Here is a 119,606-nt window from a genome sequence, read left to right as displayed (position 1 = left end):
TCGCCAGGTATCCCTGGTGTCCCTGGGACCAACCCCTAAAAAATGATGGCGTTGGGAGGAGTTGGAATATGGAGTCGAGGTGGCGGATTCACTGTCCGTCGACTCGGCCTCTGAGGTGGTGTACCCCCTGTTCTCACCTTTGCCCCCTGAGCTGCGGGTATTCCACTTATAGGCTCTGTTGGACTGAAAGTCCTGGAGGTCCCTACTGAGTTTATGTTTCTTCCGGTTGATAACATCCCTCTCCGTATCCTCTACCTCAGATTTGATTTTATTAAATAATTTTTGAAACCTTTCTAACGTCTCAAATGGTTTGAGTTTATCACCTAGTTTTGAGATGTCCTGGTTCAGTTGTTGCAACACCAGTTCATCGTGTTTGATAAGAATGTGTATGAGATGGAGGGAGCACGATGTTAATACTTTCTCCCATTCTATCTTGAGGGCTTGATTGGCCAACTCAAAAGATGGAAATATTTTCGGCCTCAGACCCCTTGGTGTAACCTGTTGTTTAATATAGGTTTCAAAGGCTGTTTTCTTCCATTGCGTCTTAGTCTGTTTTAGGAGTAGGGATTTGAGAGAATAAAGGTCACTTTGCCAATCTTCTTGTGCAATATTAAGATTGGTCAGGTCAGATGTTATTATGCTGTCCAAATTTCTCTGTAGGGTAGTTTGTCTATCTTTTAATTCTTGAAGAAGATTAAAGGGTGTGGTGAGAGGAGGGGTGAGGTCCGAACCTGAATTGGTAAGGAGTAATGCAGGGTTGCTCATGATCAAAGATAGCTGAGTTGTACACTTGGTATAACAATCAGAATAATAAATATAGTAAAGAGACTTATTAGTGTACCGTGCTGGTTGCCCCTAGAACGTGAGAAAACTCACTACAAATAGTCACAGCACCAGAGATGGGGCTGCCGCACAGGTAAATATACAAAATAATTTGCTGGGACCCCCTTTATCAGTAATAATGCAACAGTACTGCAAAAATTATCATTGGGGTGTGCTACCGCCCATGCAGTAATTAATTACACACACATAAGACAGAAAAGACTGCTTGGGTGGCGGTGCACTCTGAAGAAGATGAAAAATAAATGTTTTTAAAACATAACTTTTATTAAAGCCGTGATTAAAATATATAAGCAGCGAATATATTCGACATGTAGTTTAAAATCAAACCATATAGGTGAGGATTTAATGACAAAAAGGAAACTAGTGTATCCTAATCAGCTCACGGGGGGGAGGAAGGGTGAAACAGATATTTCAAGTGTTATAACTTATCGGTGTTCTGACATATAACGTGCTAACAAAACCCACTGTTACTGTAATCCTTTAATGAGGTATGGATACAGTGGGTACTGTTGAAGTGTTAGCTAAGAATTACAACCGCTGAAAGGTTGTGCCAATTGTAAGTACCAGTCCAGGAATGATGTCCTGGTTTGCCTAACAATTATAGTACTGTCACTCCTGTAACATTATAAGTATATTGTCCAGGGATAGCACAGTGTGTATTATGGGTTAACAAGTCCCCCTGGTGTATCACTTTCCTAATGACGCTTGGTGGATCACCTAAGTCATAAGGGCGCCGGAGCATAGATCAGAAGCGCCGTGGAGCCACTTTAATATATAAACAAGACGTCCTAACGGTACCACGTCACTAGCATACACACTATGCTTGTTTCAAGGGGTTGTGATCAATCCCCCGGAGCAAAAGCTCCTGTGACTGTTAGTGCGCCCCCAACATCAGTGGAACCACATAGAGATGATAGAGTCCAATGTTAAGTTAGTGCTATCTATCTCTATGTTGGTAATGAGGTCCCTAGTGTGCTCTATTGGAGGTACTCCCCTATATGGGAGCCCTGCGTGAATGGCACAACATAACAGCATAAACAACAATACTGGTACAGTTTCCCCTTATAACAAGCCCCCCCGCGGTATAGCAGAACGCCGACGCGCGTTTCGCTGTCACCGCTTTATCAAGACTGAACCCGAGTGCTGGCTCAGCTATCATATAAATAGGACTTTGAATACGTATTAGCATACGAGCAAGAATGGCTTCCTGGTTGTACGGACCAACCAGCTAGCGCCTGTGGGTGGGTTGGTGTTGGGGTGGAGTCCCATCCATTGAACATGCCTGAAATCAGTGCTGGGCGTGCCAGCAGATCACAGGCTCAGTCCCATCTGCAGCCGCCGCCTATGGCGGGGCGTGCACGGAGGCTGGGCTAGTCGCGTCACCTGGTCCGGAGACCCCACATTACGACGCCACTGACGTCTCACGGGGCGGGGTTGAAGGTGGAACCCACTGTAGAAACCGGTCCCAGAGTGGGCGGGCTCGCCTGTCAGGCCGTAGTCGCTGTCAGGACTAATCTCACTGTACATACTGGATCGTCACTGTCGACTGTAAGAGTAGTGTGATAAGTACAGGTAAATACATCCTGTGCTTAAGGAGTTGACCACGGGGATTAGATAGAGAGCATCTACTACCAAGTATGCCCTCTATCTCATATTGCCTGTGTTATAGGCATATTCAGTTTCGTATGCATAAGTGTCCCCGATTGGTGCCAACCCCACTTTGTTCCATGCGATAGGAATGAAATGACTGCACGAGTATCATGCTGTAACTTGTGGCGATCAGACCTACGGGGGATGGGAGAAATAGGATTCTCTGTGGAGTCAGTCTAATGGGTACCACTGGAGGGGATAAGATCCGTTCCAGCCCTGGAGGGTGGTAACATGGTCACAGGGACATATTGGTGTGTTATATGAGCACCTAATCAATGGGGGGTAAATAACCGTGACCTCTCACACTGAACTGAGAGGGCATTCATGGGGTCCAACAAGGCATGGCCATGTGTGCCTGCAGTCAACTGGGAATTAAATGTACGAAATGTTGATTGCCCGTGGCAATGAAATATATACGTGTGGAGTAAGCGGGGGATCATAGCCCACAAACCCAATGGAAATTAGGAAATGTGAATCTGTGGGGGTGTGCGAGTGATGGGAGGAGGGGGAGGGGGGAGGGAAGGGGAGAGGGAGGGGGGAAAGGGGTTGTGTGATAGTGATGACAGGGGGTAGGAGGCCTAGGCCAGGTGGTGCAATGTGTGAGAAGAGGCATCTAGGGTGTGCCAGATAGCTAGAGGGTGAGAGGGTGAGGTGGTGGTGAGAAAAATTGGTGTATAATGGGTGGTGTGGGCAATGAAACCCAGCACCCAAACGTGGACGTCATCATGGTGTAGGGTGCCCTGTAAGAATGTGCACAAGTCAAATTTATGTGGTAAACAGGCCTGTTGGACATGTATTAAACTGATAAATCGGTGCCTCATGTAGAGATCTATGGGCCTCATAGGTATACACCGTAATTGCATTCTTCATTGAGTCCGGTAGGTGCCATGGTGCCCATAAGGAAAATCAGTCTCGTCTACGGCCTGACAGGCGAGCCCGCCCACTCTGGGACCGGTTTCTACAGTGGGTTCCACCTTCAACCCCGCCCCGTGAGACGTCAGTGGCGTCGTAATGTGGGGTCTCCGGACCAGGTGACGCGACTAGCCCAGCCTCCGTGCACGCCCCGCCATAGGCGGCGGCTGCAGATGGGACTGAGCCTGTGATCTGCTGGCACGCCCAGCACTGATTTCAGGCATGTTCAATGGATGGGACTCCACCCCAACACCAACCCACCCACACGTGGCGCTAGCTGGTTGGTCCGTACAACCAGGAAGCCATTCTTGCTCGTATGCTAATACGTATTCAAAGTCCTATTTATATGATAGCTGAGCCAGCACTCGGGTTCAGTCTTGATAAAGCGGTGACAGCGAAACGCGCGTCGGCGTTCTGCTATACCGCGGGGGGGGCTTGTTATAAGGGGAAACTGTACCAGTATTGTTGTTTATGCTGTTAGGTTGTGCCATTCACGCAGGGCTCCCATATAGGGGAGTACCTCCAATAGAGCACACTAGGGACCTCATTACCAACATAGAGATAGATAGCACTAACTTAACATTGGACTCTATCATCTCTATGTGGTTCCACTGATGTTGGGGGCGCACTAACAGTCACAGGAGCTTTTGCTCCGGGGGATTGATCACAACCCCTTGAAACAAGCATAGTGTGTATGCTAGTGACGTGGTACCGTTAGGACGTCTTGTTTATATATTAAAGTGGCTCCACGGCGCTTCTGATCTATGCTCCAGCGCCCTTATGACTTAGGTGATCCACCAAGCGTCATTAAGGAAAGTGATACACCAGGGGGACTTGTTAACCCCATAATACACACTGTGCTATCCCTGGACAATATACTTATAATGTTACAGGAGTGACAGAACTATAATTGTTAGGCAAACCAGGACATCATTCCTGGACTGGTACTTACAATTGGCACAACCTTTCAGCAGTTGTAATTCTTAGCTAACACTTCACCTGTACCCACTGTATCCATACCTCATTAAAGGATTACAGTAACAGTGGGTTTTGTTAGCACGTTATATGTCAGAACACCGATAAGTTATAAACACTTGAAATATCTGTTTCACCCTTCCTCCCCCCCGTGAGCTGATTAGGATACACTAGTTTCCTTTTTGTCATTACATCCTCACCTATATGGTTTGATTTTAAACTACATGTCGAATATATTCGCTGCTTATATATTTTAATCACGGCTTTAATAAAAGTTATGTTTTAAAAACATTTATTTTTCATCTTCTTCAGAGTGCACCGCCACCCAAGCAGTCTTTTCTGTCTTATGTGTGTGTAATTAATTACTGCATGGGCGGTAGCACACCCCAATGATAATTTTTGCAGTACTGTTGCATTATTACTGATAAAGGGGGTCCCAGCAAATTATTTTGTATATTTACCTGTGCGGCAGCCCCATCTCTGGTGCTGTGACTATTTGTAGTGGAGTTTTCTCACGTTCTAGGGGCAACCAGCATGGTACACTAATAAGTCTCTTTACTATATTTATTATTCTGATTGTTATACCAAGTGTACAACTCAGCTATCTTTGATCATGAGCAACCCTGCATTACTCCTTACCAATTCAGGTTCGGACCTCACCCCTCCTCTCACCACACCCTTTAATCTTCTTCAAGAATTAAAAGATAGACAAACTACCCTACAGAGAAATTTGGACAGCATAATAACATCTGACCTGACCAATCTTAATATTGCACAAGAAGATTGGCAAAGTGACCTTTATTCTCTCAAATCCCTACTCCTAAAACAGACTAAGACGCAATGGAATAAAACAGCCTTTGAAACCTATATTAAACAACAGGTTACACCACGGGGTCTGAGGCCGAAAATATTTCCATCTTTTGAGTTGGCCAATCAAGCCCTCAAGATAGAATGGGAGAAAGTATTAACATCGTGCTCCCTCCATCTCATACACATTCTTATCAAACACGATGAACTGGTGTTGCAACAACTGAACCAGGACATCTCAAAACTAGGTGATAAACTCAAACCATTTGAGACGTTAGAAAGGTTTCAAAAATTATTTAATAAAATCAAATCTGAGGTAGAGGATACGGAGAGGGATGTTATCAACCGGAAGAAACATAAACTCAGTAGGGACCTCCAGGACTTTCAGTCCAACAGAGCCTATAAGTGGAATACCCGCAGCTCAGGGGGCAAAGGTGAGAACAGGGGGTACACCACCTCAGAGGCCGAGTCGACGGACAGTGAATCCGCCACCTCGACTCCATATTCCAACTCCTCCCAACGCCATCATTTTTTAGGGGTTGGTCCCAGGGAAACCAGGGATACCTGGCGAGACCCAGGAGAATCAGGAGGTCAAAGAAAAGGAAAACGAGGGCCAAGGGAATGGCGAGAAGAACGCAGGGACACCCGCAGATACAAGAAATAAATGGCACGGACCAACTCAGAATTATAAATCTCACAACTCACGTCCTTACTGACTCCCAGACCACATTACTCAATAAGGGTCTGTCTTTTTCACCTACGGCAGATTTCAACAGATTCGAATATGAGAAAGATACCCAGTTATTTGCTCGAAAACTGCTGCTTAAGAAATTTTTTGCAAAAAAAACGGCGTCTCGCATGGGACCTCATGAAGATAGTGAGACCCCTGAGTCTGAGATTTGGGATGATCAAGAGAGATCCATCCTGAGAATGTTAACGGAATTGGAGGATGAGACTGAACACCAGCCCACTCGCATAGATAAGTTAAAAAAGAAATCCACGTTCTGTCCCGACCTAGGTATTTGTCCGCAGGTTAGGGTATTTATGGAAATGGTCAACCGCGACCTGGACCAACTAGAACGTGCCAAATTATGGCAACCTAAGATCAACAACCTGAGTGGTGCAGAAAGGGAGGCCCTCCAAGAGCTCAGGGATTGGACTGATACCATCATTAAACCCTCCGATAAAGGGGGGAATGTGGTCCTGTGGCCTTTGGATAAGTATATGACCGAACTGCACAAGCAATTGAGGGATAAGACCTGTTATCAGAGGCTAATCTTTAACCCCACAGAGAACTTTTTAAGCCTGTACAACCAATTGATCTCTCAAGCCCTTGGTGAGGGCATCATTACCAAAACCCGATTTGACTTTCTGACCGTCAAAAATATCAAGATACCCACCCTGTACCTACTTCCCAAGGTGCACAAATGTGGAACCAATCCACCTGGGAGGCCGATCGTCTCGGGCATTGGAGGGCTGACAGAAAGAGCGAGCCAGTATGTCGATACCTACCTGAGAGGATATGTTGAGGGACTACCATCGTATGTGAGAGATACGATGGATGTCCTCAACAAGATCCAGGGGATTACCATCGGAGAGGATACCTGGCTCGTCACCTGTGATGTCGAGAGTTTATATACCAGCATAGCTCATCAAGCAGGCATACAGGCGACAGAGTACTTCCTCCGCATGGACGACCATGCTCCCGAGAACAATTTCATTATTAAACTCTTGGAATTTATTCTCACTAAAAACTACTTTGTGGTGGATGGGCACTACTACCTCCAGGTACGGGGCACGGCAATGGGGAGTCCATGTGCCCCAACGTATGCCAATCTGTACCTGGGGTGGTGGGAGCGAGAGGTCGTCTTCACCGAGGGCATGGAATATTACACTGACCATGTCACCATGTGGCTTCGCTACATTGACGACCTCCTAATCATCTGGGAGGGTGAAGAAAATCTTTTTAAGCAATTCATATCAGTACTCAATAATAACACCAACAACCTCAGACTCACTTACCATATGAGCAGAACAGAGGTAGAGTATCTAGACCTTCGTATCTTTGTTGAGCCGGATGGCAGTGTAGCCACAGACCTGTTCAGAAAGAAGACAGCCACCAATGCCCTCTTACACCAAGAGAGTGCCCATTTTCCACCAGTCAAGAAGGGTTTACCTAAGGGGGAATTTCTGCGAATGAGAAGGAATTGTTAGAGTCCACCCACACCTTTCAACAGAGGGCGGACGAGCTCTGTGTGAGATTAAGGGACAGGGGATACAGCAACAGAGCCATCAAGAGGGCCAGACAGCAGGCAGAGGCGGTAGACAGAGAGACCCTACTGGTACCCAAGAAGACACGCGTAGACGGTCAGGAGAAAGTCCGGTTTATAGGGACCTATTGCAACCAATGGCAGGAGATTAAAAACATCTTGAACAAACATCTGGGGATCTTAAAAACCGATAAGGACCTTAATTTGGTTCTGGGAGACAGTATAGACATGAGTTGGAGAAGGAGCAAGAACCTTAGGGACATACTAGTCCACACTAATCTTACTAATGTGAGGAAACCCATTGTACGTAAGAAAGGATCGTACAAATGCGGCACTTGCCGCCAGTGCGTACACATGACCAAAACTACCAGTTATTGTGATAAGTTTGGGAAAACACGATACATCTCAGACTACATCAATTGTGACACGGAAGCGGTGGTCTATAATCTTGAGTGCCCCTGCGGGAAAGAATACGTGGGGAAGACTTTACGACCTCTCAAGAAGAGGATATCGGAACACGTATATAGTATTCTCAATGCACAAAGGGACAAGGAACGTATGAAGACCCTATCCCCAGTGGCCAGACACTTTTTGAGGTTCCATCAAGGGAGCCCCCGGGGACTCAAAGCCTATGGGATGCTCAGAGTGGAACTGGGTGCGAGGAAAGGGGATCTTGACAAAGAACTTCTTAAGCAAGAAACGAGACTGATTTTCCTTATGGGCACCATGGCACCTACCGGACTCAATGAAGAATGCAATTACGGTGTATACCTATGAGGCCCATAGATCTCTACATGAGGCACCGATTTATCAGTTTAATACATGTCCAACAGGCCTGTTTACCACATAAATTTGACTTGTGCACATTCTTACAGGGCACCCTACACCATGATGACGTCCACGTTTGGGTGCTGGGTTTCATTGCCCACACCACCCATTATACACCAATTTTTCTCACCACCACCTCACCCTCTCACCCTCTAGCTATCTGGCACACCCTAGATGCCTCTTCTCACACATTGCACCACCTGGCCTAGGCCTCCTACCCCCTGTCATCACTATCACACAACCCCTTTCCCCCCTCCCTCTCCCCTTCCCTTCCCCCCCTCCCCCTCCTCCCATCACTCGCACACCCCCACAGATTCACATTTCCTAATTTCCATTGGGTTTGTGGGCTATGATCCCCCGCTTACTCCACACGTATATATTTCATTGCCACGGGCAATCAACATTTCGTACATTTAATTCCCAGTTGACTGCAGGCACACATGGCCATGCCTTGTTGGACCCCATGAATGCCCTCTCAGTTCAGTGTGAGAGGTCACGGTTATTTACCCCCCATTGATTAGGTGCTCATATAACACACCAATATGTCCCTGTGACCATGTTACCACCCTCCAGGGCTGGAACGGATCTTATCCCCTCCAGTGGTACCCATTAGACTGACTCCACAGAGAATCCTATTTCTCCATCCCCCGTAGGTCTGATCGCCACAAGTTACAGCATGATACTCGTGCAGTCATTTCATTCCTATCGCATGGAACAAAGTGGGGTTGGCACCAATCGGGGACACTTATGCATACGAAACTGAATATGCCTATAACACAGGCAATATGAGATAGAGGGCATACTTGGTAGTAGATGCTCTCTATCTAATCCCCGTGGTCAACTCCTTAAGCACAGGATGTATTTACCTGTACTTATCACACTACTCTTACAGTCGACAGTGACGATCCAGTATGTACAGTGAGATTAGTCCTGACAGCGACTACGGCCTGACAGGCGAGCCCGCCCACTCTGGGACCGGTTTCTACAGTGGGTTCCACCTTCAACCCCGCCCCGTGAGACGTCAGTGGCGTCGTAATGTGGGGTCTCCGGACCAGGTGACGCGACTAGCCCAGCCTCCGTGCACGCCCCGCCATAGGCGGCGGCTGCAGATGGGACTGAGCCTGTGATCTGCTGGCACGCCCAGCACTGATTTCAGGCATGTTCAATGGATGGGACTCCACCCCAACACCAACCCACCCACACGTGGCGCTAGCTGGTTGGTCCGTACAACCAGGAAGCCATTCTTGCTCGTATGCTAATACGTATTCAAAGTCCTATTTATATGATAGCTGAGCCAGCACTCGGGTTCAGTCTTGATAAAGCGGTGACAGCGAAACGCGCGTCGGCGTTCTGCTATACCGCGGGGGGGCTTGTTATAAGGGGAAACTGTACCAGTATTGTTGTTTATGCTGTTAGGTTGTGCCATTCACGCAGGGCTCCCATATAGGGGAGTACCTCCAATAGAGCATTACCAACATAGAGATAGATAGCACTAACTTAACATTGGACTCTATCATCTCTATGTGGTTCCACTGATGTTGGGGGCGCACTAACAGTCACAGGAGCTTTTGCTCCGGGGGATTGATCACAACCCCTTGAAACAAGCATAGTGTGTATGCTAGTGACGTGGTACCGTTAGGACGTCTTGTTTATATATTAAAGTGGCTCCACGGCGCTTCTGATCTATGCTCCGGCGCCCTTATGACTTAGGTGATCCACCAAGCGTCATTAGGAAAGTGATACACCAGGGGGACTTGTTAACCCCATAATACACACTGTGCTATCCCTGGACAATATACTTATAATGTTACAGGAGTGACAGTACTATAATTGTTAGGCAAACCAGGACATCATTCCTGGACTGGTACTTACAATTGGCACAACCTTTCAGCAGTTGTAATTCTTAGCTAACACTTCACCTGTACCCACTGTATCCATACCTCATTAAAGGATTACAGTAACAGTGGGTTTTGTTAGCACGTTATATGTCAGAACACCGATAAGTTATAACACTTGAAATATCTGTTTCACCCTTCCTCCCCCCCGTGAGCTGATTAGGATACACTAGTTTCCTTTTTGTCATTACATCCTCACCTATATGGTTTGATTTTAAACTACATGTCGAATATATTCGCTGCTTATATATTTTAATCACGGCTTTAATAAAAGTTATGTTTTAAAAACATTTATTTTTCATCTTCTTCAGAGTGCACCGCCACCCAAGCAGTCTTTTCTGTCTTATGTGTCAGTGTGCGCAATGGTGGACATTTTTATTTTAAAAAAATGGCACTGCAGCACCATTTAAAAAATTCAGGACAGTCATGGCGAGCCAATCACAGCTCACCTTGCAATCCACCCTCCACCTAGTATCAGCCAGCATACAGAGGCATATATCAGTCTGATGGCAGAGGAGAAGCAATGCCGATGGGTGGCAGAGATGCAAAAGAACTTAACATTTTCATAGTTACCTATCCTCCTGCATTCCGCAGGAGACTCCCTGAAATAGCAGCAATCTCCCTCTCTCCCTCATTAGTCTAGCAATCTCCCTCATGTCACCTAGCCCACAATCTACTGTTACATTTTTGGGAAAAAAAGAATGAGAGATAGATACATTTACATTGAATCATCAGCACCATTTCCCAGCACTTTACCAAGTATAGTAGCTCTTACTAACTGCTTTGGGGATCATCTACATTTGCATATAAGTCATTTTACTATAGATTCCTCTCATATGTAGCAGTACACACCCACGCTTCTAGGTGCCACGTTCACAATCTCTTTTCACAATCTCTCCATACTGTTTATGGAACTAGACACGCCCTTTGGGTGGAGCATGACACGCCCCCTCAATGAGGCACTGTGCAAAATTCTATTACCAACTATAATCTCACTGAATCTAGTTTTCCAAAATAGGCAAGTATGACTTAAATGCATTCCCACTCTGGGTCAGGATGTCTGAAGTTCTGGAAGGGACGACAGAGATGCAAAAGTGCTTTCAGGGCCCCACCCCCATTTGCAGATATCAGATAAAAATGCCGCCACAAACCTTGGGGCCATACAAAATAGCTTACAGGCTGCCACCACTCAGGTGAAAGTATAAGAGGTGGCCATCACCACCGCAAACCCTGGAGAGCAGAGGCGTAACTCTGGGAGACAATGGAGTCATCTGCCACCGGGCTCGTGCTCTTAAGGGGGCACCTCTCCTGCCTTGCAAGTTTGAATCAGTTAATTGAAACCTGTCGATATCACTTCTGTGGCTGACTCCTCCTCCTAACATAATTTTTGTCACACCCTGTATTAGAACCCATGACCTGTCTTACTGGTGACATGCACCTTACTGATTGAGCTATTTGGGGGGCACGAATATTCATCTTGCCTCCGGGCAACTGGGACGAACTTACGCCACTGCTGGAGAGGAAGCGGTTATACAAAGGAGCTTACAGGCTGCTAAAGAGAATGCAGCTGCCTCTGTGAATCTGCTCACAAGCTGCCACAAAAACAAAATAAATTCATTATTCATGTGCATTTATGAGTCATCAGCATTGGTGCTAGCCCAGCCATGTCACAGTGATTACACGGCAGTTTTACTGTATGCAGGTATTACAGCGATAACATCTTGTGTAACTAAAGGTTCTACACATTGATATCACGATGCAATGACAAAACCTGAGCACACACACTATACGCTTCCTCCACCAGTATTCATATGCAGCCCTAATACATAGCAGTTGGCCACAATGAATGTTGTCTTGTAGAGGGGGTAGTTTGGCCACATCTGGAAGTGCTTGGGGTCCAGAGCTATTTTCCGCAACGCTCCAGTATTTGTGGATACAGTTCTGGAATAATGATCCCGGTTGATAGAGCTACATTGTCTAGATAGGCAGTCAATAGGTCTACTCCAAAAAGCCAGCAGGGTGAAAACGTCAACATAAAAAAGGTAGGCCCATGAAAAAGGTTGACATGAGTTTTTCATGATTTTTTCAAAAACTGGCTTGTTCTTATGTCACCATCTATGCCGGAATAGAGAAAGACTAAAATAGTGTGCACTAATACGGTGTCCATGCCGTCAAATATCGATATCGACACAAAAAAACATGAAAAAGTAATAAACAATCTAAAAAAAAAAAAATGTTGTGCATATGCGCATGTTCAGGCGCATTTCTGCGCGTGTGCATACGCAGGGGGAGGCGGAGCATAGTCACGCCTACAGGAACGCCCAGCATTTCAATGGAATTGCTGTGAAAATGCTGGGCGTTCCCATGGTATTTGGTCCGTGACGTAGGAGATGTCCGGTGATGTCAGCTGCCCGCCCAGTTCCTGTCGAGTGTACGCGCATATCTCTAACTGAGAGACACTTTAGAAATGCGTGCAATCACCACATCATTCGATGGTTGGCAACCATCGGATGATGGGGGTGTTTCCACATAGCCTGCAAATAGATGTTTATGGCCGTGTGAATGAACGCAGCGTGCGAGGGGGGTGAGCGGACCGGCATTCGGCGGGCGGCATCTGGGGGACTCGTAAGGCTGTGAATTCGCAGCCCTGCAAGTCAACCGGAATAAGGGCCATAGTGCAGTTGCCAAGCGCAGTCCTCAATGCACCACAATGGTCCAGGTTTTTAGTATTATCTTGTATGGCCACAGGTGATGTAATTAGGACCTCATTCCATTTCATTTAATCATCTGTGCTGAGCTATGGATACAAATAAAACATGGCCGCTGCAGTGCCCTGAGGACGGGATACGGTCATATGGTTGACCTAAAGATGGTCGACAGTCATTAGCTCGACACCGCTACGTCGACATACTGAAAGGTCGAAATGGGTCTAGGTCGACATGGGACAAGTTCTACAGGTCATTAGGTTGACACAAGCATTAGGTCGACATGGTCTAGGTCGACAGTCAAATGGTCGACATGGGTTTTTTCACTCTTTTTTTTAGCCAGCATGTGCCAACGGGCGGTATTTCATGCCCTACCATCCACTAGGGCATGGTTGGAGAATAAAATAGTGTGCCAAGGCACCGTGCCCAAAGCATGGTGAGCGCAGCGAGCCTTTGCGAGGGGACACGGTGCACTTTATCCTGTGTCCATGTCGACTGTGTCAGGTAAAAAAACTGTGAAAAAACCCATGTCGACCTTTTGACTGTCGAACCAGACCATGTCGACCTAATGCTTGTGTTGACCTAATGACCTGTCGACCTTGTCACATGTTGACCTAGACCCCTGTCAACCTTACACTATGTCGACCTAGTCGTGTCGACTTAATGACTGTCAACCATCTTTAGGTCAACCATATGATCCATACCCTGGAGGACTTCATTTGGGAACCTCGGACATAGTAGAAAGCTCCAGTATTAGTTTAGGGTGGAACAGCGCCATTCATCTGGCAAGTAAAATATATACTGTAAGCAGAAATTAGGGTCCAGTGTGGGCAAAAGACAGGTTCTTCTCTGAAGCTTGTCACCCTCTCTGGGCCTGAGATGTATGGAGTGAGGGGCGGTGAATGCTGGGGTGCTGGAAGCTGCCTCTCCAGCTCTTGGAACATTAACAGAGCTGTGGCAGAAGGAGGGATCTGTCAGTAGGGGAGTCAATGTACCATTGGGCTCCAATGTGCAAAGTATGGACACCTTAGCAAACTGAAAGCAATTCAGCGCTCCTTCTGAGCGATGCCTATAACAGTAGCAGCAGGCGCACCAATACAACCTTTAGTTATAGAATTCTAGGCATTAGGTAATAAAAACAGCTATAAGAGATGTTGCAAATATGCACTAAAAATGTCAGCGTTGCTCAGATTTGTTATATAAATTCAAATAAAACAACTTGTGTAAAAAAAAGATTATATTTCCTACATGAGGTAAACATTGCAGGTCAATATGATGAATAATAATGTTTGCTTGCCAATTTTCACATCTATTTTGACAAATTGACTCCAAGGGATAAGAGTTGGAAGCTATAGCAGTAACTGCTTCGACTTTTTTCTGCATCTGCTTCTTATTATTTATTTATTTATTTGCAGTTTCTTATATAGCGCAGCAGATTCCGTTGCGCTTTACAATAGTAAACAGTGATAAAACAAACTGGGTAACAACAGACAGACATGGAGGTAGGAGGGCCCTGCTGCAAGCTTACAATCTATAGGCTTCTGTGTCTTTATGGTTTTCCTGCCGCCAATGGACATCCTATTGATATGCCCACCTGCTCTGGTTCAAATATGCCAATGTGATACAAAGACGGGCAACTGTGTTTTTCGCTGACATCGACATGCCCACTTCTGGTAGCCCCCACCCATGTTACCTCTCAGAAACACCCATTGAAATGGCATGGATCGAAACACGATTTTGACCTGTTCTTCTGTGCAGTAACCATGGCGATGCATACTGATAGGGAAACCATCAGCCAATTGCATCCGCTGGTTTCCCTGCATCCACCCATTAAGTGACTCCACTACATGCAAGCACCTACAGGTGAATCCTTTACTGGAGCCTTTGTATCCATCATAAGATAACGCTTCATAGAACATGGCTAATAGGTTCTCCATTTGTCATAGAATAGCTGAATCTCAGGACTGGGACCACTGGTAGAACTGCTACAACCCATATTAATGATACTGAAAAAGGAAGAAGGGCAGAGTAATAGTAAGCTAAGGGAGGGTTGGGATCATTTGGTCTATTGCATTATGGTAGAAAGTCATTAGGTCGAATCCATTAGGTCGACATGCTAAAAGGTCGACATGATTCTAGGTCGACATGGGAAAAGGTCGACATGATTCTAGGTCGAAAGGTCATTAGTTCGACAGGTCATTAGTTCGACAAGGTCATTAGTTCGACATTGTCTATGTCGACATTCACAAGGTCGACATGGGGTTTTTCACTGTTTTTTTACCTGAATGTCAACACAGTCGACATGGACACAGTTTAAAGTGCACTGCATCCCCTCGCTGCGCTCGCTATGCGTCGGGCACGGTGCCTCGCTACGCTCGGCACACTATTTTATTCTCCCACCACGCCCTAGTGGATGGTAGGGCATGAAATACCGCCTGTCGGCACATGTTGGCTCAAAAAACAGTGAAAAACTCCATGTCGACCTTGTGAATGTCGACATAGACAATGTCGAACTAATGACCTTGTCGAACTAATGACCTGTCGAACTAATGACCTTTCGAACTAGAATCATGTCGACCTTTTCCCATGTCGACCTAGAGTCATGTCGACCTTTTAGCATGTCGACCTAATGGATTCGACCTAATGACTGTCGACCATAATGCAGTAGACCAAATGACCGCATCACCTAAGGGAAGGGTGTGCTACAGTACCTGTGACAGCTACACAAATGAAGCCTAGTACATTAAGGAATGGATGGTACTCGACTGTTATGCCAGGAAAACTATGGAATAATACAATGTACAGTGAGAATGAATTGAGTTTGTAGACAGAAAGATGGTACTAGGCAGACTTGTAACATGAGTTGTATATGGGAACTGGGACAACATCCCAAGAGAATAAACGCAACTGTTCTCTTGGAATGTTGTCCTAATTCTGTTATGGCTTTTGAATTCCTATCTTGACAAAGGTCTTTCACAGATCAAACGTCGATGGACTTGTAATGGTGGAGACTTAACCATCAAAGTTACGATTTACTACTAGCTCTGGTGAGTGCCCTTCCTCCTACAATATATTGCTCTGGATTTACACCCAGCTAGGTGGCACTCTTCCGACTATCTATTGTGGGGTCCACGAACCATCCAGTAGGGCCTGCAGCAATTAACGCTGCATAAAAATTGCTATATTTGGAGTGCTGGTCTTGTTATATATTTTCTGCACCTTGATAAAGAAGCCAAGCGCCTTGAAGTGTTGGGGAAACACATCCAGTCTCCTGGTCCATTTATTTGTGTTGTTGAGTGCCGCCGTCACCCAGTCTACATATCCTGGGAGCATCCCAGTCCTATTTGCGGGGGGCACCGCATTATTGCATTGTGGACAGTGCAAGCCAGACGAAGTGTCGCTCTACCAAATTCCTATATATATATATATATATATATATATATATATATATATATATATATATATATATATATATATATATATAAATATACACAGAGACTCCCCAGAGGAAAAAACAGCACTCACCAGACTTGTTTAACTGTAGTCATCAAGGTTAATGTCCCAGTCTGTTTAATCACACATCGAGCCTGCCGACGTTTCGGTCCCTAAAGACCATTCTCAAGGCAGCAACAAATCCAAACAGTACATCCAGCAAGGTACTTTATAGGGTGGGTAGAAGGTACAGGGAAGCGCTGCCTTGGGCCCTGCTTATAAAGGGGAGTTTGACTTCCCACCGCCAGTTTGAATTCCACCAGGGTAAACCCGGAAGTGCGCGGCCGCAATGTGTATGCGGTGCTGACCACTGTTTAAAACAGCGATCAGTGGCGGTCAGCGCTGCATATGAGCCCACACATGTAGCCAGTCGGGGGCGGCCTCACCAGTGTATTGCTGGTGATCGGGGCACATAATGTGTGCATTCTCATCAGGTGTGATCACATGCTACACTTAGAAAAAGCCATTCATTGGCTGTTATAGGTCATGTGCACAATGTTATGTTGTTAAGCTGTCAGATGGAAACTGACACTGTGCCTGGGAAAGGGGGTATCGGTCCGATTACATATGTGTTATAATGCAAATACCCCCCCCCCCACTTATAGTGTATTGATCTAGCTATTAATTAGGCCCAGTATCACGGCTCCGCTTCATGGAGACGCTGCTTAGTTCGGGGGGGTCCGGCGGCGACAGCGGGGACTGGCAGCAGTCTCCATTGCCAGAGGGCACACGAGCAGCTCATGCTTTTCAGCAGTTTATTTCTGAAATGTCATTTCATGGCTGTTCATGTTCTTTGAGGGCAGATTTCTCTAGAATCAAATGGCCCAGTTGCATGGGACAAAAATCATTTGAAGCCCACTTAAAAGTTCTTCAATATGATACTGGTCTCATGTAAATGGGTCGGTTGGTTCCAAAGATATAGCCGGTTAAACGATATAGCCGGTTAAGGGTGGGGGTGTGGTTTTCTCTCCCCTTAACACCAGAAAATGCAGGGACTAGGCTGGTGTAAAAGGGGCCAGCCCAGGAATGTTTCTGCATGATCCTGGGACCATATTCCCGGGTAAGTCCCTGCATTTTCGGGACCTGCAGTGCCCTGAATATATCTGGGCAGCCCCCCGCTTTCTGCCTGGCTGTCAATGGCTGTCACTTCTGCCCGGCGGCGACTGTCCCCCAGTTACCGCAAGCATGTATTCCCCCTTGGCAATGAGCATGTAATCCCACATGGCAACGAGCATGGAACCCCTGGCAATGAGCTAGGAACCCATGGCAATGAGCACATAGGTAAGCAGCACTTATGTAGCATCATTTTAAATAGGCAATATGGTGTTTGGCATAATACATAATGGAAATCATGGTGTGTGGCTTAACATGTAATGGGCATTATGGTGTCAATTTTTGGCGCGCAATGTCCCTGTTTGTGAAGCATATCGTGAATTGTTGTCTACCAAGTTTTAGCTTTCAGTAATTTTTTTTATGACTGGAATGCCGCCTCACCCTGCAAGTATTTTAGGACATCGGCGTCCTGCGGGTGCACCTTTGGAGGCCACCAGGCAATATATCTCCCTGCATCCTGTGAGTGTCGGAATTTGTAATATATTTATTTATATATATATATATACAGAGTTTTGGATGTCGGCGGCACTCACGGACCAAGAAATAAATAGTCAGCAGACCAGGGTATTCCCAACGTTTCAAACCTCTGTGGGTTTTTTATCAAGGTGCATTGAACAAATTACAAACAGTGAAACACATACCTTTATACTGATCAACTCCGTTCATACGCCCCCCGGCGTCCGTTCCGGCGCCCAAACATGACGTCACTATGACCGGACCTTCCAAGAGACCATGAAGGGATTTTTGCCAGTACTGCCCATACTGTAAAACAATAAACAAAACAACCTAAGTGCATAGAAAAATACATAAATGCAATCAATAAAACGATAGCAGCGTATCGAATGTACAGTGTAAGAGGTACATATATCTGTACCATGTAAACAAGTTAATTAAAGTGCGTGACGTGCAATAGAAAAATTGGATAAAAAGATTAAAAACGCTCAGACTGGACCCATGATAAAATATTGATTATACATTATCAATGAAACTAACGGGATCCGAATTCAATGCAGTGGACTCCGTGATCTATTATTGTTAACTCTAAGCCCATTGAGAGTGGTATGACAACCACGTAAGCGCATACTGTATCTGAGATTTTAGGCAAATAACTAGTGACCCAACCAGGGGTGTCACATGCTATTACAAAAAGTGTGATAATCCAAGGTGTTCATTGAGGCCCCTGGGGGCCAATGTGTCCAGTCTGAAGATCCAGCGGCTCTCAGCCTGGCACAACATTAACCCCCGGTTGCCTACTCTTTTTAATGCAGGGACTTGTTCAATAATTCTATATTTCAAGGAAGACAGAGCATGTCGGGCCGTGTCGAAGTGTCGGGCAACGGGCTGATCGCTCGTGCCCGACTGGATGGCATGTTTTATTGCGGACCTATGGGCGGCTGCCCTTTCCTTAAATGCCCGAACAGTCTTCCCCACATAATGACGGCCACAGGGGCAACTGATAAGATAGACCACATAGCTTGAGGTACAAGTGACCCTCTGTCTAATTCTGAAGGGTTTTCCCGAAAAAGGGTGGTGGAAGGTGTCACCTGCGGTCATGAAGCTACATGTGGTGCACCCTGTACATTTAAAACACCCGGGTTTAGGGGTTCCTAAAAATGAAGTTGGTAACCTAGTCGACACAGTGTCGACTATGTCATTTTTTACAAGGTAATCCTTAAGATTTTCCCCCCGGGTGTAAGCACACATGAGCTTGGCGTTTTTTAGGGACTGTAAGGCCGGTACAGTCCGGATTATTGGCCAATGTGACTTGGCCATTCTGTTAATTTCCTGACTTTTTGGGTGAAACGCATTAACCCAAATCAGGGTGTCTTGTTGTTTCTTTTTGACCGGCCGCAGGACCTGTTCCCTAGACAATGATAATACTCTCTGTTTGGTTTTCAACAGGTCTGCCAGGCAGTATCCCCATGCTAGAAATTTTTCCACCATGCTGTCAAGCGATTGTTCCACCTCAGCTGGATTGCTCACAATGCGACGTGCCCGCAGCATTTGTGAGTACGGCAATCCAGCCTTTAAAGGGGCTGGATGGTGGCTAGAAGCCAACAGCAAGTTGTTACGATCTGTTGGCTTACAAAAAAGGGAAGTGATCAAATTTCCACTGGAACTGGTGATCAGGACGTCCAGGAATTGTATTTTATCCCTGTCGACCTGATATGTCAACTTCACTGGGGATGCGGACCTGTTGTGATTATGGATCAGTTCCTCAAGCATCTCCTGTGGTCCCGACCACAGGATCAGCAGGTCATCTATGTACCGTGTGTACAGCACCAGATGCCTGCTGATCCGGGGGTCGTCAAAAAATAATTGCTGTTCCACCATGAACATATAACTATTGGCGAGCGATGGGGCCACTGAGGACCCCATCGCACACCCACACCTCTGTAAGAAAAAGCAGTTATTGGACATGAAATAATTACGTCTGAGAGTAAGTCCCAGTAATTTCAGGAACAACTCAATGTTGGGACCATCATATAACGGATTGTCCGTAATTAACGATCTGACCGCCGCGAGCCCCCCCTCATGCGGAATGCATGTGTAGAGGCTCGCGACGTCGATGGTACACAAAAGACACCCCTCTGGCAGGGTCCCCACGTCCCGTAATTTAAGCAATAGGGAGTTTGTGTCCTTTAAATAGGTGGGTCTTCCTTGGACACACGGCTGGAGAAAACTATACAGGTAGATGAAAATGGGTTGAAACAAGGACCCCCCATTTCCATCTACCTGGACAGTTTTCTCCAGCCGTGTGTCCACCTGGACACACCTGTGTCCACCTCCTGCCAGGCTGAGAGCCGCTGGATCTTCAGACTGGACACATTGGCCCCCAGGGGCCTCAATGAACACCTTGGATTATCACACTTTTTGTAATAGCATGTGACACCCCTGGTTGGGTCACTAGTTATTTGCCTAAAATCTCAGATATGCGCTTACGTGGTTGTCATACCACTCTCAATGGGCTTAGAGTTAACAATAATAGATCACGGAGTCCACTGCATTGAATTCGGATCCCGTTAGTTTCATTGATAATGTATAATCAATATTTTATCATGGGTCCAGTCTGAGCGTTTTTAATCTTTTTATCCAATTTTTCTATTGCACGTCACGCACTTTAATTAACTTGTTTACATGGTACAGATATATGTACCTCTTACACTGTACATTCGATACGCTGCTATTGATTGCATTTATGTATTTTTCTATGCACTTAGGTTGTTTTGTTTGTTGTTTTACAGTATGGGCAGTACTGGCAAAAATCCCTTCATGGTCTCTTGGAAGGTCCGGTCATAGTGACGTCATGTTTGGGCGCCGGAACGGACGCCGGGGGGCGTATGAACGGAGTTGATCAGTATAAAGGTATATGTTTCACTGTTTGTAATTTGTTCAATGCACCTTGATAAAAAACCCACAGAGGTTTGAAACGTTGGGAATACCCTGGTCTGCTGACTATTTATTTCTTGGTCCGTGAGTGCCGCCGACATCCAAAACTCTGCAAATACGCACCTGAGAGACAGGTGTACCACGGCGGGCACCCCCTTTCCATATGCACACAGTTGGAGTGCCGCACCTATGCAATTATATATATATATATATATATATATATATATATATATATATATACAAAAGAATGACCGCAAGTGCGCCCTTTAATGTGAGCAGCTACTCTATGACCCCCCCTGTTAGTGGGAGGTAAAAATATATATGCACCAGCACTTTCCTTAATAAATTTGGAGCCTTATGTGTGCCACCTATTTTCCTGCGACCGTATAGAATGAGCTCACCCCCAAGGGGGTAACCCTGATTTGTGTGTGCGTGTGTATGTATATATGTGTGTGTGTATGTATATATATATATATATTATATGCCATTGCACTCTTTGGCTGGAGGGAGTGTGCATAATTTGTCATCCGATGCTTTCAGTGCTGGCATGGTTGGTTGGCACTGAAGTCTGCAGCCGCCACTGGAAGGTAAGTATATTTTATTTGCCCACTTTTCTGTGCTAGGCCCTTTCATATGCCAACCTCTTTGCCATTTTCCACACTATACTAAACCCTTTGCATTTTTCTTATGCCAGCCCCCTGCCTTTTCCAGCACACACATTATATATATATAATTAGTTGAAAGTATTTATACAAATAGAGACACACCCATGAGCATACCACCCAACCAGAACACTGGTCACGCCCCCCACATTATTAGGTGCTGGCCACAACCCCTATTATTGCGTATAGTAGGCCCTTGATCATTTTCAGCTCCATCTATCTATCTCTATAATTGGATTAAGTGAGTTATTGTATTACTCTTCTAATCCCCTACTCTATTGTTCTATGTATTGTATTGCAGCTGAGAACAATAGGATAGCAATGGCTAGCCATGCTGAGCCATGGCCTAAGGAGGATAGATGAGATGGGCTCCTACTGTATGTGATCGGACCGCTACCCCCTTTCCCAGGCCCCCTCCGCCCATTTGCCTGGTTCCTGCTTTGCAGCACTGCATAATGTAATGTCCCAATACAGTGCCAGTTTCCATCTGACAGCTTAACAACATAACATTGTGCACATGACCTACAACAGCCAATGAACGGCTTTGGCTAAGTGTAGCATGTGATCACACCTGATGAGTATGCACACATTATGTGCCCCGATCACCAGAGATACACTGTTCCCCCAGTGAGGTCGCCCCCGACTGGCTACATGTGTGGGCTCATATGCAGTGCTGACCGCCACTGATCGCTGTTTTAAACAGCGGTCAGCGCCGTATACACATCGCGGCCGCGCAGAAGTGACGTCATGCGTTCCACCTGGTGGAATGCAAACCGGCGGTGGGAGGTAAAACTCCCCTTTATAAGCAGGGCCCCAGGCAGCGCTTCCCTGTCCCTGTTACCTACCCTATACCTTGCTGGATGTACTGTTTGAATTTGTTGCTGCCTTGAGAATGGTCTTTAGGGACCGAAACGTCGGCAGCCTCCATGTGTGGTTAAACAGACTGGGAGATTAACCCTGATGACTACACTTGAACAAGTCTGGTGAGTGCTGTTTTGCCGCGAATTTGCACTTTCTGAAGGTGCGAATTTTAGTCGCGCCGGAACTCGCATTCAGATGTTTTCCCATTATAAAGTATACAAATCGCAAATTTAATGAGATATGAAAATGGGAAAATGTTACTAAAAGTCGCCACACATGCAGATTAGGTTCTGACAGGCGAAAAATGTGTAAACAAAAGAATGGGGGCTGAAGCGCTGCCTCTATGTATGATGTTTGTAATAATGATGAGAGAATGATTTAGATGTAACGTTACATCTAAATCATTCTCTCCTCATTATTACAAACATCACACATAGAGGCATCGCTTCAGCCCCCATTCTTTTGTTTTCACTTATGACCCACAGGGGAAACGGGTAACCCCTGAGGCTAAGCAGCGCCTAACTTCAGCAAACTAAGGTGAGCGCAGTATATACCCCAAATCACTGAAAAATGTGTAAAAGTTAATTTTTTAATAAAAATGGCGTGGGGTCCCCCCCTTCTGAGCATAACCAGCCCCAGGCTCATTGAGCCGTACCTGGTTCCAAAAATATGGGGGGACAAAAAGCGTAGGGGGGGTATTTCTGAAATTAGCTCCGGACTCTTGGACCGGTCCTGGTTCCAAAAATACGGGGGACAAAATATCTGGCGGTCCCCCGTATTTTGAAACCAGACCCGTGCTCCAACAGCCCGCGGTGTCATGCCACAGCCGGGGCACACTTTTAACATAAGGTCCCCCGGCCGTACCATGAGCCTGGGGCTGGTTATGCCTCACGTCTTTTTTTTAAAATATATATACAACATCGCACATTTACTCAAATTCGCACCTATTCGTGACTATTAAATGTCACCCTAGGTCTTTTTTGGACCTGTATGATGAATCGACCACTTTCCCTTAAATAAAGTCAAATACCTACAATAACTTATTTCAAGTTGTCCTAATCATCTGGGTTTTTCAGAAGGAACTTTTTAGAGAAAAAACACAGGAAAGCAATGAGCACTAACTAACTAGTATATGGGACACAAGGAGTTACTGTAATTACAAATTACATTGTATATTTTGTTTTACAGTATTTCACATGTATTATTTCTATTTAATTGTTAACATGTGCTGTATACTCCCTCACCACCATCACACATGCCAGATCGCTGCCCTGTTTATTCTTTCGCCATAAACCACAAGAATTTTATGCAGAAATTGTGCAGTTCGTTTATTTATTCAGAGGAGCCAAAAATAGTTGTTTGCTGTAATTTGTGTAACGCAAGTCAGGTTGCGATTCAAATACAAATGGGACAAATAAATATGCGCAGACTGGTGATATTGTCACTAATGTAACATAAATATAGTGTGACCTTCATCCACACCAGAACTGGGCTTCTAACATTATCCATAATCTTTTCCTAGGAAAAGTCAGACTTTAACAATATGTACAGTAAGTGTAGCAAAGCATGTATATTTCATTTGTGTGGTGTAAGATTATGGGCCAGATGTACTAAGCTTGAAAAATGATAAATCAGAGAGTGATAAACAACCAGCCAATCAGCTGCTAACTGCCATGTAACAGCCTGCATTTAAAAAATGACAGGTAGGAGCTGATTGGTTGGTTGTTTATCACTCTCCATTGTATCACTTTTTAAGGCTTAGTCCATCTCACCGTGAGGGACTAAGTAAAAACCGGACCCAGACAAGACCCCAGAACGCCGGACCGGACATCAAACTCTGCATTCCGGAGCTTGTAGCGTCTGGGGGATGTCCCATCCAGGGGGGTGCCTTGTTCGGGGGGATGCCGGTTATGGCTTTCACAGGGACATGTGGAAGGGGAGATTACAGCCTCCCATGTTTTTATTACGACCCCCGACCATGCAGGGAGGCTGTATTCCCCCCCTTCTCCTCTCCCTGGTGACAGGTGTCACAGCAGCCCCCTCGGATGGGACACACCCTAGCAATGCACCCACCGGACCAGTCAATACAATCTCCAGAATGACAGATATTAATGAATGGAGCCTGTCCGGTTCGGCGTTCCAGGGTTCTGTCCGGTCCGGTTTTTACCCATACCCTAAGATTATACTACTTTTGTATAAAGATCTCAGAGGAACAATCACAAGTATTGCAATGTAAATAAACAGCTTCTGGTCACACAATCAGATAAACAGCTATTTCTTAAAACTGTTTGACTACCCTGCAGTATACAGTGGATATAGGTTGGATTTTAGGTCTGATCTTTTTGTAGCAACAACGCTGCATATCCTCCAGGTCTTTTCCAGCAAGGAAGGAGTTACACACTCAGCACAAGGTGAGGGCTGCACTCTCATTGCAGGCTCACACACACCAACACAATTTCCTCATATGTGGCGGCTTCTCAAGTTTCATACAAGCTATAAGGAGACTGGGTGGGGAATATACACGTCTGCTTTACTACATTTGCCGACTGAAGTGTCTCCAATCAGCAGGATATGGGATGTGATCAGAAGGGGAGATGATGCTGCTGCTGTGGGGCACTGAAGTTTATCCCAGCTTGGAGCTGAAGTGCCAGGAGGAGAGGAGGGCAGGAGGGACCCTAGAAATGCCACGCAGGCAGGAGTGAGACAGGCAGCAGCAGGATTGTTCCCCATGTGCAGGAGAGGCTGTAAGACAAGTCCCAGGAACTGCACTGAGGATGCACAGGGTAAGGAAGTACTTTCGCGGCAGTGGCCGGGCGCTGGCATTTATATTCATCGCCTCTGTCATCTGGCTGATCTTTGACATGGCAGCCCTGAGGTTCTCCTTCAGTGACATAAATAGCAAGCACCAGAGAGAGGTGCTGGTCCGAAGGGAGAGAGTGGGCTTTGTATCATGGAAGTCCCCAGGAAGGGGGGATTTGGACAGTAACTGGGGAGAGGCACGGTACCATCCAGGAAGTCATGACACTACTAAACTGAGAGGCATTTTTCACCCCCCAGCAGATGACTTTGCCCCTCCAGGGAATGCACCTGACAGCGATTTTAAAATAAAGATGAGGCAGAGAAAAAGGACTATTAAACCATTTATTTTTAATAAGACACTTTCCCCATTGGGCATACCAGGAGCCAGATCGCTCACTCCCAACTTCAAGGCTCAGGACAAAAAGGATAAATCTGGCATTTTAAATGTGACAAACCTGCTTGTAGCAAAATCGTCTTGGTCTAAAGTGTCCCTGAATACAGCGGCTGTAGCAGATGACCGGCTGGTTCAAGGAATAAAGGCAAATACATTTATTATTGGGGCTGGGAAGGGGCATAAGTTGGCTGAAATTGTAGGTGCAGTTGACTTTAAGAGTAAGGATAAAGGGGTGAAACTTGGGGGTGCAGGAGCAGAGCCCAAACATATACTGGAGTCCAAGAATGCAGAGGACATTAAGAGTAAGGATGCAGGCTTGAAGTTTGAAGGTGCAGGAGCAGAGCCCAAAGATGTACGGAAGTCCAAGAACACAGAAGACGTTAATAGTAAGGATGCAGGGGTGAAGCTTGAAGGTGCAGGAGCAGAGCCTAAAGATGTACGGAAGTCCAAGAACACAGAAGACGTTAATAGTAAGGATGCAGGGGTGAAGCTTGAAGGTGCAGGAGCAGAGCTCAAAGATGTACGGGAGTCCAAGAACGCAGAAGACGTTAAGAGTAAGGATGCAGGGGTGAAGCTTGAAGGTGCAGGAGCAGAGCCCAAAGATGTACGGAAGTCCAAGAACGCAGAAGACGTTAAGAGTAAGGATGCATGGGTGAAGCTTGAAGGTGCAGGAGCAGAGCCCAAAGATGTACGGGAGTCCAAGAACGCAGAAGACATTAAGAATAAGGATGCAGGGGTGAAGTTTGAAGGTGCAGGAGCAGAGCCCAAGGATGCAATAGCCTCTAAAGATGTGCTGGAGTCTAAAAAAGCAGGGGACTTTAAAGTTGCAGTGGAGTCCAAGAAAGTACCGGACTCAAAGAATGCAGTGAAGTCCAAAGATGCAGTAGTCTATAATGAAGCATTGGATCTGAATCCTGCAGGAGCCCCTAAAGATGCACCAGAACCCAAGGATACAGGCCCCTTTAAAGAAGCAGATAAGATTAAGGGCCAACTCAGTGCCACTTTAAAACCCAAAGGGCCAGGAGAAATTGGGAAACATTTAGAAACACAACATCTTAACGCACTACCTCTCAAAAATGTTGTTTTAGTCAGTAAGATAAATTTGACGAATGACAAATTGAACACATTGACTGACAAGGTAAATAAACTTGTAACAGCTAAAGGTAACGTATCTGTCAGTGAGACCAAGGTACATGATTTGTTGAATGTGACAGTTAAAAAACGGAATGCTTCTATCTACCCTACTTTGCCCATTACCGACATTGTTGCCAAAGTTAAAATTTCCAACCCGCTCCTCAGTTTAAAGCAAGGGTTTTTAGGAATCTCTGAGATTAAGGGAAACAAAAGCGTCAGCACAGTAAAACAGAACCTTACAAGCAAACTGGTGATGGCAGACGCTGGTCATCCAATCAAAACCGATAAAGAGAACAAGCGGGGTAAAGGGGATTCCTCATCTGGCCCCGGGAAGCACAAGGTTCTAACTGTTGATGCAACGATGAGTCCCAGAGACCTGAAAGCTCCCGGGCAGCTTGGAAGATCTGTGCTGGTCCCTAAAGACAAGGAGCAAGAATCAAAGAGAAGATGGAATGAAGGAAACTTCAATGTTTATCTTAGTGACCTAATCCCTCTGGACCGAGCTATCGAGGACACCAGACCTAGAGGGTAAGATCTGTTTCTGTTGCTTATAGACTATAATGCTCATATTCTTAGCTATAAGAAATTAATGGGATTTATAATTCAATCAGTGCTGACAATGAAGAAAATCTTGGAAATCATGACAAAATAATTGGCAACTAGAGTCAGATGTATTCAGCTTCAAAAAGTGATAAAACGGAGAGTGATAAACAGCCAGCCAATCAGCTCCTACCTGTCATGTTAGCTGCTGTGTTTGAAAAATGACAGGTAGGAACTGATTGGCTGGTTGTTGATCACTCTCCACTTTATCACTTTTTGAAGCTTGATACATCTGGCCCTTATAGAGATTACTCTTTGGACATTGGACAATGTCCTTGTTTATTAATTAGTAATGAAATTCATGTTATCACTTCTGTATTAACAAAGCAGCGGTGTTTCCCAAAGCAACCAGAGAATAGCTATAATTTCTGTATTGCATTCTAGAAAACAAAATGTGATTGGTTGCCATGGGCAACGCTAACACTTATCTTTTTTAGAATCGTTGGATAATTTATTCCAAAGACTTTGCTGCAGTTAAGTTGAGGGTTGCAGTGATTGATCACACTGTATACATCTACCAGTGGGTTCAAGTTAAATGTTTTAGGGGTCTATGTACTAAGCATTTGGAGAGAGATAAAGTGGATATGGTACCACCCAATCAGCTCTTAACTTTCATGTTACAGGCTGTGGGCCCATTTTTCAATCAGTTCTACAACTTGTTGTGAATGATAAATAGTGCTCCAGTTAATCAGCTCTCAATTGTCATTTTTCAAACACATGACAGTAAGGCGCTGATTGGCTGGAGCACCATTTATCAAACACAACAAGTTTTATCATTCACAAGTTTGTATCATTGATAAATAAGCCCCTGTGTTTAAGAAATGACAGGAGCTGGTTGGTTGGTATTTTATATCCATCTACTATATCTCTCCAAGGCAAAGGGCCACATTTATCAATCAATATTTGCGGCTAAATTCAGGGATTAGCCACAAATATTAAGTATCACCCAAATGTATCAGGAGGGACAGCAGCAGGAATCTCAGATTCCTGCTGTGATCCCCCCTGCAGTGCCGCCGGCCGCATCCCCCACGGGTTGCTAAGGGGGATGTAAAGCTGCCCGATGTATCAACATCGGGCAGCAGCGCTTCACATACCTGGGCTACTGCCATTCTGAGATGGTAGTAGCCCATTGTAGCCTATGGGCTACGGATCGTACTGGCAGTGTGTCAGCTGGGTTGGCGGGGGGTCATTGCTAACCGCACATTTGCAGATCCCCCAGCTTCCGGCTCAGCACATCGCATGGGATGGCCCCCTTTCGAAACCCTGTCCCTGCGCCTGGGGGGTGATAGTATCGCATTTTACTATGCGGCAGTAATATTCCACCCAGATCGCATTGTAAATGCGATCCTTCATATATGGGCCCCTTAGTACATAGACCCCCTGGATTCTATGACTTCTGTCCCTTTTTACTTGGTTGCACGCCTTTAATGAGTGATTAGTACGTAGTGATTACTAGTATGTATGCTGACATATTTATGCAAACAGTTATCAAAAGAGATCATATACTGTACACCAGACTCCAATGTCACTCCTCCATTGTCCCTGGAGATGCAGTTGCCACCACCCCAATCCCCCCCCCACGTGTCCCCTAGCCAGTGATCTTTCCGGGGACAAGCATCACCCAGTGTGTATCCAGATTGAGGCTACTTTTTCCAGGCAACTAAGCATTCAGGTATTGTTACTATGTTTGTTACATCCTGGTGATAAGTACTTTATTTACTTTGACCGATGGTAATTATACCAACACCCATTGACCGACAGTCCAAATACGGACACAGTTCATAGACATGGTAAAAATTCCTACATTAAACATGCTGACGTATTGACAAGTGTTTCTACAATTCTGTGTGTATGTCAACGTAGGTCAACATAGACACCATCAAAGTGTACAGCAGTGGTGTCCAACTCATGGCCCTCCAGTTGTTGTGGAACTACACATCCCAACATGCCCTGCCGCAGTTTTAGCAGTCCATTATATAATATCTGTGGCAGGGCATGCTGGGACATGTAGTTCCACAACAGCTGGAGGGCCTTGAGTTTGACACCACTGGTGTACAGCATCCCCTCGCATGACTCGCTGCGCTCACCATGCTTCGGCACGGGGTCTTGCTGTGCACCTTACACTATTATATTCCCCCTCTAGGTCCACTGGGATGGTAAAGTATGGAAAAATTTATTTTGGGGCAAACATTGTTTGAAAACTCATGTCGGTATTTTGACTGGCGGCTAATGGGTGTCGGTATAATGACCGTCGGAAAAAATGTCCGTTGGTAACTTGACTGCATTCCTCACTAGTTTGTGTAATAATGGTGCCAGCTTACTGACTCTGGAAGTGCATAGGTAGGTGGTAGGTAGGTAGGTAGTGTATCTTCTCTTTATTACGGGACAATAAGATTTAAATATATGTCTGCTTTTTGCAAATATATGTCTGACATACATGCCGCTAATTCCGAGCTGTACATGAGATAAATTAGGAATTGTAGGTATAATAAAGCACAAACGCCTTAGTGGCCTACTTCTATTGTTTCTGTGTCATGTCTATTTATATATCCTACTTATATGCAGGGATGAGGTTTGACAGCGTGGCAGTATCAGGCGGGATTATCTGTACTCTCTGTAGAAAGCCCCATTATTTAATATTACTATTTTTATATTTTCAGGTATTTTTTTTATACTATTATTGTGTATGAAAGAACATATAACATGAATTATACATTAGCTCCATTAACTTTACCTACAGTATAAAAATAATAATCCTCATAACCTCCTTTAACAATGCTAACAGATTCCTCCACAACCCTGCTTCATTTCAAACTGCAGTGTATCGATTATCGGGTGCCCCGCGAATTCGCAGCCCTGCAATCAGGTGTGAATTGGGCCCTAAAACTGTTTTAGCGGAAGGTCATGGCAATAGGTCCCAATGCTCCTCTGCGACGGTCAGCATGAGTAGATTTGACCTTAAGAAAACTGCGCAGTTCTCAGACTGGTCACTCCCGTAAAATAGGGGCAACATGCCCCCGTTTCCAGAAACATTGACTGCCTAAGCCCCTGTTCCACCCCTTGAATGCCAAGGGGAAACTGAGTAACTGACAAAATGATTAGTTCTGATTTAGCCTCTAATTTCAGTGGTTGCAGCAAACATATTTTATAATTCTACAGCTTCATTTACCCCAATTGTGGCTTTATCTATTTATTTATTTATTTATTACAGTTTCTTATTTAGCGCACACATATTCCACAGCACTGTACAGAGAATATCTGAATGTTCACATCAGCAGGGACAGATTTGTCACTAGGCCCGTGAGGCACGGGCCTAAGGCCGTCAGCTGCTGGACCTGGCCGCACACCACACTTTGCAGCGCATCAGACTGACGCGGGGTTTGGCAGGGGCGGACTGCAGCACACCTTGTTGACTATTTATGTTGGCGCTGCTGTGTGCACTGCAGGGCTGCTCCCATTCCTGGTGATCGCCCTGCCCCTCCCTCCTTCAATCGGTGCCGCTGTGTGCGCTTCAAAGATGCTCCATGCGCATCGGGGCTGCTCTCACTCCAGGTGACCTCCTTCAATCAGCACTGCTGTGTGTTCTTCGGGGCTGTATGTATGTATATTATCAGATAGATTTTTTGCTATAATATATATATATGGGTGGCCAGACCCCCTAAATCCGCCCCTGCACATCAGTCCCTGCCCCAGTGGAGCTTGCAATCTATAGTCCCTACCACATGTACACGCACACACATTCATTCTAGGGTTAATTTTGTTGGGAGCCAATTGACCGTACCAGTATATTTTTAGATTGTGGGAGGAAACCTGCACAAGCACAGGGAGATTATACAAACTCTACACAGTAAGTGCCATGGTGGGAATCAAACCCATGACCTCAGTACTATGAGGCAGCAATGATAACCATTACACCATCTGTGCTGCTTTGTTGTCACATGTTTGTTTTCCCTCTTTGAATATGGCTGTCTGCACTTATCCATCAGGAGTTTTAGCAGTAGAAGTAGAGAAAACACACAGGTAGCGAGTATACCACAAACATGAAATAATATTGGTATTGGCAGCTTTAATTATGTTGTTATTCTCCAGCTCCGGGCTACTATGCCTACCAGCTTAAGACAATACTAGGAGTTGTCATTCCGCAACAGCTGTAGGCCTACAAGTTGCTTGCTTCTGCTAAGCTATTGAAAGACCTTATATAAATATTAGAGGTTTTCATAATGAATGTTTGAATGTAATTGGTTGGCATTTTGCATAAACTGTTATGTAACTCAGCATTCTTGCAACATGTGAAAACAATTACTAGGGAGGCTGTTCAGCAGGTGGCACTACAACGGTTGCATGCCTGTATAGTCTGACAATTCACACACAGGGCAGCCTGAGTTTGTGGGCCTAGCAGGGCATCTGAAAATTACCCAAAGCTCTTGAGTGGTGCATTAATCATAAAATCAGGGTTGCCTACCCTCCCGGAATGCCCAGGAGGGTCCCCCTCCCGGCCCCCTGGAGAGGGGGCAAACCTCCCGGAAAGCTGTCCGGCTCCCACTACTCCCCCCTCGGTGTGGGGGGGTTTGTGGGTCAAATGATGCCCCCCCTGCTACTCTGAACTGTCTGCCCTCTACCAAAGAAGGCAGGCATAAAGTAGGCAACCCGGCATAAAATTATATTTATTTACCATGGTTTCTACTCCTGCCAAAGGGTTGAGAGAGATGGGTAGAAGAAGTTGGTGGGTTGTCATTGGGCAGCAAATCATCATTACAATCCCAATATGGTGGTTCAGTGATGCTCAGCTTGAATGATTCTTGTCCAGAGCTATGAGTTGACTAAAGATGGCCATACAGCCGCAATCCATGATTTGAATATTTTGTCATTTCTTCCACGATTGCACAATTTTGTTCATACAAGGCAGATATTTACCAATGATTTGCAGATTTTTTTTGATCTTCCATTTGGATCTTCAAATCTGGAAATCTGGAAATCTAGCAGTGACTGTCAGCGGTACTGTGAACTGTACGATTGTCAAAATGTTCACACCAAAGACCGGTTTTCACCATACTTTAGCAATTGCAAGTCCAATCCATTGCAGATTGTCCAGCATGTTGGGCAATCTACAATGGCAATTATGATCTTTTTATCATTGCAATTGTCATTAGTGAAGCCCATACATCAGCAATGATTTAGGGCAATCATCACAAAAATGTCAAATTGGCCTGATCCTGCGCTGATGTATTGATGTATATATACTGCTTTAAGATAGCTGTACAGTACATCTAAAGATTCATTGTCCGATCTGGCTGGTTGGAACAAGAACCTGGTAATATCTGAATGACCATTTTGTCAGTTTTCCAGCATTTTGAAGCAAATGGTCAGCTGTCATTTGCTCCCATAAATTGCCAGATGTTTGTTCCAACCAGTCAGATCTGACAATAAATCCTTAGTAGATAGCCGGGCCAGTCTGAGTGGTTTTGAGGATGTGTGACCAAGTTAGCCAACATTTGCAGCTTTTCTGAGCCCATTCTGACATTCTTTAATAGGGGGAGTAGACGAATCGTAACGCACTGCTACATCCAACAGTAACCTCTTTATGTATACAGCATGAAACCCTATCTCCAGCAAACACAGACATTTTTTACTCTATAATAAACAGAGCCAACAATGCTGCTATTTATCAAAGTACAGTGAGGACTACGATTTTATTTTACTGCCATGATAAGAAAAAATAAATCTGCTCTGGACCGCTGACATCAGCTGAAGAGATACTGCGTAAAACCTCCTCTACATCTATATAATTTATGACCCTCAGCATATAGCGTATCTGTAACTTTAATGGCCTCTTCTTTCCTAAGCATTGAACATACAGGAGCCAGCTAAAAATGTAATAACGAGCAGGGCCCTCTCTCCTCATGTGCTTTTCTAAGAATATATCTCAGCCACTGTTATAATTGCATCAGTGTCCGCTGCTGCAACTGTCTTTTTTACCATGTACTTGTGCTCATTTGCATTTGTATTGTAAATCGCTATTTTCTTGTTTTGTTCTTTTGCTCATATATGTACAGTCAGGCGCTGCGGAACCCTTGTGGCGCCATATATATATATATAAATTATAATAATAAAAACATGGTATGCGGTCACTGGGTAGACAGTGTCTAGGTTGACAGTTATTATTCAACCACTAATGGTCAACAGTAACTAGCTCAAAGCCTTGAAATGGTCAACATACCCAAGGTCAACGCAAGCTCATGGTTGTCATAGACATGGTCTATATGAATATGATCGACATGAGTTTTTCACTTTTGGGCATAGAGCGGGAACATAATAGTGCCCGATGCACGGCCAGTGCAGTGTGCCAATGCCATGCACACTTGAATGGTGCCCATGTTAAAATGTGTTGACATAGACAACAAAAACGTGAACTCATATCAACCTTATTCATGTCAACCATGCATTTTGAACATAATCTTGTGTGGACCTTTCATTAATGTCGACCTTGGGTATGTCGACCATTTGAAGGTGACGAACTAGTCACTGTTGACCACTAGTGTCAACCTAGACATTGTCTACTATTTTTACCGTTACCATTAACACATGTATGAGCTCCAAACAGTGTCCCGGATTTCAGATTGTGCTAAAAGATAAGGCTGTGCATTTCTGTACTGCAAATGCCCAATCCTATGGCAGCCCTGTAGGTAAGCAGAATGTCATCCTGAGATGAGCTTACCACCGTGCCACCTCTGAATGGGTTTACTTCGCTGTTTACCTGTAAATAAGGCAATGCCTTCCTCCAACCAAAAAGAGAAAGGGGTTACCACAAGGTAGGAGAAAGGGGTTACCGCAAGGCAGGAAAAAGGGGTCACCGCAAGGCATGAAAAAGGGGTCACCGCAAGGCATGAAAAAGAGGTCACCGCAAGGCAGGAGAAAGGGGTTACCGCAAGGCAGGAAAAAGGGGTTACCGCAAGGCAGGAGAAAGGGGTTACCGCAAGGCAGGAGAAAGGGGTTACCACAAGGTAGAAGAAAGGGGTTACCGCAAAGCAGGAGAAAGGGGTTACCGCAAGGCAGGGGAAAGGGGTTACCACAAGGCAGGAAACAGGGGTTAACACAAGGCAGGAGAAGGGGGTTTCCACATGGTAGAAGAAAGGGGTTACCACAATGCAGGAAAAAGTGGTTACCACAAGGCAAGAGAAAAGGGTTAAAACAAGGCAGGAGAAAGGGGTTACCTCAAGGCAGGAGAAGGGGTTAAAACAAGGCAAGAGAAAGGGGTTACCACAAGGCAGGAGAAAAGGGTTACCTCAAGGCAGGAGAAAAGGGTTACCACAAGGCAGGAAACTGGGGGTTACCACAAGGCAGGAGAAGGGGGTTGCCACTGCTTGTTCAATAAATCCCTAACCCTAATGCACTTTCCAAGCTGCTTACTCTTATTTGAATTTTAAAGAAAGCTACAGTATGTCGTTGTACTTGTTTTACTAGTTGCACGTATCACTCACTTGTTGTTTTTGTATTATGTTATCTGATTACTTTTAGGGATGTTTTTCCTACAGGGCTTGGAGTATTGAAAGAATTGTTAAGAGAGGGAAATTGACAGTATTGTTTTAACATATACTCTATGGGAAAATCAGCCCAAACTATATATTTGCAGACTTGGGGTCATATATGTCACACTTTGTTTATTTAGTGATCTATATAGCGCATACATATTCTGCAGTGCTGTGCAGATGGTGATTTACATCAGTCCCTGCTCCAGTGGAGTTTACAATCTATAGGGCCGATTCAGACCCGTCCGATCGGGCCCGAATTTTGGGGTTTGCACATGTACAAACACTGGGAGCAAATGGGTTTTGGCGAGTTTCACACTCGCTAAGCCATTCGCTTGAAGAGGGGAGGGAAGGGGTCGGGCAGGGGGCACTAGCAGGGGGAAAGAAATCATTTGATGGTGAGCGACTATTGCATGATTTAAGGAACACATCCCCTAGCATGCTAGCGAGGGGATGCAGGCGGCACGGGGGGTGGGCGTTCGGTGGGGTGGCGGACAGTGCGGACCTGTGTGCTAGGCTGCAAATATTTGTAGCCTAGTAAACAGGCCTGAATCAGGCCCAATATTCCCTACCAGATGCACACAAGGGTTCATTTTTGTAAGAAACCAATTCACTTTCCAGTGTGTTTTTGATTATCCATTGTAAGCTCAGGGCATGCTGACCTACTATTCAGTCTTTGTGGTGTTGTTATTTTTGTGCTATGCAATAAGTACAGGTACGGTGTCCCGTATCCGTACATCCCGTATCCGAATTATTCCAAAAAAACGTGTTTTTTTGGAACAATTCAAATTTTTTTTGTTCCCCCTGACCCTTTTTTTATACTTACCAAGTCCCCCGGCATCCACAGCAGTCCCAGGAGTGCATTGCGCGAGTGCGCGCGCGCGCCGGTGACGTCACCGGCGCGCCTGGGAACTCGCGCAATGCACTCCTGGGACCACTGAAGATGCCAGAGACGGTGCTGAAGGCCTGCTGTGGACGCCGAGGGACAACGTGGGAGCCGAGGGGCCATCGGTGCACCACCAGTGGACAGGTAAGTATGCCTAAAAAAAATTATTCCAAAAAACTGAAAAATCCCTTATCTGGAATGCTCGTGGTCCCGAGCATTTTGGATAAGGGATACTCAACCTGCATTGCTGTTTGTAGGATGAAGTACAGTGTTGCTGCAACCTGCAGCACTTCATTGCTTCTTTGTGTAAAAGTCAAAGAAAGTGTTAAAAATTAAAAATAAACTGCATGGGGTCCCATGATATGATACCGGTGCTGGTTATAAAAATACAGATAATAATGACCGAGGTCATCCTGTATTTAGAGAACCAGCACCGGTCAGTACTTGTGAGTTATCCGGGCTGCCGATTTTTTCATCGCGCCCGAAATCGTGGGCATCGCGTCGGTCGTGGCCGTTATAAGGAGCCGCGACGCGATGCCCACGATTTCCCATAGACAGTAATGTTAAAAGACACGATGGACCCGATTTCCGACACGATTTCCCATAGACAGTAATGTTAAAAGACGCGATGGACCCGATTTCCCATAGACAGCAATGTTAAAATAAAATTACAATGTGAAATTGGGCAATATGTTTTTAAAAAAAATGTTTCATGGCCCCCCACCACCGTTAACGCCACCCCGCTATTGACGCCAACCCGAAGCGTGGCGAGCGCAGCGAGCCCGCGAGGGGCGGCAATACGCGTCCTCCGACCTTTTCATGCCCTACTATCCACTAGGGCGTGGAGTGAGAATAGAATAGTGTGGCGAGCGCAGCGAGCCACCGAGCCCGAAGCGTGGCGAGCGCAGCGAGCCCCGCGAGGGGACGCGGACACCTTCACAGGTATCCGCGTGCCCTTGCGGGCTTCACAGGTGTCCGCGTCCCCTCGCGGGGCTCGCTGCGCTCGCCACGCTTCGGGCTGGGTGGCTCGCTGCGCTCGCCACACTATTCTATTCTCACTCCACGCCCTAGTGGATAGTAGGGCATGGAAAGGTCGGAGGACGCGTACCGCCGCCCCTCGCGGGCTCGCTGCGCTCGCCACGCTTCGGGTTGGCGTCAATAGCGGGGTGGCGTTAACGGTGGTGGGGGGCCATGAAACATTTTTTTTAAAAACATATTGCCCAATTTCACATTGTAATTTTATTTTAACATTGCTGTCTATGGGAAATCGGGTCCATCGCGTCTTTTAACATTACTGTCTATGGGAAATCGGGTCCATAGTGTCTTTTAACATTACTGTCTATGGGAAATCATGGGCATCGCGTCGCGGCCCCTTATAACGGCCACGACCGACGCGATGCCCCCGATATCGTGTCTTTTAACATTACTGTCTATGGGAAATCGGGGGCATCGCGTCGCGGCCCCTTATAACGGCCACGACCGACGCGATGCCCCCGATTTGGAGCTAAATCGTGGGCATCGCGTCGGTCGGGTGTCCTTAAGTTAACCAAACTTAAGGACAAAATCGGCAGCCCGGATAACTCACATGTACCCACCGGTCTCTTGGACCAGTCCGGGTTCCAAAAATAGGAGTAAGGGAACGTTGGGGTCCTCCGTATATTTTTTAAACCAGCTGCGGACTCCACTAGTCAGTAAGATAATGTTATAGCCGGGGGACCTATACGTATATTTATTGGATCCTGTGGCCATAGCATTAGACCTCATAATAACTAGTCAGCCTTTCTGGGAAAAGAAAAAGAACCAATGTTTTCCTATGAAATAACTTGCTTTAATTATGTATTATTCCAGAGCTTCCCAAACACCACCATTACAGGCCAAGTTTTAAGGATATCCATGGTTTAATTAATACCTTTGATTTAACTATGTGGACTCCTGGTGCAAAAAACTGCTACATGTTTTAGCCCTAAACCCTTAAGTATTGACACTTCTATTTGTGAAAGTATTCTAAAGGCCCCCATGCACTATGCAATTTGGCCCGATTTCAGACAGGCTGTACATAAGATTTGCTAAATCTTATGTGCAGCCCCAAGTCAGGCCCAATGTAGTAAAGTAAAGACCCCCATGTATGGGGGCCTTTACTTTGCAGCATTTTATCCACATCAGCCTAAGGGCGGGATGCTGTAACATCCGCGCCTCCTGTTCGCCGCACATCGCCGGTTACCGCAGACCTAATTATCGCATATGCTGTAACTCTTGCGTTAAGAGCTCTCCTTTGCGATCTTGCCGGCGATGTGCTGCAGCCGGTCCCGGCGGCTCCCCCCTCCCTCCATTATCCAGGGCTGCTGCTGCCAGGCAGCCTCTCCTCCTCCTCCCTGCACCCGGAAGAGGATACAGTGCAGGGAGGAGGTCACAGGTCCAGGCAGCACAGCACTATGCTGCCTGGACATAGCAGGTGAAGGGGGGTGTCAGCGCGAGGCGGCGGGGATCCGTTCGGGGCGGCGTGGGTCGCATTAAGAAGCCCATAGGCTTCTATGGGGTATCGGTAGCTTTTGCTGGGGATACCCCTCGCAGCGAAAACCCGCAGTGTGGGTTTTGCTGCATATCAAAATGCGGTAAAAACCCCGATAACTGGGTTTTTACCGCATTCTTGCATTCTTTGCACAGTAATGTATGCATAGATAGATACATAGACATCCCTGTCTCGTTGAACGGTGTGCCAAGACAGAAAGCTCTGGCATGCTGGTGGGATGAACAACCGCGGCTCCGTCTGTATCTCAAATAATGCTGAGTCTAAAGGGGCATACACACGGGGCGATTTCAGAACCATTTCTAAGCGTTCTGACTGGAGCACGGATAGCTCTATGTGTATGGCTCCTGATGACGATGATGTGCGTCACTATCGCTGTAGATTTTTACTGCATGTAGTGAAAATTTCTATTGAGAATACTGCCCGTGACAGATCGCTCGGCACACATGACTGGTGCAGCGCTGTGAGCTGAGCGATCTGTGCTTATAACTGGATAGCTCAGCACACTGCTGCCGTCATCCCATGTGTACAGGGCTTTACAAATAAAGTGTGAATGTTTCATTGTGCAACATTTCAACATACCATATTAACCTTTCATTGTTTTTGCTCATTAAAATGTCTATATTTCATTTGTTTCTCTCAGCCTGATTATTTGAACTATTAGTGCAGCACTTTGCATGGTCTGTTAAATATCTTTGAAAGGAATTGTGCCAGTCCAAGTCCAATTTTAGGCTCTAGAACAGTGGTGTTAAACTCATGGCATTCCAGCTGTTGTGGAACTACACATCCCGGCATGCCCTGCTACAGATTTCATATAAAGGGTTGCTAAAACTGTGGCAGGGCATACTGGGACGTGTAGTTCCACAACAGCTGGAGTGCCATGAGTTTGACACCACTGTTCTAGAAGGTAACATTTATTACATTACAATTACACAGAGTTTACACCTGTCTCAGAAATGTACCTTAAATATGTATATAGCATGACCCATGTAAAACCAAGGAAGCCTTATATCCTGTGCCTACTTGTGTATAGTGAACAGGGGTATGGGCAGGTTTGCCTACCCTCCTGGATTGGCCAGGAGGGCCCCAGAAATCGATTCCCCCTCATGGCCCCCCGGAATGGTGGCAAACCTCACAGATTCCACCGGGCCTGCCCACTCACGCTCATCCAGTGTTTAAATACCGCGATTTGTGGCTTCAGGAGGGGTGGGGCAAAATGACATTATTTTAGCCCCGCCCCCTCCCCGGAGACCCGCGAATCTCGGGATTTTCAGGGCTGAGGCTTGATAATGCCCCGCCCCCGCAGTTCTGCTGACAATCTCCTCTCTGAGCTTCTCCCGGAGAGGAGACTGTAAAAGTAGGCAACCCTTGGTATGGGTCATAGGGTCGACTCAATGACGGTTGAGATACATTAGGTCGACCAATGAAGGTTGACAGGGCTTAGGTCGACACCTATAATAGGTCCACATGGCTAAGGTTGACAGGGTTGTAAGGTCAACACAATCATTACGTTGGTAAGGTTGACAGTCAAAAGGTCGAAACGAGTTTTTCACGTTTTTTTTTAGCTGAAATGTGCCAACAGGCGGTATTTCATGTCCTACCATCCACTAGGGCATGGAGGGAGAATATAGTGCCAGGCGCAGCTTGGTCAGCAGTAAAAATGTCGATATGAGTATTTCGTATTTTTTCCATGAATGTCGACATAGTTGGCATGGACACTGTCTAAGTGTACCGCATCCGATGGCATGGCTTGCTGTACTCAGCACACTATTATGTCCATGCCCTAGTAGATGGTAGGGCATGTAAAAAAAATGGAAAAACTCATGTCGACCTTTCCCGATATCAACCAATTGCTTGTGTCAATATTCTGACCTAATTGACCTTGTCGACTTATTGTCGACCTTCAGTGGTTGACGTAATGTTTGTTGACCTTCATAGGGTCGACCTAGTGACCCGTGTCCCGTGAACAGTACAGTAGCTGTTGGAAGGCAGTCCAGTTAAGAATTATGCCTCCTTTATATTCAAGCCGATCACTGTATGTTATACTGCTTTCACAACAAGATCCCAGGTACGGTCTGGGTCACTAAACATTACAGACTAGGTCCAGGTTATTGCCAGAGCTTCTTCTCAACAAGCGCCAGCAGCCCAGTAGGCTGGCTTTCTACATGGAGACAGTTCATTGGCTGGATGAACGACATTACTCATTCACCTAGCCCCATAAATGAGGTCCTTCCCATATTTTTCAGGGTACCTTTCACACTGAGCACTAACCTGGGTTACATATAATTTGACAGCATATAAGAACCATTTGGCCCATCTAGTCTGCCCCTTTAACTCAACAAAAGCCCAGTGTGAAATGGGTATTATATATAGTGATAGGTGGATGAGAAACACTTAAAGAATAATGCAAAGTTGCCTACTTCCTGGCAGCCAGTTCAATGAGGCACGCAGGCGGGACCACTGACAGGGCGGGATGAGGGCAGGGCGGCTGGCAGGTGGTTAGTGTGGGGGGACATGTCCAACAAGATTGCGTCCTCATGGCCACGGCCCTCGCCATGCAATGCCGGTATTTTAGGCATTGCATAGCGGGGGATGGTGCTACAAAGACGCAAATTGCGGCATTTGCTCACACGGAACCCTTGAGGTGGGGTGTTTCACAGGAGGCTGCCCGGATTCCGGGAGGCTTACCTACCTTTCCAGGGGGCCGGGAGGTTGACCAGATTTTCAGCAACACTGGAATAATGTCCTTGTTAGTCAGCCTCCACTGATTGAGTAAGAATTCAAAACAGCAGACTCAATGGAGTTGGAGCTACTGTATTTATATCTAGTCAGAGAATTCATGAATCGAGATATAATCCAACGATCGTACATGCGCAGGTTGATTGGAAGCCAGAGTTTGGGGGTGGAAACCTGACGTTTTCTGGGTGTTTTTGAAAAAACACAGGCATGCCCAGGTGCTCTTCAGGTGGGTCTGTGATGTCAGCGTTGACCTCCAGCCTCTCTCCGTAGCAAATTAGTGGAAGCCTCAGACCTACTCACAATTGCCCAGATGGCAAATACCGTTCAATGTTTTGGGATTTGCGTATGTATTTGCGAGTGGATTGCGATTAGCGGTCCATACGCAATTCTCTTATAATTTTTCAAGTTGCGTTTTCTCTTTCTGTCTGGGCTGCAGCTTTCTTCTCACAGTCCACTTTGAATTCTCATATTAGTGACGCATGAATTGCTGCATTAGGCCCACATCTTGGAGTCATATATTCTCCAGAATAATAGAATAATTATGGTAAATAATAAGTAAATTTGTCCTATTGGATGAGATCCTAGCTGTGCTTGTCTGTGCAGAGTTTATGCGAGAACTGGCTTTCCGCCACACTAATGTGGAAAAAAGTTTTAAATACTGCGTACTAAGGAAGTTCTTGCTAAGAAAAAGTTGCATTTCTCTTTTAACATTTTCTTATTGTGCATTTGTCTCATTCATAGAACCTAATTATCAACACAATTACCTAGAAGGGTGGAAAGTATTTTGCATTATTTATTAAATGTTTTAATTAAACTCAGACTCAATATCAAGGGTTTGGCCAGAAGACAATCAGATAATTATTATGTATTTTGGTAATGGCAGAGATGAGCACATTGAGGAAGATTGCCAAAGTCATTTCGAGTTTGAAACTAAAGGGTTAGCCAACACACTATCTCCTAAATCTCAAACTACAAAATGGTCACCGTGGGCCGCCTACAAATTGGCGAGTGCTTTGAAAACCCACTGATCAAATCAGTCACTTCCTCGTCAGTCCCAAATATGCATCTGTATCTGAATCATTCCATATTTCCTAGATCCTTACATTGTGTTCAACTGATTTAGTATTGAATTTTATACAATAATATCTTCCCTACTTGACTGTTATTCTTAGCTTTGCATTTGTCTCTCCTTTGATTATTTTTGTGACCGTGCAATAATAATTTATGTGTATCATTTAATGAGACTTGTTGTGAGATTATTTGTATACATACTCAGTGGCGTAGCTAGAAATTTTTCTCCCCCCTGCCAAAAAAAAATCCAGGCGAGTCAATGGACTACGGGCGCCACTGGCTGAGCTAACAGGCGAGCCAGGCAGCGGTGAGCGCTGAGCTGGTTCCGCTCCATGCATATCTAATAAGCGGGGAACCAGCGCAGTGTATATTTAATGAGCTATTTAATGAGCTGGTCCCCGCCACAGTCATTCAATATGCACTGCACTGTGTCCACAATCATTAGATATGTACAGGGCGGGACCAGCTCAGCGCTCACTGCTGCCTGCCTCGCCTGTCAGCTCAGCCAGCGGCGCCCACCACAGACCCCACTGGCGCCGCTCCCCCAAGCCCCCGCTTGGTCTGCGACATATGTAGCTACGCCACTGTACATACTCCCCTACTCCCGTTCCCCCCCCCTACCCCCATTTCTTCTTCTGTACCCCCTCCCTTTTACATTTTGGAAACTCTAATAAAAATGTAATCTTTAAAAAACACACTTTGACACACCGTCAAAGTGTATAGCGATCCCATGCTTCGGGCATGGCACCTTGCTACGCTTGGCACACTATTTTGTTCTACCTCCACGCCCTAGTGGATGGTAGGGCATGAAATACCGCCTGTCGGCACATGTCGGACCAAAAAACAAAACTTGAAAAACTCATGTCGACCGTTTGACTTTCAACCTTCCCATTGTCGACGTAATGCTTGTGTCAACCTTCCAACCCTGCCAACTTTAGCAATGTGGACCTATTTAATGTGTCGACCTAAGTAATGCCAACCTTCAGTGGTCGACCCAATGCATGTGGACCTAATTAGAGTCAACCTAATAACCGTATACAAATCCTGGTGTCTGTTACATTTGTATATTTTTGCACAAACACTTCATATTAAACAGGGTTTCCTACCCCACCGGAATGGCCGTGAGGCTCCCGAAAATTGGGTCCCCCTCCCGGCCCCCCATCTCCCCGGCGGCAGCGTTAAAACTACCGCCATTCACAGATTTTCATGAAAGGGGCGGGGCTAAATACGCAATTCACGCCATTTGGCACCATTCCCTCCGGGCAGACCCTCAAATTGTGGGATTTGCATTACTGGGCTGGGGCTTGATTACGTCTACATCAGGCCCCGCCCCCAGAAGTGCTGCTGACAGTCTCCTGACAGTCTCCTCTCCGGGGTTCTCCCAGATAGGAGTCTTTAAAAGTAGGCAACACTGATACTAAATCATAGCTGCACTAGCATTTATGTCCATCTAAGAATCAGGCCCTGTACCAGCAAAAAAACTTGCTGAATGTAACTAAAAGAACACTGTGTAATAATGTATTTCACTTGTACATTCTGTTACAATCTTGTTTGTGAATAAGATTGTGTGTGTGATAGTCTATGGCCATCCCTAAAGACACGAAAGCTGAAGAGATCACATGGAAACAGTTGTTTCAGACACAACGAAGTGAAACGTGACCTACCTTTTAGCAAAAAAAAAAAAGACACATACTGTACTGTAGTTAAACACGCCACAGGAATTAGACATCTGTGCTGTAGCACAAAGCCTGCATTATGTTCTTAAGCATTAATGGATCATTTACGTTGCTTAAATGGCCAAGTCTTTGTTGGTTTTATAAATTGCTACTAGAGTTAGGATGACAAGAATAAAACGGAAATGGATATCCTGCAGCGCTGTGTTTCGCTTAGTAGAGTTCATGCGCCATTAAGCACATTTTATTGAGGGTGTACCCTCGTTTTATTTTATTGTGGCAAATTATAAGCTAAAATAACTCAAATTCTTTTCTCACTAACTAAACGGAACAATTGTAACTTTGCTGCAACAAGTTTGTTTTGTTCTTAATATCAGATCCACATTGTTCAGTGATTTACACAAAATCCAATATGCTCACCAAAAATGACACTGGCATTTGCATGTCACTCCAAGGATTTCATACACTTATTCGGGTTGGGATCATTTGGTCTATTGCATTATGGTAGAAAGTCATTAGGTCGAATCCATTAGGTCGACATGCTAAAAGGTCGACATGATTCTAGGTCGACATGGGAAAAGGTCGACATGATTCTAGGTCGAAAGGTCATTAGTTCGACAGGTCATTAGTTCGACAAGGTCATTAGTTCGACATTGTCTATGTGGACATTCACAAGGTCGACATGGGGTTTTTCACAGTTTTTTTACCTGAATGTCAACACAGTCGACATGGACACAGTTTAAAGTGCACTGCATCCCCTCGCATCGCTCGCTGCGCTCGCGATGCGTCGGGCACGGTGCCTCGCTACGCTCGGCACACTATTTTATTCTCCCACCACGCCCTAGTGGATGGTAGGGCATGAAATACCGCCTGTCGGCACATGTTGGCTCAAAAAACAGTGAAAAACTCCATGTCGACCTTGTGAATGTCGACATAGACAATGTCGAACTAATGACCTTGTCGAACTAATGACCTGTCGAACTAATGACCTTTCAAACTAGAATCATGTCGACCTTTTCCCATGTCGACCTAGAGTCATGTCGACCTTTTAGCATGTCGACCTAATGGATTCGACCTAATGACTGTCGACCATAATGCAGTAGACCAAATGACCACATCCCACTTATTCATACATCAGCTGTTGAAATTGGGCTATTGGCCTATTTACTCCCCTTAATCACTGTACAGACTAGACAATATTTTAAAAGATACAGTACAAGGGCCCTTCTGAGTGACATCTTTAAAAAAAATGTATGCTCAATTTCATTAACGATGCACACTCCCACGCGTCTTTAACGACACTTTGTGCATCCAGCTCAAGCTATATCGTCATTGACCACATACACAGCTGGTGAAGTCACTCAACGATATTGTTCAGTGTGTACGCACTATCTCTTTTGACCAGCAGCACCGCTAATATAGTTAACTATAACTGCATTGCCGCTAGTCGGCTAGTATGTACACGGGTTAAATCTACCTCAGGCTCTGACTACATACAGTCTCAATCTTTTCAAAGTCTATATCATACTTGCCTACTTATGAAAACTAGTTTCAGGGAGATTATAGTTGGTAGTAGAATTTTGCAAAGTGTCCCATTGAAGGGGCATGTCTGGCTCCACCCAAAGGGCGTGTCTAGTTCCATATATGGAGAGATTGTGAAAAGAGATTGTGAACGTGGCACCTAGAAGCGTGGGTGTGTACTGCTACATCTGAAAGGAATCTTCTAAAATTATGTATATCCAAATGTAGATGAGCCCCAAAGCAGTTCGTATGAGATAATATACTTGCTAAAGTGCTGGGAAATGGCGCTGATGATTCAATGTAAATGTATCTATCTATTATTCCTCTTTTCCCCAAAAATTTTACAGTGTAATGTAGGCTAGGTGAAATGAGGGAGATTGCTAGACTACTGAGGGAGAGAGGGAGATTGCTGCTATTTCAGGGAGTCTCCTGCAGAATGCAGGAGGGTAGGTAACTATGGTCTATATTCATGTTGGCTAGTGTAAATATTATTGCATGTGTGCAGATAAAGCTCTAACTCCTTGCAAACCTGTTACTGTACCTTGTAATAGTGTACTACACGTTGTAATATAATTTCATCTGTACTTCCTAGTATTTTTTTCTTCATGTTCCTTTTAATATCACAGGTAAATACTTCCAGCGTGACACACATTACACGCCTTTGTCATGTAAAACCACAGCCTTGTCTTTCACATGGTATGAGGTCATTGTGACTTCAGTGTAACCTGACACATCCTATCACACCTATTGTTTGAGGCAACTCCTTGCAGCTTAACCAATATTCATGCAATGTCTGTCCCCGCCTATTTCCATTCCAGCCTGCAATTCTGTAGTACAGTAGGCACAGAATCATTTACAATTGCAGATCCAAGATCCTGTGTCTGTGTATGTTACAATGTGGATTCTCTGCATGTCCATAAAATACTATGTTTTATGGACTTAAGTTAACTTTAGTTATTTGGAATGCAATGTTATGTCACCTAATTCCAGTCCTTATAGGTTAGAACAACATTGATACTGGTAAGGGCCCTGCACGTGGGGGGGATTTCAGGACACTGCCCATACATTGCTCCGTGGGTAAGGGTCATAGCGATAGTGATGTGCGGCCCAGCAAGTTACTATTGCCCTGGGAATAATATCCAGCATGCTGGATAAATCTACTTAATCGCTGGTCAGGGCCAGTGTTCTCACCAGGGAACACTGGCCCTGACACATCGCTCAGCACACAGCGCTGGCACATTGATGTGTGCTGAGCGATCTTGCTGAGCGTTCTGAGCTCTCTTTTTTCGTGCCCCCTCCCCTGTACTGAATTGGAGGCGTGGCCAACTTGTGGGTGCATGTTACATTTGAAAAGAAAAAAATATGTAAAAATCTATTTATAGATAGTATTTTTACTGACCCCTCTATAACTACCACTACTTTACTGACCCCTATATACCTGCCACCAGGGCCGGATTATAATGGGGGCACAAGGGGTCAGTACACCTAGGCCCCCCTCTAGCTAGGGGCCCCCTGTGCTTGGCATGTATTTCCAACGGAGCCACATCCTTACGCCTCTGGCTGGGTACACAATATATAATATGCAGCACCGCCAATATCGGAGGTTCTGCTGAATTAATGCTGACTATATCATTAAGAGCCAGATGTATCAAGCTTCAAAAGTGATAAAATAGAGAGTGATAAACAACTAGCCAATCAGCTTCTATCTGTTATTTTTCAAACCCAGCTTGTAACATGACAGGTAGGAGATGATTGGCTGGCTGTTTATCACTCTCCATTTGATCACTTTTTAAATCTTGATACATCTGGCCTTAAGTGACATCACCCAGCCCCTCAGCAAACATGCAGTCGTTGATGATATTGTCAGATTTGATTGCATGTTCAGACGACAGTGGTGGATCATTAATGACCCGTTGGAGCGCGCAATGATAATGATGTGGTGGATACACTCTAAACTATATGCTTAATAATATCATTAAAAATAGCATTATCCTGTATATCGTTGGTTAAAATTGCATAGTGTGTACCCAGATTGACAGAAAAATCTGTCATTTCTGTTTTGTTCAATACTCTATGTACATAAAGGGGCTATTTACAAAAATAATGGTGCTAAATAAATAAGTAGCTTCTGATTGGTTGCTATGGGAAACATCCCATCTTAGTAAATAACCCCATGGTTGGATGGTATATTTTGTGGGAATTTGATTTGTGTCATGAAAGGAATAAAAGGGGGCTTATTTTGTATCAGTTTCACCTGAATAAATATTATAATCTATGCCTTGTTATTAAGCTGTTAATTATTATTTTTTGCTATTATTAGTTTTTACGTCATAAAAAAACAATCATTTTCATTTCAGGTGTTCCGACCAACTTGTCCACGATGATCTTCCTAATACCAGCATTATCATGTGTTTCGTGGACGAGGTGTGGTCCACCCTCATCCGCTCGGTTTTCAGTGTCCTCAACCGATCTCCAGCTCATCTTATTAAAGAGATTATTCTTGTGGATGATTTCAGCACAAGAGGTGATGTCATGTGATGTCATAGATCTGTAGCTATGTATAAAACAGTGTAAAGAGTGGAGAAGTGGACCAGAGGAGACATTGCCAATAGCAGCCAAGCATCAATTATCAAGTATATTCTAAAACATGATAGGTATAAATTGATACTATTCCACATCTCCACTCTTTACACTGCTTGATCTCCTATTTTAAAAAAAGATGTACAACCATTGAATTATAATCTCATCTAGAAACTTAAAATTGGTACGACACGTTGGCGGATCCGCCATTGCATGGACTGAGCAGCCAATCCAGGTACAGTAAGTAGAACTACGAACTGATTGGCTTCTCAATGGGTCAGTCAAGAGACCCAGCTGGGCGCGGGCATTTGCATTTGCCCACACAGCTGTGACGTCAGCTTCCTGCAGCAAGTGTACTGTACCTGTGTCCAGAAGACCACCTGTAAACAGAACCAGGTGCACCAATAGGTCTGAAGATATATTGGCTATCAGCTGTGCTGCACAACCAACTCTATATATGTCTGTGACTGGTGTCATTCACAGATATACGGGGTACACACCCGCTGAGGGGATAGCTATATATCGGCCATTGCTGAATAACATACATTTCTGAAATAACATAGGAATAAAGTAAGCAAGGGGAAGGGTATAGGTATTAACTGTTGGCCAGACAATAACAACATGGAAGTAAGGTGATTGGAAGCATGTTAACCGTGTCAACATTATTACTTCAAACATGATGGTAAATAATACTGAAAGGAGTAACCTGCTTTCTGTCACATTACGGCGTTGGCATCCTGATCCTTTCTGGATCTGTTCTGGGAATCATCAAAAGGTTTCACACACTCCTTCTAAGCCTGACCCATACTCCCATTGGCTAGTTTCACAGGAATCGGGGGGCAGGCTTAGGAGTACGTGAAACCTTATGCTGATTCACTCAGCGTTTCGGATCCCCAGGGGAACCAGCCAGCAAATATATCACAAACATGATAACATGTATGTTTATATGTGCTAAGTGGTTTCCCCCTGCACTATATAGTCAGCGCTGCAGCCGCTGCTGGTTATAATTGTTACAGGCTGGGTTTAAAAAAAAATGACAGGTAGGAGCTGATTGGCTGTTTTTTTATCACTCTCCACGTTATCACTTTTGAAGCTTAGTGCATCTGGACTTATTCTTTATTCAAAACTGAAACTGAGGAAGTCCGCAAGTTACACTTATTCTATCCTGTCTCTTGTTTTCTCCAGCCTACCTCAAGGACGACTTGGATAAGTTCATAATGAAATTTCCCAAGGTCCGAGTTTTACATTTAAAGGAAAGACATGGGTTAATTCGAGCAAGGATTGCCGGTGCAAATATAGCAACAGGTAAGGCAGAACTTTTTATCTATAATATTTTGCATAAAACCATTATGTACCTCTGTGTACTAAGGGTCTAATTCAGACCTGTCTGCAAGGCTGCGTATGTTTGCAGTCTAGCGAACAGGTAAACACCTCCCGGCCAAATGCCCGCCTCCCCCGCCGTATGAATCCCCTAACTAGCAAATGAGGGGTTGTGTATTATAACACCTCCCCTTGCATGCAGCCGCATGGACGAAAAATCATTCGTTGGTCGCTCAAATGATTTTTCCTCCATTTGTAATGAAAAGGCAGCCTGGACTGACTATTGGAAGAAACAAAAGGCAACGCCCCCTAGGGGGTATTGTTGGTAGCGCTTGACAGAGTATGTTCCACTAAGCTGCTGCTAAATAGGGATGGTCAGTCCCTAGGTTGGTATAGATAAACAAGAAAAACAAATGGCAGCGCTAATAATAGAATGAAATAGATTATTGGACTGGTTTCACAATATATATATAATACAATTTATTAGTATACAGTGATCACTTGAATAAAAACTGGATTAAATATAAAAATATGCAGTACAGATGCACTGTATATATGACAATGGACAAAAACAATAGAGAAATGCTAGTGCACTAGAATTAAGTCCCAAGATTCCTGGTATAATGAGGTAAAGTACTTAGGGGTCCATCCATTCCTAGTATGCCTTTTTAGAGATCCCCAAAAAATAGGAAATGGTTTAATTTACCGTCCACTCATGGGGCACAGTTCTGCGCAGTGTGTATCTCCTCAACGATGGTAGGCTGATCCAATTTTGGATATCCAGATGTCCTTGGAGGACGTTGGGCGCTTAGAGCTTTCGGAAATGTGCTCCTGTGCTCGAAGGTGGTGGCAAAATACAAACTCAGGGCTGGTTCGGATGGGTCCCAATTCGGATGGAGGTACCTCCATATAATACGAATTTGTTTTTCTTGTTGGACTGACTATTGACCTATTGACCTGTCGACTTTAACCCATGTCGACCAAGACTCATGTCGAACCTGACCCCCTAGAACAGGGGTGTCAAACTCAAATTCATCGGGGGCCGCATCAGCAGTTTGGTCACCCTCAAAGGGCCGCTGTATAATAATAATGCAATGACACCACAGGCTGCTCCCGCTGTATAATAATAATGCAATGACACCACAGGCTGCAATGACACCACAGGCTGCTCCCGCTGTATAATAATAATGCAATGACACCACATGCTGCTCCCGCTGTATAATAATAATGCAATGACAGCACAGGCTGCTCCCGCTGTATAATATAACAATAGTAATGCCATGACACAAATTATTATACAGGGGGAGTAGCCTGTGGTGTCATTGCATTATTATTATACAGAGGGAGCAGCCTGTGGTGTCATGGCATTACTTTTATATTATACAGGGGGAGCAGCCTGTGGTGTCATGGCATTATTATTATACATGGGGAGAAGCCTGTGGTGTCATGGCATAATGCCATGACACCACAGGCTGCTCCCCCTGTACAATAATAATGACACCACAGGCTGCTCCCCCTGTATAATATAAAAGTAATGCCATGACACCACAACCAGATATATTGTTTTTTTATGTAACTTACTGTATTTTATCCCTCAGGCTCCTTTACTGCTGCTGCTGCTGCGGCTCCAGTAATTTCAATTCCACTCTCTGCGCCGCGGCCTGTCCTGCTGCGGCCCCCCGACTCGGCCTGCCTTCCTTCCTCTCTGCAGGGAGGGAGGCGTCATCGTCATGACGTCCCCACCCAGCGTCTGCCACTGCCTCGATAAGAGGGAACAGGCTGCCGGGCCCTCCTCCACGTAGCCGTGGAGGCCGGCGGCCATGTTCCTGTGGCCGCAGACATCTTAAAAGACCACAGGAACATGGCCGCCGGCAGTGCAAAAAAAACCTCTCAAAAAAGATCTAAAAAAAGAGAATAAAAGGTGAAGGCTGGCGGCGGCTGCGCGGGCCACATGACGAGGTCTGTCGGGCCGGATTTGGCCCGCGGGCCTTGTGTTTGACACCCGTGCCCTAGAACCATGTCGACCTAACGGTGTCGACCTAATGCTTGTCGACTAACTTGCTGTAGACCAAACGATCCCGACTCAAATTTATATAGGAACGGGTGTCATAGTTTGTACTTTGCATAAGAATGAGTGTATTATTAGGAATTGTAATATGGAACACTCACACACACACACACACTGATGTTTCTCCATTTTTTTGGCCTATCCAATTTGGACCCCTGAAATTTTTTTAATTTTGCTTGAAAACGCACAGGTCCAGTGAAAAGTGTTTTCGCTAGAAACAGCCCCATTTTCATCGGACAGTAGAAACAAAACAGTGTCGCTGAATCAACTAATCCATGGGCAGGTGAATCAAAAACCATTATAATCTGCAGGTTGTGCCGTTGTATCTGGGTAATTGAATAGCCAATCCAGCGAGACAATTAACTGCGATCAATGATCAGGGTAATTGAATAGCCAATCCAGCGAGACAATTAACTCCGATCAATGATCAGGGTAATTGAATAGCCAATCCCGTGAGACAATTAACTGCGATCACATACCCTCCAACATGACCCATTCCATTAGGTACAAAATGCTCTGTTCCTGGACTTCCCTGCCAGTGGCAGTTACAGATGTGAGCCTGCAGCACAGTCCAATATTCAAAAAGGGGAGCCACGCCAGCTGCCATCCCAAACATCACTGAGAGTTGATGTGACCACCCCTCTTTGAATATTGGACTGTGCTGCAGGCTCACATCTGTAACTGTCACTGGCAGGGAAGTCCAGGAACAGAGCATTTTGTACCTAATGGGATGGGTCATGTTGGAGGGTATGCGATCAATGATCAGGGTAATTGAATAGCCAATCCCGTGAGACAATTAACTCCGATCAATGATCAGGGTAATTGAATAGCCAATCCCGTGAGACAATTAACTCCGATCAATAATCAGGGTAATTGAATACCAGCTAATATCAGTATTATTAAATTTGACATGTGTATTTTGTTTAATCCTTCCTGATATGTGTGTACCTGGGTATACGGTTGATAGATTTACACTATATACAAGCAAAGAAAATATGAACCAGATAGGTGCGCAATTGAAACACAGTGCAGCTATAAGCCAATTCAACAGAGTAGAAACACCTTGGACTACTCAAAATACAATGTAGAACAGAAAGATGTGAATAGGCAGAAATAGCGCTCAGTGTTAACTATGAGGCAGGGTGTTTGAAGCCACTGCAGGTAATACAAAACCAAATGGAAGCTTTTCAGCCAGCATCACATGAATGACCCAAATCCAATCGAACCACTGTTTGTGGTAACTGCTCCCCTATTATGCATACAGGGGAGACAGAATAATAGGCAACATAGTGCAGGTCAATACAATATAAAAAGTTTTAATCTGTAAAATGCACTTACAATAAAGTGACTTTGATAAAAGCGTGAACAAAATGGACCAGGCAAAACAGCATACAACAGGTGGTGTGGCGTCCTCCTTCGGTCTGGGTCCCTCGTCCCGGAAACAATGGATGGTAATTACGCTTAAACGCGTTTTCGGATGATGTCCTTCTGACGAAGGACATCATCCGAAAACGCGTTTAAGCGTAATTACCATCCAGCTTGACGCTTTGGACGGACTTTAACAGCTGCAGTTTTGCTGAACCCTGGACTGAGCCCCCCTTGTTTCCGGGACGAGGGACCCAGACCGAAGGAGGACGCCACACCACCTGTTGTATGCTGTTTTGCCTGGTCCATTTTGTTCACGCTTTTATCAAAGTCACTTTATTGTAAGTGCATTTTACAGATTAAAACTTTTTATATTGTATTGACCTGCACTATGTTGCCTATTATTCTGTCTCCCCTGTATGCATAATAGGGGAGCAGTTACCACAAACAGTGGTTCGATTGGATTTGGGTCATTCATGAGATTTACACTATAGATAGACAGTTATTCTGTCAATACCGTATGCTCGACATGCATTAGGTCAATAGAGACAAAAGGTCAACATGCAATGGTCGAATTTGGAATACTGCACTGGATTGTGGGATTCCATCCACAATAACAGGACTTAATTATTCAATTTGATGTGTCTGACAATAAATGGTTCATAATTACTATGCAAAGTAGTTTAACTATATCAGTGCCTTGTATTGTAACTGTCATTGGCGCACCCCTGAGTCATATCATTTATATACATTTTTATACCTTATTCGTGACTGCATAGGACATAGCGATACAAGTGTGTATGACTATGTCATAGGGCAGAAAAGGAATTATGGTTCTGGATATACTGGAAACTAGATTTGTGAGTATTAAATTAATGGGATTAGTGAAATGGTCATTAAACTATTTGCCTTTCCATTATCCCCTAGAAAGATTTTATCTGCTGACTAACAACCAGTGGCAGCTCCTACCTCAGTGCAGGAGGAGGGCTGCCGCTAGCTGCAAAGCTTCCCCCCCCCCCCCCCTGCTATCGCCGCTGCTGGTCCCCACCCCCACTGCTGCTGTCCCTGCCATGGTCGCAACACTGATGCATGCACAGTAGTGTCCTCAGTACTGTGCACGTGCATAACCCAGATTCTATGGACTGCAGCCGTAGCAACCTATAGAGGCGTCACAGAGGGAGGGAACTCCTCCCAGCGGGACTGCTTGGGTGACTGGCAGGTTGGACTTCCAATAGGAAGTCACTTCTAGTCAAAGTGGAGCTAGTGCTTCACTTATACAGGGCACAATGACAGATTGTATCTGGGGGGGAGGGGTGCAGTCCAGCCTATAGGTTAAAACCACCACTGCTAATAATGCTTTCTTTTGACTCTTAAAGGGGAAGTTTTGACATTCTTGGACTCGCATGTAGAATGCAATGTTGGATGGCTTGAACCTCTCCTGGAACAAGTACGAATAAACAGAATGAAGGTGGCGTGCCCAGTAATTGAAGTCATTAATGATAAGGACATGAGGTAATGTTTGTTTCCTGTGTATCGTATATTCTATCTAAGCTAAATAATTGACATAAGCCTGGTAACAAGTCTCTATAACAATTATCACAGCCTCTGCAGGGTACATTCACTAAGGGTTCTAAAATTGCCCATAGCAACCAATCAAATTCTGTCTATCTCTAAGCCATCCTAGAAAATGATAGACGGAATCTCATTGGTTGCTATGGGCAACATCCCCTTTTTCATTTTTAGAACCTTTAGTAATTTACATGATCTTCAGATAGAATACAAATACTATATATAATAATCTGGGGGGGCGTGGCTACGGCGGCGAGAGAGTAGGACGTGTTGAAGCGGAGCTCCCCGGCTAGATATCCGAAACCCCATCCTGACCCTACTGTGGCACTCGCTTTTGTCACCAGACGCTGCCCGGTGCTTCACCCGTGCCCCGCACCAGCCGCCCGCCCGATTGATCCTGATCCGGCGTGGCAGCCAGCCCGCCGGACCGAGGTGGAGACTGCGGCCTACCTCTCCCGCCGCGCAGAAGAGCAGCCGCCCAGACGCCGGGAGCCGGACACTGCCACAAGCTGCTGAGGTCACCAGACGCTGCCCGGTGCTTCACCCGCGTCCCGCACCAGCCGCCCGCCCGACTGATCCTGATCCGGCGTGGCAGCCAGCCCGCCGGACCAAGGTGAAGACTGCGGCCTACCTCTCCCGCCGCGCAGAGAGCAGCCGCCCAGACGCCGGGAGCCGGACACTGCCACAAGCTGCGGAGGTCGCGCCGTGGAGGTGACCCCCCGCGAGCGAGACACCCGCTCCCACCATCCGCTGGTTAGCAGAGCCTGCTGAGAGGGGGACATCCGACTCCAATATCTGGACACTCTTCCCCTGGTGAGTCCTGCGCTGCGGGCGCCATCTTGGGCTCCACGCAGCACACATATCACATACAAGCCTGCAGCAGCCCATCAGAAGTGCTCCCACACACCCTGCCAGCTACACCGGCTCAGGGCATTTTATAAGAGGACTGCCAGTGCCTATAAATCACCTGTGGCAGGGGTGGCCCACAGCAACCCACACCCCCATACTCCCCACTAACAGACCCAGCACTATAATCCTCACCAGCGGCGTCCGTTAACACTGAGGAGGGGGCATATATCAGCCCATCACCATACAGCATGGTGAAGCAGAATCAAAGTGCCTCGGCAGCAAAGCTGGCCAAATTCGCGAGGGGGCAGGAGGCACAGGGCCCGTCGGCACCTCCCGGCGACTCCGGGCAGGGCTCTGGGGACCCAGCTGGCCCTGGGGCCCCCCCTGATGACGCCTCACCTACACCCCCGTCCCTCCAACAAATCCTAGAAGCCATTGCTGGCACTGAGAAACGTCTGTCTGACAAAATGGAGAAAGTGCAGTGTGACCTATCCCTTCTCAGACAAGATGTGCAGCGCATTAGGGAACGTGTGGGGGAGGTGGAGACCCGGGTTTCAACGGTAGAAGACGCAATAGATCCTATGAAAACCACTGTTTCTACCCTGACGCAGCAGGTCACAAGTATTCAAAATAAGTTAATGGATATGGAGGGCCGTTTGAGGAGAAACAATGTCCGCTTCGTCGGCCTGCCGGAAAGGGAGGAGGGCACGGCGCCAGAGGCTTTCTTGGAGGCCTGGCTGATAGAGACATTTGGCAGAGAATCCTTCACCCCTCAATTCGCTGTTGAGAGAGCCCACAGAATCCCTACCCGTCCACTTCCTCCGGGGGCCCCACCCAGAACTTTTATAGCCAAACTCCTACATTATAAAGACCGTGACACGATCCTGCGACTGAACCGCACCAAAGGCCCTATGATTAGAAATGGTGTCACCATCTCCACGTTTCCTGATTTCGCCATCGAGGTGCAGAAGGAGAGGGCCTCTTTCTTCCCTGTAAAACGTAGGCTGCGAGACCTGGGCCTTCCCTATTCCATGCTCTTTCCGGCCCGGTTGCGGGTGGTGGCGGAGGGAGAGACTAAATTCTTCAGCAGCCCTCGTGAGGTGGCGGCCTGGCTAGATAGATTTGCGCCTGGTGCTCGCCAGCTTGCTCAGGCCTGATTCCTCACAAACAGCCAGGGGAAAAGGACTAAACCTACACCCAAAATGGACATTTTATTCCACTCATCCATACGATCTTCAGGAATGCCTGAGACGCCAGAGTGGCTCCGATGATGTCCGGTCAACGTGAATATTATTAGTACATACTACAATTGATCTGTTTTACTATGTCTTAGCGGGAGGGGGGGGGGGGGGGCGGGGGGTTGCGGGGGGGGAATGTTACTAATCGCTGTGTATTTCACTCTGTCTGGATTAGCACAGGTGTCGCTCTAGAAGTAAAGGTTAATAGATAGCCGGGGGGCCCCGATGCTTGCATTGGTAGCTATTAACTGACTGCCTCCCATAGTTCGTAGATATTGCTGACCTTTCTTGGTCTACATAGTTAGTAGGTTAGGGATACAAGTATGCCTAGGTTGGGGGAGGTATACAGGGAGGGGGTGTATTTTGTTGGGATTGTTTTTTCTATGTCTTCTAGTTCTTTTTCTTTCTTTTCTTCTATTAGTCATGCAAGGTATACTGATTTGATATGCATACAAATGGAGAGTAAATCGTGTTTTGCAGCAATGGTTGCGGCTTACTCAGGCTCACAAGGTGGCAGCACTGACATGACAGCCCTTTACGGCCATGACGGATCTTAACATCTTAACCTGGAATGTCCGGGGGATAAACGACAGAGTTAAACGTTCCCTAGTCCTAAAAATGGTTAAGCAGTACGGCTCGGACATCACCTGTCTTGTTGAGACCCACCTGGAGGGAAATAGACTATTGTCCCTTCGCAGGCCCTGGGTGGGTTGGGCATACCACAGCTCCCATACCACCCACTCCAGAGGGGTTTCGATACTGATTAATAAATCAGTACAATTTGTGCTGCTAGATGTTAAAACAGACCCAATGGGTAGATACGTTTTCCTCCAGTGCAAACTATACTCCCAGCCCTTCTTTATCCTGGCGGTCTATGTCCCCCCTCCTTTTAACTATGATGTATTAAAACAAGCAGCTGCTTACGTGGCCCAATCCCCTGACACACCAGTAGTGTGCCTCGGGGATTTTAATAAGTTAATGAACCAACGGCTAGACAGGTGGTTTCCCCCTGGATCCGTCCCTGCTGTCGACCGCCCCACGGGCTTTGCAAGGTATGTGGAGTCAATCGGTTTGCGCGATGCCTGGCGGTTAAAACACCCCGGGGTCACCCAATACTCCTGCTTCTCTAAAACCCACAATTCCTTCTCGCGCATTGATCTGGCCCTAGTCACCCCCTCAGTATTGCCCAGACTTAAAAATATCTGTTACAAAGCGAGGGGTGTCTCGGACCACTCGCCTCTGATGCTGACGGTGGGGATGGAATGCCGGAGGGGACAGACTTTCTGGAAACTGCACCCCTCCTGGTTACTACAAATTGGAGAATCCGCAGACCTCCAGAATATGTGGGACGGGTACTTTGATATTAATACGGGTACAGCCCCTGCCCCGGTAGTGTGGGAAGCATTCAAGGCATATATGAGGGGCACCCTCATATCTAAAATTGCTTCTATCAAACGAACACACAAAGCCAAAGGTATTGAATTGGAAGATGAATGTAGACACACTGAGGTCACACACTTGGAGGAGGGCTCGGAGGAGTCCAGGGCAAGGTGGGAGTTGGCACAAAATACCTGGGTCTCCCATCTAGAGGAACGTAACGCACGCAGCCTGTTATTTAAATCTCACAAACTTTACATGAATGCGGATAAGACAGGCAGCCTCCTGGCTCACTTGGTACACTTAGATCGCCCTGCCAATACTGTGGCCCAAATCTTTGGCACCGACGGTATACTGAGGACATCCCCCCGGGAAATAGCTGACGTGTTTCTCACGTTTTATCAGGAGCTATACAGCTCACGCCTAAGATGTTCGCAGGGGGAACTTACCGACTATATAGATAGTATAGACCTGCCTAAGCTGTCTGAGGAGGCGAAGTCCTCCCTTGAGGCTCCGCTTACAACTGTTGAAATAGAGGCTGCGATCAGATCCTTTCCTGGTGGGAAGGCTCCGGGCGTAGACGGGGTTCCAGTGGAATTATACAGGACACACTTGGACTTATTCGCCCCTAGGCTGTTGAAGCTATTTAATGATCTCCTTGAACTGAATGCCATACCGGACTCTATGTCTGAGGCAGTCATAGTCGTCATACCCAAGCCCGGTAAGGACCCTGAATATCCCGACTCATACAGACCTATCTCCCTGATTACTACTGACATCAAGGTGTTGGCAAAGGTCCTGGCCATTCGACTAAATAGTGTGATACTGACCATTATTCATCCGGACCAAACCGGCTTCATGCCGGGTATGTCCACCAGTATAAATTTGAGACGGCTGTATACACATATCCAGGCCACTCACGAGGAGGAAGTGTATTCAGCTATTGTCTCGTTCGATGCCAATAAGGCCTTTGACTCAGTCGAGTGGCCCTATCTATGGCAGGTAATGAGACGCATGGGCTTTGGCCCACAATACTTAAAATGGGTCCAGTTACTGTATCTTCACCCGATGGCCAGGATCTCTGTTAATAGTTATGTCTCGCCCCCATTTGCGCTGGGAAGGGGTACTAGACAGGGGTGCCCCCTTTCTCCTGGTCTTTTTGCTTTGGCTATCGAACCACTCGCCTGCATCCTTAGGACACACCGAGACATAATCGGGCTACAGCTGGGTCAGAGGACGGACACGGTGGCACTTTATGCCGATGACCTACTTCTTTTTTTAAAAGACTATAGACTTTCAGTACCAATTGCCCTGCAGCTGATGGAAGAATTTGGCGGTTATTCAGGCCTCACAGTGAACTGGTCTAAATCCTCCATGATGCCTCTAAGAGGCCTTCCACCACTGGCACAGGGCACCCCTCTTCCACTCAGCTGGGTCCCCCAATTTAAATATTTGGGGATCAATATCACCAACAACAGCAATGATTTTATTCCTAGGAACCTACACCCACTGCTGTCCGTTGTTAAGGACAAACTGTCGGTGTGGACCAAGCTGCCCCTAAATGTCATTGGCAGGGTCAACTTGGTTAAAATGATATTGCAACCTAAGATAACATATGTCCTGAACCAATCCCCGGTTTACATACCTGCCTCCTTTTTCAGACACCTAAATAGCCTACTATCCTCACTGATATGGGCCAATAAGCGCCCCAGAATCAGCATCGGCACTCTCACTAGACCACGGACTGATGGAGGTTTGGCTCTACCACAATTCAGATTGTATTATTATGCTGGCCAGTTCTCGCACCTCAGGCACTGGACACAGGATACTGATCAGAGTTCACTCCCTACCACTTTTCTGCACCAAATTTGTCCTGACATCACACCTACGCAGCTATTGTTGGGTGGGATGATACCTAGGGGGGCCCCTCCGTTGGTGGTCCAGGCCATCAGGGTGTGGCGGGAGGCCCAATCCTTGATGGGATACACGGCTATAGATCCGGGAGCTCCCCTCTGGCATTCCACCGCGTTGTCTGAACTCGCCTGCTTGTCTGGCAGGAGTCTGTGGTCATCTGGGGGGGTGGTAACGATTGGACAACTATATGAAGCATCTCTGCTAAAAACCTTTCAACAGTTAAGGGAGGAGTATGGGTTATCTCAGATATACTTCTTTAGATACTTGCAGTTGCGCCACGCCCTCAACACCCAGTTTAATAGCTGCCCTCCTGTGCTGTTATCCTCCCCGGCAAAAATATTCCTGGCCAATCTCGGGCAGGTTAAAACCATCTCCTTGACCTATTCATTCCTGCTATCCTTTCTACATAAAGACTCGCTGCCCACCCTGAGGGCCAAGTGGGAGGCTGATGTGGGTGCCTTTGAAGAGGAGGAGTGGGAGGAGGCCTTGGCATCACCTCGGTATGCCACGGTCTCAGCAAGATTCCAACAAGTCCAACTATTTATCATACACAGAACATACCTAACACCGTGCACTATGGCTAAATTTGGTGGACGGGCCTCACCGGCCTGCCCAAAGTGTGGTTTCACACAGGGGAACCTGTGGCATCTCCTCTGGGAGTGCTCCCTGGTTAGCTCTTTCTGGGAGATGGTTAAATCAGCTATTATATCAACTGGCATACCTGAGCGGGCTCTGACGCCCAAAATGTGCATCTTGGGAAGCAAAGAAAATACGCCACTGAATAATGCAGAGGGACAATATGTGACCAACCTGTGCTCTTTAGCTAAAGTTGTCATAGCCAGACATTGGATGGCTACTCTGGGACCTACGATGGCGGAGTGGAAGGCCCTGGTTAACACCACGGCACAACACGAAAAATATGTATATATGTCCCGGGGTACTCTGCCCAAATTCGACAAGATATGGGGTAGGTGGCTGGAGTCTCCGCATTCAGCACACTCCTGATGATACATTGCTGGGCCGTGGTGGTTGACAGTGGGGGGGGGTGAACTATATCGCTCATATACCTGGGTGAGCCGATCAACCCAAACCAGGCATAGTTATATTACTCTAATCAGGAATGAATCTCATAGTATGCGCATTAATTAATGACTACTAATCTCTTTCTCTCTTTCATCTCTTTTTTACTCTTTACTGTTTCTCTTAAATTCAAATAAATAAACAAAATTATATGCTTAGATACTCAGTCAGAATAGGATGGCAATACCACTTCTCATTATTAACTGAAATGTTTTTATTATAATTTTTAACACAATGTAATAAGATGATAGTGTATGTGAAATGTCTGTACATTCTGTATGTCTAATGCCGAAGCCAATGCTGAATTTTGATTGACTGTTCCACATGCACAGTATTTGATTGCCGTTCTGTTCTGTAATTTTGACCTGTGAAATAAAAAAACTCTATTTAAAAAATATATAATAATCTGACCAAAGAAAATGTTAAGACACCGCAGTAATTTTGCCCCATTTGCCAACAATTGAATTCTCCCTTAAAATGTACAAGTCACTTCCACAGTGGACGCAGCCATTTTGTTGGCTGAACCGTATCATTATGAAAATGCAGCCCTAGGAACTAATGATGTCATAAGTATTGGCCAGTGCTGTATATACAGTAAATACTAATCTTTGTAGCACCCTGCACCTGTCACATACCATTCACTACCTTTTTCCTGCCTGCGGTGCAGATCCCTGGTCTTGTACTTTAAGCACACTCTTGTCTGTATTTTCTGTGCTGATATACAGACCAGAGTGTGCTATAAGTACCAGAGCAGAGAGCGACATCACAGGTTGGAAACTGGAACTGCATTGGTTGTTACAGGTGCAGTTTGCTAGACTGAACACACATATACTGTAGATCCAATGTAATATTACAGGGTTTATGGTTGTTTGATTCTTACACTGTTACATTTGATGAATTTAATCCCAGCTACCAGACTGTGGACAACTTCCAGAGAGGTATATTTTCATGGCCGATGAACTTTGGTTGGAAACCGATCCCTAAAGAAGATCTACTGAAAAACCACATAACAGAAATGGACCCAATAAGGTAAACGGGTGTCACATTCATAGTCTCGCCGCAAAACACAATGTAAGGCTTTTTGTCTAAAATGCCATACACACGGGGTGATTTTAATACCATTTCTAAGCGATCTGATCACTTAGAAATTAAGCACGGATCACTCCACGTGTATGGCCCTGAGTGGCGGCGATACGTGTCACATGTGCCACTATCACCCGCAGAGATAGACAGTGATAGATAGCCGTAAACAATAGGCATGTATGCATCACTTGTGTGCCACGATGTGTGCTGAGGGCAGGGCAGGCAACAGGGGGGGTCAAGGAGGACACCTGTACCGGGCCCTTAGCTTGTGAGGGGCCCCAAGGTTCTGAGGGGCTCAGGGTCTGTAAGCATGTCTGCAGCAGTGCAGTGCCTAGCAATGGATAATAAAGGCACCTGCCTGGATTCCTGTAGGGTACTTGCCTGGAACCCCCCTCCGGTATTAGAGAATATAAATGCAAATTATTTTTTAACAATGAAAAAAAAACACGCTCAATATGCAGTGTACTAAAAATGTTCTGCTCAAGGGGGCGGGGTATTGGGCCCCCCCTGATATATCAGTGTACCGGGCCCCAAGATTTCTGTTGCCAGTCCTGGCTGAGGGATCTGTGCTTATGGCAGCTCACTCAGCACAGCTCCCCGTCACCCTGTGTGTACGGATGTTAAGATTATGTTGAAGCAAGATAAGCAATCTGTCATTGGTGCAGAGCCTTTTTAATAAGGCGGAAAAATGCTAACCCATCAGACTGGGGATTGGGGGGGGATAAAACTCATTAGTCATGGAGCTAAAATGGGAGAAATCATGGAAGAGCTTTCATTTTTTTTAGGGTTAGACATATAAAAGCTTCTAAAGAGGATAAATGATTGTGGTGTTACCTATAGCAACCAAGCAGATTCTGGCTATCATTTTATTGGATAGCTGGAATCTGAATGACTGCTATGGCAAACACCTTCACTTGTACTGGTAAATTTACTTAAGGTTCTAAAAGTGAAAAGTAGGAATGTTGCCAATAGCAACCAATCCCATGCTAGCTTTCTTTTCTCTATTGCATCCCAGAAAATAAACAAAATCTGATCAGTTTCTATGAACAACATCCCCACCTTTAAACTTTTAGAAGCTTTATTAAAATTACCCCTCAGCTTTTAGAAAATTCCTAAAGACTCCCATACACTAATTAGATTTGGACCGATTTCACCCGTTCCCGTTGGAACAGGCCGAGGAATTGGGTCAAATCGGGTTAGTGTGATGTCCCCTGACCGGCATGCCGTCCAACCTCCCTCCCGGCGGTGGGCTGGGTGGGGAACAAGGGTCGCATGCAATCCATCACAAGTTAAAGGACCACATGTGATGGATCGAATCGACCCTGCAACCCAGGAAGTTCCTGGGCGGCTCGCGGGTGATCTGCTGGGCATACACTGCTGTGAGAAATCGCAGCAGTGTATGCCCCACTTAAGGCCTCTGGTGTCCAAGGAAGACTCCAACCCTTTGTTATGACAAGGAGCGTCTTTGTGTTGCAAGAGAATTACTTGTACAATGGGGTCCTAATACACAGACCTTCCGTTATTTATGTGTTTGAGGGACATTGACTGATACCTTTCCAGTGGGACCACTAATGACTAAAAGTAAATACAACTATAGCACTTTGTTCAGATGGTGTTGTAACAGTGATTATAGGCAGGGCTTAAAGTGGTCATGCAGAGGTGAAGGAACTCATTCCCACATTAGGCAGAGACAGGGCTAGTGGTAGGGTTTTTGGCATCACCCTGCAAACTTCAATGCTTTTCTTTTAAAATTACTGTGCAGGGCCAATGTGGAGGTTAAAATGTTTCACCTCACAATTAGAGGTGGTGGAACTCAGTTCCACCATTCCCCCTCACTTTAACCCCTGATTATAGGTGGTCTGCGCATGCATTGTGGCAGCTTTGTGCACACGCCTTTTGCAATTCCGCTTGTGGTGAAGAATAAGATTCTAAGACGATGCCAATTGGGGACAGTAACGTGCAATCTCTAAAAAATTGCATGTGTGACATGATCCTTTTTGGGGCATGTCTTTGCGTGTGACTGCAATGTTGTAGACATAAAACAGTGCCCGCATAACAGCTTCTGTGGCCGTTCTGCGCCGGCGGCACTTGCAAAGGATTCATGCGGTCATTAGGTTGACATTGTCTTGGTCGATAGTCAATACGACGACCACTTTTAGTTGACAGGCAGAACAGGCCGACACATGGAAAACTTCGACATTTTCAAAATGTTGACACAAACAAAAGGTCGTAATAATGGAAAAAGGTCGACATGCGTTTTTCATGATTTATTTTAAACTGACTTGTTTATACTTTACCATCCTAGTGGGCATAGAGGGAGAATATAACAGTTTACCTGGGCTCGGGTCAGATAGAGGGGTCTGTGTCCCACTCCCCCTCCTTCACCCTGTCCTCTCTCTCACGGAGCAGGTTTCCCACCCACTGGCCGGCTCTGCTAAGGTTTTTTTTAACAGGGGTTTGACCACACCCCTCCGTAAGCCACGCCCCTTTACCGGAGCCCGTTGGCACCCCTGTATGCCGTGTCTAAAGAGTATATTTAGAAATGCTAATATAAAAAATGTAAGTCAATAGGATTTGCTTGTTTTACAATCAAAGCAATAGAAGAAGTAGCGATATTGCATACCACCATACCGCCAGCCCATACCGACCACTGGGATTTGCAAACAGAGTGTAAAAGTCGCACAATGTTACTGTACATTGGCCAAGTTTCGGAAACATTCTAGTGTCATTGCGCACCTTTATTTGGGAAGGCTAAAACCATCACCCATCACATCCCAGCCCTGGTCCTTATATTCCTTTTTCTGTAATGCTGGGTACACACCAGAAAAATTTGGCCTCAATTCCTCTAATTTCAATACAATCCCGACGATTGTATGTTTTAGATCCTATTCTGGTCATTTGGACGTTTTGCAGATCTACCTGCTGCAGTCAGGATTTGAAAACGATCCGTTCAACTGGGTACAGATCGTGATCAGATCGTATGCAGATCGTGTGCTCCAACAGATCGCACGACCATCATATGATCGTCTCACGAGCTGCTCACGATCGTTCTGGTGTGTACCCTACATTACTTTGGCTTTAGCATACCATCTATATTCTTTCAGTAAAATAAGGAAGGGGTGTGGGTAGGGTTGCCACCTCACTCATCATGGATTCCTGGAGACTTTTCCCTCCACCTCATTAATGCTCCTGGAGAAGTGAGCGTGGTCCAATAAAAGGGGTGTGGCCTCAAATTGAAAAAATAACCTTGGGCTGGCTTGTGGGCTGGCTTGCGGGCTGGCTGGGCTGGCTTGCTGGCTGGGCTGGCTTGCGGGTTGGCTGGCTGGGCTGGCTAGCTTGCGGGCTGGCTGGCTTGCGGATGCAGCCGGATGATGACAATGCCGGTTACTCCGGGCGACACCATCGGTGAGCGGAGGGAGGAGGGAGGCGGGCCTGCAGACAGGCTCGCGAGATGATCATCATCTCACGTGCAACTGTCTCTACGCGGCGAGAGAGTATGGAGAATACCGGAATCCGGGAAACTGAAAAAGCCTCCTTGAGGGTTAACACCAGATCCGGGAGAATCCCGGAAATCTGTGAGAGGTGGCCCTAGGTGTGGGGTGAAGGAGCAGAGTGTGAGCTGCAGAACCAGTAATGTTGGGTGTAGGATCTCACAAATACTCGAAATAAACCTTTTACAGCAAAAAAAAGTGCTTTTTCTGTGAAAGAAGTTACATGCAGGTGCATTGTGTGCCTAATTACAATATTTACAATAGAACACTTCTGTGTGCAGCTGGGCTCATAATAGCTAACCTGTAATCCACTTCTAAGCTAGGAAAGAACATTTCACTGAGATACAAAGGTCAATTGTAACATATTAGGTTGCAGCTAACTCATGGAAGGGACCCTATCACTTTTTATTTGCTACTGATCAGTTAAATACCTCACAACTGTCCCGGTTACCCCAGGAATGTCCCGTTTTTTGGGGGGACGTTCCTGCAGCCCGCCTGGGGCTGGCAGTGTCCCCCCCCCCCCTTCCCCCGTCGCCCGTGAATAAACACTGTGCGCATGTGCACAGCATCTATTCATGCCACACAGCGGCAAAAATGGTGCGTGGCCTCGCAAGAGCGTAGTGAGTATAGGCCACACCCCCTTTAGCTAGACCACGTCCCCAAATTTTCTGCCCTCCTCCAGCTGGCTCAAAATTGGGAGGTATGGTTTAATGTTACTTGCAACAAGTTCTGTTTGTACTCAGAACCCAATTCATTTGTTCAAACATCCTTACATTTTTAAATATTGTTTTAGTCTGTTTCTGGTCAATCCACACCCAAAGAAAAACGCACAAGATTAAGTGAATTACTACCACTGAACAGAATAAGCAACGAGTGTTTGTAGAGATACTGTATTATGATGTAATTACACTAATTAGTGTCCTTTTCATACAGTACTAGGTAAACAATCCTGCTATTTCAAGATTACAGGCTGATTTTATCTTTCCAAACTGCCACCCTAAATCAGCCTCACAAGGATTTTCAGTGTGTCACCGTTTCATTGGCTGGCAAGCCCACCAATCATGAACATAGGAAATATTTATATTTACTACATGAACACAAAAATTTACTGGAAAAATGTCACTTTTTTATATTTTTATTTCTATGTTCCTATATCATACAAATGTGGTTCCATATGTCAGGTATCGAGACCACTGACTGACATGTGTAATGTTCACTATTTCTTTTTAATTTCCCACCAAGCCTTCATGACCATTATATGGTGCCTCATATCAGTCATATCAGTGCACCAAACCCAATACTTGTTTCCGTGCCATTATTATTATTATTTATTATTAACATTTATCGGTACTTGTTTAGTTTCATGGCGGCCGATATATCGGATGCGATATCGGACGATATATCAGCCGATCCAATGCGATACCTGCTCATAACCCCACTATCCACTACGCATGGAGTTGATTTTCTATAGTGTGGCAGTAGTGGAGCTTACAATCTATATTCCCTACCTCATGTACACACACACACACACACACACAGACATTCCAGGGTTCATTTTGTTGGGAGCCAATTAACCACCAGTATATTTTTGGATTGTGGGAGGAAACTGGAGTACCCGGAGGAAACCCATGCAAACACAGGGAGAATATACAAACTCTGCATAGTTAGAGCCATGGTGGGAATCAAACCCATGACCTCAGTGCTGTGATGCAGTAATGCTACCCATCACACCATCCATGATGCCCTGCTGTTATCACCATACATCTCAACAAGCTGTGAATTGATATCACACGCTGAAGTGCCCTTTAGACACAGAAATTGGATCACACTACTTACCTCGATGTTTGACCATGGTTCCACCAGCCCTGCCATCTTACATCTGATGTTGATGCTGACAGTATGACTGATATGAGGTGCAATCTAATGGACATGAGGGAAAGCTGTAGCCTACCTGCTCTAGCTTGGTGGGAAATGAAAATTAGTAAACATTACACTCTTGAGAGGTCTTGTTACCTTACTTTTTGACCCACCCTTGTATATTAAATGGCCATGTGGCAGTGATTTATACAGAGCAGATTGGTTGAGGCACAGCACAAAATCCTCTTTAGTAATATTGCGTGTCTTATAAAACTGTAAAACTCATCTTTATATGAACCAAACTTCGAATATTCAACCATTTTTTTTCCATTAAGGGTTCTTTGCAGTGGTAGCGGAGGACTTACGCCACTGCAGCACAATTAAATTCAAACATGGGAGAAACACAAACTGCCAGTGAATCAGTTAGTGGGGGTGGGTGTGGCTCCCCTATTTGAATTTTAAAAGGCTGCAGCCAATCCTCTGGAGCCGCCACTGGTTATTTACATTGTGTAGTGCACATTATATAACACTCAACAAGTGCTTTCATTTGTCTACATTTTGTTCAATGTTTCAGGTGTCCAGTCATGGCTGGGGGGCTGTTTTCCATTGATAAGAAATATTTCTATGAACTTGGAACATATGACCCTGGTCTGGATGTTTGGGGAGGAGAAAATATGGAAATATCATTTAAGGTATTCCTTGATTTTGTATTTATTTAATTTTTATTTAGACATTTGTTTCAAGTATATACTGTATTAACCCCTTCCCGACAATTGACGTACATTTACGTCATGGTCGGGAAGTACTTCCCGACACATGGCGTAAATGTACGTCATGGCATTTAACTGTCACCGCGTCTATAGACGCGGTGACAGTTTCAACATGTCTGCTGTCCCTGACAGCAGACATGTCCGTGCATGCCCAGGGGGGGCATGCGATGCCGCCCCCCCTTCGGCGATCGCTGTGATTGGCTGTTCAGTGTGAACAGCCAATTACAGCGTTTTCTGTGTCACCGGCGAATAACGTTCGCCGGTGACACGCGATCGGAGGTGATTGGTGCTGTAAAGTACAGCACCAATCACCGCGGGGTGTAAGGGTGACACTGGTGTCACCCCACCTCACCCCGCCCGCCCCCAAAGGCCGTGATTGGTCCGTCGGACCGACGGACCAATCACAGCCATGGAGGGGGGTTTAAACTAACGGTGACTGCACTGCAGACGCCATTCCGGTCTGGAATTGCGTGCAGTGCGGTCACCGTGCCTAGCTGCCGCGATATACTGACCAGAACCTTGCAAAATACTTACCTGATCCTTGCAAATATCTTGCCTGCTTCATCACTGCTTGTAGTGTGCTGGATGCTTCCTGGATCCTGTTACTTGTGACTTCCTGTGTTGTGAACTTGTGCTGCTGCAGTGTAATAGCGTTAGTTAGATAGAGAGAGATAGAGAGAGATAGTGTCAGAGAGTGCTATATTTTGTGCTGCTGCAGTGTGATATAGTTATAGAGAGAGAGATAGAGAGAGATAGAGAGAGATAGAGAGAGATAGAGAGATAGAGAGAGATAGAGAGAGAGAGATAGAGGCCTAGTGACAGAGAGTGCTATATTTTGTGCTGCTGCAGTGTGATAGTTATAGATAGAGAGATAGAGAGAGATAGAGAGAGAGAGATAGAGATAGTGACAGATTGTGCTATATATTTTTTATATAACTGACTGCTGCCCCCCCTTTTGTGCTGATCAGTATAAATTAACTGATCAGCAACTTTTTGGGGGCGCAGGTTTTTTTTTATATATATATATACCTGTCACTGCTGCTGCTGCAGTGTCATAGAGTGTTAGATAGTGAGAGATAGAGAGATAGAGAGAGATAGTGACAGAGAGTGATAGAGAGTGCTAAATTTTGTGTCTGCTGCCCCCGCCTTTTGTGCTGATCACTATATCTGAGGTGATCAGCAACTTTTTGGGGGTGCAGAGGTTTTTTTTTTTTTTATATATACCTGCCAGTTGCACTGTCAGTTGCACCAAAGGTTGTGCACCTGCTGCCCCTCACTGGTAATCAGTGTCGCATCACTGATCACCTTTTTTTTTGTGTGTGTGCTGTGGGGTCTTTTTTTAATTTTTTTTTTACACACACTGTGATTTTGTGGGTGTCCTGTGGCCGCTGTGCGCTGATCAGTGACGTACATCACTGATCATCTTTTTCGGCACAGGGTTGATCTATTTTTTTTGATCAAATTCCTGTTGCCTTTGAGCGCTGTTCAGTGACGGACGTTACTGACCAACATCTGTGCTCAATTTTTGGCGCAGGACCTTTTTTTTTTTTTTTTTAACCCCTTCAATTTTTTTTTTTTAACCCCTTCAATTTTTTTTTTAACCCCTTCAATTTTTTTTTTTTTTAACCCCTTCAATTTTTTTTTTTGTATAAAGTATTTTTTTTTTCTGCACTACATACACACTACACACTACATACCCCCCGGGTTGAAATAAAGTTTGTACCCCCCCCTACACTATACACGTGTTGAAACATTTCACTACCGGTAACACAAAAATAAAAATGGCATCCCAAATGTCATCCCAAATGTCATCCCAGTCATCCAGAAGAATTTATTCAGCGGAGGAGGCATATGCCATGCTTGCTTCTGACTCTGACACAGCCAGTGATGCAAGCGGGGAATTTGAAGGATTCGCCTTAAGCTCCTCTTCCTCCTCTGGTGATGAGGGACCCCCTCAAAGACGCCCCCGTAGAGCAGCTGAGACCCCCCCCCCAATAATTGATCTCGTATGGACCCCACCACCAGACAATTTTGAGCCCCAGGTTCCTGAGTTTTTGGCCATGCCAGGAATCCAATTTGATTCCACAGGTCTCAGAGAAATTGACTTTTTCAAATTATTTTTCTCTGATGATTTTATAAATTTAATGGTGGACCAAACTAATTTATATGCCCAGCAGTTTATTGCTCAAAACCCCACGTCATCATTTGCTAGGTGGACCCCTGTAGATGCAGTAGAGATGATGACGTTTTGGGGTCTGGTGTTTCATATGGGCATAGTAAAAAAGCCAGAAATTAGGCAATATTGGAGTACAGATGTTCTGTACAGCACCCCATTTTACCGTATGGCCATGCCCCGGGCTCGATTTGAGACGATCCTTAAATTTTTGCATTACAACGATAATGCACAGTGCCCACCCAGAGATGATCCCACCTTTGACCGGCTATTCAAAGTCAGGCCGGTCATTGATCATTTCAGTGCCAAATTTGAAGACATGTACATCCCAGATAAATTCATTTGCATAGACGAGTCCCTTATACATTTTAAAGGAAGGGTTAAATTCCGCCAGTACCTTCCCAGTAAGAGGGCAAGGTATGGCATAAAAATGTATAAGCTGTGTGAAAGCACCTCAGGGTACACTCACAGGTTTAGGGTATATGAAGGGAAGGATTCAAGAATTGAACCGCCAGAATGCCCCCCCTCCCTCGTAGGTGTTAGTGGAAAAATTGTCTGGGATTTAGTGCACCCCTTCCTGGATAAAGGTTATCACCTATATGTGGATAACTTTTACACCAGCATCCCCCTGTTTAAGGCCCTTGGTTCAAGAGGTACAGCAGCTTGCGGTACTGTGCGCAAGAACCAAAGAGGCCTCCCAAAAACGCACATTGCCCAAGTAATGAGAAGGGGTGAAAGCAGGGGAATATGCACCGAAAATATGTTGTTGGTCAAATATAAGGACAAGAGGGATGTCCTTATACTGACAACAATTCACGGAGACAGTACCACCTCCGTCCCTGTACGAGGTACCAGTACCCACACCTCAAAACCTAATTGTATCCTGGATTACAATAGGTACATGGGCGGAGTGGATCTTTCAGATCAGGTACTGAAGCCGTACAGTGCCCTGCGGAAAACAAAAATCTGGTACAAGAAGCTGGCCGTGTATATCATCCAGATGGCACTGTATAACGCTTACGTGCTATTCCGTTCTACCGGCCAGAGGGGGACATTTATGCACTTTCAAGAGGAAGTCATAAAGGGCCTAATATTTGGGAACCAGCAGGCAGAGGGCCCCAGTACTTCTAGTACTGGCCCCCGTATTGTACCAGGGCAGCATTTTCCTGATGAAATCCCCTCCACTGGAAAAAAGGGCAGGACACAAAAAAGGTGCAAAGTTTGCTATAAAAAGGGAATAAGAAAGCAAACTATTTTCCAGTGTGACACTTGCCCCGACAAACCCGGCCTATGTATAAAGGAGTGTTTTAAAATATACCACACATCTATGGATTATTAGGTTCATAATTTCACCGTGCTTCGGGGGTCTTGCTAATGCCACATAGCACCCACCATTCATTCCACCAGAATCTGAGCCGCAAAATCCAAAAATCACTCCTTCCCTTCTGAGTCCTGCCATGCACCCAACTGGTATTTTTTGGTCACATGTGAGGCATTGCCGTACTCGGGAGAAATTGGGGCACAGATTTTGGGGTGCTTTTTCTCCTTCATACCTTCTGAAAATAAAAATTTTTGAGCCAGAACTGCATTTTTGTGTAAAAAAATGTAATTTTTCATTTTCACTGCCCACTTGTATCAAAATTGGTGAAACCCCTGGGGGTTTGAAATGTACACTATACCCCTAGATGAATTCCCTGAGGGGTGTAGTTTGCAAAATGGGGTCACTTGTGGGGGGGTTCCACTGTATTGGTGCTTTGGGGGTCTTGCTAATGCGACATAGCACCCACCATCATTCCACCAGAATTTGTGCTGCAAAATCCAAATATCACTCCTTCCCTTCTGAGTCCTGCCACTTTTTGGTCACACATGAGGCATTGCCGTACTCGGGAGAAATTGGGGCACAGATTTTGGGGTGCTTTGTCTCCTTCATTCCTTCTGAAAATGAAAAATTTTGAGCCAGAACTGCATTTTTGTGTAAAAAAATGTAATTTTTCATTTTCACTGCCCACTTGTATCAAAATTGGTGAAACCCCTGGGGGTTTGAAATGTACACTATACCCCTAGATGAATTCCCTGAGGGGTGTATTTTGCAAAATGGGGTCACTTGTGGGGTGGTTCCACTGTATTGGTGCTTTGGGGGTCTTGCTAATGCGATATAGCACCCACCAACATTCCACCAGAATTTGTGCTGCAAAATCCAAATATCACTCCTTCCCTTCTGAGTCCTGCCACTTTTTGGTCACACATGAGGCATTGCCGTACTCGGGAGAAATTGGGGCACAGATTTTGGGGTGCTTTTTCTCCTTCATACCTTCTGAAAATGAAAAATTTTGAGCCAGAACTGCATTTTTGTGTAAAAAAATGTAATTTTTCATTTTCACTGCCCAGTTGTATCAAAATTGGTGAAACCCCTGGGGGTTTGAAATGTACACTATACCCCTAGATGAATTCCCTGAGGGGTGTAGTTTGCAAAATGGGGTCACTTTTGGGGGGGTTCCACTGTATTGGTGCTTGGGGGGTCTTGCTAATGCGACATAGCACCCACCAAAATTCCACCAGAATCTGAGCTGCAAAATCCAAATATCACTCCTTCCCTTCTGAGTCCTGCCATGCACCCAAATGGTATTTTATGGTCACATGTGAGGCATTGCCGTACTCGGGAGAAATTGGGGCACAGATTTTGGGGTGCTTTTTCTCCTTCATACCTTCTGAAAATGAAAAATTTTGAGCCAGAACTGCATTTTTGTGTAAAAAAATGTAATTTTTCATTTTCACTGCCCAATTGTATCAAAATTGGTGAAACCCCTGGGGGTTTGAAATGTACACTATACCCCTAGATGAATTCCCTGAGGGGTGTACTTTGCAAAATGGGGTGACTTGTGGGGGGGTTCCACTGTATTGGTGCAACATAGCACCCACCATTCATTCCACCAAAATCTGTGCTGCAAAATCCAAAAATCACTCCTTCCCTTCTGAGTCCTGCCATGCACCCAACTGGTATTTTTTGGTCACATGTGAGGCATTGCCGTACTCGGGAGAAATTGGGGCACAGATTTTGGGGTGCTTTTTCTCCTTCATACCTTCTGAAAATAAAAATTTTTGAGCCAGAACTGCATTTTTGTGTAAAAAAATGTAATTTTTCATTTTCACTGCCCACTTGTATCAAAATTGGTGAAACCCCTGGGGGTTTGAAATGTACACTATACCCCTAGATGAATTCCCTGAGGGGTGTAGTTTGCAAAATGGGGTCACTTGTGGGGGGGTTCCACTGTATTGGTGCTTTGGGGGTCTTGCTAATGCGACATAGCACCCACCATCATTCCACCAGAATTTGTGCTGCAAAATCCAAATATCACTCCTTCCCTTCTGAGTCCTGCCACTTTTTGGTCACACATGAGGCATTGCCGTACTCGGGAGAAATTGGGGCACAGATTTTGGGGTGCTTTGTCTCCTTCATTCCTTCTGAAAATGAAAAATTTTGAGCCAGAACTGCATTTTTGTGTAAAAAAATGTAATTTTTCATTTTCACTGCCCACTTGTATCAAAATTGGTGAAACCCCTGGGGGTTTGAAATGTACACTATACCCCTAGATGAATTCCCTGAGGGGTGTATTTTGCAAAATGGGGTCACTTGTGGGGTGGTTCCACTGTATTGGTGCTTTGGGGGTCTTGCTAATGCGATATAGCACCCACCAACATTCCACCAGAATTTGTGCTGCAAAATCCAAATATCACTCCTTCCCTTCTGAGTCCTGCCACTTTTTGGTCACACATGAGGCATTGCCGTACTCGGGAGAAATTGGGGCACAGATTTTGGGGTGCTTTTTCTCCTTCATACCTTCTGAAAATGAAAAATTTTGAGCCAGAACTGCATTTTTGTGTAAAAAAATGTAATTTTTCATTTTCACTGCCCAATTGTATCAAAATTGGTGAAACCCCTGGGGGTTTGAAATGTACACTATACCCCTAGATGAATTCCCTGAGGGGTGTACTTTGCAAAATGGGGTGACTTGTGGGGGGGTTCCACTGTATTGGTGCAACATAGCACCCACCATTCATTCCACCAAAATCTGTGCTGCAAAATCCAAAAATCACTCCTTCCCTTCTGAGTCCTGCCATGCACCCAACTGGTATTTTTTGGTCACATGTGAGGCATTGCCGTACTCGGGAGAAATTGGGGCACAGATTTTGGGGTGCTTTTTCTCCTTCATACCTTCTGAAACTGAAAAATTTTAAACCAGAACTGCATTTTTGTGTAAAAAAATGTAATTTTTCATTTTCACTGCCCAGTTGTATCAAAATTGGTGAAACCCCTGGGGGTTTGAAATGTACACTATACCCCTAGATGAATTCCCTGAGGGGTGTAGTTTGCAAAATGGGGTCACTTGTGGGGGGGTTCCACTGTATTGGTGCTTGGGGGGTCTTGCTAATGCGACATAGCACCCACCAAAATTCCACCAGAATCTGAGCTGCAAAATCCAAAAATCACTCCTTCCCTTCTGAGTCCTGCCATGCACCCAAATGGTATTTTTTGGTCACATGTGAGGCATTGCCGTACTCGGGAGAAATTGGGGCACAGATTTTGGGGTGCTTTTTCTCCTTCATACCTTCTGAAAATGAAAAATTTTGAGCCAGAACTGCATTTTTGTGTAAAAAATTTAATTTTTCATTTTCACTGCCCAGTTGTATCAAAATTGGTGAAACCCCTGGGGGTTTGAAATGTACACTATACCCCTAGATGAATTCCCTGAGGGGTGTAGTTTGCAAAATGGGGTCACTTGTGGGGGGGTTCCACTGTATTGGTGCTTGGGGGGTCTTGCTAATGCGACATAGCACCCACCAAAATTCCACCAGAATCTGAGCTGCAAAATCCAAAAATCACTCCTTCCCTTCTGAGTCCTGCCATGCACCCAACTGGTATTTTTTGGTCACATGTGAGGCATTGCCGTACTCGGGAGAAATTGGGGCACAGATTTTAGGGTGCTTTTTCTCCTTCATACCTTCTGAAAATGTAAAATTTTGAGCCAGAACTGCATTTTTGTGTAAAAAATGTAATTTTTCATTTTCACTGCCCAGTTGTATCAAAATTGGTGAAACCCCTGGGGGTTTGAAATGTACACTATACCCCTAGATGAATTCCCTGAGGGGTGTAGTTTGCAAAATGGGGTCACTTGTGGGGGGGTTCCACTGTATTGGTGCTTGGGGGGTCTTGCTAATGCGACATAGCACCCACCAAAATTCCACCAGAATCTGAGCTGCAAAATCCAAAAATCACTCCTTCCCTTCTGAGTCCTGCCATGCACCCAACTGGTATTTTTTGGTCACATGTGAGGCATTGCCGTACTCGGGAGAAATTGGGGCACATATTTTGGGGTGCTTTTTCTCCTTCATACCTTCTGAAAATGAAAAATTTTGAGCCAGAACTGCATTTTTGTGTAAAAAAATTTAATTTTTCATTTTCACTGCCCACTTGTATCAAAATTGGTGAAACCCCTGGGGGTTTGAAATGTACACTATACCCCTAGATGAATTCCCTGAGGGGTGTACTTTGCAAAATGGGGTGACTTGTGGGGGGGGTTCCACTGTATTGGTGCAACATAGCACCCACCATTCATTCCACCAAAATCTGTGCTGCAAAATACAAAAATCACTCCTTCCCTTCTGAGTCCTGCCATGCACCCAACTGGTATTTTTTGGTCACATGTGAGGCATTGCCGTACTCGGGAGAAATTGGGGCACAGATTTTGGGGTGCTTTTTCTCCTTCATACCTTCTGAAAATGAAAAATTTTGAGCCAGAACTGCATTTTTGTGTAAAAAAATGTAATTTTTCATTTTCACTGCCCACTTGTATCAAAATTGGTGAAACCCCTGGGGGTTTGAAATGTACACTATACCCCTAGATGAATTCCCTGAGGGGTGTAGTTTGCAAAATGGGGTCACTTGTGGGGGGCTTCCACTGTATTGGTGCTTGGGGGGTCTTGCTAATGCGACATAGCACCCACCAAAATTCCACCAGAATCTGAGCTGCAAAATCCAAAAATCACTCCTTCCCTTCTGAGTCCTGCCATGCACCCAAATGGTATTTTTTGGTCACATGTGAGGCATTGCCGTACTCGGGAGAAATTGGGGCACAGATTTTGGGGTGCTTTGTCTCCTTCATACCTTCTGAAAATGACAAATTTGGAGCCAGAACTGCATTTTTGTGTAAAAAAAATAATTTTTCATTTTCACTGCCCAGTTGTACCACAATTGGTGAAACCCCTGGGGGTTTGAAATGTACACTATACCCCTAGATGAATTCCCTGAGGGGTGTAGTTTGCAAAATGGGGTCACTTGTGGGGGGGTTCCTAACTTTTAGCATCTTATGGTGCCTAGAAACCTACATGGTGCCTAAAAAATAATCTCATAAAAAGGAGGCTCCAAAATCAAGTAGGTGCTCCTTCTATTATGAAGCCTGTGGTTTGGTCAACGTGCACACTAGGGCCACATATAGGATATTTATGAAAACAAAAGAATTGGGGGAATCAATTTTTAGTCACATTTCTCTAGTAAAATGTACTGTGTTCCTTAGAAAAATGTATTAAAATTGCAAATCTGCAAAAAAAATGAAATTTTGAAATTTCACCTACACTTTGTTTTAATTCCTGTGAAACACCTAAAGGGTTAACAAACTTCCAAAATGCTGTTTTGAATACTGTGAGGGGTGCAGTTTTTGAAATGGTATCATTTATGGGGGTGTCTCACATACAAGTCCCTCAAAGTCACATCAGAACTGAACTGGTCCCTAAAAAAATCAGTGTTTGAAATTTTCTTGAAAATTCGAGAATTTGCTATTCATATTGTAAGCCTCCTAGTGTCCAAAAAAATTAAAAGGAAGTTGAAATAATGATGGAAACATAAAGTAGACATATGGTCTATGTTAGTTATTAACTATTTTGAGTGGTATGATTATTTGTCTCACAAGTAGAAAATTTAACATTTTGCAAATTGCAAAATTTTCCATTTTTTCACGACATTTTGGTATTTTTCACAAAAAAACACAGACTGTATCGACCCAAATTTACCACTAATTTGAAGTACAATGTGTCACGAAAAAACAATCTCAAAATCACTGGGATAAGTAAAAGCAAAAAAAAGTTATCCCCACTTAAGTGAGACATGTCAGATTTGAAAAAAAGGGCTCTGTCAGGAACGCAAAAACTGGCTCTGTCAGGAAGGGGTTAAGTAAATGTATTCAGCAACAGAAAAGCTGTTTTTTAATTATAAAGCTGGCTGTGGAAACGCATCTGCATGGATACAATTATTATTATTAGTCATTTATAAAAGTGTCACAAAGTTCTACAGTGCTAAACAAAGCAATGATACAAATGAGGGTAAACAAAGTAACAGTATTACATATATACATAATTATATGTGTAGGCGTAGTAACATGTACACTTGTCAGCTTGGTTAGAGTCTGACGCTGAGAACACACCTGAGGACGCTGCGACTCAGCGACGCCATGTAACCATTTATCACACCGCTGCACACACTGCATGTACAGCTGTGTGAGTGCACGATGTGTGGTTAGGTACTACATGTAACAACACAGCGTCGCCCATGGAATCGGCCCATTGGACGGGGTGGTGCACATTTGATGGGACAATGCAACAAGCCAATTCATCAAACAATGAATTGGAAGTTGGATTTGAGGTACACATTATACAATTGTTGTTGCAATCCATTGCAAAATTGCAACTCGTCATCTGATATATCATATAGTGTGTTTCAGTGCCATGGGTGCAAGCCACTCCCAGGTTTCATCCTCAGTGGGGGGTGACAGCAAATTACACAGATACAGGCGCCGGGTGATGGAGTGTGACAATACAGTACAGGCACTAGCCAATGCGGGCAGCCAGGTTCCCGCCAAGTGATGTAATTCCCTGTGAGACCACGCCCCTTTAAGGTAGCCCACACCTCATTTTGGCCACATGTGCCGCCAATGAGGAAGAAGGGCATATAGAGCGCTCCCTGGGTGTCACCAGATTGAAGATGAGAGAGGCTGGTGAGTGGAAACCTAAGAGAAGAAAATGATCAAGATAATAGATAAGGGAGTGGACAAGTGTTTGGATAGCGTCCAGCTAGATGAAGGGTTGAATTCCCTCAATGTCTCCAAGGTGGAACTGACAAAAGTTGGTAAGAGTCTGGGGGGGAGATGTACTAAGCCGTGGAAAGAGATAAATACCAACCAACCAGATCCTCTCATATTTAAAACCCTGCCTGTAACATGGAGCTGATTGGTTGGTCATTTATCTCTCTTTATTTTACAACTCTCCAAGGCTTAGTACATATGGATGTGAAAGAAAAACTGAAAGAGAAGTGTTAATTCCTATTTTCTATATTAATGCTGCATCTGCAGGAGATACAGTATATAGGGCAGTGGGACAAGTAACCTCACAGAGCTCAGGAAGTAGCATTCTAACCTGGGCCTCGGGGGGGAGGGGGGGTTGGATCATTAGGTCAACAAGCATAAGTTCGACAGTCAATACTGTAGGTCAAAAGGTAGAAGGTCAACACAAGCAAAATGTCGACAAGAAAAAAAGCCGACATGAGTTTTTCTAGGTTTTGCATGTCTATGTCAACAGAGGTCGACATGAACATCATATCAGTGTGCCACGTCGTTTTTTTTTTTTTTAAAGTCATGAAAAACTCGTTGAACTTTTGCTTGTGTCGACCTTTTGACCATGCCAAACATTAATTATGTGTCAACCTTTTGCCTGTCGACCAATAGTGGTCGAACTAACGGCTGTCGATGTTGCAGGTCTGAGCAGCAGGACACGGACTGTTGATATATTAAATAAGAGTAAACCTTTGTCTTTCATGTTCTGTTCCTTAGATTTGGATGTGTGGGGGAGAAATTGAGATCATCCCTTGCTCCAGAGTGGGACACATCTTCCGGAATGACAACCCATACTCCTTCCCCAAGGATCGTATAAAAACTGTAGAGAGAAACCTGGCTCGTGTGGCAGAAGTCTGGCTGGATGAATACAAGGAGCTTTTCTACGGCCACGGGTACCACCTCCTAAAGGAAATTCCAAACATTGGTGACCTGACCGAGCAGAAGGAACTTAGGAAGAGGCTCCAGTGCAAAAGCTTTAAGTGGTACATAGACAACGTCTATCCTGATCTGGCTGCCCCACCGGTCAGAGCTACTGGAATTGTAAGTATTGGTCCAAATTCAAATTAAAGGACTAAATGATTTTAATTGAGCGTTAGAATTATTATAATGATTAATTTCTTCTCATATCATTTTTTCATGATGCCCATTATGAAGTTCATAAAGGAAACTTTGCCATCTGAATGGTTGCCATGGGCGACATCACCTTTTTTAACTTTTAGAACTTTTAGTAAATTTATCCCATCATCTTTTACACTTTCATAAATAACAGAGATAACACATTGCTGGCAGTTTCTTCCTGCATTCATTAGTATTGACCACTAGAGGGCACTAGAGTACAACTTATTAAATAAGAAATCTGTGTCTGCTAAATGAACTCATAGATATTTTGTATATAATACAAGTAAAATATGTTACTTTTAATTGTTGTTTTAATTTCAGATAATAAACCCTGAATCAAGCAAATGCCTTTCTTTGCAAAACTCTACTGTTGTCCTTGAGTCATGTGATGCCAGTAAACAGGTATGACATATGCATAGGAACGTATAATGACTGATAGGGGCAGTATATGGTGTGTGTGTGTGTGTGTGTGTGTGTGTGTGTGTGCCCAGTGACTACAGAGGTGAGGAGCAGCATATATATATATATATATATATATATATATATATATATATATATATATTTATCTTTTTTTTTTAATTATTATTAACAGTTAACAGCGCACACATATTCCGCAGCGCTTTACAAAGCACATTTGAACATTCACATCAGTCCCTGCCCCAGTGGAGCTTACAATCTATATTCCCTACCACATGTACATGCACACACAGACATTCTAGGGTTAATTTTGTTAGGAGACAACCAGTATATTTTTGGATTTTGGGAGGAAAACATACTTTAATTAATCATTAAAGGTCAAAACAAGGGCACCAACTTACAACTGCAATACATATATATATATATATATATATTATATATATATATATATATATATATATTATATATATATATATATAGGGTCGACAACATTAGGTCAACATGGTTCTAGGTCGACAGATCATTAGGTCGACACAAGCATTAGGTCGACATGGTTTAGGTCGCCAGTCAAAAGGTCGACATAGGGTTTTCACTGTTCTTCGAGCCGACATGTGCCGACAGGCAGTATTTCATGCCCTACCATCTACTAGGGTGGGGTGTGAGAATAAAATAGTGTGCCGAATGCAGCGAGGCACCATGCCCAAAGCATTGCGAGTGTCGCGAGCGATGCGGCGCACTTCAAACTGTGTCCGTGTCGACTGTGTTGACATTTGGGTCAAAAACCAGTTTAAAACCCCATATCGACCATTTGATTGTCGACCTAGACCATGTCGACCTAATGACCCGTTGACCTAAAGCCATGTCGACCTAGGACCATGTCGACCTAGGACCATGTCGACCTTGAGCCATGTCGACCTAGAACCATGTCGACATTTCCCCCATGTTGACCTAATGGCGTGGACCTAATGCTTGTCGACCATCATGCTGTAGACCAAACGATCCCGATCCCATGTACAGTAGCATATTTCACTACGTGACCAATCCCTACATAAACTGTCCCTATATCAGCAATTGATCCTAAGGCCAAAGGCCTGGGCCCCATAGCAGCTGCATCCCCTGCACCCACTGTAGTTACGCTACTGACTGTCCCTATATCAGCAATTGATCCTAAAATAACAGTTTCTCTTTGATTGGTTTGGTCAGATAATAATACATATTTCATGTGATTTTTTACCACAGAACCAGCAATTTAATTTCACATGGTTGAGATTACTTCAACAAAATGATCTCTGCATTGGACCTGCCGATGTGAAAGACCAACTGACTGTGCAAGTGTGTGACAGTGTGAACAGCGCCCTCCGCTGGTTACACAAATCCTTGACATCATTCCAGCCATTACTGGTAAGTAATGCTCACCCTGTCATTGGGTCGACCCTATTCAGGTCTACATGCATTGGGTCGACCGCTGAAGGTCAACAGGCCTTAAGCCGACACCTGAAATAGGTCAACATGCCTAAGGTCGACAGGATTGTAAGGTCGACACAAGCAATCGGTCGACAATGGCAAGGTCGACAGTCAAAATATCGACATGAGCTGTTCACGTTTTTTTGAGCCTACATGCCCTACTATCCACTAGTGCGTGGAGGGAGAATAGAGCACAAGGCACCTGCTTAAAGCATGGCGAGCACACGTGGTACACTTTGATGGTGTATGTAGACATTGCCATTGTCGACCAATGCTTGTGTCAACTTTCCAGTCCTTTTGACCTTAGACATGTTGACCTCTTTCAGGTGTCAACCTTTAGTGGTCGACCCAATGATGCATACCCCCTTGTGGCTGGTAATCAGCAGAGCTTCACCCTGAAGGGTAGTCTGTCTGGCAAAAGCTCCCTCAATGTGCCTGCATTACCTTCTTCTGAATATGCTGGCATATCAAAGCAGCTGAGGTACCCTTGCCTACCGGTGCTCTGGCAAGGTTGTGGTATAACGGGTCGACTGGGTTTAGATGGTATGGTCGACCATCCTTAGTCGATCCGGCTTAGTAATATGCGTAAAGATAGTCGGCGGCCGCTAGAGCTAGTTAAACACCGGCTGATCAGGGGGACCATGATCGACAGGCACATTTTTTCAGTATTTTTTGGGGCAAATGTCACAGGGGTCCCTGATGCACAGTGCCTCACTACAATCGTCACGCTATTCGATATTATATCTATGTCTACTTGGATAGTAAAGAATGATCCAAGTGGACCGGCACCAAAAAGTCCTGAAAAAGTTCCATCAACCATGGTCCCGCCGATCAGCCGACGGTGTCTAACTAGCATTAAGTGCCCCATACATCAGCAATTAATTATGACAATTTTCAGATATGGAGATGATTGCCACAATTAATTTTAGATGTGTGGGCTCCCCCTTTTGGCAATCCCAATCAAAATCGCCAATCGATTGCTTAATCAGGTTTTTAAACATGTTTAATAATCTGGTATTATCTGCAGATCTTTTTTATATGTGTGGGCATTCCCAATTCGTCTTCTTCATATATTTACATTATGAACAGCAATCGATTGGGCAATTTCCAGATATAAAGATGCAATCTTTAGATGGAAAAATCTGCCGATCACTGAAATAAATCTGTAATGTGTGGGCAAAGTCAGATAGATTGTAAAATCCATTTATCTGGCCAAAAAATCCCTGGATCTGGAAATCCATAAATTGTGATTGCTGATGTATGGGGCCCATTACTGCTTCTCTAGAGGCTAACAATCCAACTATCATTACGCCTCTAACTAAGCCGAGACGACAAAGAGCTACACTCTCTATAAGAGTATATAAATGCTAAAATTGCTAACATAAATTAATGTGAAAATACAGTATATTGTGGTTTGTGTGTCAGGCACTTGTATCAGTATTCTCTCCAGTACATAGTATCTGTCTTATCCACTGTGATTCCTTAGAAGTATAAAATAACCGTTCACTTACCAAAATTCTTTGTTTTCTTGTAATCTGGAGAAAAATCCACCAAAGAAACATTTTCGCCTTTAAATTCAGTGAAAGGGCCCGATTCTATAAGCTTCAAAATGATAAAATTGAGAGTGATAAACAGCCAGCCAATCAGCTCCTGCCTGACATTTTTCAAACACAGTCTGTGGCATGGCAGGTAGGAGCTGATTGGCTGGCTGTTTATCACTCTCCATTTTATCACTTTTGAAGCTTATAGAATCTGGCCCAAAATCAGTATAATATTTGTGAACTTTCTTTCATAAATGAGTTATATTATTTTATTATTCTATTAACCTTTTGGTATATTTCAAAAGACATACCTATTATCAATGGATTGGATCCTTTTTTATAAGATTTGCGCTAAGGGGTGAAAGCAGCCTGATTTGGAGGGTTAAAGGGTAGATGTGTTGTGGAAATACTCTTGCAAACTTACGGCGGGACTCCGGAGCTTTAGCTGGTGACGTCACCTGCCATCTTCTTCGTTTGCTTAAGCTTTAACCAACGCGTTTCACACACAAGGTGCTTTTGACAAAGCACCTTGCGTGTGAAACGTGTTTGTAAAGCTTAAGAAGCCCCCCAGCAGAAGAGGAGAAGCAAGCCCCAGCCAGACAGCACCGCCAAGCCGCAAACGAAGAAGACGGCAGGTGACGTCACCAGCTAAAGCTCTGGAGTCCCGCCGTAAGTTTGCAAGAGCGGCAGCAAGCGGCATAGCTGTCAGTTAAGTGCAGGGTAAGCGAGTATAGCCTCCTCCAACCTGGACTTCTTCTACTTACTCCTACAAGGAGTAAACATTCTTTTGGTCATTTTATTATAATTATTTTTACATTTATATTTATTTTTATTTTTATTATTTATATTTATTTTTATTTTCACTTTTATTATTATTTTTATTATTTTATTTTATTATTTTTATTTGTATTTATTTTTATTTTAATCTTTTTCTTTTGTTTCTATTTTGACTGTCTCACCTTACTCTCATCCTGCTCCACTCCGCTACACCTCTCCTCCATCACCCCACCCCTCCTAGCACTTGATCAAACGTTGTGTATACCTATTATCAAATTGTCCTTGATTTCTCTATAGTACGCTATGGACAATTTGATTGTGACTGTACACATGTTTGCAAATATGCATACTTCCATTAATAAGTGACTTTTTTAGCTTTTGCAATAAAAGTTATATTTTAATTCACACATTTTTTTCATCTATATTATCAATATTAAAGTGTGCCCCAAAACCTTTTTCTCATTCTTCCTATGTCTGTCTCAGACATCCCCTTTTTCTCAGGTCATTTCGTGAACAACATTGGCAGCACCACCAACAAAGTACCACGATAGATTGTGTATTAATATGGTCTTATGTTGGTTCTCTCACAAATTGACTAGAATCTATGAGAGTATATGCCAGTGACACTCCTACTTGATATTATATACTTATTGAAGCAATACCCCAACACATATTATAGATTTGGATGCCATAAGATAGAATTCTAACATTGTACAGTTTGTTTTCTTTGATCCACCAGTTTTTTTTCCTTCATTATTAACCTGACCATTAAATGTTGTGTATGTGTGTTTCTCTATTGTAGGGAAACCACCTTGTTCTAGAAAGCATTCAGCAGCCAACATGTCTGGAGGCGGATCCCTCTCTCAGAAGAGTACGAACAAATGTTTGCAAGCCTGAAAATCAGCTACAGAAATGGCAATTTGAGAAATACTTTGTTGAATGAAAATTGTTATCACAGAGGAAACGTTTTTTATAACACAGAATGAGAGTCATATGGCCAAGATGATTTTTACTTTGCTTGTTTTTTAGATTTATGTCACAGACTAGGGTTCTCGTAAATGGAAAATTCAAATCTTCCACCCTGTGCCCCTTTTAGATTTTTAGATATTTTTAATAACAGGTTTTTGGTGCCAGAAGTGGGGACTATACTTGGAAAACATGAGAATCTCCATTACAGAATAGAACTATAGAGACTATGGGCCTAGATGCACTAAGCTTCAAAAGTGATAAAATGGAGAGTGATAAACAGCCAGCCAATCAGCTCCTGCCTGCCACATCACAGACTGTATTTGAAAAATGCTAGGTAGGAGCTGATTGGTTGGCTGTTTGTCACTCTCCATTTTATCTCTTTTGAAGCTTAGTGCGTCTGGCCCTATGTGCCCTATTTATGAAACTGCGCTTATACCTCTCTCGTGTTTTCATGTGAGAAAGGGCTACTCTCTATTTCACAGGAGGTTATACCTGAGTAATCAGAGTTTTCTCTAGCACTCCACTTACTGCTGTTCATATAGACCTCTCTGGGGACGGCAGCCTGACATGGTAAATTACAGTGGCTGGATATTCTGTAGAGCTACAGTACGATAGAGAATGTTAGTCACCGCAGCATGAGAAATAGGCTGCTGATCTCTAGAACAGGCCTGGCCAACCTGTGGCTCTAAAAATCCCATCATGCCTTGTCACAGTTTTGCTATAAGGGAGTGTTAAAACTGTGGCAAGGCATGCTGGGATTTGTAGTTTCACAACATCTGGAGAGCCACAGGTTGTCCTGTTCTAGAATAAAATATGAAACCAATATTAAGGGTGTGAATACTTTGTAATAATGAGGGTTGCCCAGCGTTCACTGATTATAATTTTTTTATGCCATAGGGAACATTTTGTTACAGTGGTGTTTCTGAGGTTCATATTTATATGCCCCTTGAAGTAGCGCTAATGAATTTATTTATTTATCTATGACGTGTTTTGTAAGGGATCGCCTTCCTAAAGTTGTTATGGAAATGTAAAACTTCCAGGAAAGGTCTGGATTAAGATAACTTTATTTTATTCGCTCCTAGAACGTTTACTAGAGGAGAGCAACCTTTTATTTCTGTTGACCTGGAATACATCATAGCTTCTCTGTGTTCTTGCCTTGGATAGAAGTGTATCAAGAAAGCAGCTCTGCATCATATCCAAGGGCAGCACAAATAAATATTTGTGATTGATTAAATACGCTGCTAAATGAGCACAGACATTACATTTAGCAATTGCTGAAAAAAAGGGCATCTTCAAGACCATATAAAAAACTTTTTTTAATGGAAGGGGACTCCTTTTGGACACATGAAAAGGAACAATGAACATATAGTAATTGAAAGATCAGAAGCCTTATTTTCTGTTCTCAAATTGAGGTGAATAATTATTACATTTTAAGTTTTTTTAACGAAAAAAAAATTTAGTTGTGGAGTTTGTTTCTGGGTAAAAATAAGCTTTTTTTTATTTTTAAATAAAAATTGGGAATATGAATCAAATTCAGGGATTAAAGAGGTTCTGTAAACAACACTGCTGCCATATCCAAATTATCATCACTTGTCACCTATTACATAGCGCCATCTGAGGTTAATGTTTTACTTACTTAGATTTTCATGCCACCAGATTTCCTTGGGATGATGCAATTCATACAATAAGTTGTCATGCCCCCTGCTGTAAATTGCCAGTGATCTCAGCATTGTACAGCAGGGTGTGGCTAATATAATGTGAATGCACAGCCACGCCCCCACTTACAGCCTCTGTGGTCATCTACGCACCTATAACAAGCCACGCCCTCACTTAGCCCACCCCCTGCCAGAGGAGGCAGCCATAAAGTCAGCGACTATGGTACAGCAACTAACATACTGTAGTAATACATTTTAGTGCTATAGCTTCCTGCTGGTCATAACAAAATATTGAAGCAGGAGCCATAATAGCCCAGAGCGATTATTAATACCTTTGAGATGTTAGTTACTATGGGTGCTATCCTATTTGCCATTACACCCTCTTTGTGTTTTGGTTGTATTTGGAGGTGGGGTTGGTATCCCAGGGGTGTACAAGCTGCAGCAGCCAGGTTTGGTGTGGTTATACCTATTTTTTTCTGTATATTTGCCATTAAGGCTGGATATCATAATTTATGAATGATGGTCATTATTGCGGTTTCCAATTAGTGGACCTGCAATTGGATGAAAACACATCCTGCGATCCAAGCTGTTATCACGGGTTCCGGCGGCAGCGTATCAGGGATTATACTTTGCATCTGTCAGGCAGGTGAAGTGTAATACCTGGAAACAGCAGATATTGGGGGTAAGGACACCAGCATCAGGGCCGAAGGGAAATCCCCCAGCAAACCTATTAGCAATAGTGAAGTGCAGCTGCTAATAGGACCCACCCCTATGTTTTTTTTTGTACCTGCAAATATCATATATTTGCAATATTGACAATGGATACAATTCTCTTCAATCATTTTTATTCTTTGGTAATAAAATGTACTGTTTATTAAAAAAGAAGTATACAAAAAAACATCACTACCAACACAGTAAAGTCATGTTGGAATTTTTACCCCATGGTACATCCTATTATTATCCGAGGGTTCTTTGTCACTAACCATAAATGGCCTAACAAGAACCCTTGGAAAATAATTGCAGGTCAGGGGCATAGCCAGAACTTAATTGGCTCCATAGCAGCATTTTGAACTTGGCGGGCCCCTGACCTAATACTTCTAGCAATTATTAAATGTAAGCCCCATAGTAATGCCCTAGTATATTTTATGAACCATAGTGTCGCCCTTGTTCACGTTATGTCACCTTGTAGGGCTGCCAGTGCACATCATGCAACATAGTATCCCCATTATCCCTATTATTACATTATGACAGAAAGGGGTGGATGCACTAAAGGAAAAATGTTTAAAAAACCACGTTATCTGGGTTTTTTACAGCATTTTGGCATGCAGGAAAGCTCGCACGATGGCAATACCCCATAGAAGCCTATGGGCTTCTTACCTTGACCCGCCACCGACCTCCCCTCACCTGTGTCCGAGTATCCTCCTGCTTTGCTACCCGAACCAGTGACCTCCTCCACCCTAGCCCAGTACATCCCCTTCCGGGTGCAGGGAGGAGGAGGCAGAGCCGCCCTGCAGCAGTAGCAGGCGGGTAGGAGGAGGGTGGAGCCGCTGGGGACCCGCTCATCCTTATTGCAAGAACTTCCCTTTGCAATACTAATCGTAGTATCGCTGCGGTAGCCAGGGGCGAAATGGGGCGACGGATGTTAGTGCATCCCCCTATAGTGTCCACAGTTTATATCACTGTATGTCATATTACAGTGTCCCTGTTTCATATTATGTCACACTATAATGCCTGACATTCATATCATACCACACTACAATGCCATATTTCATATTACAGTATGTAATATTATAATGCGCAGGTCTAGACATGGCTTTCTTAACAATGTTCAGGGTCCCTATCCACCCATTAATGTAAATAAATGAAAACAAATGTAAAATTAGCCCTTCCGCGCTCCCCTGACAGGTCTCCATGCACAGTGTATGGCTTTTAGTGCTCTCATTGTTGGATAGCCCTCCAACCTCCTACCAGACAGGTAGAGAATACTCTTCCGGCCTTCCAAAGAGCTCCAGAGGGAATGTGGAGAGAACATGTGCCACCTGGCCAGCATGCTCTGCTCAAAGACCACTAGAATCAGTGGCGTATTTATAATGGGTGCAATGTGCGAGGTGTACATGGGTCCCTGAGTCTCAGGGGGGCATATACTGCACCCATTCTTTAATACTTACCCTCCAAAATCCTGTGAGGAAGTCAGCACGCTGCCACGCCATTTTTCCGCCGGTTCTTGCATACTGAGAGGAGGGAGCCGGGCCGGAGGAGGCTGCACATGTGCCTCCTCCTCTCTTAAAGTGCCCCTGCCTAGAAGAGTGGGGACACTGGCCAGCTGGCCAGTGTCCTCAAACATTAAGATGGCCCTGGGTCCAGAGGCATCATTAAATATTTTGTAGGCCTCAAAAAATAAAAATGAAGGGCCCCTATGGACCCAATAAAATGCATATAACACTTGTAACTTTGACAGGGAAGCTGCACCCCTCTCAACTCTGGGCCCCTTAGCAGTTGTACCCTTGTTTTTGGTAACTATTAGTAGACTAAATAAGATTATTTTGTTCCGCTGAAGTGGTGAGAAGAAGGGATCTGAAGGAGGTGCTGATTGATGTTTATTCAGTTATTTGACCACCTCAATGAGCTCTTAAAGACAACCCTACACATTTCCAGGAACTAGCACTAGATTTTATTGATGTGACCTATCTTTAAACCTGCAGAAATACCCCTCTTTAAAAGGGAACAAATGTGTTGTAAGTACAGTTCATTCTTGCTTCATTTGTATCATGAATGTTCTGCCGAACATTGATAAAAACAATTCTAATAGTAATAAGCAGACACTATTAGAATTGTTTTTATCAATGTTCGGCAAGCATACCGTTAATCTAATATACCAACACAATGCCATAGCTAGGACTGTGTCTGTCATGGGTTGATCTGTACAAATTGTCCTTCACATGCATGGAAGTTCTGCAACTATCTTAATGTTCTTTTGTCGCCTCGTCAGAGTCAGCCATGTTGTGAGCTGACAAATACTTAGGAGTATCCATTGCAGCCCTTCAATTCACTTAGTGAAAGGCTGACATAATTAGTTCCTAATTGGTAATAAATTCATTGATTTATGGGGTGAAATGTAATAGGATGTGAGATTCAGAAAGTGAGAGATTTGGTAAGAAATCGCCATACAGTATATATTTTTTTTAAAGCGCCAATCATTTACACTTTAAAATCAAACCGGTTTTGCAGTGTAAATGATTGCTGCTTTAAGAAACTGGAGAATTCTTACTAAATCTCTCACTTTCTGAATCTCTCATCCTATTACATTTCACCCAGTGATCATTACACATGTCAGTCAGTGGTCTCAATACCTTACATACAGTAACAGTATGAAACCACATTTGTATTATTATTAGGATGACGCTGTTAGCTCATAAATAGTTGATAGACTGATGTCACTATTTCATGTTGAAGAGCTAAATAATATACAGTACTGCCAAAAACTGGTTCAGCCAATAAAACTGTTTCCCCTACCGGGTCTAGGTGATGTGAATTCGTTGGTCCACAAATGAGACTATCAAACTTGAGTTTACCATCTGTCTGTTAGTATAATGTCTATGTGATTGATTTGTTTTGATTTGTTTCTACCTCTTCTCAGCAGACTCCTAACAGATAGATTTCAACTATATTGCTAATTAAACGTTATGGAGCAGTAAGTGCAGACAGATGTTTGTTCTTTAAATATGTATTAGTGTAAACAGGAAATGTTTCAGACTTCAGGCGAGGAAGAAGAGAAACACCTAAATCTAACTTTTATTGCACTGTATTTATTTAAAGCTAACAACAAGTCCTTTTAACAAAAAAAACACTTCTTTATAGCAAAATTAACGTATATTAACCCTTCTTTATCACCCACCACTTTATAACTTGTTAAGGCTTAATACATTTGGCCCAATCTCCGCCATGCTCGTCTAAGTAAGATCCTCTATTTTATCATGCTGCTTTATCATGATGCTTATGGTAACTTCTATTCACCACTGCTTTCTAACTTTGTTGCAACACTTGCAGCACTGTGTAAAACTGTTACAGTACATTTAGTGATTCAGTGACACTGTTACATTGTAATTGTAGGGGTGTAGACTATGGCCCGTATTCAATCCTGGTCAAAATTCTCATTGGCATTTTTAGGCTTCTTTTTCGGGCGAATTTGATTCACCCTATTCAATCCCAGTGTTGATTTTTCATCTGGCCAAAAAATACAGCATCGACGAAAACCGTGTGAAAATGACATGGTTTTGGTGAATTAGCAGCCGTTTTTGCCCGTTTTCACCCATGCAGATTCACCCCCCAAAAGAAGGTAAATGGCATGGGCAAAAATGTACAAAAAAAGTGTGAAAATGTCCGTGATTGAATGCTGAAAGGCGATTCTTTGTAGTTTTTTCACTGGTGCAAAGTCTTGCCGGTACAGTTTATTTTTCAATTTGCTTTCAACTCAATCCTGACACACGGCCCTGTGGCATCGAAATTGAATAGAAAAATGCTTTTGATTTTTGTTCGATTTTGATTTGATTTTGCGTATACAAGCAAAATGGAATACAAAAAAATATATAAAATCGAACCGTGTATATGCTCTTTTGACCTATGTCCCCTTTCCCACACTAGAGGTGCATTGATGAGAAAACACACTGAATAATTACTATGTTCTTCGTCCTCAGCAAATCAAGGGAACAAAATAAGGTGTTAATAAATAAGGAGTATTTTCCTTTTTTGATTCAATTTTTTTTTCAACAGTTACAGTACAGTGGTAAAATCCACATATTGTGTAATACAACTGGTTGTGAAATGTTTTGTGGATGTCATTTTATAAGTCTATGTTGAATGTTTTCTTTTTCCAAATGTTCATTAATTAATGTGTAAATTAGGGACATGTTACAATAAATTATTTTTTTGACAGTAGAAAGTCTCATGTTTGTTTTTGGGGTATAAAAAGGAACTCATTTGCAACAGCTTTGTGTTTAAACTAAAACAGATCCGATCCTTTATGTAGTTGGGAGTTTCCTATTCCTGTCATAGAAATGAGTTTGGGATTGCAAAGCACAACCAAAACCAACTGCTAATTTGTGCAGTGCCTGAATAACCAATAGGCCGATTGCTTGTGTCGACCATTTGACCATATCGATATAATGTATGTTGACCCTTTTCTTCGGGAAGACCTAAGGACTGTCGACCAATAGTTGTTGGCCTAATGACTGTTAAATTAGGCACTGGGCTAGATTCTCTAAGCTTCAAGAGTGATAAACTGCCAGCCAATCAGCTGCTACCTGCCATGTCACAGACTGTGTTTGAAAAATGTCAGGCAGGAGCTGATTGGCTGGCTGTTTATCACTCTCCATTTTATCACTTTTGAAGCTTAGAGAATCTGGCCCACTGGCATCCCAATGAACCTATACCACTCCTTAGGTGTCAGTAATCTATGTTAGCATCATACAGATATTTTGGGGAAAATTTACAAAGATGGGAGTTCTATTTCACATAGGATGTTGTTATGGGCAACCAATCAGAATTTACTTATTTATTTAGCACCCTCTAGAAGATAATAGATAGCATCTGATTGGTTGCCCATAGCAAGATCCTATCTGAAACAGAACTCCCATCTTAGTAAATTTCACCATTGTGTCTCCCACTGAGCACTACATCAGTCGCTGCCCGGCCCTGCCCCTGGCAACCCGGCTGTGTGTGGCGTGACAGAGCAAGGTCACGCTGCACACAGCCAGGGGAAAGGAGGCGGGGCCGGGCAGCTGGAGCCGGGCAGCGGATGAAGTTGAGCTCAGCGTTCAGCTCATCGTTCAGCTCAGCGGCGCTGCCCAGCACTAAGCAGCGTAGACCCTGGTACTCACAATAATTTTCTGGGTTTGCCAGTATGGCCACTGGAGCATAGCCCAGAAAATTCTCAGGATTACCAGGTTAACCCCTTGAGTGGTAACCTGCAATGCAATCTGATCGCATCGGGGATCTCATCGCACGGCACATCTCACCGTGTGTACACACCATTAGGCAATTAATCAAATATAAACACGTGGGATGAATTATATAACACAAAATGTACTAGCTAACATTGGCTGATGTCAGGGCTGCCTCTCCAGGAGAGGAGACTTTAAAAGGAGCACTAGGTCCCACCCATCCATGCAGCTACAAAGCAAAGTTCGTAGATACAATATTTATGAATCGTTCATTTGATATTCACACTGTGAGCAGTCTAGATTACAGCATTTCTTTGTTTAGTCTCCAGCAGTTACCAGGGAACCAGCTTTCCTGAATATAAACCAATTTTAGAACAGATGGATAGGAATAGAGGGATAGGAATAGCAGCAGTGTACTCTGCACTGCACGCTCATATTTTCCATAGCCTGCCACATCGCCATCTATCAAAATGCTGTAAACAAGCAACTAATCCGCACAAAGTTCTTATTGTTCCGCTACCAGAAGGCGGAATTGTCCATTCAGTGCAGCTCGGAGAAGGCATGATGAATGTTTGAAAACAAAAGGAACACAATAGACAGGGGCAGTTTTGATTTTTAATAGTGTGAAAAGAAAGATTCATTGGAGGATATGAGATAATTGCCATGATCTGCATGTATTTTGCTTTTGGTTGAAAGTTTTAGCTTTCAAAAACTTGTAATCTTCAATAATTGTTGTGCTGTCCTGTATAAAGCTCTAATCTTTGCAGCTATATCCTTTCTTTACCAGAAGCAGCATAATCTGCATATGGTATACCACTTCAACTGCATTAACAAAAGAATATCTTCTCCCAATGTTACAAAATAGAAAATTAGGAGAAAGCAGGTCCTCTAAATCCCCCAATTTACATTATAGGCCTTTTACTATGTGTAGTACAGAGACTATGGGACTTATTCTAGTTCACTCTTTCTGACAAAATCCTTCTAAAGCCCCGTACACACGGGGGAGATATATTGCTCAGTTTCTCCTTTTCATCAGCGACCAGAGATGGTCGCTGATGAAAAAGAAACTGCTGGGGGGAGCCCGGCAGTGGTAATCAGCTGGTCGCAGGAGCATGTTCCTGCGACCAGCGATCACTACAGGGGTAAAAACGGGAGCGCGCACCCGGGGATATATCGCCGGTGCACACTCCCATCATGGGCAATATGGTCGCTTAGCGACCATATTTCCCGCGATATTATACAAAATCGCCTCTGTGTGTACGCACCTTTAGATGGACAAAACCACGTGCACTGCAGGTGGGGCAGATGTTACTTGTGCAGAGAGAATTAGATTTGGGTGGGGTTTTACTTCAAAGTGAGATCTATATTGCAGTGTAAAAATAAAGGAGCCAGTATTTACCCTGCACAGAAACAAAATAACTCACCCAAATCTAATTCTCTCTCCACATTTTACATCTGCCCCCCTGCAGTGCACATGTTTTGGCCAGCTAAGAAGGAATTTGTCAGAAAGAGTGAACTAGCATAAGGCCCTATATTAGGGCAGGAGCCAGAGGCAGAACTCTGGGAGGCAATGGAGTCATATGCCGCCGGGCTCCTGCTCCCAAGGGGACAGCTCTCCTCCCCATCAAGTTTGAATCAGTTAATTGAAAGCAGTTGATATTGCTAATGTGGCTGACTCCTCCTTCTAACATCATTTTTGCAAGTATCACACCCTGTATTAGATCCCATGACCTTATTGGAGACAGACACCTTACTGATTTAACTACTTTGGGGGGGCCCCAATACTTATCTTGCCTCCGGGCAACTTGGATGAATTTACACCACTGGCAGGAGCAATAAATGTCATACTGTATTTTTTTTTAAAAAGCCACCGCAGGCCAAGCCGAGGCAGAATGAAGGGAGCCAGTGCTGTGGGGGGTGGAGTGTCTTTGCAGATTCCATGATGTCCACAGACTCTCATAAATGTCCGCCCCCCTTCTAGGAGACAGAAGCTAGAAGTCCTTCTCAACATTTAGCTTCTGTCAGGGGAGCGTACCGTGTACAGCGCTACCAGGAAGGGTGGATTCTGGGATTGTTGGTGCACTCATTGCTGGTGGCAATGAGGAAATAACTCCTGGCAATGAGCATGACATTTCCTGGCAATGAACATGTAGGCAATGAGCAAAAAACCTCCGGCAAAAACCACTAATTCCATGGCAATGAGCACGTAACCCCTTTCAACAAGCATGTAACCCCTGGCAATGAGCATGTAAGTAAATATGTATACTTGTATTAAGCCATGCCCAGTGGCGCTGACCTGCACGGGGGGCACCTTGTGCCACTTAACCAGGGTTAGATCCAGGGAGGGGCCACGACCAGTACAATTGCACCCCTACAGCCAGTAAATAACAATTTAAATTGCCAGACCCTCTCCCAAACCTAGAGTCTCTTCCTTTTAAGGGAAGGTTGTAAACCCCATCACTATAGGGTCTTTAATCGGCATCAGTGATAATATTCAGTGGCACACACTGGTTACATTTAGGGGGGAGAGAAAAAAAAATCCAAATCTTCCTGACATTTTTTATTGTTTTTATTGTATTCACAATCACAGTGATAGGCTAATACTGTGAGAAAATGCATATAGTATATAAAATGTTACCTCAGAAAGTAGTTTTACATAGAGAAACCTGTAGGGAATCTACTGTTCTCATGTAATGTTAGTATTGCATAGAGGTCATAATGGTATAATAATACTTTTCTACAGCTATTTAAAATGGGATAGGAAGTAACAGGAAGTAAGTTCTACCACAAAACCGGTGCTAAAAATGTTATAATTACTGTGTATTGGAACTTGAGTTAATCTGCTATGTTTACATACTATAGGCCAATGGTAAGTAACATTTCAGACTAGAAGTTGTGTAATAAAGAAATCTTGAATGATCACCTGCGTACAGTCCAGGTTTTTATAGTAGAGTCCAGTGGCGGTTTTTACCTATAGGCTGCACGACTGCCTCCGAAATGCCTCTACGTGGGCTGCTGTAAATAGGAGTATCATCCTCCATACTGCACATGTGCAGACCCAGGACCCTGAATATTCATCTGTGGGCTACTACCGAAGCAGCCCATAGAGGCAGGGGCCAGCACATGTGCAGTACCGATGAAGCTACCCACAGCGGGGGTGGGTCCGGGACCAGCGGCGAGGACCAACAGCGGGCAGGGACCAGCAGCAGAGGAGGGACGGCATCGCAGCAGCCCCCCTCCTCCACAGAGCCGCCACTGGTAGAGTCACTTGTTTTTTTGTATAAATGTCCAATCATGGGTTTGGTCTCCCTCCATTGGTTTGGTTTTGGATGAATGTTGCTGTGCCTGGGAAGATGTGCCTGGGAAGATCAGGTATAGCCTAACTTCCTATGAACTTCCAGTCAGGAATGCTGGCAGGTGTATGATACTTGCTGCTACACTAAGATTACAAATTCATCATTGACTCAAACTCATCAATCCTCTGCTTTGTGTTTCCTCTCCTGATCTTGCGGTATGATACAGTGTCATATCTGGAATAGCTGCTCCTGGAAATGTCAGGCCTGTTTCCTGACACTGACTGGTCTTCAGAGTCAAGATGGCTGCCACCTGGACTGACGGAACGGGCTCTATATTCTTGCTCGTCATATGACCCCTCTCCATTTTCGTTGTCGGTCTCAATGGATGTGTTTTCTTCCTCTGTCTCGATCAGTATATCTTCTGCGCTAGTCTCCTCCAGGGGCTTCCTTTGGTTATGCAGCAAGATATCTGGGGTTTCTGTTTCAACCCCCTCTTGGTCATTTTCTTGTTGGACTTGTTCACTTAAGTCTTCTGTATTAATAAATGTAGTTGCCGGAGCGCACTCACTGTCCGATTCTGCATGGAAAGAGTTAAATAGTCATAAATTCAGTATGAATGTGGTGGCAAGGATATATGAAACATGTACAGTAATACATATACTTATCATATTTGTTGATTAATGGTTACATTGGGTTTCAAGACTTATTTTAAAAGTTTTTTATGAATGTATATCTGCAAATAACCAACTTAGGTTTTTTGGTTGATGTTTTTTGCACTGAGAGAGAAGTAGCCTGGTTAGCGTATATGGGGGTGAGGTGGCCACAAAGATGGGCTGCATGTGGAACATGGTGGTACAATCGCATCATTGTAGAATTATCATAGTTCTGGTGGGAAAACACTCACTGTATTGCGGGAGTGGGGCTACTACTGTATTATGTGATTCCTCATCAGGCCCCCTCAGACTTCCCACAGGTGCTCTGCAAAAACTAGCAGCTGGTGTGGAAGACTTGCCCACCATTCCCGGGAGCCAGGAGCACCACCCGATATTTGAGAGTCTCCCGGTTGTTCCAGGACAATAGTTAATCATGGCACTGAGTTGGATCACGCATTGCCCTACATATTCGCACGCAGGATCTGGGATTATTCTGAGCATACAGGTGACAGGGGGTGGCAGAACCATTTCAGATCTGTAACTAAGCGACTACATGTAGAGACAGAGAACCACTGACATAGGAGGCCATACTCAGATGGAAAAACGGCACCGGCCACAAGGCTGGAGCAAGTTTTGCTGGTGCACTGATGGTGCATTTATAGAGACACAGGGCCTAATTAGAAGATGTATGCAAACCTGATGGTTCTCAATTCTAGTGGCCTATGAGTAAGGATGGGTGTTGGCGTTATCTTCCTGTCTCTCAGCCTGCAGCCTGCAATGAATGGCTGTCAACATACTGAGTGCTTCTAGCTATTCAGTTTATGTGCAGAGATGCTGCAGGACCACAAATAGCCCATATTATGATTGTTTTATTGGTTTCCATTAATGGGCAAGTATAGGTCCCAGGGTATTGCCTCGCCCAGGGCCTACAATGCTGGTAAGACAGCCCAGCAGTGCCCCTTAAGCTAAGTCCCCTAAGCTGCAGACGTTTTAGAAGTAGAGTGGGGGTGTTGACAGCCAGCGTTGCGTCTGAATCAGGCCCACGGTGAATGAAAATGCACTGCCTTAAGAAGCAGTATATGTAAAGACTGGATGACAATCTTCACATGAAAGTCAATTCGATGCTTGATGCATCCACCCTAAGTATGTAAAAGTAAAAATGGTAGATGGTTAGAGCCCCTGTTTGAATTTCCATCACTGGGATGCCAAGGTTAGTCTTCTCACCACCCATACCGTATGTAGCCCAGCTGACTAAATAGCTACATACACCATGATTAGTAAGATCAGTGTGAGGATTCTATCGTGCATCAGATAATCTGTTGGCAACTGAAATTTTCTAAGATTAAACAATGACATACACATGTCCACCATACTGTATCATTGCCCTTAGCACAGTTACTGATTCCACAGTCTAAGTAAGTAAATATACATACTTTAAGAAAAAGGCATTAGCTTTACACTGACCATTATGCAGAGGGCACATCTGCAGATATACCTGTCTACATGTGCTCTTTGTAAAAAAAAAAAAATATGCATAAAACAACATGGCCACCAAATCCACAACCGTGCAAACAGCCCCATGGGTGCAAGGCAGGCGTAATCCACAGAACAATACATAAACCCAGCCTATAACTTCAGATAGTAATAAAACCTCACTCAACTATTGTACAGTAGCACGCCTCCTAACATGACCCTATCCAGGAAGGACACAATGCTCTGCTCCTGCACTTCCCCCTGAATGTATGATTTCCATCACCTGTGTTGGACCTGGTTAATTGATGAGATAGGTATTTCCACACAGGTGATAGTAATCCATACCCTCCAACTGTACCGTTTTTTAACAGTCTGGACCGGCTAAAATAAAGTGTACCGATTGTACCGATTTTATTAAGCTCTGTCTGAGGGACCCTGTGCACCCTGGGAGATGTAGTTAATACCATTGCTGACTGCTTCCCAGGGAGTGTGAGGGAGCAGCAGACCAGGACTACATCTCCCAGGGTGCACGGCGGTGGGACATGCAGGCCCCCCCCCCCCCCGCTTAGGGAGAGACATCGGTTGGGGGACGTCACGCCTGTGGGGTGCGGCATGTGTGAGCCGCTCCCCCCCTCCCAGTGCCCTCTACCATTGCAGCCGGGACCTTCCCCCCCAGCCGCGGACATATTACATGCCGGCACGGGCGACAGTCCCAACGGAATATTTGCAGCCACTGCCTGTAGCAGCCTCGTCTGCCCGGTGTCCGAGCTGCTGCCCAACTCTACACTCCAGGCAGCTGGCTTCTTACAGGCATGTTATATGGGTACATTGCAATGTATCCTGGGAAAAGTAGTCCTGCATACTTACATGATGCTTGGATGGTGTTGCATACCCTCCAACTTTATGTACATAGCTTCTGGCCACGCCCCTTTACAAGTGGCCATGCCCCTTTCCAGATTTGTACCGATTTACACTGATCAGATGTTGGAGGGTATGGTAATCATGAATTAAGAAGTCCAGATATAGAACATTGTGTCCCTCCTGTAGAGGGTCATGTTGGTAGGTATGCAGTAGGAACCTTCTCAGAGTAAGAAAGGTCACACCGTTTCTGCCCTGCTTGGGTGTGGTAAAAGCATGTAGGACGCCTGTGAAGGATCGGAAGATTCCTCTCTGGCAATGCACCGGTCCCCTGAGGACTAAGGGGCCCACTGCTGCCTTGTCACCCTCTTCAGGTCACCTACTGTTTTTCCCTATCACACTCTGCCTCCCCCTGCCTCTCCCTGTCACCCACTGCTGTGTGGCATATTGTAAACTTGGGTTTGAGTGGAGGAGGAGGCCGAATTGTATTTTTGCACCAGAGCCCACAATTTCAGCCACTGATAGTGAGGACTGTGATCTGTAGCATAAGTTTGCCTAATGTATGATTTAAGCTATAGACCAACTTTTCTTAAACAGATCACTGTGTTATTTTGTAAGCCAGGGGCATCAAGACCAGTTTTCTATGAATTCATGAGGTTGCATCTCCTAACCTGCACATAGTGCTAGTATCTGCTGAATCTGCAAAACAGCCTGGGTGGTGCCCATGCAATCATACCCACTAGACTCGGTGCATCATTAGCCTTTGCCAGGTCTGTGCATGCAGAATAGAGAACCCCAAAAAACAGCCGCAGAGGGGCCTAAGATTCTTTTCAGTAACCCTCAATGTAGTGAATCAAAACCAGCATCTCTATATTTCTACCACAGTTATACTGGCTACAATTTTAGCTGCAATATACTACAGCATTAGCAATAGTCTAGAGCAGTGATGGCTAACCTTGACACTCCAGCTGTTGTTGAACTACACATCCCAGCATGCCCTGCATCAGTTTTAGCATGGCCAAATAGCAAAACTGTTACAGAGCATGCTGGGATGTGTAGTTGTACAATATCTGGAGTGTCAAGGTTAGCCATCAAGGGTCTAGAGTATATTCATTTATACAGGTTTATGAATATTGTATATGGTGTACACAGGATCTGTCCTAAATGCACACTCCTGTGTATCTTATGAGACGTAGCCTTAGGTCATATATAGACTAAGGCTATGCACACATTGGAATGTTGGGTTATGATAAGATGTTGTATACAATTTCCCTTGCTCTCATAGACACATATATCATACACAAAACCAAAAGAACCAGCAATGCAATCACCCAATATCTCACTATCAAGCATGACTATCACAGAGGGACAGATGCATTAAGCTTCAAAAGTGATAAATGGAGAGTGATAAACAACCAACCAATCAGCTACTGCCTGATATTTTTTAAACCCAGCCTGCAACGTGTCAGTTAGGAGCTGATGGTTTATCACTCTCCGTTTTATCATTTTTTGAAGGTTGCCGGGTGTAAGCCAGCCTATACTTGCAAGCAGACAAAGATCAGGCAATCAGCTATTTCATATGACTATGATAATATCCTACCTACTATCGATTCACATTCTGTCTGTGCTTCCGGTTCTGTTGGGGATATTGACACTGGATCTGTTTCTCCCTTTTTCTCTAAGGAAATAAAAAATATATCTTGTTAAAAATTGTAATAGGAAATGAGCCCTGGAGGACCATGCACTGAGCCCTGGAGTACATCGCACTGAGCCCTGGAGAACTGCGCACTGAGCCCTGGAGGACTACACACTGAGCCTTGGAGAACTGCATACTGAGCCCTGGAGGACCATGCACTGAGCCATGGAGGACCACGCACTGAGCCCTGGAGGACCACGCACTGAGCCCTTGAGGACCACGCACTGAGCCCTTGAGGACCATGCACTGAGCCCTGGAGGACCACCACACACTGAGTGCTGGAGAACCGCAGACTGAAGAGCTCCGCCTAGGGCTTCATTGCCGCTGTTAGGAAACTCACTATAATTATTATTTTACAATAATCTTGTTTTTTTACTATTTACTTGTTTAACACTTTGAGTGCCAACATTGCTGTGAGAGATCCCCAAAATATCTGTTAAAAATGCCAGCGTCACTCACAGCGACTAGATAGATAGATAGATAGATAGATAGATAGATAGATAGATAGATAGATAGATAATATGCCTTATTGAGATAAATAAAATTAGATGCGATAGATAGATAGATAGATAGATAGATAGATAGATAGATAGATAGATAGATGATAGATAGATAGATAGATAGATGATAGATAGATAGATAGATAGATAGATAGATAATATGCCTTATTGAGATAAATAAAATTAGATGCGATAGATAGATAGATAGATAGATAGATAGATAGATAGATAGATAGATAGATAGATAGATAGATAGATAGATAGATGATAGATAGATAGATAGATAGATGATAGATAGATAGATAGATAGATAGATAGATAGATAGATAGATAGATAGATAAATATGCCATATTGAGATAAATAAAATTAGATGCGATAGATAGATAGATAGATAGATAGATAGATAGATAGATAGATAGATAGATAGATAGATAGATAGATAGATAGATAGATAATATGCCTTATTGAGATAAATATATTGATATGCCATAGATAGATAGTTTGATCGATAGATAGATAGATAGATAGATAGATAGATAGATAGATAGATAGATATGCCTTATTGAGATAAATAGATTGAGATGCGATAGATAGATAGATAGATAGATAGATAGATAGATAGATAGATAGATAGATATTATTTTAGTAATGCAGATAGATAGATTGATTAGTTGATTGATTTGCCTTGGAGAGATAAAAAGATTGATATGCCTTATTGAGAAAATAGACTGAGATGCGACAGATAGATAGATAGATAGATAGATAGATAGATAGATAGATAGATAGATAGATAGATATGCCTTATTGAGATAAATAAAATTAGATGCGATAGGTAGATAGATAGATAGATAGATAGATAGATAGATAGATAGATAGATAGATAATATGCCTTATTGAGATAAATAGATTGATATGCCATAGATAGATAGTTTGATCGATAGATAGATAGATAGATAGATAGATAGATAGATAGATAGATAGATAGATAATATGACTTATTGAGATAAATAGATTGATATGCCATAGATAGATAGATAGATAGATAGATAGATAGATAGATAGATAGATAGATAGATAGATAGATAGATAGATAGATAGATAGATAGATAGATAATATGACTTATTGAGATAAATAGATTGATATGCCATAGATAGATAGTTCGATCGATAGATAGATCGATAGATTCATATACCTTGGAGAGATAGATAGATTGGTATGCCATACAGAGATAGACAGATAGATATATAGATAGCTAGATAGCTAGATAGATAGATAGCTAGCTAGATAGATAGATAGATAGATAGATACATAGACACACAGATAGATGTACAGTATATAGAAAAGTCCTATGAGAGTATAAGTGAATGTCAAGTTATGTTGTAGGGAAAGTAGGAAGTTTTCTTAAGCTCAAAACTTTGTCTTTCAAACCTACAGCATGAAAAATTGTTGCTTTATTTCAGCTAAAATCTCCAGAACAAAAGTAATACTGCTTTCACATTGCAGAAACGGGTATTGACCCTGTATTCTTAAATGGGACTTTAAAACGGGTCAGAGCCTTGAGACCTTTCACATTGCAGGTGAAAACCGTTTTAAAAAGCATTTAATACCATTCACACATTCAACCTGTTTAACCCCCAAGGGACACGTTTCAAGCCATAGAAATAGAGCCATTCACACTGCCTAAAAAACGGCTTTGAAACGTGTAGGACTCTGCTTTTTGAACGTGTTGAAATACCAGTTAACTTTAACCGGTAAATCAACTCTGGCACTTTCACACTGCAGCCTTAAACGTTTTAAAATGGAAAAAAAACGGCAATATACCGTTTTAAAAGTGCAGTGTGAAAGGGGTATAACTTGGTTGTAAATAAAATAAATGCATTTTCCTTTAGAAAACACCGGTACATTTAAAAACTATATAATAATAAATAAATTCATATTATCAGAATACCTCCCTCCATTTCCTCCTTATGTACATCCACAACTGGCGTAGCAACTGTGTCCACGAGATGGATACCAGATTCCTCTGTAGATTTGCTTGTAAACACTGGATCACATTCACGCGTTTCGCATCCAACAGATGTGTCCATTTCATCTATAACATCAGTGATCTGCACTGGGATTATCTCAGTCTGCACATTTCCATTATATTCTGGGACCTGTAATTCTTCTGCCATTATGGGTGTCTTTGAGTTACTTGTAAATCCCAACAGGAGACGATGTTAAATAAATATCAGCACATAAATAGCGCGTTTTACCGGTTCTCTGTCAGCCTAGCACTCTGCTGTTGTCGGCTCTGGGCTAAAACAAAAAGAACTCAATGACATTATGAGAGTTTGTCCGATATTCAGCAATATTGCCCTTCCAGAGCTGGGGCCCGCACGTTTCCTGGAGTATTCTTAGAATAATAGCAGACACATTTGCCTTTCTTATAAGGGAACAAATAGCGCAATCAAGCGTTTGTGTAAGCAGCCAGTGATTATTATACATCTTCTCAGGCCAATAGAATGAGAGATTTGCTATTCTTACAAGAATGGTTCTTTGTGCTTTCATTGTACACAGCAGCAACAATTGTTCTTAATCTTTAATCTGTAGCAAGTGACCACTGCTAGTCACACTAGATCTCGGCAACCAGCTTAGAGTTCACACTAGTTATTTTGTTCTATTAATCTTTACAGGAACGTCATTGAACAAGAGCCTCATATTTGACAAGCTTATCTTCCCTGTAGTGACATTAAACTTTTGACACAAATATATACGAGATATAATTTATCCTACTGTGGTTTGTAGATTGACTACATCATAATCTTTTTTTAAAATGCATGATATATTGTTACCGAATTTGTTATAATATACATTTTCATGATATAATAACCAATTTTTTAATTGTGCGTTTATAACGTGTAATAAATTTATAACGTGTAATAATGTTGATGTCAGTGGTTTGCGCTGATTTGTCAGGTTAGCTGATTCTGAAGTGGAAGCACAGGGAAAAGAATAGAAAAAACAAGTAACAATGGGGCAGATGTATTAAGCCTGGTGAAGAGATAAACTGGAGATAAAGTGGAAGGAGATAACGAACCAGCCAATCAGATCCCAACTGTCATATTTCAAACACAGCTGATTGGCTCTTCCAAGTTATCTCCACTTTATCTCCAGTTTATCTCTTCTCCAGGCTTAATACATCTGCCCCTTTGTACCTGAAACAAACCATGTTGCAAATGCAAAAGGTGCAGAAAAATGTATGTTTTTTTATATGCAGAGTAAATACTGGCTGCTTTTGCATGTATCCCAAAATACAGGCCGGCTTTATTTTTAAAGTGCCCATACACATCCCGACATATTGGGCCAAGAAATCATCCAAAATTGAATGTGTTTGATGTCCCCTTGTGTCCAATGTGTGGTCCCATCCGCATCAGACGTGAGCAGGAGGTCGGACTTGCTGCCCATCCAACCTCTGACTCTGCACCTCTACCGGCGGTGGGGAGTGGGGTCACATGTGATCCTACCTTCTGGGAAAGTCCTGGGCGGTTTAGGTAGGTTGGATGGCTATACGCTGCTGCAATACATCTCAGTAGTGCATGGGCACCGCTACACTGCAACTTAGATTTGAGCTAGGACAACCCATGCCAAATAATTTAAGGGGTTTATTTACTAAGATGGGAGTTCTACTGAAAATGGTATGTTGTCCGTAGCAACCATTCATGATCCTACTTCTTATTTATTAACCACCATCTAGAAGATAATGGATAGAATCTGACTGGTTGCCCATAGCAATGTGCCATCCTCAATAGAACTCCCATCTTTGTAAATACAGCCTTAAATCTCTCTCACTGTTGAAAGTAGGCCTCGTCTAGCTCACAGAAAATGTCTAAGTCAACAGTAATTAGCAGAAGGTTCACAATGTTAACATAGGCAAAAAGTTGACACAAGCTAAAGGCCATCATGTAAAAAGGTTGCCATGTGAAAAGGTCAACATGAGTTTTTCAAATTTTTTTCATGCCAATGTCGACACTCAAGCATATGGATCCCCACCTTTTAAATGGGGACCTAGGCATGTCTCCCATCTTAGTAAGGGTGAGATGTATCAAACTGAAAATGCGGTAAAACCCCGGTTTTACAGCATTTTCCAATGTATCAAAACCGATACCGCATTGAAGGGTATCGCTACCTTTGGGTGGCGATACCCTATAGAAGCCTATGGGATTCTTTTCGCCGCCCGCCGCATCCGACGCAAACCCGCCGCCTCGCCGACCCCCCCTCTGGCTTACCTTCCTGAAGGGTCCTCATGGACCCCGGAAGGTAAACCCCTCCTCCCCCTAGTGAAGCAGCCGGACATCCTTCCGGCTGCAGCGGGGAGGAGGAGGCGCCGAAGACAGCCTGCTTAGCTGTCCCCGGTGTGAGGGGAGAGCCAGGCAGCAGGGAGGTGATGGAGACCCCCCGCACACCAGAGTACAGGTATCGCGGGGGGCTCCGTCACCGCATCGCAATGCCAGCCGCATATGATAGTACATATGCGCTGGCATCGCGGCAGACAGCCGGCGAAGGGCGGCGATGTATTTTAATACATCCCGCCCTAAATCTTAGTAAATGTATCCATCAGAGCTTACCCTTGCAGGTGACAGCAGAGGAATAAAATAAAGGCCTCATTTATTCTACGCATTTTCCCTATCACTCGTCCTAATGAAATGTGGGGGTCGTAAAGTTCTTAAGGTGACTGCCAGATGGCTGTGCCCAAAGGCGTAACTACCATTGGTGCAATGGGTGCAACTGCTATGGGGGCCCATCTTTGCTGTCTAACTAATATGTTTTACATACACCATCAGTTGCTAAATAGGAGGCCCTTACATAGTTTTAATATGGGGCCTACAAATATCTAGGTACGCCTCTGGCTGTGCCAATGTAACTTACTGATGGAACCTTATGTACATTGTGCTACAGCACCTTCTGGGCAGCCTAAAGCAAAAGTCTCCTTCACAGGCCACAAGCATTAGATCCTGCACGCCAGCTGTGTAACCTTCGTTACATGCACATGGACAGTACGAATGGCGAGTCCCTGAGCGCCCATACATGTGTGTTTAGAAGTATAACAAGGGTAGCTACATGTGTATTAGCCGGGATGCGGACATTAGGTCTACACCATTAGGTCGACATGGGAAAGGGTTGACATGGGTCTAGGTCGACATAGGAAAATGTCGACGTGGTTCTAGGTCGACAGGTCATTAGTTTGACAGGTCATTAGTTCGACCGGTCATTAGTTCAACAGTGTCTAAGTCGACAGTCAAAAGGTCGATATGGGGTTTTTCACAGTTTTTTGAGCCAACATGTGCCGACAGGTGGTATTTCATGCCCTACCATCCACTAGGGTGTGGTGGGAGAATAAAATAGTGTGCCCGATGCATGCGGTGCACTTTAAACTGTGTCCATGTCAGCTGTTTTCACATTCAGGTAAAAAAAAAACAGTGAAAAAAACCTGTTGAACTAATGACCTTTCAACCTAGAACCATGTCGACCTTTTCCCATGTCGACCTTTTCCCATGTCGACCTAGACCCATGTCGACCTAATGGTGTCGACCTAATGACTGTCGACCATCATGCTGTAGACCAAATTATCCCAGGGTGGCAGTTCGCCCCTCACCCCCAGCATATAGCTGGCGGCGTCGGCATCCCTGCAGTGCTAGAGCGGGCAGGGGTGTCCGTGCCGCGGGGGTACCTGCGGCGCTGTCACTGTGTATAAAGCTGCTGGCGGCAGCGGGGTCCCTGCAGTGAATAGAGAATAACTAGCGCTATGCGCGCGACGGCGCGGGAAGCGCTTCTGTGTTTGAAAACACTTGCCGCACGCTGATTGGCTGAGATTCAGCGTGCGGCAAGTGTTTTCAAAATCAGCAGCTTTATACACAGTGACAGCGCCGCAGGTACCCCCGCGGCACGGACACCCCTGCCCGCTCCAGCACTGCAGGGACGCCGACAGCTTTATAATACAGGTACCACCCCCCCAGGCACCGGGGAGCCCCCACCCCGACTCGCCTGGGACGCTCCGGTGCCTTGCACCGGCCCTGTGTATAATATATGTCTCCACTCATCGCATCTTCACATAATTAATGAAACATTACTTAGCTTTAAAATGCTTTTATTGGTCACACCCATCATTATAGTTGAATACCTTTTATCAATTAAATACACAGAACTGAGTTCCAAATTCAATTTAATAGAAATATGCTTAGTGTTGGATAATGACCAGGGCAGCCAAGATGGGGGGGGGGGGGCGGGTACTAATTACCCGGGCTTGCTGGAGGGGGCCCTGGTCCGACCCCTCCCTTCCCCCTCCGTCCCTCCTTGGCAGCAACAGCAGCACACACTTTTACAGCATGTGCTGTGCTGACAGCAGGCTCAGCATGAGCATCTCACAGACAGCATGTGAGCTCATGCTGAGCCTACTGTCAGCACAGCACATGCTGTAGGTGTGTGCTGCTGAGTTTAGAGTTTTTAAAGTTTTCTTTCACCCCCCCTCTAAACATGTTGGGGGCATGACATAAGCGTGGGAGGTGGCCACACCTCCTACACTTAGGCCACCCCCCAAAATTTTACCGGCGCCCAGCATTCCTCTCGGCTGCCCTGATAATAACACAAGTGCTGAGGGTGAGTCATGGAAGGTTGTGTACAATGAATTGTGATTCATGCAATACATAAGCTGTGCGTATGAATGTAGCCGCAATGCACAAGGAGGAAGGTGTTTCCTACTCAACACCCTCCGCTCCTTTGGCATCACTGGCACGGTCTTCTCCTGGTTCACCTCATACATCTCCGATCCTTCTCCGTCTCCACTCCGAGCTCCTTCTCTCCTCCTACCCCGCAGCCAGTCGGTGTTCCCCAAGGGTCAGTCCTTGGCCCTCTCCTCTTCTCCCTCTAAACCACCTCTCTGGGCACCCTCATCAGCTCCTATGGTTTTCATTACCACCTTTATGCTGATGATACCCTAATCTATCTCTCCTCCCCCGACCTATCCCCATCACTCTTGTCCAAGGTCTCCGAATGCCTCACGGCCATCTCAGCCTGGATGACCCAACGCTTACTGAAACTAAACATGGCTAAAACTGAACTTCTAATCTTCCATCCCCCGAACATCCCCTCTTCTCCCACTATCTCCATCAGCATTGGTGAAACCGAGATCACCTCCACCGACCAAACGTGCTGCCTCGGTGTCATCATTGACTCCTCCCTCTCTTTCACCCCCCACATTCGTGCTCTCTCACAGTCTTGCCGCTTTCACCTACGCAACATCTCACGCATCAGACCATTCCTCTCCACTGACGCGACCAAAATTCACTCTCTTGTCATCTCCCGCCTTGACTACTGCAACATCCTTCTCTCTGGGCTACCTCTCACCCGCCTCGCACCTCTTCAAACCTGCCGCTAGGCTCATCTTCCTCTCCCGCCCCTCTACCTCCGCCTCCCCCCTCTGTCTATCTCTTCACTGGCTCCCCATTCCTTTCCGAGTTCTCTTTAAACTCCTCACCACCACCTACAAGGCTCTCTCCTCCTCCACCGCTCCTTACCTCTCTTCACTGATCTCTATCCACACTCCCTCCCGTCCTCTTCGCTCCATCGCTGACCGCCGACTGACCTCTCACCTAATCACCTCCTCCCACTCCCATGTCCAAGACTTCTCTCGCGCTGTCCCCCTGCACTGGAACAACCTCCCCCACCCATCAGGCTTTCTGATTCCCTTACCTCCTTCAAGCGCTCCCTCAAAACCCACTTTTTTCGACTAGCCTATCCCTCCTCCTAACCTCTTTTGATCCTCCTATCCTGCCTCCGTTCCCCTCCGTTCCTACTTATCCTGTTGTTTTTCGTTCGTCCACCCACCTATTTTTAGTATGTTAACTCTTATGAGCAGGGCCCTCCTTCCTCACGTACTCACCCTACCTCTTTACCTCACCAGTGCTCCTGCCCTGTTCTTCCCTTCCTCTACTTCATCTTCAGTCTCCTCGACAATTTTGACACCTACTTCTGAACTGATGCTGATTTTATTTCTACCAGCTATACCCCTATTTATACTGTATTTTTCAACACACCCTGTACGTTACCTTGTCATTTGTTTTTTGTTTGCTATGTACGGCGCTGTGGACACTTTGCGGCGCCTTATAAATAAACGTACTACTACTACTACTACTACTTTGGATATACAGGTCAAGACTTCAATATCAAAAATGTTTGGCGGCGGACGTATTCTGGATTTCCATAGTTTGGAATATTTGCATACCATAATGAGATATGGTTCTGGAACAGTGAGTTGACAATGTTTACGTCGACAGTCACTAGGCCGACCACCATTGGTCGACAGTGACTAGGTCGACGCCCACAATGGTCTACCTACCCTAGGTTTCGCAGTGACATAAGGTCGACACACGCTTAAGGTCAACATGTACATGGTCGACACTCAAAATGTTGACACATGTTTTTTCATGTTCTTTGGGTGCCTATGTTGACATATGTTGACATGGTCACAGTATAAATTTACCGTGTCTCGCTAATATGACTCCATGCCCACTTGATAGTAAAGTATGAACAAAGTCGGTCTAAGCAGCAAAAACAGGAAAAACTCATGTTGACCTTTTGAGTGTCGACCATGTACACGTCAACCTTAACCCCTCCCCGACATTTGACGTATATATACGTCATGGCCGGGATGTACTTCCCGACACATGACGTATATATACGTCATGACTTTAAACTGTCACCGCGTCTATAGACGCGGTCACAGTTTAAACATGTCTGCTGTCCCTGACAGCAGACATGTCCCAGCATGCCCAGGGGGGGCGGCGATGCCGCCCCCCCCGTCGGCGATCGCTGCGATTGGCTGTTCAATGTGAACAGCCAATCACAGCGTTTTCCTGTGTTACCGGCGAATCAGACGCTCGGTAACACAGGGATCGGTACTCTTTACCTAGAAGGGCGCCCGTCGCGGGCATCGCGGGTACATTTATGTCTGGCCGCGACGCGACCGACGCGATGCCCGCGATTTCCCATTGAAACCCATGTTAAACATGGAAATCGTGTCGGTCGCGTCGCGGCCGGCCATAAATGTACCCGCGATGCCCGCGACGCGATGCTCCCGATTTCCCATAGGAATCAATGTTAAAAGGCGCGATGGACCTGATTTTACTGTTAAATGGCTCAATGGACCTGATTTGGCCATAGAAATCAATGTTAAATGGGCCACAGAGCCCATTAACCCTTAAATGTCCCCCCCAATTTTTAACGCCACCCCACGATCCACGCGAACCCGAAGCGTGGCGAGCGCAGCGAGCCCGCGAGGGGCGGCGGTACGCGTCCTCCGACCTTTTCATGCCCTACTATCCACTAGGGCGTGGAGTGAGAATATAATAGTGTGGCGAGCGCAGCGAGCCACCGAGCCCGAAGCGTGGCGAGCGCAGCGAGCCCCGCGAGGGGACGCGGATACCTTCACAGTTATACGCGTCCCCTCGCGGGCTTCACAGGTGTCCGTGGCGACGCCGACACCTGTGAAGCCCGCGAGGGGACGCGTCTACCTGTGAAGGTATCCGCGTCCCCTCGCGGGGCTCGCTGCGCTCGCCACGCTTCGGGCTCGGTGGCTCGCTGCGCTCGCCACACTATTATATTCTCACTCCACGCCCTAGTGGATAGTAGGGCATGAAAAGGTCGGAGGACGCGTACCGCCGCCCCTTGCGGGCTCGCTGCGCTCGCCACGCTTCGGGTTCGCGTGGATCGTGGGGTGGCGTTAAAAATTGGGGGGGACATTTAAGGGTTAATTGTGCTTGTTTGGGCTCTGTGGCCCATTTAACATTGATTCCTAGGGCCAAATCGGGTCCATTGAGGCATTTAACAGTCAAATCGCGGTCAATCAGCCTTTTTAACATTGTTCCCTATGGGAAAATCGCGATGACCGCGATGACCGCGATTTTTACCCCCGACGACCGCGATTTCAATCGCTGGCGCCCTTCTAGGTAAAGAGTACCCAGGGATCAATCACCGCCGGGTGTGAGGGGGTGTGATGGGGTCACCGGTGATGACCACACCTCACCCCACCTGCCCCCAAGGCTGTGATTGGTCCGTCGGACCGACGGACCAATCACAGCCATGGCGCGTGATTTAAACTAACGGTGACTGCCCTGCAGACGCCATTCCGGTCTGGAATTGCGTGCAGAGCGGTCACCGTGCCAATCTGTCGTGATATACTGACCTGATCCTTGCCTGATACTTACCTGATCACCGCTGGTAGCGTGCTGCCAGCAGCTGGATGCTTCCTGGATCTTGTGACTTCCTGTGTGCTGCTGCTGCAGTGTCATAGAGTGACAGATAGTGAGAGATAGTTAGAGATAGTGAGAGATAGTGAGAGATAGTGAGAGATAGTGACAGAGAGTGATAGAGAGTGCTATATTTTGTGTCTTCTGCCCCCCCTTTTGTGCTGATCAGTATATCTGTGCTGATCAGCAACTTTTTGGGGGTGCAGGGTTTTTTTTTATATATATACCTGTCAGTTGCACCAAAGGTTGTGCTGCCTGTGCAACTGACTGCTGCCCCCCCTGCTGCCCCCCCTTTTGTGCTGATCAGTATAAATTAACTGATCAGCAACTTTTTGGGGGTGCAGGGTTTTTTTTTTTTATATATATACCTGTCAGTTGCTGTCAGTTGCACTGTCAGTTGCACCAAAGGTTGTGCACCTGCTGCCCCTCACTGGTAATCAGTGTCGCATCACTGATCACCTTTTTTTTTTTTTTTTGAGGGTGCTGTGGGGTCTTTTTTTAATTTTTTTTTACACACACTGTGATTTTGTGGGTGTCCTGTGGCCACTGTGCGCTGATCAGTGACGTACATCACTGATCAGCATTTTCAGCACAGGGTTGATCTATTTTTTTTTTTTTTTGGATCAAATTCCTGTTGCCTTTGAGCGCTGTTCAGTGACGGACGTTACTGACCAACATCTGTGCTCAATTTTTGGCGCAGGACCTTTTTTTTTTTTTTTTTTACCCCTTCAAGGTTGTACCAAAAGCTGCCTTGAAGTTGCTGAGTGACGTACATCACAGATCAGCATTTTTGCCACAGGGTTGATCTAATTTTTTTTTTTTTATTGGGATCAAATTCCTGTATAAAGTATTTTTTTTTCTGCACTACATACACACTACACACTAAATACCCCCCGTGTTGAAATAAAGTTTGTACCCCCCCTACACTATACACGTGTTGAAACATTACACTTACAGAAACACAAAAATAAAAATGGCATCCCAAATGTCATCCCAAATGTCATCCCAGTCATCCAAAAGAATGTATTCAGCGGAGGAGGCATATGCCATGCTTGCCTCTGACTCTGACACAGCCAGTGATGCAAGCGGGGAATTTGAAGGATTCGTCTTAACCTCATCTTCCTCCTCTAGTGATGAGGGACCCCCTCAAAGACACCCCCGTAGAGCAGCTGAGACCCCCCCCCCAAATGATTGATCCCGTATGGACCCCACCACCAGACAATTTTGAGCCCCAGGTTCCTGAGTTTTTGGCCATCCCAGGAATCCAATTTGATTCAGCAGGTCTCAGAGAAATTGACTTTTTCAAATTATTTTTCTCTGATGATTTTATAAATTTAATGGTGGACCAAAGTAATTTATATGCCCAGCAGTTTATTGCTCAAAACCCCACGTCATCATTTGCTAGGTGGACCCCTGTAGATGCAGTAGAGATGATGACGTTTTGGGGTCTGGTGTTACATATGGGCATAGTAAAAAAGCCAGAAATTAGGCAATATTGGAGTACAGATGTTCTGTACAGCACCCCACTTTACCGTATGGCCATGACTCGGACTCGTTTTGAGACAATCCTTACATTTTTACATTACACCGATAATGAACAGTGCCCACCCAGAGATGATCCCACCTTTGACCGGCTATTCAAAGTCAGGTCGGTCATTGATCATTTCAGTGCCAAATTTGCAGAGATGTACATCCCTGAAAAATTTATTTGTATCGACGAGTCCCTTATACATTTTAAAAGAAGGGTTAAATTCCGCCAGTACCTTCCCAGTAAAAGGGCAAGGTATGGCATAAAAATGTATAAACTGTGTGAAAGCACCTCAGGGTACACCCACAGGTTTAGGGTATATGAAGGGAAGGATTCAAGAATTGAACCGCCAGAATGCCCCCCCTCCCTCGTAGGTGTTAGTGGAAAAATTGTCTGGGATTTAGTGCACCCCTTCCTGGATAAAGGTTATCACCTCTATGTGGATAACTTTTACACTAGCATCCCCCTGTTTAAGGCCCTTGGTTCAAGAGGTACAGCAGCTTGCGGTACTGTGCGCAAGAACCAAAGAGGCCTCCCAAAAACGCACATTGCCCAAGTACTGAGAAGGGGTGAAAGCAGGGCACAATCCACCGAAAATATGTTGTTGGTCAAATATAAGGACAAGAGGGATGTCCTTATACTGTCAACAATTCATGGAGACAGTACCACCTCCGTCCCTGTACGAGGTACCAGTACCCACACCTCAAAACCTAATTGTATCCTAGATTACAATAAGTACATGGGCGGAGTGGATCTTTCAGATCAGGTACTGAAGCCGTACAGTGCCCTGCGGAAAACAAAAATCTGGTACAAGAAGCTGGCCGTGTATATCATCCAGATGGCACTGTATAACGCTTACGTGCTATTCCGTTCTACCAGCCAGAGGGGGACATTTATGCACTTTCAAGAGGAAGTCATAAAGGGCCTAATATTTGGGAACCAGCAGGCAGAGGGCCCCAGTACTTCTAGTACTGGCCCCCGTATTGTACCAGGGCAGCATTTTCCTAACGAAATCCCCTCCACTGCAAAAAAGGGCAGGACACAAAAAAGGTGCAAAGTTTGCTATAAAAAGGGAATAAGAAAGGATACTATTTTCCACTGTGAAACTTGCCCCGACAAACCCGGCCTATGTATAAAGGAGTGTTTTAAAATATACCACACATCTATGGATTATTAGGTTCATCATTTCACCGTGCTTCGGGGGTCTTGCTAATGCCACATAGCACCCACCATTCATTCCACCAGAATCTGAGCTGCAAAATCCAAAAATCACTCCTTCCCTTCTGAGTCCTGCCATTTTTGGTCACATATGAGGCATTGCCGTACTCGGGAGAAATTGGGGCACAGATTTTGGGGTGCTTTGTCTCCTTCATTCCTTGTGAAAATGAAAAATTTTGAGCCCGAACTGCATTTTTGTGTAAAAAAAAATGTAATTTTTCATTTTCACAGCCCAGTTGTACCACAATTGGTGAAACCCGTGGGGGTTTGAAATGTACACTATACCCCTAGATGAATTCCCTGAGGGGTGTAGTTTGCAAAATGGGGTCACTTGTGGGGGGGTTCCACTGTATTGGTGCTTCGGGGGTCTTGCTAATGCGACATAGCACCCACCATTCATTCCACCAGAATGTGTGCTGCAAAATCCAAATATCACTCCTTCCCTTCTGAGTCCTGCCATTTTTGGTCACATATGAGGCATTTCCGTACTCGGGAGAAATTGGGGCACAGATTTTGGGGTGCTTTGTCTCCTTCATTCCTTGTGAAAATGAAAAATTTTGAGCCCGAACTGCATTTTTGTGTAAAAAAAATGTAATTTTTCATTTTCACAGCCCAGTTGTACCACAATTGGTGAAACCCCTGGGGGTTTGAAATGTACACTATACCCCTAGATGAATTCCCTGAGGGGTGTAGTTTGCAAAATGGGGTCACTTGTGGGGGGGTTCCACTGTATTGGTGCTTCGGGGGTCTTGCTAATGCGACATAGCACCCACCATTCATTCCACCAGAATGTGTGCTGCAAAATCCAAATATCACTCTTTCCCTTCTGAGTCCTGCCATTTTTGGTCACATATGAGGCATTGCCATACTCGGGAGAAATTGGGGCACAGATTTTGGGGTGCTTTGTCTCCTTCATTCCTTGTGAAAATGAAAAATGTTGAGCCCGAACTGCATTTTTGTGTAAAAAAAATGTAATTTTTCATTTTCACAGCCCAGTTGTACCACAATTGGTGAAACCCCTGGGGGTTTGAAATGTACACTATACCCCTAGATGAATTCCCTGAGGGGTGTAGTTTGCAAAATGGGGTCACTTGTGGGGGGGTTCCACTGTATTGGTGCTTCGGGGGTCTTGCTAATGCAACATAGCACCCACCATTCATTCCACCAGAATGTGTGCTGCAAAATCCAAATATCACTCCTTCCCTTCTGAGTCCTGCCATGCACCCAAATGGTATTTTTTGGTCACATATGAGGCATTGCCGTACTCGGGAGAAATTGGGGCACAGATTTTGGGGTGCTTTGTCTCCTTCATTCCTTGTGAAAATGAAAAATTTTGAGCCAGAACTGCATTTTTGTGTAAAAAATGTAATTTTTCATTTTCACAGCCCAGTTGTACCACAATTGGTGAAACCCCTGGGGGTTTGAAATGTACACTATACCCCTAGATGAATTCCCTGAGGGGTGTAGTTTGCAAAATGGGGTCACTTGTGGGGGGGTTCCACTGTATTGGTGCTTCGGGGGTCTTGCTAATGCGACATAGCACCCACCATTCATTCCACCAGAATCTGTGCTGCAAAATCCAAAAATCACTCCTTCCCTTCTGAGTCCTGCCATGCACCCAAATGGTATTTTTTGGTCACATATGAGGCATTGCCGTACTCGGGAGAAATTGGGGCACAGATTTTGGGGTGCTTTGTCTCCTTCATTCCTTGGGAAAATGAAAAATTTTGAGCCAGAACTGCATTTTTGTGTAAAAAATGTAATTTTTCATTTTCACAGCCCAGTTGTACCACAATTGGTGAAACCCCTGGGGGTTTGAAATGTACACTATACCCCTAGATGAATTCCCTGAGGGGTGTAGTTTGCAAAATGGGGTCACTTGTGGGGGGGTTCCACTGTATTGGTGCTTCGGGGGTCTTGCTAATGCAACATAGCACCCACCATTCATTCCACCAGAATCTGTGCTGCAAAATCCAAAAATCACTCCTTCCCTTCTGAGTCCTGCCATGCACCCAAATGGTATTTTTTGGTCACATATGAGGCATTGCCGTAATCGGGAGAAATTGGGGCACAGATTTTGGGGTGCTTTGTCTCCTTCATTCCTTGTGAAAATGAAAAATTTTGAGCCAGAACTGCATTTTTGTGTAAACAAAATGTAATTTTTCATTTTCACAGCCCAGTTGTACCACAATTGGTGAAACCCCTGGGGGTTTGAAATGTACACTATACCCCTAGATGAATTCCCTGAGGGGTGTAGTTTGCAAAATGGGGTCACTTGTGGGGGGGGTTCCTAACTTTTAGCATCTTATGGTGCCTAGAAACCTACATGGTGCCTAAAAAATAATCTCATAAAAAGGAGGCTCCAAAATCAAGTAGGTGCTCCTTCTATTATGAAGCCTGTGGTTTGGTCAACGTGCACACTAGGGCCACATATAGGATATTTATGAAAACAAAAGAATTGGGGGAATCAATTTTTAGTCACATTTCTCTAGTAAAATCTACTGTGTTCCTTAGAAAAATGTATTAAAATTGAAAATCTGCAAAAAGAATGAAATTTTGAAATTTCACCTACACTTTGTTTTAATTCCTGTGAAACACCTAAAGGGTTAACAAACTTCCAAAATGCTGTTTTGAATACTGTGAGGGGTGCAGTTTTTGAAATGGCATCATTTATGGGGGTGTCTCACATACAAGTCCCTCAAAGTCACATCAGAACTGAACTGGTCCCTAAAAAAATCAGTGATTGAAATTTTCTTGAAAATTTGAGAATTTGCTATTCATATTTTAAGCCTCCTAGTGTCCAAAAAAATTAAAAGGAGGTTGAAATAGTGATGGCAACATAAAGTAGACATATGGTCTTTGTTAGTTATTAACTATTTTGAGTGGTATGATTATTTGTCTCACAAGCAGAAAATTTAACATTTTGCAAATTGCAAAATTTTCAATTTTTTTACGACATTTTGGTATTTTTCACAAAAAAACACAGACTGTATCGACCAAAATTTACCACTAACTTGAAGTACAATGTGTCACGAGAAAACAATCTCAAAATCACTGGGATAAGTAAAAGCAAAAAAAAGTTATCCCCACTTAAGTGATACATGTCAGATTTGAAAAAAAGGGCTCTGTCAGGAAGGCAAAAACAGGCTGCGGCGGTAAGGGGTTAAACTTGTGTCGATTAGGTGTCGACCGAGTCACAGTCGACCAGTAGTAATCGGTTGATCTAGTGACTCCCGACCTAGATATTGTCGAAACAAGGGATCGGATAACACGAGATATCTGGAAGTTGGGACCCAAGTCTAGACATGGAATACATCCATTTTCAACTACGCCTTATACACACAGGGGGAATCCATACTAAAGGTTTATATTCATTGAATTTATCAGATTTAAATGGCTAAAACACACATTTACTAACAGATAATTATTTTATATGAAGTTTTATATTAGTAAATGTGCGTTATAGCTCTGGAAGAACCTATGTCAAATTAGATAACTTTTCATCTATTTTAAATATAAAAACAATAAAAAACAGCCTTTAGAAAATATTCCCTAAGCCCAGGGGCATAGCCAAAACTTTGTGGGTCCCAAAACAACATTTTGAAAGGGGCCCCTGTCCCAATATTTCATAAAAAAAAACACTTAATCGTATGCCCCATAGTGCTCTGGTTCATTTTCTAAACTATAGAAGTGTCTTAGTTTGTTTTATTGACCACAGTAGTGATATACAGTATGTCATGTTATGTCACATGGTAGGGCTGCCAGCACACATTATGCCACACAGTGCCCCTATTTCAAATGATAAAACACTGCCTCCACTTTATATTGTGCCACACTGTAGTGCCCCTATATTATATTGTGTCACATTACAGTGCCCCAATTTAATAATGGAACATTGCAGTGCATTTTATAAAACTTTACAATGAGCAGGACACTCTAAAGGTGCTATTATTGTGCTTGGCGATTTCAACATGTTTCCAGATAATGGAATGGATAAATCTAAACCCACTGGTGGTCATTCCCATTCCCTCCCAAGTCAGTCCTCTGGTTTCCGCCAAATGCTAGGTGAATATGGGTTATATGATGCTTCGCGAACAAAAAATCCCTCGACAAGGGACTATACATTTTTTTCCAACCCCCATCGTACTTATTCTAGAATAGATTTAGCTCTAACCAACAAGTGGACCTTGCTATCTGTTGCCAAGGCCCGTATTCTACCGATGACGTGGTCCGATCATTTCCCTTTGTTTATTAAGTGTGAGTTAGTCTCCCGCAGAGTATCCCCCGGTCCCTGGAGGTTGGGGGCACAGGCCCTGTCACACCCCGATTCATATAATGCCATTAAGAGTTCATTGCTGACTTTCCTGGCTACTAATGACCCGATAAATACCAGTGTTTACAACCATTGGTGTACATTAAAAGCTGTGGTTAGAGGTTCAGCTATCCAAGCTGCTTCCAGACTTAAGCGACTGCAGGTGAAGGAGGTAGAGAGGTACGAGGAGGAGATAGTTAAACTTGAGGCTGACCATAAAGCTAACCCAACAGATATGCTACTTCTCAATTCTCTCTGCACAGCCCGTGAAAAGCTAAACACGCTATCCCTTCGAAGTGTCAAAAAATGTATTTAAACTAAATCAGAAATACTATGTCTTGGGTAATAAGGCGGGACGTCTTCTGGCCAGGAAGCTAAGGGGATGGCAGGCTAAGGCTAGAATCCACAATATCTATAATGCTGCTGGCACCAAAGTTTCTGACCCTTTTGAAATCGCTAACACTTTTGCTGAATACTATTCTACACTCTATAATTTGAGGTCAGATGCGGAGACTCCCCAGTCCACCGCATTTGAGATTGATGAGTTTTTGGATGGTGTTTCCCTTCCGAGCTTGGAGCCTGGGGTTATTGACTCTTTATGCTCTCCTTGGAGCTTATCCGAAGTTGAGGCGGCTATTAAATCTTTACCTAGAGATAAGGCTCCGGGCCCGGACGGGTACCCCTCCGACTTTTATAAACGGTTTAAAGTAAATGTTGCACCAGTCCTTTTGAAAGTATTCAATACTGCATCTGAGACCGGAACATTCCCGAGAGAGATGCTTGAGGCGCGGATTGTTACGATCCCTAAGCCGGGCAAACCCTCTACGGCAGTGCAAAATTTTCGTCTCATACCACTATTGAATACTGACCTTAAGCTCTAATTGATTGCCAACAGATTAGGCCCTCTTCTGCCCTCGCTTATAGCAGCGGACCAAGTGGGCTTTGTCCCGGGCCGACAGGCCCCGGACAACACCCGCAGAGTGTTCAACGTCGTAGAGAACTGTGAGTTTGAGAAGTCTCCTCTGCTAATTCTGTCATTGGACGCTGAAAAAGCGTTCGACAGGTTGCATTGGGGATATCTTAAGGCCGTTTTGGGTAGGTTTGGTTTCTCAGGCAGATTTATGGATTCTATTTTTGCACTATACTCCTTCCCTTCTATGAAGGTATTCATTAATGGGTGTCTGTCCAACTCATTCACCATATCCAACGGCACTAGACTGGGGTGCCCCCTGTCCCCTCTCATATTCGCCTTGGCTATGGAACCCTCGGCAGAGAAAATGTGAAATTCCGTTCTTATTGAAGGTCCAGAGCTCGGGGGGATATCCCATAAAATCAGTTTATTTGCGGACGATGTCCTCCTATGTTTACGTAACCCAGAATCTTCTCTGATTGAACTCCACAGAGTATTGTCCCTATATTCGAAGATTTCGTATTACAAACTGAACACCTCTAAGACAGAGGCTCTCCCCGTTAACATTCCCCTTGAGAGAGTCAAGCTTTTAAAAGACGAATATCGATACGCATGGCAATTGACTTCAATAAATTACCTGGGAGTTCAGATTGCTAGAACCTCTGATATCTTTTTATGCAACTATAAACCTCTGCTTAGGGCATTCGAAAAACTGGTTAAAGAATGATGCCTCCACAAAGTGTCATGGCTGGGACGCATTGCAGCATCTAAGATGGTGTTGCTCCCAAAGCTTTTATATTTGTTTAGAGCCATTCCTAGAACCCCACCTA

General features: G+C 44.6%; 2 protein-coding genes across 3 annotated transcripts; one reads left to right on the top strand and one right to left on the bottom strand.

Annotated features, from left to right (window-relative positions):
- The first annotated feature begins 24,850 nt into the window (after positions 1-24,850).
- GALNT5 (polypeptide N-acetylgalactosaminyltransferase 5) lies at positions 24,851-84,697 on the top strand. The gene is made up of 10 exons (XM_083154024.1): positions 24,851-27,258; positions 47,631-47,797; positions 49,039-49,158; positions 53,983-54,118; positions 61,543-61,662; positions 67,639-67,756; positions 78,884-79,207; positions 79,607-79,687; positions 80,942-81,103; positions 84,287-84,697. Exons 1-10 carry the CDS (start codon positions 25,178-25,180, stop codon positions 84,425-84,427), a joined length of 3,450 nt encoding a protein of 1,149 aa, XP_083010150.1. The 5' UTR covers positions 24,851-25,177; the 3' UTR covers positions 84,428-84,697.
- A 9,169-nt stretch (positions 84,698-93,866) lies between these two features.
- ERMN (ermin) lies at positions 93,867-102,987 on the bottom strand. 2 transcript variants are annotated; one of them, XM_083154022.1, is made up of 3 exons: positions 102,474-102,986; positions 99,928-100,005; positions 93,872-95,920 (listed from the first exon to the last, which is right to left on the bottom strand). In XM_083154022.1, the coding sequence occupies exons 1-3, from the start codon at positions 102,697-102,699 to the stop codon at positions 95,493-95,495; spliced, it is 732 nt and encodes a 243-aa protein (XP_083010148.1). In that variant the 5' UTR covers positions 102,700-102,986; the 3' UTR covers positions 93,872-95,492. The 2 variants fall into 2 exon arrangements, with proteins under 2 accessions (XP_083010149.1, XP_083010148.1); XM_083154023.1 differs by lacking the exon at positions 99,928-100,005 and having other exon boundaries at positions 93,867-95,920; positions 102,474-102,987.
- Between the last annotated feature and the right edge of the window lie 16,619 nt (positions 102,988-119,606).

This window comes from Crinia signifera, chromosome 7 (genome assembly GCF_055691185.1).
Source record: "Crinia signifera chromosome 7, ASM5569118v1, whole genome shotgun sequence".
Taxonomy (NCBI): Eukaryota; Metazoa; Chordata; class Amphibia; order Anura; family Myobatrachidae; genus Crinia; species Crinia signifera.
This window is presented reverse-complemented; position numbering and strand designations above follow the sequence as displayed.

What these genes read in the sequence shown, in the direction of transcription:
- GALNT5 (XM_083154024.1), top strand. Translation starts at nt 25,178, where the DNA reads ATGCACAGGGTAAGGAAGTACTTTCGCGGCAGTGGCCGGGCGCTGGCA. An exon ending in GGATGATTTCAGCACAAGAG is followed by an intron (nt 47,798 to 49,038) that starts GTGATGTCATGT and finishes TGTTTTCTCCAG; the next exon opens with CCTACCTCAAGGACGACTTG. An exon ending in CATCATTCCAGCCATTACTG is followed by an intron (nt 81,104 to 84,286) that starts GTAAGTAATGCT and finishes TCTCTATTGTAG; the next exon opens with GGAAACCACCTTGTTCTAGA.
- ERMN (XM_083154022.1), bottom strand. Translation starts at nt 102,699, where the DNA reads ATGGCAGAAGAATTACAGGTCCCAGAATATAATGGAAATGTGCAGACT. An exon ending in TAAGGAGGAAATGGAGGGAG is followed by an intron (nt 100,006 to 102,473) that starts GTATTCTGATAA and finishes TTATTTCCTTAG; the next exon opens with AGAAAAAGGGAGAAACAGAT. An exon ending in AGAATGTGAATCGATAGTAG is followed by an intron (nt 95,921 to 99,927) that starts GTAGGATATTAT and finishes CTTTCCATGCAG; the next exon opens with AATCGGACAGTGAGTGCGCT.